Source organism: Cygnus olor, chromosome 3 (assembly GCF_009769625.2).
Source record: "Cygnus olor isolate bCygOlo1 chromosome 3, bCygOlo1.pri.v2, whole genome shotgun sequence".
NCBI lineage: Eukaryota > Metazoa > Chordata > Aves > Anseriformes > Anatidae > Cygnus > Cygnus olor.
The window spans coordinates 77915419-78028803 of record NC_049171.1 but is presented as its reverse complement, the minus strand read 5'-3'; the positions used below and the strand labels follow the sequence as shown (position 1 = coordinate 78028803).

General features: G+C 44.2%; 1 protein-coding gene across 1 annotated transcript; it reads right to left on the bottom strand.

The window, feature by feature from the left end:
- Positions 1-2739: 2739 nt before the first annotated feature.
- PGBD5 (piggyBac transposable element derived 5) lies at positions 2740-73976 on the bottom strand. Its single transcript, XM_040552015.1, has 7 exons — positions 73227-73976; positions 44755-45182; positions 36712-36846; positions 24828-25008; positions 17655-17852; positions 12075-12180; positions 2740-10392 (listed from the first exon to the last, which is right to left on the bottom strand). Exons 1-7 carry the CDS (start codon positions 73942-73944, stop codon positions 10197-10199), a joined length of 1962 nt encoding a protein of 653 aa, XP_040407949.1. The 5' UTR covers positions 73945-73976; the 3' UTR covers positions 2740-10196.
- Positions 73977-113385: the final 39409 nt, after the last annotated feature.

Genomic DNA, 113385 nt, shown 5'->3' with positions numbered 1-113385 from the left:
GGGCGTTTGGCTGGATTGTAAACCCCCTAGACTTCAGGTAAGATGTTGTTCTTTGTTTTCATTGGGGGATGATGACTTTGCAACCATTTTTAAGTGAATCTGTTTAAGTAAAGAGCTACACGTGTGTGCTGGGGTGCTTCAGCCCTTGTGTAGGGTCCCAAAGAACACCGACAGCAACACATCTCACCCACTGCTGATTTTCATTATCCAAATGAGAAACTGGGTTAAGCTACCTCAGGCGATAAAATCCTGCAGGCTGCTGCGAGGCTGTCATTGCTGGAGAGACTCTCAGCTGGGAAAGAGCACTGCTGTCTCGCAACCATGAACCTAATAACATTATGAATAACTCCCTCATTACTAGGAAACGGTAAGAGAAAAATATTTTTTTTCTTTCTGTTCCAGTTTTCTCCCTTTGGGCAACATCAGAATACAACAGCAGTGAAAGAAGGGGACAACAGGTAGGGTGAGCACATGGAGAGAAGAGGAGGGGGTTGGCCTGGCTTGCCTGGTGGTTAAACCTTATGCCCAGGCATAAGGTTGGGTCTCCATCTCCAGTGCCCAGAGGTATGGGCAGTAGTGGGGAAGACCCCTTGCAGCCTGGTTTCATCAGGCACCTCATCTCCCTTGCTCATAGTATGCTGCTCCTCCCTCTTTGCATGAAGACACCCCTAGCACTAAGTGCCAAAGTGCGACCGGAGGCTCAGGGTTAACATAGAAATGTTTTGCTGAGCTAGTTGTTGGGATGCTTATCTTCCACGCAGTGTCAGAAATGGTGCTGGACCATGTGGTGGTGGGTTGTTGGGCACAGCAATGGAGAAGACTCAAAAGAGACGAATCAGAGAAGAGGAGCAGCATGTGGAAACTGGAGGAAAGCTGACAACAATTATGTTTTTTCCCTGCAGGTGTTGGATAGGGGCTTTCTTCTGTGTCTGGGTGGGGTTACAGTTGCTTATGTTTGTAGATCAGCCTTTTCAGTTTAAACGTTCAAGTGACCATGTGTGTACATGTGCACTAACTCCTGTGTTTGTCTTTATCTCCAACTTCGGGGTACAGATGAACTAGTCAGCAACTCAGCTTTATAATTTCTAAGAGTGATTTGCAATTTATTCTGGCATAGCTGGCTACAGATCCTAATCTAACAGCAAATTAAAGCAATGTCTACCCCCTTCCCCTCACAACTTTCCCTTTTGGTAAAGTTATTTAGCATCATTGTGTCTGGCTGGTGGAAACTTGTCAAGATTTTTTTATTTTTAATTTTGTGTGTCTGTTCAAAAGAGGTTAATATTTGCCTTTGCTGTTTCCCCAAAGTGTATAAGACAATGCAGTGAACTTAAATTTGCCTTTTTCTTTTTGGGGAGTCCAAATCTGGCAGAAGAAGGAATACCTAAACTTTTGTTTAAGGTATTGGCAGAAGGGCCCCATGTGTTGGAGAGATTTTTTTTTTGATGCTGACTCCAGCCTGGGTCCCATGTGCTGAGCTCCTCGATTCTCATCACCTTTTTCCTATGTTAAACCCTCATTCCCAAAAGCAGACCTGTTGCTGGCTGAGCATTTGACGGGATTTTTAACCGACAGAAACTGGAGATGATCTGTGAGAAGAGTTGAGATGCCTTTGCTTTGCAGGGGTCTGATGAGCTGCAATTCATTAAATGTGCATAAAGTGTTTTTTCTGAGTCCTGGATGAAGGTGCTTTGAAAGTGCCTCTGCTGTGGCTTAGTGGTGGCTGGGGGTATCTCAGCAGCATCTGTGACTTGGTACCTTTTTCTCTCTGCTGCTCTCTGGGGATGGAGAGGCAAGTTAGGATATTAGAAGTGCTGCAAAATGGAATGTTAAGTTTGGCTTAATTAAGAAAGACTACATTGCTGGAATTATTAATTGCAAATTCTATCGAGAATAATTTCATAGGAGATTAAGTAACTGCAGGCCTTGGCCTGGTCTGAAAAGATGCCATTGTTTTAAATGAAAATGCTGAGGGTGTGCATGTGTACATGTCTCGGTGTTAATCAGATCCCAGCTTTCCTAATTTCACAAATTAAATTCCTTGTTTTATTCAATTAGTCTGTTAAAGCTGATCCGCACTGCTGCTCATAACTGTGAGCACAAGCCCGATTACACACCGCATTAGCTCAGGTCACGGCGCATCCAGGGACCGGTGAGCAAAGCGCTGGGGGTGGTTCTCCAACCATGACAGAGAACTCAGAGAAATTCCCATTTGGTTCATCACATTGATCGTCCCCACCAGTGTGTGGCAGGTCTCACCGCAGGGGCCTGTAGCAGCCTCTTTGGGTCCCATCTGGCTGCGGAGCAATGCACGCTCACCTGCGGTGTTGGTGTCGTTCACAACAGCACTCACGGGCTGTCAGTTCGGCTACCTGCAATTGATGAGGTGTGAGAGCCCGGGGGTGCTGAGCGTGCCGGACTCTCCTCCCTGCTGCTTCTCTGGTACCTGTCCACTGCAACCCCACTTAGGTTTTCCCCTGCGAGGTTTCTGCTCCCTTTGTGGATTAAAATTTCAACCAGGCGATGCGTGCGCAGTTTTGCCTGCAAATGCCACGCGCTTGGCTTGTGGGTGATGGTTTCAGTGGGTACCACTGGCGGGGCAGACAAAGCGGATGAGGAGTCGGGGCAATAACACAGAAGGCTGTTACCATCCTGCAGAGAGACCCAGCACAGCCACCCACATCCCGTGTTCAGCCCTCCCTCTGTTCTAGAAAAGAACGAGGCAGAAAAAGCAAGCAGTAATATATCTGACTGTATTTCAAAGTTGTTGATTGTAAACAAACTTTGTTGAAGAAATAAAATCACATGACAAGATATCAGAGTGATACTATAAATCCATTTTGTTATTGTTGCCACACTTCACATTTTTGGAACTCAGAATTTAGCTCATGGTGTACAAAACTTGTAAAAATTTATTGCAAGCGTGCCTTTGTGTAGAACAAAACTGGTGTCACAAAAGTAGTTCCCTGTCCCATGCAGAAATACAGGTGTGTAGATCTCTGTGTGAAGAGGTCACACACCTGCATTTCCTGAAAGACTTGGCTGTTACAAAATTGCTCTGAGAAGTTCAAAAAAAAAAAAAAGGAAAAAGAAGAAAAAAGCAATTGCAGTTTATGCTTTACCTCTGGAATTTACATTTTCAACAGAAATCTCTAGAATTTTAAAGAATATGGAACTTGCAACAGAACTGCAGTCGCTGATGTGAGCACAGCCCATTGGATTCGTTTTGCAAGCACTCCGACAGCTAAGGCCAATCTTCTTGTTTGGTGCAGTCACTGCATTTGATGGAATGTCAGTTGCACATTTTTGATGATTAATTACAACAAAACATGGATGGGAAGATTCCATTTCTCTCTCCTGTGGCACTTGAGACCCACTCCCTCGCTGTGCTGATGCGCAGCAGAGCTTTGACTCCCCAGTCTGCAGCTACCGCACCTGTACAGCGTGCGCAAAGGTGTGGAGTGAGGCCAGTGATGGAGCTACAGCAGGGCTTATGCAGCAAAAGCAGCTCTGCGGAGTGGTTGTGTTAAACAGCAGCCTTTTATTTTTTATTCAAAGGCAGCAGGGGAGGGGGAGTGCGCATGCTGGAAAGATAAGTTGGAAGGGATCATTGGGCTCCTCTCCCTCTGCATGCCCAACCTCTCCGCTTCTCTCTGCCTCTTCCAATGTGCTGATCCCCCTTAAAAATCCTCATTTATCAGACTGTACCAATTAGCCTCACATATAGTGGATCGATCTCTGGCATAAATCTTAGTTTTGTTGTCTCCAATCTTAACCCAGAACATGGGGTAAAGTTATTTTTAATTTCTGTATTGAAATGCCAGGCAACGATTTGGCTTTTAAATAAAGGTGAAGTCCAGGTTGCAAAAGTAAGTCTAAGACCTGTAATATGCTTTCCATCAAATGAGTAACTTGGTTTCATAGAGAGGTGTGAATTGTTCAGCACTCAGATTTTGCACACACCTTGACACACATTAGTTGGAGCACGAGACCACAAAGTTACTTTGACGCCAAGTGGGTCGGGGTTCTGGACAGATGAACCTAGCATACAGGGCTTTGCTTTACTGCTTCTAGGCTTTTTGGTAGCTAGTGAAGTTAAGTGCTCTGTTTGAAATTCAGAATTGCAGAGTGATGTTTTTTGATGGATAAAACTTTTGCACTAGACATTGTGTGGACCACCTTGACATCTAATGCTAGCAGTTATTACTTCAGAAGAGTGACACAAAAGGGATTTACCACTTAAGGCCTTTTTGTGATACCTAACAGCTGCTCACCAGACCCATCAGAGTGGTGAGTGTGTGAAGGGTTTAAAAAAAAAAACCAAAACCACAACTCCCCAGCCCCCCAAATGAAATCCAAGTCCCCTCTCTTTGACAGCGATGCAGAGCTGAGGAACGTTTCAGCCATTCCAGTGGGAGCAGCGGGAGGGTGATGCTGATATCTGCCTTGGGCCCACACGAACCCGATGGGGTTAGCATTAATGGGGCAAAGCGGGCAACACCGTCACAGTGACTGCAATTAGTATAGGCTTCAGAAACAATACCCTGTTTCATCGGCGATGTGCCAGATAGCAGGAAGGATCAGCAAAGTAATACTATAAAAGCAAACAGAAAGGCCAGCTCTGTGTTGTCACCTCTTCCCTCTTCCAGACTGACCGAGAACTAGTGGGATGATTTGGCTGGGCGTGCTCCCAGTGCAAGGAACGAGGGAAGCAAAGCATAGGACAGGGAAGCTCTTCAGGGCTAGATTTCTGAAGAGAAAGAAAAGGCTCTCGAGAGGAGAGGAAGAGACCCTTTTTTGTACAAAAAGCACGGATATTCTCAGCTGTTCTCCCAGCACTGAGATGCTTATGCAGGGTTTTTTCCAGTTTGAGTTCATAATGCTTGTGGAAAGAAAGGTAGGTTTGGGAAGAGCCTTTACAAGAAGGAATATATACCAAGTAGCACTGGTGGTAGGCTTGCATTTGAGCAGATGATGACGTGATCTGTCCGTGCAAAGTACCCTAGTTAATGACAGGCCAAGTACACAAGTGTATTGAACTTGGAGTTCCTCGCCTTTCACATCACTGCTGACATTCCTTTGCTGCTTGCACGTTTTTCTCAACCAGACTGACATGAGCTCTTGTTTTACAAATAACTAATTTCACATCAGTCACAGTAACGAGGAAGTGCCATGGCAAACTCCACTACAGAGATGGATGGAAGACTTCACATAGTCTGAGTAATTATTTGTCTGGATTTCACATTGATGATTGGAGTATAGCACAGCTTCAGATTCTCTGTGTATCTCCTCTAAGCTCCTCCAGGCAGGTTGGGCTGCTGTTTTATTTGGTTTTGTCTTACCTTTGGGACACCTTGGTTTTGACTCACGCTGGCCTATGTGGAGCAAAGAACCTGTGCTGACAAAGTCCTACAGCCCCTGCTGAAGAGCAGGATGATGTCTGTCGTGCTTTCATCTCAAATTTGGAAAAGTGCATTTGAACAAGAAAATGCAGAACATGGACTTAATCAGCAAGACTGCAAACGCCACTTTACAATTTCATCACCTGTGCTGTGCCTCAGTGTCCGATTATGGAAGTGGAAGCTCCTATCTGAAGGGATAATGACAGCTGATGATTACCGATGTTGTTAAGAGCACTTTCCAGTCCTTGCATGGAAAGAGGCAGACATGCAGAATTACCAGTGCAGCATAAACCCCGACTCATCACTGCAATCAGCCACAGGACTAGTGGATGCTAAGACATGTAAGATTGAGCCATCGGAGGCCCCCTTCACCAACAATCAGCTCAAGACAGACTACTAAATAAATGGTAGAAGAAAAATAAGATCTCTTCAGGAAAAAAAAAAAGCCACTTAAGTGTAGCTGAAGGTCTTCATTGAATTGGTTCATTCACCAATGGGAATGCTGTTTTGAGTTGCTGTTTGTAATGTCAGTCTGGAAACAGCTAAATTCATTTTTCTCTAGGAATTGTCTGAAGAAAACAAAGTTGTATCCATTAGCGACATTGGGACGTCTTTAAATAGGTATACTCAGACTACCTTGCAAATGAAGATGGGCCGGGGCTAGAGAAAAGAAACGGAAAACAGAGAAAAGATGTTTTTAAATTGTGCCCTAGTGTCGAGTGCACAAACGGGCTGAAGTAAAAAGTGGCAGAGTTTCTGCAAGCCCTTGAAGCTTTTTTCAGCTAAGACATCAGCAGTGGAAACCATTTCACAGTGGCTTCTAAGCTCTTGTGAGTGTTATATTACACACTAGGAGAAGAAATGCTTTCCAAGAACAGCTTGTGGGAGGACAGACATTTCTTGAAAGAAGTCCTGTGCATAGAAGGTGGTCAGTATGTCTCACTGATGGTCTCAGTTCTCTGAAACAAAGTTTGCATACCACAAATAAACTGTTTTCAGAAGTATGCGTGAAGGAAAATTCAGTTCATCAAGAGAGACATGAGCCATCCCGATCCCATGTCTATTTCAGCTTCAAACTCTTATTTTTCCCCCGGAAAAATTTAGAAAAGTTCCTGTTTGGCATTTCCATTGTCTTTTAACTACTGTTGAGCTTTAAGATCTCTTACCCAGATTGTCTCAAGGATACAAAAAAACGAAATGAAACCAAAAAAACTTGACATCACATCTCAACTCATTGCACAGTTAACACACACGCACACACTATAACTAGCATCCTCGCGCTACTTTGAGACTAAATTCCTTCTTTTCCTTTAACTAGGGAGAAACTTTAGTGTTCCAAGCAGGTGGGGAACTACATCTGAGTAAGCCAGTTTGCAGGAAAGGAAATGCTACAGAATCTGAGCTGCAGTTAATAAACCTTTGCTTTTCTAAAATGATGAAATTTCTTCCTTAATTACTTTGCCTTGTTTGTAGGAACTTAGAGAAAGTGCAAGACGCTTTTTCAACACGGAAAAATCCTAACTTTCCTCAACCCTATCCACTCCAAGTCAACAGTTGGAGAAGATAAAGTTGAACAGTTATCTGTGGATATAGACTAAGCTTTGGTGGGTTTCAGAGCCCAAATTCAGGTATTTCGTACATATAAATATATATAAATATTTTTGCTTATTTATGGAATGTTTGCGCATGTTTAGGGCACCAGTTCAAAATGATGAGGGATGGTTAAGGCTAAGAAAATGAAATTCATTGCAAAGCTATAATTTTGTCTTAACATTTCTCCTTTACAAAGGAGACTAAAGCATCTTCCCTGTAATAGTCAGCCACTGTGTAATCCCCCATCAACTCCAATTCTAGGGAAAACTACTCAGGACCCAGTCCCTGAGGCAAAAAGCTAGGACCTCGTCATTTTAGCTCAAGTAATCCACATAATTAAAAACACAAGTTAGTGGAAAAATTAAACATTCCAAGGCCGTGGACCTACTGACACCTGAAACTGAAAAGGCATTTTCTGAACAGGAAGGTATAGATCCAGGCCTCTGCGCATACGCAGTAATGTAACAACTTGCAAAGGGCGCCAGATCTAGCTCGAGGGGCCATGATGTAGCTGGAGAGTGCTGTGCTTACTCCTCAGAGGCACAAAGTGGCTCCTAGGAGGTCATACGGGCCTCTCCATCTCTGCTGGGGGCACCTGCATCTTGCAAATGCTCTGGCTTTGCGGGGGTTCAATGCAAGGAGGCTGGGCTCCCAGCAGCTACTCTTCGTTCAAGTTGTCAGCCCAGCACAGTTCTTGCCAGACCTTTCCTTGCTGCCCTAACTCTGACCAGTCAATAAACTTGCAGGGCTTAATGAAGTTGTAGCTACTCTTCTTGTTGTAATGAAGTCTGGCATTGGCTGAGCTAAGAGTAAGAACACCATTTGTCTTCGGGTACCTCTGTGGAGTTTCCTAAGAAATGGAAACTTGGACGTTTGCTGAACTTTTGTTTTTCAGGCCTCATGCTAGCCTCTCTCCCCCCTTTATTCCCTCTAAATATTCCTGAATATTTAGAAGCCTGACAAGAAGCAGCCATGCCACACGTTCAGTCTGGGAGGGGTGGCCTCAGTTCCTGCTGGGACAAGATTTGAACTCATCCTTGGTCTCCTACGTAGCCTGGCACTGCCGAGGACTAGAGCAGTACAAACCCTCTCCTTCCTCTTGAGTCTAGGAGGCCTCCAGTGCACAAGGTTGTGTCCTTCCCCATGCTCGTCTCCTGGGTGGAGACCTTGTGGACTGAGAGGTGAAGGGGGAACCTGCTGGCACCGCTCTGCTGCTCGCTGTGTGGCTGGCAGGCAGGGCAGGCTGTGCGGGGCAGTCACCAGGCTGTACTGCAAGCAGAACCACCATGGACCTGGCTGTCCCCTTGCTTTCCCTGCAACCAGGTGAGATCTGCCGAAGTCTACGCCGAAAAATAAGACTTTGGTGGAAATAGAAATCTGTCAGTGCAAGAATGCTCTTTGGGCTAGTCAGTAATTTACATGCCCCTGGTGGACTCTTCTGTGATGATTTACAGGCTTTGCATTTGCACAGTGCCTTGGCATCTCTGATAACCATAAGAGTGAAATTTGGAGAGTTCAGAGGGTACTCTGTCGTCTCTCTCCAGACAGAAACATATAACCTGTGGAGTTATAGACTGATAAAGAAATAAATCAATTGCTCCATTCCTCTTAAATCAGCCCAAGTCATTCTTTGGTAACACCTTCCGGAAAATGCCAGGCTTGGGGACCTAAAACCAGCTGGTCCTTTAAGCAACGTGGTTGTGCCCTGTAAGTTAATGCTATTCAGTTTGTTTCCATCACTGCTAACCTTTAGAATACAGAGGGTTTTTTGTTGATTGAGTTGTAGATTGAAATCAATAACGTGTAGAGGGCAGGGCAGTATTTCACTTCCATATTAATTCTCTCCTGTTTTGGTCACACTCCCCTCTCTCTCTCCAAGGCTTTCCAAGACTCCAGTGGCCTTCGGATTCCACCAACACCAAACCAGAGTGGTTCAGCCAGAGGCACCAGCTCACGATGATGCTCATCCTCTACAGTGCTACTCAGAACAGGTGAACCCTTTGAGCTTGCTCTGTTTTAGTTAGGTTTAACATCTGGTTGCAATCGGACTTCTTTCTTTTTGAAAACACAATGCTATGTTATTTTGCTAAACATGTAATCTGCTTAATTACAACTATTGTGGCAAGCCCGGCATTCTCGTAAGAAGAATGCTTACAGAACATCCCGCAGTGATGATGCAAAACACGCTGCTATTAGTGAATTATTTTTTTTTCCTGCAAACTGTGTGCCAAATGAAGTTCTAAAATGGACTTACAAAAGGAAAAGAAACAAATTGTTTTTCCTAAAAAACGTGAGCCCATTATATTAGAATTTTAAGCAACACGTAAGATACAGTTGAAATAAAAAAAAATATAATTGTTATACTCTCATTTTTGATCTGTATACTGACCGTGACAGTTATGATGTGAGGCAGCATTACTTCACTCTCTGGCTGTGTATAAAATGTTTCATTTAATCCTGTTTTTTTACAAAAATCAATGTTATGTTTTTCCATTTTAAATTCACTAATGTATTTGGTTTCTTCTAATCTTGCTGTGTTCTAACTGGGATCAAATTGCCTTATGTGTTTTTGTTTTTTTTAAAAAAAAAAAAGGAAAGAAAAAGTTTTAACCAGTTCTCAGTTCCTGGCTGCCTGCCTTAAAGGTTTTGTTTGTCAATATACTTGCTTAAGTGTTCGTGTCTCTGAACTGCTTCTTTTAGCACACTGTGAGGACAGCACTGATTCCCTACAAGGTGGTAGGCACTCTCAACCACAGCCCATGGTGCACACTTACATTACTTGTCCCAGAATTGAGTAACTCCAAGTAAGGTGTATAAAGTTTTTTGCAATGCCCACCTGGGACTGCTGAGCTATCTCAGCTTATGACAAGCTCTTAGCCCAAGAGGGACTTTACAAGATGACCCTGTTCAACAAATAGTATTGAGAGATAACTAATTTCAGTCCGTTTCTGGTGTACAGATACCCACGGGGCATTCACTTATGCAATTTTTTGTCAGCTTTTCTTGTGGCACTTTCTGTAGAACATGTTTACATCCAGCTGCTACTAGGAACAAAGTTTCCACCTCTCTAGTGGCATCACTTGGCATTTTTGGATAAGGACAGCACTGGTGGTGTCAGAAGTTCCTTGCTTTGCTGTTCCAGGTGTGGTATCTTCTTCTGCTTACCTTCCACCCCCTGCCTATGCCACCAAGAACATTGCATCAATGGGAGGGTGAGGTGTCTTCCAAGCCCAGGAGCTCCTTTACAAGTCTTTCACCAAACTGTGCACGGCTATACCTTGTCACGTGGTAGGCCTCTGACATTTTGTAGAGGATGTAGGCATTGTTTATAGCGATGCTGATGGCAAACCAGAATACTTGTTGCCAGGTCTTGTTTGGTTTGTGAGAAATGAAATACCTAGAAAGCCAAGAGGGAAAGAAAAAAAAAAAAAAAGGAACAAAAAGTGGTATTCAGCCATCACTTCCATCTGGGAGGCAAGAAATACCCCTGGAAAAAGATTCCTGCAGTCCCAAAGGGGAAGCAGGACCACAGCTTACTGCCAAGTGCAAGTATTAAAGAATTTTGTACAATGCATTTGACAATCAGTTACAGTTAGTTATCTGTCGCTTTGGTTTTGTAAATTTCTAATAGTGTCCTTGCTCTATGAGCCAAACCTCAGCAACCCTCCCCTCTGTATCGCAAGAGTAATGATACTAAGCAAGAGTAATGATACAGACTCCTAGAGCTTGCCTGTGACAAACATCCAAGTAATGGGAGCCGTGGGTCTGAATCCCTTCAGATTGTAATGTAAAATTCCCCCCCCCCCCCCCCAAACTCAGGCCTATTATGTTACAGTTCAAGGAAGACTGCTCATGCCTCTCCTCTCGTTTATCTCAGTCGTAAGTGAAGAATGATTTCTGCTGTTGTCAACAGCACGTGGGAGGATGTGGGGGTAGAGCCAGAGCGTGCAGTGCTGGTATGTGGAGCACCTCCTCTCCATAAGGCAGGAGAACTAGGAAGGACTGACAACCTTATATTTAGGTTCTGACTAATTCCAGGACTACCAGAATATTCTCTTCAGTCATAAGATTTCCCACTTCCCTACTTTTCATTTTTTTAGCAACCATTTAAATCTACTACCTCATCTCTTTTTTGTACCTCTTTCCTCAGATCAGATCCCAACATTGGTCTCTAACAACCACCTCCTCCTCTTTCATATCTTATGCTAAATTCTTGCTGCTTTGCTCAGAACTGACTTGGAAAATCCCTGTTGCTTTTTCTCTCTCCCCAGTTTTTAGCTCTTGAAATCTTCTGCACCTCACTGCTACTCCCACAGCCAAGCTTCACCACTGCTATTCTTGTTTCTGTTTCTCCCCATTACATTTTGAGCTAGCAAAGAGGACCCCAACTGGAAACCTGAAGCCAAAAAACTCTAAATTCTCACAAGAGGCCTACATTCTCCCAGTTTACCTAGATCAGGTTTGCATCCAAAACTGAGTGTCCTTTTCTTCTGGCTCAAGGTGACACAGATATCACCAGGACAGATAACCACCTAAACACCAGTTGATGATAAGGGTGGGGAGCTAGCCAGCCTGAGAGACTTGTAGACCTTTGATGAATTCTCAATCTAGCTTTGACTTTGATGTGGCCAAAAACATCACCAACCTGTTGGCTCATCTTCCCAACTCTTCTTACAGGTCATTTTCAAGATGACAAGAACATAATACTCTTAATTTTATTTTATTATTATTTTTAAACTGGTGGATAGGGCCAAAGCAACACTAGCATGTTTTCTGAGATTATTCATAAAGGTGAAAGTTAGGGGAGTATAAAATTCAATGTGTGCAATGATGTACTCATTCATCTCCTCACTCCTGCAGAGATTCCCTACAATAGAGCTGGCAATGCAGCTATCGCCATTGTGCAGAGCTGGCTTCTGATCTTTGACTAAAACAGGAGTTTTGTCAGAGATTAATTAAGTGAAAGCAGGACTGGGCTCTCAGCTGTAGCTCAACATGGAGAGCTCAAGCAGTCCAGCCATGGGGAAGGAATGAAAGAAATACATGCACACACACATACACATCTTTATTCTCACTTACTTGCTGTATTTGTCGTCGTATTTGCAGATATAGCTAAGGTGAGCAGCAAATGCTTCAACAGCCAAAGGGCATGGAATTTCTCCACTTTTTCTCTTAATTATAACTCCTGCATCAATTAGAAACATAACAGATTTAAATCCACATGATAGGTTTAGCAATTAGAAGATACATAGTTTATTACAAAATAAACCTTATTGCTAGTTTCTGTCTCCAAACTGGGAAGTGGTTCCTCTGTTATCTATAACAGAGATGCTGATTTGATGTTTTTTCCATTGGTAGTATATTGAACGAGGGAAAAGGGAAGAAGAGGGATCATTATTCAGTCAGAGATGCTTCCACCTGCTTGTAGAAGGGAAGGATGAATAAAATAAACTTGTAGTACTTTATTGAGGAGTCCGTTCCCTGATTTTTGACTTCACTTTCCTTCAGGGTTTGATGGTCAGCTCTCAAGGGACTGTCTTTTGCTCCATGCCTATAGCTTATTGTCTAGTGAGGATCCCTGCTCTCTCCCAGGCACGACAGTATTTTTCTCCAAGTCTAGCGAAGCACAGGCTTGGTTGCATCCTTTCTCAGCACTGTTTCAGTACAGATACGATTCTGGGCTTTCTCATTTCTCCAGCCTACAAACTCCCACTGCCTTGATTCTGCAAACTCTTTTGCAATCACCCCTAAAATGCTCCTCACATTTTGATTGCAGACTTCACCATTTCATTCCTTCAGCTGGAAGTCTCATTCCATCCATTATCTCTGTCAAGCCCCCTGTGCTGTCCGGGCTGGCAGGCTCTATTTTGAAGCAAGACTTATGACACATACTAAATGTCATGTTACATCTGAGCCATGCAGCTATTTATTTCAGGTTTTTAAAGTCTGATTTTTCATGCGTCCAAAACGATACCGCCTCTAAATTGCTCAACAATTCTCCTTTCAGCTCTGTACCCCCAAGCTGGGTGTAAATGTTCTTTCTCTTCTCCCCCTTCTCTCTCTTCCCCCTCTTTTCCCTTTGAGAATTTATATTTCCTTTTGCAATTTGCTTTGTATTCACGATCCTTAAAAATGCATTGTGATGGCAGCTATGTGGGCATCACACACTCCTTCTCACTTTTTATTATATTCTGTGTAACATTCCTCTGTATTGAGACCATAAATATCTTTATATGCACATTATTTTTGTAGCCTTTCCTGCGTTTGTTCTGTAGCCATAGGGCCATCTCTCCAGGGAGGCAACTGCTGGAGCTGGGTTGTTTTTAGCTGCAGGTCTCTGTGGCGAGCAGCCCCAAGCAAGCTGACTCACCGGCACCTCCGATGAGTTATTTCCCCTCCTGGTCCTCCCTCAGCATCGCTGTGCTCCGTCCCTGGCAGCCCTCCAGGGGAACACACCGCCTGCTCTGCAGCCCTGGCCTGCCTTCGCCTGCGTGCTGCTCTCTCTGGTGCAGGCTGCTGGCATCAGCTTCTGGTTTGGTGTTTTTTCACCCTGTGAAAACTCGGTACCCGGGTTCCTGAGATTAGCTAAGATCCGGGGGCTCTACTGGAAAGTTTCTAGCCAGTACGCTCGCCAAGCAAAGCTTGGGAAATGTCAACCTAAATGAAATAAGCAGAAAGACAAAGGCATACGTATGTTTGTTTCCTTAAATACTTAAGTTTATGCCAATCCATAATTTTTGGAGCTAGAATCCTGTTTTTTTAAAACGAAGGCTCAGTAATATCAGCACTTACTTCCCCTTTGGCAAGCACTAAGATTTCATAACACAATATAACGGAGTGGGCACTGCGTGTTCCAAGTGCTGTATGGCTTTTTTTCAGGACTTAAATTTGTTACAGTTCTTTATCTGAACTGCAGCCAGGCAGGTTCGTACGAGGTCTAATGTTCATGGTCTTCCCCTCGGAGCCCCACTGGCCCCATCCTCCCTCTCACCATACTTGGACATAACCCCGTGAATTTATTCCCACAAAGGATGCACGGAAATTTAAGGTTAAAATCCTAAGTTTCCCTGTCCTCATACATACTTTTTAATGTTAAGCTGCTTTCCCCAGACTTTCCAGTTCTGAGCCAATCTCACACTTCCAGCTTCTCCAGGGCTAAGAATCACACTGGGGCGTGCTTATACAATAGCTTCGTACAACTGCAATGCCTGCACAGCTGCAGGGTCTTCAAGGCAGGGTGGGCAGAAAAGGTACAGACAGCAAGGGGAGGCTAATGAGAACTCCCTAGGGCAACTGCATCCTTTGATACTGGCTGTGTCAGTAGGATGTTGATTCCTGATCCTACTTCTTTGCTCCCAGCTTTCTCACCCTTACCACTGTCTCCTCTCCAGCTGCCTCTCCGTGCTTCCCTTGCCTCTCTTTAGCTGCCTGTCTAGTCCATAACCGAAGTGTTAAACCCTATTTCTACCTCCTGCCACCCCAATCACTGGTGGGATGCTAACATGCCACTAGCAGCTATTTGGTCCTTGCCTTCTGCATATGTGGCCCAAACTTCATTTTCTGTCCTTAGGTATTGTCCATTTAGCATCTAAGCAGAGCTGGCTGGTGAAGAGCATCTCCGAATGCTCTTCTCAGAAATAAGCTGCCTCTCCAAAAGATCTTGGGTTCAACAAGTTTTTGCTGAAGCACAATAATGCCTGAAAGGAAGCAGCCCAGCCCCTTAACAACTTGCAAAGGAGCTGCTGCTTCCAGTTCTGCATGCTGCCGAAGCCATGGGATTTCCAGGGTCTGCAGCGAGCTGGGAACCCTACATGGCAAACAGGACCCTGCTGCCCGAGCACCAGTGACCCTGAGGCTCCTCCCTGTAGGTCAGAAAGCCCAGGATTCCCCAAGTTCCTGGCCATCCTGCTGTGCAGCAAGTGAGGTTGCTGCCTGCTCCATTCTGCTTTGTACAAAAAAATAGAGGTTTTAGTTATTTCTAGAACATTGACCTGGAGCTGCTGGGACGTGCAGCCGTGTCCCACAGATGGGGAAGTTTGGACCAGCACATCACCTGCTTTAGATTAAGGGCAATTTTTTACTCCCTGGGGGTCTCAATCTCTTTTGACTTCTCAGTACTTCTGCAGAACAGGCAAAAGAGAAAAATTCAACTCAAGCTAAAGCTTAAGGGAAATTAAAAACCCTGCTGAATTTTGTTCTAGGCAGAAAATTCATACTTGTTAGCAGAGTAAGCAGGACTTTTTTTTGCAAGACCAAAGAAATAAGACTCATCCTTTAGCATCTGAGGTGATGTATTATGACACACTGGTTCAAAACATCCATAATAAATAATGTGCTGCGTCTGAGAATAGTATTCATAGATCACCTCTGACAAGTGTACTGCCCTCCCGGTGCCTCTGGCTTGGGTGGGATTTGCACTCTAAGTACTTGCAAGATTTACCTTCTTCTCTACTTTCCTTTCGATTGCAATAAATAGTTCACTATTAGCTACATCTATCCTAGGTCTTGCTTTGAACATCTCATCTTCTATGTTTTTAGGTTTTCTTTTCATGGCCTCCTCCACCCCCATCAACGTGTATGCTCAACGTGGAAACATACGATTTATTGTCAAGTGATCCCGCTGGCTCCAGTCTCTGTCTGATTGCCCTGTATGGGTTTTATTACCATTTTTCCCTACCTCCCCTCCCATTTAACACATGTGCCCAGCAGGCCTGTGCGACAGGCTTGCTTCAAGGAGCACAAATTCTTCCTCTTCCTCTTCCTTCTCCTTGTTTACACCGCTTTGAGGAGACTTTGGTGATCAAGCTTCAAGTTGGTTTAAACCAGCATTGCTGCACTGACTTCAGAGATGCCAAATTAGAGGCAGGCAATCTGGTCTCCTATCTTCCTGCTGAGCCTCCATCTGTTCTCAGATCTTCACTCAAGACTCTCTTCCCCCTGGCATGGCTCTGAAAAGCCAGTCTCAGTTTTCTGCTCTGATTCACCCTGAACTATCTCCGCTGTCCCCGCAAGCATTTGGTGAGCCAGGTATTGTGCAGGTCTTGCCCACCACACGCACAGGTCCTAGTCAGTGGACCTTAAACCACCTCACATATGCAACCTACAATCCTGTCTCTGCTAAAACCTGCCCAAGGTCATTCACAGGCACAACCTTTCACACTGCTCTGTGCTGTGCTGAAGGCCACCGCTAGCTCAGAGTCTCTTTGAAAGGGGCATTTAATATTGATGCTCACAAACAGAATAGTTTTGTAACTCTCTTTTTCGTAGCATTTATGAATTTATGCATTTATGAAACTGCAGGCTCCATACTAGCACATATCAACCAGGTGACATTTAGTGATATCTCGTCCATCTAGAGCACTTGGCAAGGTGCACACAAGAAGCAGGACAAACCCTGGCTGTGACTGCTCACATGGGTGGGCACTGCTCCAGCGACTGGCTTCGGCAGCAGCACTGCAGCTTCATTTTTCCTTCGCGTGCTTGTTTTCAGCATCAGCATTCAGACACCAGCCCGTCCATGTCACTAAGCCCTCACTGTGCGGTACAGAGGGAGGCAAGGAGCCCAGCAGAAACCCTCAGGATCAGCCCTGCTTTGCCAAGGTAACAAGACTTGTGGCAAGGCATTGGAAATACAAGGGCATGGATGGGTGAGCTGAGGTTTGAACTCGGTTCTTCACCACAGTGTACAAGGCACACTGTACTTGTACGCCTTCACCTGCCTAGGGTTCACCTGGGTTATGAGCAGCACACACGAGCAGGGACGTTGTCAGCTTCCCAGCTTCTTGTACAGTAATTCATGCCCATAACTTAACTTCTGCAGTCTGTATGCATATGTGAGAGTCACTCGGGGCTCAGAACATGAGCGTTTGTGATATCCGTAAATTGGTGGCTTTATGTTCAAAGGTTCAGGTTATTCTTGTCTGTCTCAGCATAGTTCTGAATAACAAAAATTAGGAGAAACTGAAGCAACATTTTCATTAAAGCTGAGTTTCAAAGAGTTCGCTCATCATATTACCTCTTACAGAAGTTTCCAAACCTTCTTAAAAACATTTGTATATTTTTGTAAAGGGAAAGATTTCAGGCATTAAGAAGGTCTTTGCAATCATTTGAACTATCCAAGTTATCTGTTTTGGTTTCTTTTCATCAACTGCTAAAATCAATTTAACATATAACAGGAAGCCTTAATCATATTTACTTCTGGCAAAAAGACATTTGTTTGTGACTAGGTTTTTTACTGGATAAGATAAATTAATTGTAGGATCTGCTCGGAGTTCTAAGTACATCATGACATTTATTAATTTTTCTGTAGCAACAATCCTACAAGATGTTTTGCAAACGTGGCCAATGTGTTATACAAAAATAACACCCTTCTTCCCTTCTCTGACTATGAGCAGAGGTATCATCTTTATACCTAAAGGATGCAGCCTCTACCAGCTCAGGCAAAGGAGGCTGCATTAGCAATAGGCTTTTAACCTTTGTATGGGAAACAACAGTAGCTGTAAGAAGACACAAAAGGGAAGTCATCACTAGTGCAACCGTTTATCTAGGATATTGTGATCAAGCTCTTTGTTCAGGCTTATTATCAAACTCCATGACTCATCTTGCCTTGTCACTTAAAGCATGTGCACTTTCCAGATGAGCAGTAGCAATATTGCTTACCTTGTTGAACCGGTGAATAGGCGTTAGTCAGAAAACGGAAGTGCCCTTTATTGTACCAGCAGATCAAGGACATGTTTCCCTTCATTCTTATTCTGTACTGTCCTCTGGACGGGGGAGTGTCAGGGTTGTTCAGCATGGATGGAGGTAGGCCTGTGCAGTCACTCTTCCTGGTGCTCAGCAACCCACAGCAGTAAATCGCTGCATGTGAAAAAAAACATTCCCTTTCAGCAAACCTTTGCATAGACCCAGAAATCAAGAGCAGTGGAGCAAGTCCGACTGACCTAACTAAAGAAATAGCTTGTCTACAATGTTCTAGTCGAACACATACTTCAGCCAGCTGGCCTTCTCCTGCAGTACCTAACATTTGTGTCCTACCTGAATGGTTCTGGAAATTGAGACAAGTGCAGAAAACCTGCTCTCAAAAGGAAATGTATTGACATCTCCTGCACAGACACAACGCAGTGACAAGGAGAAGAATGCAGGGTGTCTTCCTGATAATGACATCTATAATCTGTGTAATATTCTTCACAACATGTTTTAAATTGGACTGAAAAATATAAGCCGTGATATGCATTACAGAACAAATCAGAATTTATGATCCAAGAGAGTCTTTGATGTTTAACTAAGAGAATAAATTGTGGAGGGAGCAGGAATGGAGGGAAAGCTATAACATCTTTGCTGTTAACTGAAATAAATTCTCCTACATAACTCCCATTATGCTTTTAATAATATACACAGCTGACAAACTCGTTTAAACTACTGCTTCACTGTGCCGTCCAGTTCTTGTTCTTCATCTTGGCATTCCTTGCACCTGCATAATCTGGTTTGTAAAGGAAATACTTGTTAAGCAATTAAGAACTACTAAAACATGATTTAAAAAAAATGCATATGCCAAAGGATGGAGAAGATGGAAACACAAAGTCCCGTGAAAACAGATTTTAGGGAAAGGAGATAAAGAAGTCGTGGTGGGTTTACCCTGGCTGGTTGCTGGGTGCCCACCCAGCCACTCGTTCATTCCCCTCCTCAGCAGGAGACGGGGAGAAAAGACAACGGAATGCTTGTGGGTTGAGATGAGCACGGGGAGATCACTCACCAAGTACTGTTCCAGGCAAAACAGACTTGGCCTGGGGAAGATACAATTAATTTATTGCCAGTTAATATCAGAGTAGGATTGTGAGAGCTAAACCCACACTAAAATAAGCTTCCCCTTGTTCCAGCAAATAGTGGCCTGGCTGAGTGAGCACTGATCTTGTTCTGCAGGCACTGGAGGCTCCACACACAGGACACCAGGCAGCACATTCTGCTGCTCACAGCTTCTTGGCCTTTTCATAGGTGAAAGAAGCAATGAATAAAATCTAACTCTGCAAATCACATCTCAATGCATCCAGGTGGGGACAAACGAGATTTTGAAACTACATTAATAATGAAAGTGCTTGAACTTATCATCAGGCCATTAAATAATAATGGTCTAGTTCCATTATTTCAGGAGAAGGGTATCTTCTTAAACAAGTTAATGAAACTCAAGGAAATCTTGGATCGAAATTTCTCCATTCTCTCTTTGTTTTGCTTCAACCCACCTGCGTGGAGAAAATAGATGGGCATGGAAGCAGGTGACATCTGTGCACATCATTCACATGGCAGGTATGGCCTGTGGTAGTTTAAAGCTAATCTGTCAGCTAAGATTGTTTGATCAAATTTTTCACCATGCTTAATTTTGCACACTGGATAATTGCATATCTTTAAAGGGGAAATGTTAAGTCAGACTACAGTTTCTGGCTTCCCCAGAGCATGTTACCTGTGTTTCCATTTATGCAACTCTTCTGCCTCTTTCTGGAATGATGCATTCTTGAGGGCAGGTGCAGACTTTGCCCTTCATTCTTATAGTGCCTGGCATGCTGAGCATATCCTCAATGGCTAAGGCTCATAGATACGACAGAAATACTAATATAATAATGCTAATACTCATAGATCAGCTCAGTTTTTGTGGGCACGTCTATGAGGAACTAAGACTTTTTCATCAGAAATTTAAGACACTCATGTCAGAAGAAGGTCAACCAACACAGCGGTGGGGCTACTTTATTCTGAAAGAGGAAGGCACTTGACTGGTTATTTCTAAGGAATGAATCAATCCCTGGAAATACATGTTCCCTCCACAAAAGACGACAAGAAACATCTGATAGCAACAGGCCTAGAATCAATACTGGAGGAACTGCACCCCCCATGAAAGTCTTTTTTTTTTTAATTTCTTGTCTTGCTATGAGGTATACAAACACTGGCAGTCACGTTCCTGCAAACTTAGGCATTAACATACCAAACATCTAAAAAGCTTTCTTGTAACCAATAGTAAGATTTTCCTGCTCTGATAACACAATCCTGAGAAGTTTCCTTAGCTGCCTAAGGTTTATGACTCACTGAGGGGTGATACTAACTCTCTCCATAAGACTGCAATGGTACAAAACCAAGCTAATAACCACATTAATGTGCTACAACTTCAAAATAGCAACAGCCATCTCTGCAATACCATAATAATAATTGTAGCCTTCCCTTTACTGCAGGCAGTAAGCCTGCAGAAAGCTTCCAGCAGATGTTTCAGTCCTCATACAGAATGATGGGAACCATTTGCTCACTCAGGAGCATGCAGTGTAACCTCCTTGCTACACTGCCCAGAAAGGTGCAACACTTCTGCAGATTTACTAGTGTCTCCTATCATGGACGACACCCTTAATCTATAGAGGTTTTAAAAAACTCCCGGTTACTATAGCAATAAAAGTAATAAAAACTAAGTCCATCTGGCTCAATGAAGTTTTTCCGTTTAATTAAATCTGAATCACAACAGGTGTTTGCCACATACATACGAGTCAGTAGAGACAGGTTCTTCTCCTCTGATCTTAAACCGTAACTGCATATAAATGCAAAAACATAAGCTAGCTTGGAAAGTGACTAAAGCAAGAAGAGGAAGTATGGCATAGTCACTCAGGTTCATTCCTGGGGTCTCCAGGGCCTGGAGAGCTTGTGCTGACGCCTGTTTCTCCACATCTTCATTGGTACCATTGCAAAGGCAGTCAGGAACAAGCCAGTTCAGTTCCTCCAAGTACACATTCTTCAATCATATATCCTGAATGCAACATTGGGTTATGTCAGAATCAGCACAAGTGGGGGGCCTATTGCGGGAAGGAGATGAGAACTTGCTTTAGTCCATGTGCTGGAGCTGCAGGATTCTGCAAAGCTCCTGCAGGTGCCATGGTTACTCAGGCTGGCAACTCCTGCAGCTTGTGCCAAGCCCAGCTGCTCTGCAGGACAGAGACAGCTGCTCCTGCTGGCTCAGAAAGTGCAACAGGGACTTTGAGGGGTCATAACATTAAGGGAAGCATGGGACATGGTGCTTTGGGAGGTGCTGTCCTCTGCAGGGGACAACACTTTCTTAGAGGGGAGAAAGGAATGTGCACTATGAATGACTGTCACTGCAAATAACAATGACAGCTGTCTCAAAGAAAAGAGAATTTGGGGCATTTCGGTGCAGGTTTCCAGTTCTATTCAGAGGCCAGAAAAAGAAATGTTTTGTACATCCCCTGAAAAAGAGCTCTATTCAGGTTTTTGATTTTGAAAAAGATCAAAGTGCCCAGTCTTATTTTCTGAAGCTTTCTCATCTCTTGGTATCTTCAAAAGCCTTAGAATTATGTTCACTGATATCCCTTTATATTACTAGACACATATCCTCTACTGTGGCACAGTGAAGGTGCTACACGGCAGGCTGTCAGAAAAGAACACCGTGTTTTCTTGCAGTAATGCATGTGTGGCTTAGGAAGAGCAAACGATAGTTGCAGTTCCACAAAAGTCTTCATAGGATCACGGGATCCTATGGATTATAGACTCATTCAGGTTGGAAGGCAACTCAGGAGATCTCCAGTCCAAAGAAGGGTCAGCTCTGAGGACAGACAGGGCTGCTCAGTCTGTGCTTGAAAACCTTCAGGAACAGAAACTGCACAACCTCTCAGTGCAGCCTGCTCCACTGTCCTCAGAAAATCCTTGTATTTAGTCTGAACTACTTCTTTTGTTCCAACTTATGTCTGTTGTCTCTCATCCTTCCACAATGCACTACTGAAGAGCTGGCTCCATCCTCCTGATAACCTCCTCTGGGTATGGGAAGGCTGCTGTTGGGTCCTCCTGAAGCCTTCTCTTCTCTGTGCTGAACTAGTGCAGTTCCCTCCTCGGTACAGAACATCTGGTCCAGCCCCTGACCATGTGGTTCAGCCCCTTGCTGAACTTACCTACAGGCTGCACTCCTGTTAACACAGCTCACGGTAGTGCTGACCATCCTTGCTGCCAGGGTACACTGCTGAATCATGTTCATTTCGCTGGCTACCAAGAGCCCCACGTGCTTTTTACCAAGGATTTTGAGAGGAACTAATATATTTTTGGTGAGCGTCTCTTTCTAGATTTTCCAGAATTCCCTTTAATTCCCTTACATGTCAATTTAGGTACATAAAAAGTTTATAGTTTCTCAGCTTGAACCTTACTGAAATCTTCCCCTATTTATCTGCCAAGTTACCACCACCACCACCCTCCCCCCAAAAGAATAATGTAAAGGAATTGTTAAGATGAATCCCAATTTCTTTTCGTTTACAGCTCTTAATGGGATCTTTCTCTTCATGCCAGTGATCCTAGCTCAGAAACTAATTTTTCCTGAACAAGAAAAGTAAATTTGACAGTTTAAGAATGGATCTTGAACTGTCATGAACACCTCAGCATAGATGCTGTACTCGTCAAAAGGCTCTCATGACACTTCATCACGGTATGGCCCTGCTCAGATTTAGCTGGCCAAGCCACGTACCAGAAAAGCATTAAGGTCACTGCTGAGGGTGGCCGTGTGATAGACTAGGAGAGATCTCTCTGCTGAGTCCAGGCTTCTCTGCCTGCCTCTCCCCAAATGTACAGCCAATGCAGCAGGATCCCAGCAGGTGCTGGCAACACGTTACCTGCTTTGCAGTACAGTCAGCACACACCATCTCCTCCAGAGCTCTGACTGACTCTACCACTGCTTGACATCTCTAGCGTCTGATCTCTCCCAGTGTATCATAGTCCTTCCAGTTCAACATCCCCACCGAACCTGTGACCGAGCCCATAGTACCCCACGGCAAACACAGATAGTCAATCCCCTGTCCTTATTAAACAGACACACTCTCGTGTTCTCACCATGATTTTTATATGGGAGGTCTAAGCTATTTTGCAAAGACAGTAAATCTGCTGTCTTAGTGTCTGCCTCCCCCACCTCATAGTTTCACCCCTAGGAAAGCAATGGTGTATACTGGATCAGAAATTTAATTCTGGAAGCAGCTGTCAAATATCGTAAAATGTCTCAGGAAGCCATATAACAACTCACGAACCAAACTGAAATCAATATAGCATTAGCATATTAGATCAGACAGTAAGTCAAAACTGCATGTGGTAAGAAGTCATTATTAAATTTGATACCTGCTAGAAATTGTTAATTTGAATGATCTGTTCAGTGTAAAGACCATGAATAATTTACCTCTGTAAACAACTTGAATTATCTGTAAGTAATAAATGGGTTTAGTACCCATGTGCCTTTTCCACAGGGGCTGTGAACCATCTGGGTCATGCCGCATTGTCTTTGTCCTTCCCCAGCTAAGCACAAATGGTGTGACTTGGAAGTCAATTTTTGTCTGCCATTCTTTAAGTTTAAACCTGACACATCTCAAATAGAAGGAGTATATGGGGTCTAAGTTTTTTGACAAGTCAATTGCATTCTAGCTTTGGTAGTCTTAAAAATGTAATGGTTATAATCAGCTAATAATAAAAATGGTTATTCACTATAGAACAGAAGAGAAACCATCCAGCGTACCATAAACATGCATGACTTTTCCCCATCTAGCTGTTTGCAGCATTTGGGAAACCCACGACCTCTTTTATGATAATACAGTAGTATTCCTCTGTACTCTGTGAGCTTCCAGTTTACCTAAAATAAACAAGGAGCTAAGTCCTGCACAGAGCTCAGCAGAGACAGCTGTCAGTGCCAGAGCAGTCTGAAGTGCAGGAACGAGGGGCTCAGCTACAGCACTGCTATCAGCTGACTGGTGTTCTCCTTTGAGATGAGAATCAAACTATTGTCTCAATTCCAAGTCATTCCCTCTGCTTTGGACCACATTTCATTAATATAATGCCAGAGGTGGGTTTAATTTTCTGCAATGGAAAACATGTCAAAGGCAAGACTCGGTCATCAGTGGTATGTTGAAAAGGGAAACAGCCCTGTAGCCTCCTTCTACATGATGCATAATGGCAACCTCAAGTCTTAGTGCTGCGAAGGATCTATTGCATGCACTACAATAACCCTGAAAGGCCGTGCTGACTGAAGAACTAGCTGAAAATTACACTGATAACTTTTAACTGATTATCGGAGTACAAGAGCCTGTAATCCAAGGGAAGTCAGAAGTCCTCAGTATTTCTGAAATAAGGTATTATGGGGCTACTTCACATAAGGTGAAGGGGCTTTTGACAGAAAGGATGTCCTGGGGTTACTCTCTGCACCAGCATACTGGCTGGTAGAGCCACACTTACATAATGATGGGCATTCTGCTGGCAAGTACGCTTTGGTCTATGTAGAGTTTATTATGCTTTCAAACTAAAAAGTTTCCTACCAAGGCATATTTGTACCAGCAAAAAGCTGAACCATACTAGGGCTTTTGCAATGGCATAAAAGTTTTGTCACGTAGAGAAGTCCCATCTAACAGATATCAAAACAGCAAGGACTTCTAAGGCACACCTTTCAGGATTCATCCCATCCTTAGTCTTTTACAGTGGGAACAGAAAAATCACAGGCAGCTAGGACATGCCTTGAACAGTCCCCCAGGTCACGTAAAAGATTAGACCTCACATTTCTAAGGCAAAGAACAGAAGTAAGGGTTTTAAATACCCTTATTAAAAATGTTTTTATGTTCTGATTTTTAACTTGGAAGATTTAAAGGGCATAGACTCAACTTAGAAAGTCCTCTGCATAGTACCTTTCCATGAATGAGATCTCTTCCTAGAGATAACCAATTTATTTGTACAAGGATTTGAAATCTCACTGAAGCCTTTGGGAAGTTTTTTGAATTCTGTGGCAGGAGGTCTCTAGGTCTATGATCATTAAAACCCAGTGAGTCACCACATACACACCTTGCTTCTCAAATTCTTCAAAGAGACTGAGGCTGGTAATGCTTGGGCCAGTGAAGATGATGTAGTTCTTCCCAGAGGCGTTCTGACAAAGGCTTTTGGCCACCATACTGTGCAGCTGCGGTTTGTTCTTCAAAGCATCCAGCCCGTCAGCACCACTCCCTTCTTTGAGATGGACATAAATCTTAAACGAGAAACAGGAAGAAAAGTCAGAAATTTATAATGAGTCCAGGGGGAGCAGATGCAACTGCTAACATACCTTCTCATCTGGAGACAAGCTGAGGATGAAGACAGCAGATACTCTTTATAAACTGCTAATATCTAAAGACTGTTTCAAGGGGCTGTTGTTTTAAAACCACCCCAGGTTAGCTGGCACAGCCACCAATAAGCACAGGGTCCGTTGTCTCAGCTTAAAGGCTTCCTGAGGTTCTTGCCACTGTCGTTGTGCAGTTTGAAGACTGTTTACTTGGCGGGAAACATCTCAAGTCATAGCAGAGATTACATGTTGTACTGAATCTGCATAGGCTTTATTGCAGCCAGCAAAGGAAGACTTGGAAACTTTAGTTCCAAAAGAAGCTCTACGAGATGACCAGAAGGAAATGGCCCGTTAGCTTCCCTGCAGTAATGTTCACACTTATTTCTGTTGGCAGCAACCATTTAAGTTGCAATGCAAGTGTGTATGAACCCCTGTAAGTGAAACTACTCAGGCACAGCACTAACTCTGAGCTCCTTTACTTAGATCAGGATTTGGAGGCGACCCACCAGAACAGATTGAACCAGGAAGCAGGGTACACTGCAATATGCTGCTTTAATGGTGAAATAAATGCCTGGCTCATTTGTAAGGCTGCTGTAGCTCTAGCACATGTCCTGCTGCTGTGCAATTCACACCGCTATGCACTGCGAGACAGCTGCCACCATCATCTGTAGGTGGACATGCGTGTTTGTATTAGAGGGCAGGAACATTTATCCTTAGTAACATTACTCTAATTGAACACAGCACAAGTAGCATGGTCACATCAGTTTAAAGAGCACTGAAGGAAACCTGTTCCTGCTTTCCTACAAGTGATCTCTCTAGAAGAGCAGACTTCTGTATTGTCATTCAGAAGGAGAAAACACATAACCCTTTCTGTGTACAGAAGCCTTCCATTTTATTTCACTGACAGTTATTTACAAACATAACTTTCACCAAAGTTGAACGCCTATCAAAACCAATTAGGCATCTGACCTTCATCTTGTTCTAAAAGTCAGGAGAAATAACCTGCTGGAAAGAGAACTGAGAAGCAGGCCCTGTATTCAGTCACTCAAGTGGTACTGTAACTCCATGCTACTTCCAAAGATTTAAACACACACACAGAAATGCAAATTTTCTGTAGAAAGGCATGCATTTGCAACAAATCTCAAATCTCCAGAGAAAAAGATTAAACTTGCTAAGTATTCAGGGGTAGGGAAAAGGAATTGAGCCTTGTCTGTTGGAGTGATGTATCCACAACATTCTGTTAAATTTGCTTAAGACATCAGCCATCCAGAATACACAGCATTGCTTTCCTGTAGATGCCATTTTATGTTACCAACAGACTCCTTCATAAACGAAACTTCATTACAATGTTCAGAAAATAAAAGTGCTTATATGTTTGCAGTAGTGCTCTCTGTAATTTTTGATATATCAATGATCTTAGAAAGAAACAAAATTAAATTAAAAAGCTTCTCCCTATTTTAGATGGTGCATCACCCAGCACTGGTATTCTAGACATATTAATATAATATTCCTTAGCTATTCATCCATCATGAAACAGACCCCAGAGGAGTGTGTTATGTATGAAATCTCTGAGCAATGATACATGCTTTGTATTTTGGAGTAACTGAAGTGCTGAAGAAGAAAGTTGGTGCAAGGATAAATACAAACTAATTCCAAAAAAGTAAAGTGCATCTTAAAGGATGTCTTAAAGACACATTACTCACATAAATAAATAAATAAACAAATCCCCTTTTAATAAAAATAGTTTCCAGTTGAGGACATAGGCAGAAATGTTCATAGCCTTCTGACCATGTTCCACTCCCTTTTGAAAGCTGTCAAATTCGTGCTTTCCCCAATGCTAAGCTTAGGACTAGCTAATTATGATAAATCATTTAGATTATTAATTAGGACTCAAGAGAGCAGTTTAACAGTGGAATGCATACAAAGGGCAGACTGTTCCAAATGTACAGCAAAGGTTGTGTGTGATTATTGGCATGGAAATTAAGATCAGGTTACTAGTGTGCCAGAACAGACCACACATCAAGCCCTTAAAAATCTACAAACAAGGAAGAGAGGACAAAAAAGATGCAGACAGATTAGTTTTGACCTTGAGTCAGTAGCTGAGCTGAAAACAAAGCAGGCATCTGTAAGTCTAGGAAAGTGTCCTGCACTTTCCCTCCTGTATTACACTAAGACTAAGCTTCTCAGGAGTCTCTGCTACTTCGTGTTCTCTGCAGAGCCTGCTGCCAGGAGATGAGGCAGTCTGCTGGCACTGGTGGGTGCACCAACTGGTCCCTCACCATGGGCTGGTTTAGGTCTGCATGCAGCTACACTAAAGAGAAGCTAGCTGTCCATGGAGTTATCACTGTTTTCATACCAGGATGCTACATATTCTGTACATTTTGCTAGCAGAGCTCTCTGTGCACCTGCCACCCTCCCTTTGCGTTCCCCTCTGTCTCAAGTGTCCTTGTAATGGCCTCCTGGTGATTCTCCTTCCCCCTCGCTCTGTTCACCTCCCCAGTGTCCTTTACCCAAACATCCATACCACTGCTGAACATTCCCTCCTCCTCCAATGTTCAATATATACCCTTTTTTTAATTCTTGGGCATTCCCTTGCCTATTGAAGCACAGTCTTTGTTCCTGGCACAATTTTTCTTGTTTTGGAGAAGCATCGTTCAAAGCTTTGTTGTGCTCGGCCCTACTGGGAGGATGGGGGTTGGAAGGCATAATGTTGGAAGGCATTAAAGATGCTGTGCAACCGTGGCTGGGTACAGACAACTGGCAATGGCATAGCTTCAAATATCCCTGCAAGTGCCGAAAATCCCATATGGCCTTTATTTTCCTTCTCCTTGTCCTCTCATCCATCTTATACCATTCTACCTCAAATCACTAAGACCTCCCCACTGAAGCCCCCAGGATTCCCTCACATTCTGTAATTCATCACATAGTTAGCAGTTAGCAGTCTGCAGACAAAGCACAGAATTGCCAGAAATTGACTGCAAGACCTTCATAGGCACAGTCAGAAGCTGCTCCCCTGAAAATGTTTGTTAAACCTTTCACCAGAGCTGCTGGTTTGCCTTGTGAGAGCTTTGTGCCTCATCCCTGTGCTCCAACAGGAAAACATAATCAGAAGTACAGGCTGGACAACTGCTGCTGGACAACAGATGGAGATGTTGGCAGCAACATCCTCTGCTTCTGTGGGTGACAGTCAAAGCAATGTTTCTCAAGTATCTGCAGAGATCACATTTACCATGCAGCTTTTTCTAGTGGCTACTGATACATTCAACCTACAACACTAAATGGGATAATTTATATAGACAAGGCATCATTTCTCTTAAGAGACAAGTACAAGCTGAAGCTCTTTATCTTGCAGTGCTGGAACAGAAAAGGAGCTTTCTCCAGTCATCCTTCAGTTCTTATCAGAAGAGCTACACTTTAAATTCTGCCATCTTTCTATCAAGGGCAGCCCTACTGCACCAGACACTTCTAATCCAACATTTCTTAATCCCACATGCATAATATCGGCTCTCTCTACTTACACCCTTCAACTCATCCCTCAAACTCTCCTCTCTTCTGCCTTCATCTTCCAGTCAGCATCCTAACAGTCTCTTCCCCTTTAAAGCCTGACAATAGAAGATTTTCACAGTCACTGGCTCACCCTCCCGTCCGCTACAGCTGCTTCTGCCTTCCCCCATCAGAAATGGAAAAGTAGATATCAATCAATATACCTCAATGCCAGAGCAACATGGTATTGGTAAAGACTATGCTGAGCTCTTACCAAGCAAGAAAAACAGCGCAAACTGCTCTGGAAAATCCATTTACCTACACAGACGCAAACATAAAAGACATCGCATTTCTGAGCAGGAGATTCCACATGCTGACAGATGAGAGGCAAATCAATCACCTGTCATTCAGAAACTCAAAACAAGTATATTTGGCTACAGAAGCAGGCTGTTAGAAAGAGCACTAACAGAGAAAGGAAGGTCTCAGAGTAGACATCCATGCTACAAGCCAACAGAGCTTTCCTTGCTCTGTGCTGGTGATTTACTGTATGGAAAATTCATGTGGAAGGTTCATAAGATCTTGCTAGAAATGGGGTAGAAGATGAGCACTTAGGAACAAAACTTGCATCTTGACCGCACACTTAAGAGTGCCCTAAAAACTAAAACATTGGCTGTTCTGTTGATAATCATAGCTCAGATAGCAAATTGAAAGCACTTGTGAATAGCACATCCCAAATACTTCACATTCATGTATAATCGAAGTACAATTCTCAAATGAAAGAGCTGACATTCAGAAGATAAAAAGGGCAGGGGTAGTAACAAGCAGGAAGATTTTGAAGGCTACATTGTGCAAAACATCTACCAAAAAGTAGTAGCTGGTAGAGTTGACACCGAAGGCCCAGTACGGCTAAAACTAAAGCTTTGTTTTCCTTCCCCTGACATTCGTCCTCCATGTGATTTGATCATCACTGAGGAAACGATGACATCCTACCTTTACGGTCAATCTACAATCTGTCACCAAATCAGACCTCACCAAATCACCAAATGCAGACCTCTCTGTATTTTCTCCCAGGCCAGCCACATCTAAGGCAGATTCATCATCTGTAGCGCTTCTATGATAAAGCCTTTCCCATTCTTTCAAATACCTAAGAACTGGCTGGCTCTCATCTCAACTACCACAATCATCCTTCTTTAGCCTGACCTTGCTTACATGTATCTTGACATCCAGGCAGTATGTCAGGCAAATAACCCTTTGCTTTGACCATGTCAGCCTTCTGACAGCTCCCTCTTCCTTATAGCATCAAATAGAAGCGGGCCTGGAAGATGGAGACAGGCCCTTGCTGTTTGGCACTCTCTATTGAGCTCTTCCTACACCTTTTCAGTATCCTGATTCCCACCTACACTTCCCTGAGAAGCCAGACACCCTACTATTGTTGTCAAACAAGGCCATTTTTGCTCCTTTCCGTACTGCTCTTCTCCTTCTTGGTGTGAAATCACTGCTAACTCTGCAAAGCTTTCCTTCAGCTCTTGTTAGAAACAGTGCAACCCCTCTGACTGATCACTATCTATGCGTTGTTGTGGCTGCCCTCTTAACATTGCTTCACTGGGCTCCCTCCCTGTACCTGGCAGGCCAGCCCGGGTCCATGACTGGGGCCTCACTCTGGTGCCACACAGTTACACAGCCTTGGCTCATTTCTCCTGAGAAAATTACTGTTGAGCCCTAAGAAGGCATACAAGTGAAGGTATATAAGTGAGAAGGTATTTAAGTGATGAGAGATAAGTAAAAGCTGTCGTAAGTGTTGTATCTGTTGAGGCAATAATATTTACTAGTGCAAGGGGAAAATACTTATATAAAAATGTATAAAATCTTAAGAAAAAAACAGAAGATGACAATTCAGTGCCACCAATGACCCAGCTCATTTCCAAGGAGCAACAAGGCTGGTGGCTGTCGACTTACTGGGAGCTGTGAGCATGCTAGTGCCAAGCAGCGTGTTGATCCTAGCTGCCCGTGGCATGCATTAGTCAACAAATAACACCGTACACATCCTGCCTGCAGACTCTGGGCAGCTGAAGGGTGCCCCAACAAAGTGACTGAGGGCAGTTTACGGCCCCATCTTGCATTTAGATGCTAAACTTGCTAGGGGAGGGATTATCTTTTTTTCTGCCTACAGCACCTAGCACAAAGGGATGGGATCTGTGAGGGAAGTCCCTGTGGCAATACCATTAAGTGAGGGAGTGAGGAGGCTCAGTTGCTTTTATCCTCCCCTTCCTCAGGCAGAGTTGCAGTGAGTGAGAAGAGCTGCAGAAAGAAGACTACAGCACTGACCTGGTAGTTGTGAATAGCATCAGTGAATCCCCAAGCACCACAGGCTGGAATTGAGCAATAACCTTTCCTCCCACCTGAAAACAGACTGCAAATGCATGTCAGCTCTGGGAAGGACCTTTGCATTTGGTCACACTTAGATGTTTGTTCTTCCCATTCATCTAGAAAGACAGTAAGCTTTTAAACTCCACAGAAGTGAATAGGGCTGGCCCACCACACATCTACAAAACTACCTTCCTGCATAATACTGGTGAGCAAGAGGATTACTGACTTTTAATTGATATCTGAGATTCTCAGATGCTGACAACAGAGAACCACATGCTTTAAAAAGCCAGAGCCTGGTGGGAGCCAGAGGAAGAAAGCAAACAGGATTTTCCAGCCAACGGTGACTGGCAAATGAAGGCGATCAGATTTCCTGGGATCCCCTCCCAACCAAAGCCTGACCTTGAGAACCTGTTCAAAGCAGCTGCTCTATCTGTGCACTCCAGATGAAACTTTTTCGGCAACAGAGAAATTATCAGGGCACTGTTTAAAGAAACTCTTCAGCTCACACTAATCCCTAAATAGAAGTTAAACAGCCAGTAACACCAACATGTCTGAGCAGCTTTATTAAAAAAATTCAATTCTCCCACAACTCCAACCTTGAGAACTGAATTAATTCCAGGCTTATTTACTCCTCCCTTTTCCCTCACAAAAGGGAACGGGTAAAAACAATTACAGCTTAACAGTGACTGAATGCACTTCTGTGATGTGTTGTGAAATTATAAACTCTTTGGGGCACCTTCTCAGTTTCCCTAAATTCTTACTCTGTGAAATCAGCAGGGCTATGAAGTACTCAAGCTAACTCTACGTACCCTATTTGGCATCAAGAATGAACTACAGTATTTACTGTAAAAGCATGATATATGCATTGTTTTCTTTTTTTGCTGCAATTGAATGATGCAATAAGAAATGAAGACATGCTGCAGCAGAAACAAGCAGCAAAAGGCAGCAGATGAGGCACTGGAGTCAGGAGAGCTGAGGTTTATTCCCAGCCCTGCCACTGGTCTGTGGAGTGACCTCAGGCAGCTCACTGCAGCTCTTCAGGGAGTCATTGCTTACCCTCTCAAGCAGGGGCCACCCCGATCCGGGTTGAACTCATTAAATACCATGATGGTACAAACTGATAATAATTCAGTAATATGGGAAGACTCAAGCTGCAGCAACACAATTCTTTTTTCTGAAGCTGTTCTGACTCATCCCTTCTTCAGGATGAACAGTGGAAGATGGAAACTCAAGTTCAGTCCCAGCACAAGGACCTAAAGGACTTCATAAATCTGAGACACACGCTTCACAGGGATATTAGTGAAAATGAAGTGCATTACTGCTGGAACTTTCTGCCAGTGAATAAAACCAAGTGCAGAACCCATAAATTGGGGGGGGAGGGAAATATTGCCCAGAATAGCCTCAGAGAACAAATTTAATCCCAAAGAACAAGAAAAGATACACACATCCACAAAGTCATCTCTTCTCATCCTCTGTCATGACATCATAGTTTTCTAAGCAACTAATTAGGCTGATGAACTAATTCCATTACTGCCTATCATAGTGATTAATATTGCCCGACCATCCCTTTGCAGTGCTCTCTACCACCTATATATTGCCTTCCGTTTTGTTGATTAATGGTGCTCTGGGCCAGGGACTGCCTTTTGGGTTGTCCTTGTGCCTATGGGCCTAGGCTCTATGGGAACACCTCCTCCTGCCTGGCTCTGTGGCGTTCTGTGCAAGGCATCAGCTGTTTATGCTTCCTTCTCCTTCTGAAAAATGACGAGAAAACACTCTTATTTGTTCCTTATGAAGAACACAAGAGAAGGAAAGAGAAAACATGATGTGTCCTACCAGTACAAAACAGCTAAACCTGAATATTTGGGAACTCTCATCATTTTTTTATGAGCCCTATTGCTATACCAAAAATGAAAGAGAGACCTACCGATCATATACAAGCGTATCTTTTGCAAGCAAGTGTTCAAGACTTTCTGTGAAAAAAAAACAAAACTGACACATCTACAGTTCTGACTTAAATAAGATGACTTACTCAGCAAATACTCTAAAAAGAAACACTTCTAAGCACTGCAGCCATTGAAACTGGAATCAAGATATTAAAATAGTAGTTTGAAAAGTGTCTCAGTGGTACGCAAGGAAATATATTGGATGGTCAGCTCATTGTCTGAGCTTGTACTTGGATCTGAGTTATCCTGAACAACATAACCGGAAGTGCTACTGCTACCAAGTGTAGCATTCTCAAGGGAAACTAATATAATCATCCTGCCTTTAACAGGACTGTGACTATTCAGTGCCTTCCAGACTAGGTTCCCCCAGCGCATTATAAACCCTAAATAATCCTGTATTTAAACACAGCACAGCCAGTCAGTCAAAAGAGGTAATTCTTCTGCTATATTTAGCATGGATGTAGCCTAGCCTTCTGTGTGGCCACGGATGAGAATGCACTACTACCTTCATACTACAAACGCAGAGACAAAATTCCTCGAGTGGTATGCCCACGACCACAGAGCAGACGTGTGGTAGAGGCAGGAGCTCACTAGTCCTCCCACTTTCAATCCACGTGCTTTGAAGAAAGCGGGTGCCTTCAGTTACTGTCTGACCATTGATTTTATTTTAATGTCATTTATTTTAACGGGAGTGACTGCAATCTCGCCAGCACTGAGCAGTCCCAGAGCTGGTTTAAGGCTTCTCAGCAGTGTCAGCAGAATTAGCTTTCCCTGCTTTACAAACAAAGGGTCATGGCCTAGTAGAAGAAAGGTGGGCTTCTGTCATGGAGAGGAAGAAAGCAAAGAAGATGGAGAAGAACGGGACACCTGAGGTACTGGAAGTTGAGATTGCAGTTCTCACTCAAGTAGAGAGAAAGAAAGGCCTCAAGTCCTGTCCTGTAGCACTGGCTGCTGCCACCTTGATCTCCAGCATCAAGGACAGGTGAAACAGGCAACAGGATCAGGGCAGTTTTGCTGCCTACTTTACCAAAGTCACCCCTCCTGCAGCAAGACATTTTCATTTCATTTCATCATGTTTCAAGCTGCTGTAGACATGCATTTGCTATGTTTGAATGATCTGTCCTTCCTGCATGTTCCCACTTGGCCAGCTGACCATGAAAAAACCATACTCAACAACAAAGTAATTCACTGAAAAATGATGCTTTGCTTTGGAAATTCTGAAGCAGAGATACGATCTGAAATTGAGCACCTGTCTTAAAACAAAGACTTAATTGTCAGGGTGGAGTCAAGTTATTCGTATGACAGGAGAAAGTTGCAAAAGCAGTCTAATATATGTACGCTATTTATTTTATGCATGTATATACCTTTTCATCTTCTTATATCCACAAGCAATATTTTTTAATGCCACTTCTTTTCCATAATTGACTTATAAACACTATTTGCTTAAAAAAAAAAAGGCAATCAGTCAAGGAGAAATGTTTACTTACATCAAAAACATGGTTCAGAGTTTAATTCATGAGAGCAGGCAAACAGAAGAATTTAGGGAGTCAAAGAGCTGCAACTCCTAACATTAGCAACTATCTAGTGAGCTGCGTACCAAGAGCTGTTCACAAAGTGGCTTAGTATGTGGCTTCAAAACACTGATAGCAACTTTACGTTAGGAAAAAAAGCCAGCCCTTTTCATAGTAGGAAAAGCAGATCACTGGGAAAAATGGATGCCCCTAAATGGAGATTTTTAACATCAGGCTAATTATTTAGGTTAAGAGGGCCTTGCTTTGGGCCAAGAGTATCATGAAACTCCTGAGGATACTTCCATCCTCAAGAACCAGTCACACATTGTTCAGTTCCTTCTTCTGCTGGGGCTGCCTCACCTTTTTATAGCTATATATTTTTCAGACTTTTGAAACTGCTTGATTTATGAAGTGTTTGGTGTCATCTTTTATCCCAAATAAAATAATCTCTGATGTCATCACGCGAAAACAATGGGGACAGAATTCATCCAGACATCATTACAGAATTTCTATATATTTCCAAGTAGGTGCCTAAGTTTTTTGACAACAGATAAGTGACAGACTAGTCAGAGCTCAAATATCGGTCTGTCTTCTTGTTTAGGTCAATTCTCTTCATATGTTAAACATAGAAATAAGCTCTTTTTAATACAGCGAATAAACCAAACAACCACCAAATGAGTGCTTTGGATTCATCACAATCCTTCAGAAGTGTGACATATAACTGAACATAGCTCTTCAAACATATGTTAATTGAAGATCTCCTCATCCCCAGACTAGGTATTTCCATTTTAGTATGAATATTCATTTTCCTGTATATTCTTTTTCATCCTTCTCTAAGGTCCCTATCACACAATCATTTTAGCATGGAGATAATCAGAGCCAAGTCATAGAATGAAAATAGAAGGCTGTCAAGAAGATCCTGGACGTCATCCGGATGCAAGTGAAGCGTGAGTATCTGTTTCATTAAGGGAGAAAGAGGATTAGGGTGGTGCTGGGCATCTACTCTGCTTCAACTGACATTCCATTAATTTACTGTCTCAATGGACAGGAAGGGAGATGCAACGTAATTACAGCTCAGCATCTGAAACCTTTGGCATTTCTGAAGACTTATTAGTCTGGTGGTGGTTGGCTGGGGGGAGCATGGCAGTAGAGATCAGCAAACTTTGTGCTCACTGTATACCTTCAATAATAAGCTGTGTCGGGGACACCTTGGAGATTAGGGACACTGCTACTGTGTAGCAAGTGACCTTCCAAAAGCCTTGTGAGTGGAAACTGCCAAGGACGCTTCATGAAGTAAATCTATTTTGTTTTGGACAAAACTGTTAAAATCTGGACAGAAAATGTATGATCCTCATGTCCTTCGTACAATGAAGAATACTGCTGAAAATACAAACCTCTGTTCCCAGACAGGCTCTTTTCTTGCATAGCTACTCAAACAGTTGTAGCAATTCACAGGTCAAATTGTACTGTGAATGAACATTCAACCACAGCAAATCCGCAGGCCCCGCAGGTCTGACATGCATTCAGCTTGGGTGGTCAGTGCTACCAGCACATCAGCATTGCTACTCTGGAGCATTCATGACACCAGGTTTTCATAGAAGCTCTTGGGAAAAAGAAGTATCAGAAATTATCTGCCCCCTCACCCTTAGGTACCAAAATAAATGGCCAGATTTTCAAGAGTGCTCAAAAATACACCAGCAACTGGGGAATCTGAGAATTTCAAAAGTTGTCTCTAGTGCTTTACGACACTAAATACAAATCTCTTAACACAACTCCCACTCAAGTTTGTATCTCATCTTGAAGTCACATCAGATTTTATTTCCTTGGTAGAGAAGTAGAGAGGTGTGAAGAGATGTAAAAGGAAACCCTGTTAGTAAGTTTCTCCCAGAAAAATGGACATCTTGATACCATATTAACTTATCCTACTGGACACGGCTGGCTATCACAGTCGCAACATTATACTTGGAGGAAGAAGCTGGCCCATTAGAAAGGACAGTAGTCACAGTACCTAGACCTTTCGATAAACTTAGGATGTACAAACAGACGGACCCTTTAACTCTGTTTCAATTTAATTAGCTTAGGGCTGGCAGCCAGATGGATTGTGTTACAGACAGGCACCCTCAGTTAAATCATCAAGCAAACAGAGCACTGGGAACTTGTCGTCACCCTCCTTGGGATCAAGTATCTGCAGGCACAAGAAGCTTTGCTGAACTCTGACTGTAGACCCTGGCAAGCTATGGTCAAAAGCGACTGTTATCATTGTTCCTGCAACACATTCAGGGGCCTGCTAGGAACTAAATCAAGACATCTGAAGAGGTAAAACCCACCTGGCAGATAAAACCAGTGGATGAGCACTGCCGAACCCAGAGGCTGAATTTCCTCTTTTTCCTCTTGCGCAGCTCCCTCTCTGTGCACGTGGCAATGAAAACAGGATCCTCATCAATCAGGGGCTCATGTAGTACCTGCAGTTGGAAAGAAAAGAGAAGAAAAAAAGAAACCAAAGAGTTCATGATTGCTGAAATCTTCCAAGCAAACACAATCCTTGCATTGTGCTTGTGCACATCACTTCATACAAAGATGCAAAATTTCTTTCGTTCAGTGCTGCCACCCAACAAAAAAACAAAGCCTGGCCGAGCACACTGTTGTGGACGGCTGCTCTACAAGTGGTTTGCAAAGGTAGCAAGGCATGGCACTCACCATCAGGCACACTTTAATATCCCTTCAAAATGTGGCCTTCTACCTCTCACTATCAGCTATAGTTCAATAGCCCTCCAAATTGAGGCAGTATTAAGGGTGGGGAGATTGTTAGTGGCATGCTGCTCCAAGCTTCATCATCAGCTTAATCTTGTTTGGCTGAATGTCTTCCACCCAAACACCCCATACAACATGTTGTAAGGTACTTGGTTACAGCAAAGGAAAACACAGAAAAGGAGAGAAGTGAAGGAAAAAAAAGATATTTTCTGCTGCCACTTAAGGAGGTGGTGAAGGGGCAGAAAACATTTTTTTCTAGTGGCACCAGCTTCAGGGAAGGCTCTCTTGCCTCAGAAGCTGAAAAATTTGACACAAGGAGATAGAAAGATAGAAGACCAGAGAGGGGAATAAAAAAGACAAGGTAGACTGGAGAAAGTGATGAAAATCTGTGGAAATGATGCATTTTTTGCATTCTGCATCCAGATGTGATTCCCAATTGCTTATAGCTGTTTTGCTACATTTCTCTCCATTAATTCTGTACCAGAGTTATTAGGTATTACACCACAAAAACCACCTACAGAAAAGCATGGTTACTTCCTTCCAGCTCACAGGTAGCTGTGCATTACGTCCACATTCTTGACTGCACCGTGTGTGGATTGTCTAGCAAGTCGCTTCCGAGAGCACAAATGCTCTGAAGCTGTTGAAAGGTCTCAGCTGATGAAAGCACGTTTCAGCTGACCAAACTCGGACATCTGCATCCAAATCACAGCAAGCCCCTGGAGGCTGCCCTCCTAGTACACAAGGGGGACGCATCCCTGTAGGACATAGCTCAAACCTTCTTAAAGACTTGTAAAATAGTCAGACGGGCTATGCCCAAAGGAGCCCACTCTTTTCCAGTGACTATCGCCCCACAGAGACAGGGTTCAGATACAGGCATCCACAAGGCAGAGGCTGTCATACCCTCAGAAGGACCCTTTCCACGCATGCATGTTACTTTTGTTCACATCTGCACGTATCCAGTGGCAAAAATGAGAACAATGCTGTATTAAAGCAGGGAGCACTGTCTGTAGGAGAGATGCGGTGGGTAAGCAGTTAAGCACCACTGATGAGCAGCTGCTGGCCTCCTGAACACAAGATGTTTGCTGAACATCACTCTGTCAGCCCAAAATAGGCATCTGTGCCCTCTCTGTGCAGTGGCGGCTGCACGCTTTCATTTATACGCACTCCACTTCTTAACGGCTCATAAAACATTCACAGGACCATCTGAAAGCACTCTTGTGAAATGTTCAAATTATACACCAAAATGCAGATGCAAGCAAGGAGTGTCGCATACAAAGCTATTTGTTCTTAAAGCTGCAGCTGCCCCACTATCCCACTGGAGCCAAATCCCATCCCTCTCTCATTCCAGGTCCCCTCGAAACACTGCTCTTCTTTCCCAAATGTCCCCCTAGGGATGGGGTTGGATACACTGGTAAGAATTCGGCAGCTTACTTCCCCTCTTACTTGCCAGATGGTGTGGTTGAACTGCAATAATCTCCCCCTCTGTAGGATGAGGAGCAGCAGAAAGCAAAGGCTGTCTAAGCATCATTTGAAGACGTTTTTTACCCTCTGCCCTTAGCTTGGCTCCCTCTTCTGCAGCACAGCATCAGCTCTCCTCACAGCAGCTCTACTGCATCCTGCTTATACCCTTTGCACTCTTTCTGCCTTCTAAGACAGAGTAAGGCCTGTCAATCTTAAATTTAGAAAGTAAATCTGAATTTTGAAAACAACTCCTCATCCTTCTCTTATCCATGCCCATGCTCAGCCTGGCCTTCCCCTGGGTCCCAGAGACTCCTCTCCTTTCTCCTACCCAAAATTTTAAGTCATTCACATTTCTCCAAAAGACCAAAGCTTCCCAGAAGTTCCTACTGAACTGCTCTTTGCTCTTGCCAAAATGAGGGAGCGTGGACAGGCAGAGAAATTGAAATAGCAGCCTTGGAGCTTGCGCTTCTTGCTTCCTACAGAAAGGGTGGGGAGACAAGCGTGTTCCCCACCACCACCACCACATGCAACAGCTGTAAAGGACTTTGCAAGCAGGATGCTGTATGGGCTGTGCCTGCTGCTGGGACAGCTGATCCCCATCTCTTTTTCAAAGGAGGCAATCTGTTGCTTCTGGCACTGACATGGTTGTCTTATGACAAGAGTTATCTGTGTTGCCCCTTGCCAGCCCCATTAGTTTATACTCCCTCCTCATCTCAAACTCATCTCTTTGCAAATCCCCATGCAGTGACACTTGCTCCATTCCCTTTCCCCCCTCTTGCTGTGTCTGCAATGCCCACTTTTCCAGGAGCAGGCTTACTGCCCCCATGCCATATTCTTTTCTGCTTTTTTTCTTCCTAGAAAAAAATTTACTTTCAAGCTTAATTGACTCCCACACGTATTCCTGGCAGTCTCTTCACCATCTTTGACTCACTCTGCAGGCTCTCCCTTCTTCCTATTCTGACTTCTTTTGATGCAAGATATCTGTGGATTTCTTCACAGAAATCTCCCCCATTTTCTTCTCTCAAATCCCCAGTTTTGTTGAGGTATATGGAACTCCTCATCTAGCTGTTCCACTCCCTCACAGCTATTTTGTTGTTGTTGGGTTTTGCTTTTTTTTCCCCTTCCTGTTCTTCATAGCCATCTTCAACCCTGCTAGGTCTTCTTGCTAAGATTTCACTCTTTTTTTCCCCTTCCATATGCACATGCACTCAAATTGCCAGAGTCCCATCTTAGAGTCTTGTCTTTCCAACAATTGCTCCATCTCATGAAATCTTTCATTCACTGAACAAAACAGCTGATCACTGCCTGGAGTGCCTTTCTCTCTCCTCCGGTTTAGATCACCTCCACAGCTCTTTCCACTCCGTAACGCCACCCATCCTGCTCTCGGCACAGCCCAAATAGGCTGGTAGGCAAAGCCCAGAGCCACTAACTCGTCTGTACTCAGACTTGTTGCACTCCGCTGCCTTAGATAATGAACCAACATATCCTTTAGACGTTATCTACCTTAGCTCCACAGCCATCCCCAACACAAGCTGTCTCTTCAGTCTGTCCCCTGGAGAAACTGCCCCAGCCAGCCCTGTCTCTGGCTTTTGGTGGGTACCATCCAGCTGTGAGCAGGGTCCCCTGGGAAACTGCACTTGGACGCACAGATTCACCTAATGCTTCTGCGATGGTCGCTTGCATTTCTGCTTCCTTGCTCCAGAGCTCCTCCCACCTAAGCTGAATTCTCTGCAAGCATCTGACATCTCTGCTGCTTGAATATCCAACTGTCAGTTCTGCTTTTGTTACGCTACATTTGAGAGCATCTCCTTTCCCTTAAGATAACCCCTTCCTATCTCCTTTTCTGGTCCTTGCAGCCATCCCTCTCCTCCTGCCGCAGATCTGTGAATCTCAATGTCAGACTTTACACCCAAGTCCCTGCAAGGTGCTCTGTGCCAGGCAGTGCCTGCATTTTCCATGCTTTCTGAATAACAGCTCTAAAATACATAGCTTTTCCAACCCACCCACTCCGTAAAGTTTTCATCCAAGGTCACAGACGCCTGGCAACAGTTCTCTTTTTGGCCTCAATATGAGGCAGCCCTGCCCTAATGATTCCTGCTGGTAAGCCATTCTCCTAGGCCATCACAGCAGGTGATATCACTTCTCTCTATTTCTCTCTGATAGCTCTCCTTCTCCAATATATCAGACAGGCTCTCTCTCTTCACTTTCAAAGACCCGTTCAACCTATCCATATTTTACTGATCCTCTTTGCCATATTCAAAGGTTAACTGCCACCTCCAATGGAGCCATGATTTAAAGCTCCTCTCAAGATCCTCTGCCCGTTTGTTCAGTCTTCAATTGACTTTCTTCAGAAGAAAATCAGTTCTTACAGCACTCCATTACCATGAGGTCATTTAAAAACATCCACAAAGCTTCATCACTTTCTGCTGTCAAACTCTCCCTGAAGTCTGGCTTCACTAGAGGAACAACTGGCCAAGAACTACAGGACATCAGAAATTTACTTTGCTACTCAATATCCTTACTGTTCCTTTGCCTGTCCGTCTTGATCCATGTCTTATACATGGCTGGCATCCTCTGAATACTTATGATCTTTGCGTTATGCTCACAGAACCCTTAAAACAGAGCAGTCCTGGGCTGCGACCAGGATCCTTACTCACAAAGGATCTTTTTGAAAATAGGGAAACTGAGACACAGACATATGACTTAAACAAAATCTTGTAATTTGGAAATTCCCAATACCAAATCAACATTTAATCTTGAGAACACAGAATAGGTACAATTTAATCAGCCTCTTTAAACACCTTTATTTTTTTTAGAGAAGCTGTTGCCTAAAGCTGTCAACTGGTTTGGAAGAACTATGATACCACCAAGAGCAAAAATCAAACAAGCCCCTTAGTAACTAGCCCAATTAGAGCAAGCACTGCCTTCAGAGGATGAGGTTAGAGTTATGGCTCTGTTTTTGCTAGGGAGCTCATTGCCTGAAGGACTTAAGTCAGCTGCACAAACGTGCTTAACTGCTCCCAGCTGACATTTCACTGAGCAGATCCAGCTATGTCTGGTTCCAAGATGCTGAAGAGAAGATGCTTTGGCAGGAGAAGGAGGGGCAGAGTGCACAGAGTTGTATACCCAACCTCCCCCATACCGACAACAATCTTGTGTAGTCACATCCTGCTGACAAGCACATAAATACTCAGCAGGCACAGAAGGGCATTTGAGCAGTGATGTTATTTTCCATATCTCTGCTTCTTTCTGGAATTCAGTTTATGTCCTTGGCAGGTGAGTACCCTTGCATTTGTTGCAGGGTACCTTCTGAGCTTACTCAAGGTGCCTTCCCTGTCTTCAGGCTTCCACTTGCAGATAGTAACATAGCTACAAAGCTATGTGGAGCCAAGCAACAAGGAGATGACACTGATTCTAGGAACTGAATCCCTAACTCCAACTTTCCTCGTTTAGGTACAGGCAGCAGCGATTTATACTTGAGTTGTTGGGGAGGAATAGGACGCAGAGAATATTCCTGTCCTTCTTATACAATCTAGGTCAGAACACCATTTCTGTTATTTCTGAAATTGAAGCTTGCACTGATGATACACAATTACATGTTCTGGACTTTCAGTGCCTTCAAAGACTAGAAAGTAATTATTTCCTTCTGTTTGCTCAGTATATTTAGCAAAATAATTATAACTCACTAGATCTTTTCTTTGTTTTGGTATATTGGCTTAGTTCTCTCTCTCCCCTCAATCTGCTTTCATAAAAAGCGCAGTGTCATTTTTGCATGCGCACTTTTGGGGGATTGCACGTGAGGGGAAAAAAAAATCTGAGACAGAAGCTCCATTTAAAGAGTCTTTTCTAGCTCTCCAAAAGGAAAAGACCAAAGCTACAGAAGAAATAACTAAGAAAGCAGGTGATGCGCTGCCTGCCTGACTCCAAGACTGTTGGTTCTGTCCATAGGAATGAGTTAAACATGGCAGCCTCCTAACCCATGTTCTGCAAGTCCACATTGCCAATGGAAGAAAGGCAGTAACAAGAACATCTACGAGCCCAGACAGCCTGGCTGCATTGAACAGCACACATCATTCCTCTGCTTGATGCCATTTATAGGACGTTAGCCTAAAGTTTGAGTATAGATTGTGGCTCAGGCACAAACCATCTGGATACCAAAAGTCTTACGTTTAAAATACAGGTGCACATTAAGCAACAAATGCATTTTGAACTTGGGATTCCAGGTATTGCTGACTACAGAAACCTGGGCCCCTCTTGCCAAAATTCAAGCACATTCAAAAGCCCATCTGAATGGTTTTTTCCCCTTGCTTCTTCCCTTTGTTTCTGTGCAACTGGGTTGTTATTTCTAGCCTCACTGAGTCTGACAACCTGGGATTGATGTTTACCGCAGTCTGCTAATCTGTACTCAAGACAATTTCCAGGGAGAGGTCTTTCCTGCTGTTTTGAGCAGATGGGGTCCACATCCCTTGAGACAGGTAGTGTGTAGCTCTGCCTGATGGCACCCAGAAGGGCGTTAGGCACAAGGCTCCTTCTGGGAGCAGGACTGGAATGTCCCCCAGTAGGCTACTGAAGCTACACCAGACTATTTTTAACAACAGATTCAAAACCTTTTTCTTTCTCTCAGTTATTTTTGAAAGCAGTATTTTAGTGCTTTTTGTTCCGCTCAATACCACTGACACATGCTGTATAGAAATCACTGATGTAAACACTGAAAAGGGGGCACAGAAGTGAAGGGGGGAGGAAGAGAATTGGGCTGTCACTTTTTCTTCCTTTTTTTTTTCTTAAAGTAGAATCTCCTTACCAAGCTTAGCACAAGCATATGCTTCGCTTGCGGAAATTTAGAGGTTTTATCACTGCAAACAGGACACTATGGATTTCATCAATTCAGTTTTCAGACCTCGTTTGGGAAAGGGAGAAGGGATATACATGCAAATCAAAATTTTTCCTTTAATGGATTTGCACTCTCAGTATGTCCCACAGCACACCATTATAAGCATTTACATTAGACACAGTGATCACATTTCTGAACCCTTTATCTTGTGCCCATTGAAGTCAGTGGATAAGGATTAGATTTCATATCTTAATGAGAGCTTGGTCCCAATAATACCATGCTTCTAACAGCCTGTTTTGTCTTGATGGAAAGGCATCTTGCTAGCATGGCTTAGTGAGGACACTCCTGCTTCCCTTCTCTCATGTCTACCTTAATTGCTTTTTAGACAGGTGAGTTGTCCTGGATTATACAGGTATGCTTTTTTATCGTCTGTAAAATAGACAGAAAAACTCAAATTACTCCCTGGTCACTCCCAATCTTATTTTTAGGCATACCTCCACGGATATGATGTATCTATGCCTCCATTTATTTTGTGCAGTGGGCAAAGCCTATGCTTCAATGGCAAAACAGGAGGGAAAAGGAAGATGCACGTAACACCCTTTCCCAATGGCTGTGTGAAATCAGTTTATATTCTGAAAACAGAGAGTTGACTGAAAAGTTATTTCAAGAAGCAACGTATTTCACATTAATTCCTTTTTCTTTCCAGACTTTTGAACATGACCAGCAACTCCAAAAGGATTTCATTTGTAGTGGAACAAAGTTCTTTTCAACTGTACAGCTGTAGTCAGACAACCTCTAGCTTCCTAAGTTTCTATATTTAGTTTCTTACATTGTTTGCCCAGTCTCCAGAGCAGTCTTCCTACAGAATGGCTTTCTGTTATGCCCCTAATAGTATCTGGAAATGAAAATTCACTGAAGTCATTTACTTTATTTCTGGTAGTCTAGAAATATTTCCAGTTCACTGACACTTTGGTTGTATACACACACAGCAATAAGTTCTTCCATAGGAGCATCACCCATCATCAAAGAAAAGACTGGCACAAGGCACAGGCTGACAACCGCAGCAAGCAAAGGCACCTGCCCTCTGCTTATTTCGCCTTTTCCCAGTAGTGCAGGGAGCAGGTAGCTGTGCTGCTGCTTCCCAGGAAGGCCTGGAACAGCAAGCACCTTCCACTAAGGTCAAGGCTGGTCACTCCTAGCAATCCCTAGGAGTGCAAGTCCTAACTCTTTCCACAGGCAGCTATGGTCTGTGTTTTCAGTCATAGCAAGACAACGTAGAGCATGTAGGTTGTAGTTACATGTTCCCTGCCAACAGGTGAACTCTTACCTGGGCTTGTGAAGGTCTAAAAGCAGAGTCAAAGCCATTCTGCAGAGAGTCCAGGAAAGGCTGGATTTTGTAGAGGCCATGCGTTGTCTGGCTTGAGCGGAAGGCCACAATGTGGAAGTACTTCAGGATCTTTTCAAATCGTGATTGTGTCATGATAAGTGCAATGCTCTTGTTGCTGTAGAAGCCACTGCTCCAGATGCTGAGAACGGACTCACAGTGGTGGATGCTGGTCGATATCATATAGCCTAAGAAGGCCTTCATTTCTGTCAAGGTGACATCAATCCAGGTATCGTCACTACCGAACCTCTCCTGGTACTTCTTGGCATACATGTTGGTTTGGACCACCATGTTCTTTAGCACGTTGTCAGGGACAAAGAGTTGAAAAAAGTCCATGGCACTGGCAGTCAAGGGCATTTTTCGTGTTGGACCTAGGACAAAAGTAGGAAAGGAAGATAAGCTCACTCCTGATCATCACAAGGCATGTTCAAATTGCACTAGCAATTTAAAGCAGGATTAACTTGAGTATCTGACATGAATTAGCACACGCAGATCTGAATTAATTCCCTTTCCACAGTTGCAGGGGAAACACACGGAGCTCAGACATGACTACTTTGGATCAATACACTACTTTGGATACCATTAGAAAATTAACCTGTGTAGACCCAACAGAAAGCAATGACTACTCAGTCAGGACATTTTGAAAACCAGGCCAAAGTGATGGCATGTCAGCTAATTGCTTTGGAAATGTATCCACTATCTTACAGATCTCCTCAGGAACTTCCCCTCTATAGTCTCTGTCTTCCTCTACATGGCTAGTCTCACTATCCCATATCACACGGAATATTTCTAAGCATTACAATGCACATCCTGGTCCTCTTCCTCACAGAATGGAATAAGCCTCACAGTCCTATGCTGTCATTAGTCTGGCTTTTAAATGATCTTGCACCTTGTGGCAGGTTTCAAGTATTTATTTTACTCCAAAGGAGGCACTAAGGGTTGGCAGCTCTGTATCAGCGTAACAAGGTTATCCAGCCAGACACTAGATTACATTAAGTCGAATTAGGAACATCGCGCCTGCAATACCAGGGACGCAGACACCAGTCCTCACAACCTTCTCTTCTCTAATCCCTTCCATACGCTTATTAAGCTCCATTTTAAAAGTAGTGTTTTTCATGCTCCCCGTGGCAGTGCTTGAGTCACCAGGTAAGGGCTGCAGGGACAGGGACATTCCCTCTTCTCCTGCAGAAGCTGTGCCACTGCCAAACACACAAAATCGATGCACCTGATAGGGGCAGCACGGACAGGCATAATGGACAGGGCAGTGCTAAGAGCAAGCAGCTCTACATCCCCTTGCAGGACAGCTGTGGGTAATGGTCATGACACTAAGAGTTGGATACCATAAATATTGTGCCCTAGTTTAACAGACTCCCTTCAGTCTTAGGACCGTCTGAACAATGTTCTTCCTGATGAAAAGCAGAAAGCACAGTTTCTTGTTTGAAGTTTTGCTGAACAGAAAAGAGCCTTCCTAGTATCAGGTGGATGACTGGGTCTCAGCATCTGCTCTCCCAGCTGAATCAGAGCAAGAGTTTTGCCATTCTGTGATCTGGAGCTGCAAAGACCCTCTAATGTGTTGGTTAGGTCACGTTCTTCTGTATACCCAATTTCAGTTCACATCCTAAGTTACAGCAACAACTACGTCTTGCAGAAACATTGCGTGGAACAGTAATGCATAGGAACTACACAAATTCTGTGCTTGGACTTGCTCTAAGCCTTAATATTTGGCTACCGTCTGGTGAACTCAAGCTACTAGATGTACAGCAAAAATGACACCAAGACATCAAAGAAATAAACCTTCAGATTGCAGGGAAAGCATTAAAAAATTTTAAAAAATGTTTTTCCAAGTACAGTGGGGAAAGTCATAAATTAAAATTGGAAAGAAAACTTTAAATATGTGAGATTTAGAAACTGGAAGTGAAACAGTTCAGCTGAAAGCACAAGAGTAAGAACTCCACACAAATCATAGTCTGGTAAAGGCAGAGCAGAAATTTCAGCTTAAATGATGAAAGGTTTTCAGTATCAACTGAAAACTATGGGGCTAGAATAAATATACTTACTTAAACTGAACTGCTATTGCAATAATAAAGCCTGTTACGAAGAGTTCTTTTCTTTTGATCAGGAGATTTATATTCTGCTAGCACACTCTAGACTGTTACAGCTGGCATAAAATGCTCTACAAATGATTGTGCATGAATGACTTATAGTACATCACTCCCTCCTTCCCCACAACTTAATCAAGTTTTGACATTCTACAACAGATACAGCTTTCTGATAACAACACACTGCACAGGATGTATTCCTAGTTATATATGAAGCCTTGAGTAGCTGTTGAATTCACCTCCAGTGCCCAGGCAATCTTCCCGGTAGTAAAAAGAGGTAGCTTTTAAATTCTTGTCTTTAGACGCAGAAGCTGAAAGTGGGGGGTAACATTTCATATAAGTCTTGCCTATTGCAACCAAAATGCTTTCATAAAGCATTAGGTCTTACGAAGTGAAATATGTTGGTCTTGAGATAGGTCCATACAGACAATAGGTCTGTGCTGCATTTCACCTTTAGGAAGTCAAAAGCAGTCAGAAGCACAAAAACGTAATTTAGTACACTATGAAATTTTCAGTAATGGCACAAGTTTACCTTGAAAAGTGATTATGGAAACTGCCAGGTAGGCTGGATAGGACACTTTTTTTCTTACCCAGCAGATCTGCTCCAATCTGCACAGAGCATCTCCTGTCTGCTCTCCTTCTTGAAATAAATATGCAAGATTGGTATCCCATTTGCCTTGCAGAACCCACACAGCTCTAGAAGCGAGCTGAATCACTTTCTGACTCAGTCATCAACCTAATTGTTGACTAAATATAATTCTGAAAGCCACTGTATAATCTTATTGTCTTAAAAAACAGCCTTTATTGGCCAAGTGAGCACACTTGATTCATAATTTACTGATATGCAATAAAAAACAAGAGTGACATTGAGTTTTTGTAGGAAGAGAACTGAATTTTTAACATGAATTGGGTTTTGCATAGTTAATGACTAGTCTAAAATAAATTATTTAAATATGATCATCTAAGTACACAAATATAATCCATATAGAGAGGAAACTGCGTAAGAAACCTAAATAGTGAATTTGCACTTTTTAAGGACTTCTACACTGACTTAAATGACAACTAACCAGAAAACACTGATATGAAATAAGCTCACAGTTCTATATATACACTGTTTACCTTTCAAAGCCTTATTCAGTCAAACAAAATAGTGGCTTTGACAAGTCTTCCATTTTCTTTTAATGAATGGGACCTTAATAAACTGAAAAAAATCTGCAGGATTTTTCAGGCATTCAGAATGAATATACAGTTATGACTGTATATCAAATTTAGAGTTTTCTCTCTTTCCTTCCTTAGAGTTTGTATATGGAGTATATATTTATTTATGTCAGTTTTTTTGCTTTAAAAATCAATCTGAATTTCCAGTATTGGTCATAGAGTCAGAGCACAAAAGCGTTCTTGAATTTCCAAACATGCAGCGAGACTGAGCGGTCTGTGCATACCCAGGTGGGATCACAGCTTTACTGAGTAACCTCTGGCTGGACAGCACTCCTGCCATCACTAGCACTCAGGGCCTGCTTTAAATCGTGTTTGGCAGAATATGGGAAATAATATGATCTTAGAATCACAGAATCGTTAAGGTTGGAAAAGACCTCCAAGACCATCTAGTCCAACCATCCCCCTACCGCTAGAGTAAAAAGCCTAGTAGCTATTTACCTCTAAATGGAACCCTCTATTTTCTGTTTTCCACAAGATAATTTTTTTTTTTCCAAAAGGGAAACTCAACAAAATAGAATAGAATAGTGAAGAGTTGAGTTGAAAGGGACCTTTAAAAATCATCAAGTCCAAATGCTGGACCACTTCAGAGCTAATGAAAAATAAAAGCACATGAAAGCACAACATCTTCCTCCATTACGATGCAATGTGTGCACACATGCTTTCCTTCTTCCTCCTCACTTTGACTACCAGTAAAAACTTACATGTGCAATCAGCAGCAGCCACTTTGCAAGTCACCACTGTTACTAGATCCCATTTTGACCAGATTGGTTCCACTTTCTGTTTTGCACTCAGAAGTAACGTCCCTGCCAAAGCCAACCAGCAAGGCTGTGGCTATTTAAATCATCAGAAGAGACTCAAAATAAATGAAAATGCTGAGCAAGCAAAGCCATTTAAGCCTCCATCCCGGAGGTGTGACTGTGGAGCAGAGGCTGGCACCTCGCCCTCAGACTGCGTGCATTGCAGAGCGAGTTTTGACTCAGCTCAGCTCAGGGCAAGGCGCAGCAGCCTTGCTAGAAGCCAACTTCTCAGCAAACATACACGTTGCAGAAAACAAAAAAAAGAAAAAAGAAAAAAAAAGGAGGAAAAAAATAAGCTAAAATGAAGCATCTATGTGACCCTCCTTCAGGCAGCCCCCCTGTATCCTCCCAGAACCTCCGGTGTCTCTCTTGGATGAGCCCCTGCCATTTGTATTTTTCCCACTGCTCCAACCTCAGCAGTGTTTCTGGCCTTCCTCATTGACTGGGACTTTAGAAAAAAAAGAGAACTTTGAGTGAATTGAGCGCTTCTTTACTTGCCTGGTTTGCAGGATTAAGTAATTTGAATGCACATTTTTAATAGGTTAATTTATCCCTTGCCATCTTTCCTGTTCTCATTACCAGTCAGTTATTTAGTAGCTCAGAGTTCATAGACTCAGAATAAAAGATGGAAAGTTTCAAAACCTACTTTAATCCATCAGTGCTCACAACATAACATACAAATCTTAAAGAGGTCAGAAGCATTGCCATTTGGGGCAGGGTGAATCAGATGTGTGAGAAAAAAAAAAAGGCTGTGGAAAAAAAATTCTCTTTTTTCTCTGCTGTGCAAAAGACTTTGTGCTCTCATTCCAGGCGTCACTGAGGTTCATGACAAAATATACTGTTACCTTGACGGGCTGAGGTATTAACATATGTATGCCAATCCGTATCGTATAGTTTGGAAACAAATCTTGTACAGAGCTAATCCAGGCTTGACTTTGACTTTAATTTAAGTTCATCAGCAACTGGGCAGACCCCAGGACTCCTGAATCATGCACATTAGTGGTGGAAACATCAGTTTGTGAAACTAGTGATTTAGAAGTCATATTATTGTCCTCTTTGAGTAAAAATCTACCAATTTGTAGTTGAGTACAAAGATAGCACATTCAGGTGCATTATAAACAGACACGTACCTAATGAACAAGTCTAACCAGAAACTGTTATTTTCTGGCAATTGGGAAGTATTTTCTCCTCTGACATATGGCACAGCTTTCAAAGAGCAGGGCTTGAAAAGCAAATTAATTCCTTCATCCTAAGTCCAAGCAAAAAGAGACTGTTTTATATTCCTGTGAAGTTCTCCCAAAGTACAAAACGTGATTTTGGGGTCTTATTTAGAGAAAGTCAAAAAATGCTAATGGTGAATTGCTGTCAGAAAACAAACATTCATCAAAAAAAAATCCTGATGTGTTCATGGAAAGTGTCAATTGATGAAATATGGCAGACAGTTTAAACAAATTTTCAGCTTTCTCAAAGAGTACAGAGCAATATAAAGAGCTGGGGAAAAAAAAAAAAGAACAACAAAAATCAAAAACAATGTTTTATTATTTCCCAACTTAATTTTTTTCAGAACTTCTGTTTCATGCTAAGTTCTCTCACGTAAGCTTTGGAAGCACTGGAGCTTATCTGGCTTGCCAGAAAAATCAGTTTTCGTATCAGCTCTGTTCTTAATGGCCTGGAAGAAATGTACATCAGACCATTCTCAAACCATAGCCAGTCTGACAGCCTTATGACAAACCTGTCAAGACAGCCTGAAGTGACAGCATATAACAGTTCTCTTCTGTATTTTATTCCAGTTTATTTTGGATACTGCCCTCCTGCAGAAACTTGGCAGCAAAGTATCCAGGTCTTTAATGGAGTGTATCATGATGTATGTATTTAATTCATCTTATTAAAAACCAGCAACCAGATCTTCAATAACAACTCTACTTTGTCAAGCCAAAGGAGTCACCTTAATTTATATCAGCTGTGGTTATGACCAGTATTTTGCAGCATGTAGAATTTTTGCATTTGTTATTTTGGTAGATGAATCTTACTTCCCTTTAGAACAACCTAGCATGAGAATTCTGTATAAATTACCAAAACTTGAGCCATGCTGTGGAGTTGCTTGGAGCTCAGAGACAGCTACTGAAGATGCAAGGGGAAAAAAAAACACAGAGACTACAGGGGCTTTCTTATATGAGAATGAAAAAATTGGACATCGTCCTTCTAAAGATGGGTCTCTTGTTAGACTCTCAGAAGCCTGTGCTTCTGCATGATTTTTTACTAGAGCACTTCCACCAGAGACTTACTTTATACCTTGTCTTGGCATTCAGTAGCACACACTTTTTTGTTCTGCATTTGTTTTCAGTCAAATTTATTCCAAACTATTTAGCAAAGCGTGATTTGACTGCGTTACTCCAAGCTCCATAAGCAAGCATTTGCCTATGACTTTGTGTCTGCCTGTAATAACCATGGGCACAAGAACTGTGTCAAACAGCTTCAGTGGAAGGGCACTTTCTTTTCTCTCTCCAGCGTTAAAAAGGATTATTTTCCTCATAGCAGTAAAGCGATCCACGCATTGTATGCCAACTTCTATCCACAGTGAGAATGCAGAGCTAGGTCTAAAACGGTCCATGGACAAGTGAGAAAGGACTGCCCAGGTTCGCCTGGCCCCAAGCAGCTGCACCAGCAGCTCCGTGCTGACTCTGGTGGGGAGAGGCCAGCTGCACTCCCCAGCCTCCCTACCAGACAGCACTGAGTTATGGCAAGTTAAACGAAGAATGTATTTATTCAACAAACATTTACACTAAACGGTAAAATTCAGCAAAGCATTGCCTGCAACGCAAGCCGCTACATACTTGATCCAAGTTCCCACCTCATTTTCTTCAGCATTACAGCAAAAACCTTGCGAGCCAAGCCTAGCATGCCAACCCAGCGTGGGTCAGGTAAAGCCATGCCCCTGCTCCCCCCAGCACAAGAGGGGCTTCTGCTCCGTGTGACAGTGGCCCAGGGTAGCAGCACCAGGCTGGAGGGCTGCCTGGGGCAGCCCAAACCAGCTTTCAGTGGGGTGGCAAGAACAGGACTGGGATGTCAAGTGGGATGGTGGAGGGTTTTGGCTGTCACTCAGCAGGTTACCGCGTGGGATAAGACACTGCATGAAAGCTGTTAAAGTTCTGGACATCTTCAGGGGAACAAGCAGACAGGTCTCGTGCCCTTCCCATTGACTGAACATACGCTGTGCCACCAACAGCACTGATCAGAAAACGAGCACGTGTGAGACATGTTGTGGCAACCTTCCACGGAAGTGAAGCTTGTTGTGGATTTAAGCCACAATGAAAAAATGTTTAATTAAGGGTATTTCTTTGTTTACCATCATTTTTTAAGCCTTCAAGCTATGGGAAGTGAAATAGAAAGACTAAAAAGCCCACTGCAGGTAAGGCTGACACCTTTAATTATACGCTTACTTTATTTCTGTGGTGAGATCTTACAACCTACCAATCAGCATCATCAACATCCAACAGTACCTCCCGGACACTGGTACAGGATCTTATGGTTAAAACTGTTAAAAATAATAATAATAATAAAAAAAACACTTTAAAGCAGCAGAGACATGCTGAAACAGTACCAGTGTGAGCTTGTGCAATATTTTGCCCATTATTCATTTGACTGTGGGACTGAACACGCTTGTCCCTTCCCAGGGGAATTCCTGCTTCAACAGCTTCCATGGCAATCGTCTACCGCAGTTTTCTATTAACATTTTACCGTACTCAATCAGAGCAGATTGGCTGCTCCTGGCAGTCCAGCTGACACTGAGCATACCTAGCAGGTCAGGGACAACCATCAACGCACTGACTTGTGTTGTGACTTGTATCTCTAATACAGGCTTCTGGTAGATCACTGAGCTGTACGCTTCTGGTTGTAGGTGCAGCTGTGCACATTCTTCTGACATAAATCTATCTGTGCTGCTTTGTAATTATGTCAGCACAACTTCCATTACTAGCAGAGTGACCTCCATTGCTAAATCCCAGAAAGCTGATTGGGATGGCCCCATGGGGAGGACTCCGCACAGGGAACCCTTGCTGATGCAATCCATCTTCACATCTTTCTCTCCAGGGCTTCTGGTCAGTTCTGGTGCATGCTGTTCACAAATACCATCACCTGCAAGCAACTTGCTCCTTTCCCACATTAGGAATATTTGATGTCAGGACCCTCCCTTTGTAAAGGGAGAGATTTTGTGTTTGAAGAAGGGAAAATAGCTAGTATGTTTTTCATGAAAATGATCAGGACATTTAATTTATTTTTTCTAAGTAAAGGTCAATATGCAAGTGACCTGCCTAATGAGATGCTGAAAGTTTTCATGTCAACCCCTGCATTACATGCAAAACACACATATGCCTCTGGAAGATGGACCTCTCACTTTTGAACAAGTCTCATAAGGAAATTGTTTTCTGCTTTGTTCAGAAATTGATTTTTTTTCCAAAGTGTGAATGTAAAAGAGAAAAAAAAAAGGATCACCTGGAAATCCAGACAGCTCAGCAAAGCATTTACAGACAACCTGTAGTTCTTTCATGCAAGAACATTCATTTCAGCACAGAACCTTCCAGTGATTCATCTCCATCCCACATGTGCTAAGGCAGCTGCAGTATCGGGCTGTGAAATTGCTTCCAGCAGCTACAGCCTCTTCCTGGAGAAGAGGCAGAATGGCCATTAGGGCAAGCCCGTTGCCCTAAAAGCATTCAATGCTGCTTCCCATGTGCAGAACGAAGCTCCTGCTGCTGCACCCACTTGGGAAAGGGTGATGGGGCCACAGCATAATGCTGCACCAGGCACGGAGCTGGGGCTCTTGCTGCAGCCCAGCTAGAAGAGCTCCAAAACTGGAACCTGGCCAAGGAGGCTGGTGCCAGGGGCTCTAGGGGATGATATTCAGGCTCTTTTTCCATGCCTGCTTCCTTTGGGCTGTACCAGCCTCCCTGGGATCATAGTGCTCTCCATAGTCAAGTGTGCGCATCCATTTCCAGGTGAGCTTCACAAGCTGCCCAATCAGACATGGTTTCTCTGCTGTGCTCACCCCAAACAGGGAGGCAAAGGAAGTCTCATCACTTTAGAGACTGTAAGAACAAAATAAATCAACACTTCAGTTACTGACACCCTCATTTGAAGACACTTCTCTTCCATGATAGAGGATCATAATACATGTTCATTTACACAGCTGCTTTTAAACTTGTCAGTTTACCACTTTTTATTCTCTCTGTTCCACCCCAGCGCCCTCAAAAGCCTTGGGACATGCAGTTATAAATAACGTGTTCCTTGCTGAGAAGGAGCTGGTGCGTTAGGTTTAGGGGCAGACAAGAATCTAGGTATTTTCTTAGGACTACTAACTCGGAAGATGAAAGTAGAGATCATGTATCTGCAACCCTTGCTAGGGCCAACTCCTATAAACCCACAACTTCTCAGTTTCAAGAAACCAGAACATTTCTTCAGCAACGAAGTGCAAACAAAATGCAATCATCTGTACAAGAGGGTGTATTTCCCACTTGTTCTGCCTGTGCTGACTCCAGGGTGATGCACACCTGTTTACCAACCCCTGTACCCCCAGGGAAGGCTTTCAGGGAGCTGTATTTGCAGAAAGCCAGAAGCACAACTCAGAGCTCAACAGCACAGTGAAGTAAGAGTGGGACTTCAGAATAGCAGACCCTCAGCAACACAGCACCGTTCCTGCGACCTCTCCCCAGCTACCTCGAGCAGCAGGCCTCACTGCTCAGGCCAGGCCCCAGCCTGCCCCGTGGCCAGCGCTGGGCTGCACAGCAGCTGGTAAGTGGAGCAGAAGCAGGCCACGGAGGGAAAGTTTGCAGAGAACATCACATGTGCTCCTCCACAGCCTTTCAGGAGAGATGGTGCTTTGCTCTGGAGCCAAAGTTTGTCTTCTCAAATGCAGCCTCGCTCTTTATTCTGCCATACCTCAGATGAGGCAGGGAAAAGACTTGGTCACCATGCAGGCAATGCTTCCTGCTAGACATCCGTCACACCAGATGCAAACTCAGCACTGGAAAATGTTCCCAGATGACATACCTGGAGACCAATGCATTCCTGGCTGACTAGCTCGAGAGCAAGCTTGCCCTTCCTCCTCCCTTCCATGCTACTCGATGCACTTCCAAGTTACAGAAATCACCTAAAAATGCGATCAGAAATATACCCAGAGGTTGTCTTTTCCATGCTTCCTGGGGACTGCCAACATAGTCAATAAATGCTGAAAGGCCTGCAGGACTTAATCACAATAAGAACGTACCTCAGCTTATAAAAGAACTAAGTAGCTTGTATCTCTCCTTTCAGACCTAGAAGCAACACAGATTTCATACAGCAGAGACTTTCAAAGAACTTCATGATGTGCTCACATCCAAAAAAGCCATAGGTGATGAATGCTAGATCATATTTAGTAGTGGAATGGAAAACAAAGCCAATAAATTTTTCTGCTGTATAAAAAACAGGCCCAGACATTGGTTCCTTATGATCTGCAGGTAATTATGCAGGATGCACCTGCAAGGTAAATTTAAATTAGCAACATGGGAACAACCACTGCAAAACATATCCTTCTGTTCATAAAGTGCCAAGCACTACACTGAGGATTCCTACAGAGGCTTCTGGGCATTATTAGAGGAGAAATAATAGCTTCCCATTCTGTAACCACAGATTAGGACATTTATAGCTTGAGACCTCAGTAACTGAAGGCTCACACTTACTAGCTGCATTCCTCCTCTTACATTCAGTTAGCATTTGCTGCATTTTTTAAAATGTTCCTTTTTCTTTTCTTAAGCATTACCCAAACATACAAAAGTGCACAGAAGTATACAGGCTTCACACTAGGGTTCAGAACAGATCTTTGGATTAATATCCTAGACCTTAATCCTCTACAATTTGGAAAAATCTCAGTCTGGAACAAAAGCCTGTGACAGGTTAGAGGTCACAGACAAAGTCAATGTCATATTTAAGGCAATACTTTAACTGCATAGCAGTAAGGAAGTTTCTGAGCGTATGTTTTCGCAGTGTAAACCCTGGCCCCTACTCCATCCTGCATGCTGTCATCTGGGAAAGTTAATTTTCTTAAAGGAAAAAAATGTAAGCTTCTGTTTCCATATGAGGCTACTTTATGATATGATGAAAAGGAGTGTATTTACTCAGTGACAAGTAACTGGAGAAGTTCCCATTAAACAATGACTTTGAATTGTAACTACCGCACAAAGACAAGTGGTGCTTCCCTTCCAACCTGCCTGCCCACCAAGCCAGAGCAAATATTTTCCTGAGTTAAGGAACTGGGAGTCAGCCTCCCTGAATGCCTCCCTCCGCTACTGACAGGCTGTGCTATCTCAGCCTAATCGTATCATCCCTGCTTCTGGTTTACCATGCCTCAGGCTGGCACTGGGCTTTGTGTCCTGTTTTCCTTTGTTCCCTTCTGCAGATTCCCAGCCCTCCCCCGCCTGCTTGCTGCTATCTGACCCTGACCTTCCCCAGGCTCCAGTCCTCTGTTGCTTTCCTTTCCCATACTCCTGCTTTTCTGAGACTCTGCCATACCTCTTCCCTGTTCTCTTGACATTTCACTTAAGTGATGAGATGAGCGAGGTAAGGTTTATGTTAGAGTGAATTCTTTATGCAACCGCAGTTTCAGAGCACTGCTCCAGAGCACTAGCCCTCGTGAACTAAGAGTACTGACGTCTGCAGTCATACGATCACACGTTGCTTTTCTACTAATCCCTTTCTGGCAAGGAGTACCTAGTTATCAGGTAAGCAGCAATCAAATACCAGAACTACATATGAAGGAGTTCTGCAGCTGGAGACTTCTCTCTTTCATTTTGAAGTCAGTGCAATGTTACATGGAAATGCTGAAAGCTGTATTCTCTGCCTCTTCTCCTGCAGTCCCCTGGTACTTCAGCCATTCTCAACATAAAAAAAGAGGCATTCAAAATCTAAAGTGTGGACTTAAATTCTGATGGCTTAAAAACAAACCACCAAAAGGGTTAAGTACATATTTCTGCAGTTAAGCAAAGGCAGAAATGTGTTCCTCCGCATAGCCCATCTACCTGCCCCACCAAATCACTGTGATTTCATGGCAGACGTGACAACTCACATAGAGCTGCTGTTGCAAATCCCTGTATTGTGCTTGTCCAGTCCTTGCTGGAAAGGAAACGCCCAAGATCTGTGTGAGGACTCCTCCTCAGTGCCACAGTAGTATTTATCTAGCACCACATTTCCTACGAAGAATACTCAATTCTCTAGCTGCCCCACAGCCTCCACTTAAATAACAAACGACTGAAGGTTATTTAAGGAAGCCTCCGCTCTCACACAGCAAAAGTCATCTCTTCATTGCGACTGACATCCAGGCTACTCTGCCTCTGTACAGCTGCCTTTTCTAAGAAGCCGAGATGTCCCTCCATGCCCTCACTGAGGCACTGCCTCCATCAGTGTTCATTTGTCACAAACCTCAGCGTCGACTCAGGCCTCCTGGAGAGGTCAGCCTATGCTGCTGCTTCAGCCAGGACAGGAGAATTGCAGCTTCGGTACTAGAACAAATATGCTCATCTGTTTCCAGACCTTCTTTCATTTTCTGATTTGGTTTTTAATCACTCTTTCAATATGGAATCCCACGGGAAAAGGGGTATCTGAAAACCTCAAGTTCTGATTGCTATGTCTCTCCCTGCTCTCTTGACTCTGTGTGCAGAAATAGAAAGGCAAATAAAGAAAAAGTATCTGTCTCCACAGGGAGCCTCCTGCTTCCTAAGCCTTCCCGACTTAACTGCTAGAGCTGTTTTTATATTGTAGACAGATTTGCTCCTTTGCATAGCCCCTCCACTTCTTCAGCCGCTTGTTGCTATATTCACAAAGGTCTCTCATTTAAGCAGTGTTTCTCTCCGTTCATACTTTGTTTATGTTGACCGCCTCATAAAGCGAAATTAAGAAAAGTAACAGACCTGCTGTGTCTCATTCAATCCCATCAGCTTCTTCCATCATCTCTGATGTGGCTCCTTTCCTCCTCACTAACTGCGAATTGCTCTGAATCAGGAGCATTTTCCCTTCCACATCAAGAATTGATTACATTCCTCCCTCAGGGCCAGGTTCTGCTGTGTCCTAAGTGCTATAACCCCCATCGATGTTTGAGAGGAGAAAAAAAAAGCAGCCTTCAGATTATTAGGAAGGCTGGGCCTGGAGTTTTTATAACCTACTGTCATCAAAATTTTAAGCCCCTTAGACAAGCTAGAGTGTTATTTATTTGGGGAGGAGGGAGAAGGGAGAGAAGAGACAGAGGAAGGAGGTGAACATACTGCTTTGCATCGCTGCTACATACTAGGTCTGGTAGCACTCTTGGCTGACGGAGCCAAGCCACTTCACAGGAATTCTCTCTCTGGGTCCGGTCTGAGGCAGCGTATAGCAGAGCTGGACACAGATGGCCACAGCCCTGCTTGCTGGGCATTGTCTGCCTGACCAGAGATGAACGTCGCATCAAGATCCTCTCATCGGCCCTACAGAAGCGTTCTCCAACATACAGTGCCACCACCCCAGGGAGTGCACAAGACAATCCATTCTAGTGTAGGAAGAACATTTTTTGTACTGTTAATAATAATAATATTTTTCATCTTTATCTCATCCTTTTTAATTTCTATTTCTGTGTATGTTTTATAGTGGATGTGATCTATTAGTACAGTAGCACACCTATATAATTTATAGATAAATATACAGATACACAGTACCTGCTCAAAACAAACCTTCCATTGATAGGGGTGCACAATCCTGACTCAGCAGAGCTAAGCGCGTGCTTTAATCCCATCAGCTCCAGGAAGGCCTGACCTACCAGTGGGTTTTACACCAATATAACCAGTATGCTTTCAAATTGAGTCCTTTCCCTTTGTCCCTACTAGAAAACTTGTTTTTCTTGTAAAAGGAGAGCAGTGGCATCAACCAAGTACTTTTGCATTGGTATAACAGCTTCCATGTTAGTCTGCTTTTAGCATGTTGCTGTACTCTATCATTAAAGCAGTATCACATAGACATACATGGAAAGCTTGGATTTACACATGTGCTTAAATGCTTCCCTGGATTCAAAGCATAATGTACTTTATTAACATCCCTTGACACTCCTTGACTTTTAATTTGCATCACTCACAAATCAAAAGGACGTTTAACAGCCTTGTGTTTTTCTTTGTGGAAATAAATTTCCAGAGCACACACTCATTGTGCAGTCAGCCATTCAAATTATTAATCCTATAAGCAAGACTGCGCCTGCAATATGCATACTGTTAGGAAAGAGAATTTTTATGGTAGAAAGACATTTCCCTCCTGTAGTCATTCCTGCAGCCTCATCCTCCTCCCTTCAGGGCCTCGCAACTGTCACTCAGTAGACTCTGATCACTCTCCTCAAACCTTGACAAGCAAATTACAACTCATGTATTCTTCAGGGAACACAGGTTTTTCCTTTTGATCACGGGTCTTAATGTTAGTTTTTACGACTCATACACAGATCTGATACCAATGCGATTACTGCTTTAAGTATTTAAAGTGTTGATTAAAAGCTAGTTAAATGCCATTTTTAAGGAGCAATCCAGTCATACAACTTGCTGTTGAATTTTAGGCATGCAACTATGTCAGGCTTTTAAGCTCCCCATAAAGTCAAAGCAAACAGTCTGTGCTTTTTGATAAACACCCAAAGGGATCTCTAGATGCCTTAGAAAAAAAAAATCCTCCATCATTTACGTGGCCAACTCCCTAATATACTACAAGAGAGTAGGCAGAACGACTTCACAGTTGAGGTTTCTTTACTTAACCTGTGATTGCTCTTAAATCCGCCTTCCACAGACATACACACAACTGAATTTTATCCATCATGAAGGAACAGGGCCAAGGAAGATGACAAGAAAAGGCCTATAGTTTTTTCATCCTGGGGATTAGGTAAAGGCAAGCGAAGTCTTCTTTGCAGACAAGGGAAGACTTGTGTCTGTGCACACTTAATGCTTTTTACTCCAGAAGAAATATAAAAACTGGACTGAGGATACAGAAAGGCAGATAATACATGGCAATGCATAAGGCTGGTAGTACAAGTACATGGCTGCTGTTTTACAGGAAGCTCCAGAGTTGCACTGAAAGCTTTTTACTTATAAGAAGCAGATAGAGTTGCTTCACAGAGCCAAACTGCTTTTCCTGGGTGATTATTCATTTGGCCCGTGTTTATCTTTGTTGTGTTTCACTTTAATTATCTTGACAGTTTTGATCAATTCCTGCTGATCAGCTGAAAAGTGAAACGCAGGCATGGGTCTGGATGTGGGTTTGCTCTTCCATACAGAGCTATTTTTCCAAGCGCTTCAGCAGCACTGCTAGCAGTGCGGTCTTCTTCACTCTCACATTGCATGCTTCTGCTCAATCATTTTTACCTTTTTTCCAAGTAACCCATGCAAAGGTTACTATTCCTGAAGAAGGGGGTCTGCATTTCAAAGCAAAATCAATTTTGTGAAAAAATGTTCAGAGGTACAGTTAGGGAGTTAACTGACATCTCCTTTGGGGTTTCTCAGGCTCCAGTGCAGCGGAGACCCTTTGAGGCAGATACTTAACTCCAACCTATAGTGTTTAGGTTATTCTTGGGCACCGGCCCAACACTACACTGAAGTGAATGTTTGTGAGAGTAAGCATGTTTCTTGTAGCCCAGTGTTGCTCTCAAAAAAGGTGTTAGTGCCAAAGTACAATAGTGTCAAGTGACGGAGTCAGTAACAAAAAAAGGAATAAGCTATAAACGAATGAGTAGTGAGATGTATAGCAGAGTCCTTGAAGACACAGCAAAAGGTGAGTTTACAGACACTGCTTAGAAATGACTTAGTTTTTTCTTGAGTTTATAAGCTTGATTACTTTCTCTTTCCCTAAGTTAGAGACAATAGCTGCCTACACCAGTGGTCACAGAAAGCAAGACTTAAAACGCATTTGTCTCTCTCCTTTTTTTAGCAAGCATTCATGCTCCATCAGTATGAGTATCTACAATACAAAATAGTGAGTTTAGCTAGCCTCAAGAGGAAAAGGAAAACACCAGACACGCTTATATACTGCTTATATTATATATACTTACTAAACTGCTTATACAAACATAACATGTTGTTTAATAGATATTACCACTTGTTTTTGACTACATCCTCCCGCCTCTAGAATCAATGCCTGGTCGATGTAAGGCTGTCCAAGGTAACTGTAAACAGGGGAAGAACTAGACAAAAGAGACCCAATCCCCACCACCACCCACAGGACAAGGGAGGAGATGGGAAAATATTCTTTAATTGTTCCATGCAAGGAATTTGGTCTATCACTCAGTGCATTAGCCTCTACACTTCTACAATCATCCAAACTGAAGGTTGATTAATCACGGTATAACCAAACCCGCAGATAAACACCACTCCTATTAGATCCAAAACAAATTCTGTTGAAGTGCACAACATTCCTTCCAGTCTTTTGATGCTCCAAGTTTGATGTTGTGGTGGGTGTGACAGTTGTTCACATATGACATCTCCCACACACTCAGATCTGGAACATCAGCTGGAGCGGGTGTGGGTGGAGGGGCATCTGGCCATCACTTTGGTATGTTAGAAGTACCAACTGTCTTCTCTATGTGATGCTGAATACAAGAACAGGCATAGCCTGGTTTCACATGGCCTTGTCTCTCAACATCAACTGGCTTTTTCATCACAGGGAATGTTGTTAGACCCTATGGGCTCTTCTCACTACAAGTTTTCTGTCTAATGAGGATTGAATTTGAGCAAGCCATCTCTCAGCAGGAGCACTTCAAAGGGCTCTCGTCCCCATCACCTATTTTCATACAAGGTAGGCAAGAACTCGGTATCTGGAAGACATTTACCATCTCCCATAGGAATGGACCTGGGCACACGGGACAGAGCAAAAATCACAAAAAGCCTGACTTACTAAGAAACAAAATTTCAACAGTGAACTCCTGCCCCAGACTACCTGCAATTTTAACACAAACAGTGGAGACCTAGTGTCCAGCAGAGCTCAGAAGAATAAAAAAGGAAGTTTATAAAGGCTACGCATATGATGTTAAAATGTGAAGTATTAGTAGGATCTATATTAAGATGTAGGAGAAATGGTCGTTTTTATGATGGCAAAGGATTCTAGGAAGCGAAACAATTTGAGAAACTAAATGCTGTAGCAGAGAAGAGCAGGTTAGGAAAAGGTTACAATACAGATTAAAAGGATTCACTAGAAATGGAAAGCTTCAAAGTAAAGTTTTGAACAGCTTTTGTTATACTTGTTTCTTGCTCCTTTTCTGATTAAAGTATTGTGCTAAAGCATTCTCCCTTTAGCTGCCCATTTCAGCCTGAAAAGAAAGAATACCATTTCTCATTTATCTTAGGAAGAAAGCTGACATTAGAACAATTGGCAGCAAACTGCTTAACATCAAGCCACTCCAGGTCAACACACAGACCCCTTCTCTCCCTTTTAAGTCAGCCTTTCAGCAAAAGGCCTACAGAAAAGACATCGTTTGTATTTTAACATTTGACTCACTCGACTTCTATATCTGCCCATAAAATGCTATCAAATGGTTCTACTTCAGCATATAATACAAATAGCTGCTTTTAGAAAGAAACTAATGCTCATTTAGTTTCTTTGCATTGATTCAGGGAGTGACAGCCAACATCAAAAGAACAGAAAAAGTTAAAAATTGATACCATCTCAAAAACAGCATTACCGGTATCAAGTCCATTTCATATTCCTTGAACAATTTCATATTTGGTGCCCAGTTTACAGTACCAATTCAAAAATATCCACAGCTGAATATTTTAGACCCACCATCTGTCCCAGAAAGCAAGCCATTTTCAAATTTGCACTTACAGAGCTCCAAGTGATTTGTATTTACCCCAGTCTAGTGGAATTGTAGAATTAGGTACTTCTGGCTATACTCCTACACCTCCTAATCAGAAACAGCTGTGCCTTGCACAGAACAAGCCAAAAGGTTCTTTTGCAAAATAAAATGGAAAGGAAGGTGATGAAGGAAGCAAGGTCAGTACAATTTTCAGGACACAGATTCATTATAACCTAGGAGTGATTCAGTTGTTGAGGCAAAGATTTTGCCTTAGTTTTCAGGACAACTAATGAGGCTCATAAGAGAATAAGTTTCCAAGTCTGATGACAAAATACTAGGAGCTGCAATACCTGTGGCAGGGACAAAGACATAAATAATTCAGATGTTACAGTTTAGTACACATTTTTGTTTCTATTCCTCAAATACTCAGAGCCCCATAACAAGAACCTAAGCGAATCCAAGTTCAAGGTAACAGCCTAAGCTGAAAAAAACAAGTACTTTCCAAGAAAAAGAAGAGACCTGGTGACTTTCAGCTTGTTACCCTGATCTCAATATTTCTTTGAAGACTGAATAGATTTTACAGGAAAGAATAAACACAGAGACAAATGCAGAGCAGGATGAATTATGCAGCTGCATCATAGACAAGTCACCCTATAATCATACTTGAGATAAATATCAGAAAAAGAGAAGACCTAAGAGCCAACAGTACTCTTTGCAAGATGAAACAGTTTTGCAAAATTCACAAAAAGAAGCAAAGAAACAACCTTCTGATAACCAGTCCGTGGATTGGAGAAACATGGAGCAGACATCGCACTGCCCCAGCCTGCCAAGACATCTGTTCCATGGTCATCAGTTACTGCAGGTGACTGGACCAGGGACTTAGTTGGGCCTATTCCTGACCTGTGCCTGTCTTCCTCCGCACATCCATCCTCACGCTTTACAGTGGTTTGTGCTGGTATCCACCTACAAGGAGGCCGGCTCTTCATACCTCAAAGAGATTTGAGGAAAAAAGCAAATACAGACCTAGGCACTACTGAATGATGCAGCAACTAAAGCATTTCTAAGTACATTACTGCTAGCCTCACAAGTACTTGGGTAGTATTATATCCGGCATCCCTGACATAACAACATTAACTTTTAAACACACAGAAAGAGGCCCAGAATTAGTCACGTGAATAGTGATACAATACCACAGACACACAACTCATAACCATAGTACATCCAAGTAACAACCATACTCTGAGTAACAGCCAAGCATGCCTGGGCCACTACACTAGGGCAAGAGGGAATGCCACCTTAACAGATCAGAAGGCCTTCTGTGAGCACACAGCTACTTCTGCAAGCTACCCAGCTTCACCTTGCTTCCCCCTTGCAAGTCTTGCTGGAAGGGACCTGAGGAAGCCATGTAATCCAGGCCTCTACCAGAGATCAGCGTACATAATAGGTGCCAGTCTATTACAACAGGTTAGTGTAGCCTGTTCTTAGGTTTCCAGTGAAAAAAACCAAGTCTGCTGCAGCACTCCACTGTTTGAGGGTTTCTATCATAACTGATTTAGTTCTCCATCAATTCAACTTAAGCATGTTATTCCTTGTATTCAATTTCCATAGCAGATAAGGCAGATAATACCCTTTCCTACAATAGTCTTTACTTATCCTCATGGCCACTTAGCTTAAAAACAGAAATGTGGTCCAGCTGGTAGATTTCCTCCTTCTCAGCCTTTTCTCTTCATATTTGACTATTTGCTTCTCACCTGGGGTGGTGACCCGGACTACCTCTCCTAAATAGCAAGCCAGTCTCATCACAAGTCTTGTACACTCTTCTGTTTAAATAGCTGAGGAGGATGTTTGCCTTTTCACAACATGACGCTGAGTCACATTCATCTTGTGCTCAGCTTCAGTCTTCTGTTCCATTTTTACCTAAACACTACTGCTTCTTCCCCTCCATTTTCCATTTCCACTGTTTATCGCTGTTGCCCTCACACTACATGTTTCTCTCTTGCACCGTACCCTTTTACTCCCCTGGACTATTTCAGGCTGTCAAAAACCATGTGAATTCTGAGCCTGTCCTCTAGTATACATGGAATCCCTCCCAACTTTGTCTTACCTAAAAGTTTAATATAAAAATTCAGTAAGTCTGCCTCAATTAAGGAAGTCGGTTTCAAATTCTCAGTAAAGAAGAGAAAAATTCTTCCATTTAAGCTTTTGCCAGATCTTCATACCGCACGTTTTTGGAGATACTCAGCCAGACCTTATCAACTTCAAATGGAGAGAGAAACAGACAGTTGCAGTAACAACAATTTTAGTGAGAATAAAATCTAGTCCCAATTTGGTCAGCATTTCTGCATCTACTCCTTTCATCCCCCCATAAATTTCAGTCTTTGCAAGGAGTTGTTTGTTGTAATAAATAGCGCAATGCAAAGCATGGGATGAAACTCAGAGCCGAGATGGTTCCTGCCTCAAGAAGTTACCTCTGATTCAGTGTAGGAAGTGAGGAGGCAAGTCTGATGAGGACCGCAATGACACTTGTGGGTCTCCTCAAGGCTCAGATAGTTAGCTCCTAAGCACACACAAGCACTCCAGGCACCAAAACCACCATGAGCTGATACCTTGTTTCATAGCTATGATGCCCAAGAAATGGGTAAAAGTCTTTGGCTTAAGGAGGTCTTCTCATTCAGTAATCCATTAAGTTATACAATGCCTTAAAAGACTAAACAGGAATTTATATCCACACATATACTAACATCCATCATGCAACATACCCAGCAAAACATATGTAAGAGCATCTCACACTTGTCAAGACCAGCTCAGGAACCTCTCGACCCAAACTGAAGGTAGTTTTTTCCCAGGCCACTGCAGCAAGGGAAGATGTAAGATCTACCACCCTGCCTTCTGAGGAAGGCTGACAACCTCTTGCCTTGCAATACCACTCCGGTTAAACTGTTCTGCCAGTACCAGGGCAGAATAACTAATCCTAGATCCCCACACCAAATGCCATAAGCCATATGCATAAAAGCATGCATGAGTTTCAGAGGAGTTTTTCAGGGCATGAACTGACAAAGTTACCGTTGTCCAAGCTCTGTATGAACAGGGTGCATCTTGCAAGCAGACAGCAGGATCACAGCAGTGGGAATAGCTACACGCCCACAGTTACATACCCTAGACTGCACACCTGCAAGTGCTACCCACCAGGAAGTTAGCCAGCATCTACCTTTCAAAAAACAGAGATAACTATATGCACTGGATACTCAGGCTTTCCACAGCAGTGAATTTCATAAGTAACTTAAAGAAAGATACTCTTATTTCTTACTCCAATTTAATCTATATCATGCACACCCACCTCTCTGCCATATGTAATCACAAATGAGTCATGGTTATAGCAGCATCTGCTTCTAGTCTTCTGTGGTTTCCCCCCCCCTCCCCTAGAAATAATGTTTGTACCCACTGTTGGGCTCACTGTCTTTTATCTCAGTCCAGTAATCTTCCCTTCCAAGACAACTACTTTCCCCCACCTGTACAGACATATGATACTCTTTGCTTCAGTGTCTCCTATCTGGCCTTCTCTAACATGATTTTTGCATCTTCACAGTGCAACAAATCAACCACACTTCAGTTTGCCCAGTTCTCAATCGCACAGCTACAGCTTTGTGTTGCTGGCTGAACATAAGCTGCTTGTGTTTGTTCTTTATCCTTCTTATAGTTTGTCAGTACAAGTCATGTGAATCCTTATGCTGTCCAAGAGAGCAAAATTGAAAGCATGTTTTCTATCAGGAGTCATTAATACCAGTTATCTTCACAAAAAACCAGGGGAGATAATCTGGAAGTACATATACAGGGCCCACGCAAACTAAGGAGCCTTCCGAACACGTTTCCCTGCAGTCCCTCATCCTCGGAGCTCTGGCTTCATTTTTAAAAGACCCACTCAGTTATGTGTCCATTCATTTTCAGGTAGAGCCAGTGGGAGCTTGGATAAACCCTGGAAAGGATGCTTTGCCACAGGAAAGCAAGATGTCAAATGCTAGTATTCTCATGCATTTGTCTTAGTCATATATTACTTTGGAGTCCATCTGTTCTATTTTCTAATAACAGAGAATTTTTGGCAGTATTAGGAAGGGTGAAGTATTTTAGGGTTATATTCCTCTGATGTCTAGATAAGATGTATAGCTGTACCCATGATTATCTTCCCTTTGGGAACCACCTTGTATTTCCAAACCACTCAATCCATCTGCTCCAAAATTTTGGAAGACTAGCATGGGACGAAAACTAATTAAAACACCAACATGAACAAGCACACCTAAGATAAATTTCCAGCTTCTTCTAACAGCATCCAGGACAGCTTCTTGTGAACCAGCAGTCTATACAGAATCACCAAGTCAACTCAGCTATTAGGATCCTCAGACTTAGGAGAGAGAGGCTAATGTCGTCCCCAGGTTGACTTGGAGGTATGCAGACAAGGAAAGTGTCTGCTTTACTATTACTGGGGTGTTGACAAGTGGATGTGAGTTATTTGTAGGAACTTATTTACTTCTTTGAAATGACCCCATAAATAGCTGCAAAGGGAAAAGACTCATTTGATGCACTACCAGATCACGGAGTAAACATGATTTTTCTCTGTAGAAGTCTAGACAGTGTCTATGGGGAAGATGTTGATCTGCAGAGCTTTGAGACATGAAGGTCTATAGTACTTACCAAATTTAGTTCTCTGTATAAAAGCAGAGAATAGTTTTTTTCTGTGAAGTTTATCAGCAGTTTGCTATTCACAAAATACATGTTCAATAGCAGAGCTATGGGCAAAAGGAAGGGAATGCAGCTAAGTTGCTCTAAATTTTAGAATTAACAAGGCTGTCATGCACTTATATTGCTTCAGTGATGACGGAAGCAGGAAAGCATGCTCTAAAGCCACGTGAAAAGCATATTTATGTTTCCTAAGAGGTATGAGATATTAAGCCTTTGCATAATTCACATATTTAGCAAAACATCAGACCTTTAAGTCATCCCATAAATGATATGCAAAGTGGTAGTGTACATCTTTGTGACGTATTCATCACAACACATAACAGTGTCACAAAACATCTAGGAAGATATAAATAATTTCTACTTAGAATGCAAGAACAGCTTATACAGATACGCCATTTTCCCAGTATTTTCCATCGCTAAGCAAGTCAAAAGCGGCTAATTCTGGTGACAGAAGTAAGCAAGAACAAGTCACAGCAGAGACACTTTATCTACTTACAGAGAATTTGGCCTAGATATTTCTGAAACAGAATCTTCCATAACCTATGAGAGCTACTTAGTTGCTTTTCTTATATGCCTGGACTTGTTAAGTATTAACCTCAATCTAATAAGACTAAAGCCTTCAGATTCAGTTCATGGCTTGAACCAAAATCACTGCTGCTGATAGACAGTGGCATGTACATGGCCCTCTTTTATGGCCTGACCCAAGAACTCTTCCCATCTGCTGGAACACTGCCTTCCCATCTGCCTTTCCAAACAAGTTCTCTCTTCTCTATAAGAAGAATGAAAAAAATCCAATCATGTCTGAAGTCTTATCAACGACATGCAAAGAAACATTTGCAAATGAACATAAGAAAAAACTTTTACTGGGAGGGTGGTCACACACTTGAACAAGTGGCCCAGAGAGGTTGGGCCCTCCTCTCTTTGGGAATATTCACAATCCACTTGCATACAGCCCTGCGCAACCCATTCAAGCTGACCGTGTTTTGTGCAGTACATGTTAGATTAGACTAGATGGTCTCCAGAGCTCCCTTCCAACCTCAACTGCTCTGTGATTCTCTGTGTTCTTCACTTACTGAACTGGCTTGTACAGTTCCCCTACGTACCTACTATTACAAGTTAACTCAAAAATCACGCCACCTTTTTATGCAAGTTTTAAACATTTAAATATTTAAGTTCCAATTTTCATATCACAGACTCAAAAAAACAAACTGCTTCTCCAAGATATTCTTTGGAAGTATTTCTACTACTGTACAGGATACTTGAAGTAGCAGTCTGTAACATCCTGTTAATTAGGCAGAGCTGCTGAAATATACGTATTTAAATTCAAAGAGACGTCTGTGAAACAGATCACTCGGCTAGACTGCTGGAAAAAAAAACTACCGCTCACAAACCAAATATTAGAGACTGTTTTATGCAGAAGCCATCGCAGACAAAGCTGTATCTGGTTGGCTCCCAGAAGATGTAGCCAGTTCCCTGCTTCAATTTAAAGCTGTGCCTTCTTTCCCTGACAGCAGCTGAAACATGCTACCATCCCGCATGCGGGCTCATTTCATCTCCCAGGTAATGCACCCTTGCTTGTGCAGAAGATGATCTTTCATGTACCAGTCATCATGGAATAAATGATGGTTTCCCATAACCTGGTCTTTTTGGCAAAAGAGTACCCTCATAAAAAGTATATTAATAAACTACTTTAAATATTAATTTAAACCTCTTCAAGGAGAGCCTGATTGCTAGACATGCTCTATGCAACTTTTCCTTGAGCGCATGCTGTTCTCCTGAAGCGTGCTCTCCAAATAAGGTAACTTGCAGCACATTTTGTGTTTGATGGAAATACCCTGAAGTCCATAAAAAGCTAGTTATGCTCTCCAAATGCAACCTGTTGAGGAGAAGCTGTCACACTTTGAGCAAGGAACATTCTTAACATTTTGTTCTTGGGTCTAGGCCTAAGAACAGACCTGTGAGAACACAGAGAAGTGAAAAAAAGTGGCATGAATTGTGTGTAACTTTGGGAACTTCAGTATTTTTTGCTCAGATTTCCCTGCTATTGCTGCCACCCTAAAACATGATCCCTAAAAGCAGGAGGGCTTTCACATCTGGGGTCCAATTTTCTGGTCACTGAACTACATCAATATAAGAAGCATTGGACTCTAGGAAGAGAATAGCAGCTACCCCAATTCAGGAACGCCAAGCTGCAGCAAAAACGGTGCAAATATCCTGGCAAAGATCCTCCCCAAAGAAAGACCAACGCCAATAGTTCCTGTGTTTTATACAACATTTCCTGAGCAGATTACTGAGCTGGCAGAGGAAAGCACTACCCAGAGCCACCCAACTGTTTAAGGAAATAGCACAACAATGAAAAGAAGTTTGAGGCAGGAGTAACCAGAAATCAAGACTTCGTATTGAGTTACTAGCACTTGCTAGCCTGTCTTTTAAGTAATAATAGTTGCTTTCTTTCTTTTTCAGTTCCACGTTCCCCATCATAGCAGCAATTTGTTCTCTTATTCTTTCTGCACTTCCACCATTAGCTCTATCTTGCCCTCAGAGGAAGAGAAGCCCCCAGCTATGCCTCCTTACAGACTTGAAGTACTGCCTGGCCAGAGGTCAGGCCTCCTCTCCCAGAAGATTCTCTTTGTAGGTCCGTTTCCCAACAACTCCCTTCTACCTTCCCTTCACAGTGAGGTTTGGAGAGAATGGGAAGTTCTCCCTTCAGGAGCATGAGCAGGGAGATGCCAAAATAGGCCTGGATCCGACATTTGATCATGGATGTCATCACCCTTTCAAACACACATATTGACCCACCCGCAGACCTGCTGGAGCCAGGCACTCTTTCTCAAGGGAAAGAAAGCATTTAAACACCTGCCTCTAAGATCTCCTATCCACCACAAATCTCAGTACTTCAGAACCCACTTTACTGCTTTGATGTTTGTGACAGGCACTCGAGCTCCCTTGTTTCCTCAACCTATTTTAATCAGAACTGCATAGTGCCACTAGTTATCAGTTTGGAAGTCAGAGCATCACAATATGTCTTTTTTTTTTTTTCCCCTCAGCAACTAAAGAGTATGATTTTGCTGAACAGCTTAACTGGAAACAACACCAACAGCCAGCAAACCATCTGTTCTAACCTCAGTGTTAGAGTTAACAGCTATTTTGGACAAAGGAAGTCAGATAAAGCTATTCGTGTTTTTGTTATTCCTTTCCCAGGGACTCTAAGCGCCCACTATTTTTATTAAATGGAACAGAAACAACAGTAACTGAAGATGCCTGAAAAAGAGGCAGAAAACAAAAGTCAGGGATACAAACAGCATTAATTAAGTGTTGTGCAGTGATACCAGTCACTTCTCTACCAACACCCAAAGTTGATCCAGACCCTTCCCTGTCTGGCAGCACCTGCCCCATGGGCAAGACAGGCTTCATCATGAACACACAGCAGCTGACTACAGATTGAGGCTGTCCTGTAGCATCTAACAGTGCCAGCAGCAACATCTGGGCCTATACTGTGTTTCTGAGATGAAACAGAAGTTAGCCTGATAATGCTAGGGACTATTTCTAGGTATGAATAAAATAAGACATCGGGGCTGGGAAGGGAAAGACACTAAGTAATTTGTTTCTTAAAACAGAAAAAAGGGAAGTGATAGGATTTTCTACTTCTAGCTAAAAAGACCACAAGAGTATTGTAAGTGGCTCTTCTTCATTTTCTTGATAGCTCTAGCTCATTAATTATCTTAAACCTTTTTCTCTTCCACACCCTCCCTTTCTTAAAGGGGCTGTCTCCCAAACCAAACAGCTTGACACTAGTTTGATCCTAGTCTGACTCAAAAATTTATTTCCAGCACTGACGTAGCTGAAGTCTCAAAAGATCTCAGTCTACAAAGACACTTCCAGCATCAGATGATGTCAGGTGCTTGCCACTAGGATACTTCTGTTGAGATTTCAACCAGAAGACCACACTGAAGTTTTTGTGCTGATTTCAGTTCTCTGTCAGTCTCATGAAAAACTCTTCCTTTCAACCTCAGAACCTGGAATCTGAGGATTCTTTCATCCAACGAATTTCAACTGAGAGAACGGTTTTGTTAGTGCTGTGTGCCTACTCCTGCATTTCTTACTTGTATGTTTCACTACATGTGACCAGCAGGGACTCAGAGATGTGCTGTCATTGCAAGAGACAGCTGTCTTCACCTCGACTAGGACCTCTTCTTCAGTGGGTATGGACCCAGTCCCTTAGGTCAGTATAGTGCCCAATGAAGTGACAATGGTGCCAGTACAAGTAGATCCATGCTAAGGATATGATACATGCATGGCCTAAAAACACCTAATCTACAGACTAGAACTACAAGAGTTTAGTTGTACAATGCAGTAGTTTCTGTAGTCTGGAATTTGAGCAGCCAAAAAAAAAAAAAAATCACAGAGGGTACACGCTTCACACACATCAAAGCACTACACTATCTGAACTCCTGCCAAACCAAATCACCATGCTATGAACAGCATGTAGCATTTATCATCATCATTATGATCAACAGAATGAAAGGGCAGCAGCAACCTCTACTCTGTCTATTACTGGGAGGAAATATTCACAGCAATACCCGTATGCCTTTCTCAAGGGACTTCTGCATCTATTTCTGACAACCATAGATCAGACTCTTTCATTTCAAAGGAAATCTGAATTCCAGAGTTAATAGGTCAACTTAATTTTCTTTCCCAAACCAACAGCAAAGCACCAACACCAGTTCTATGTTATAACATATATTACCATAAAGTAATGACATGAAGAAATAAGCCAGCAGAGCCAGAGAAATTGAGTGATAATTGATGCTGAAAGAACACCACACCATGAAGCCTATGGTCCAGAATGTTATCTTACATATGCTTACGAATGAGAGTCAAAACAGAATTCTTTAAAGAGGCACATCAGCTTGCCATTTAAGTATTTTATGGTGTCTATACACTTCTAGAGTTAAAGGAAAATGGCAACTTTTATTTGCCCATCTGTCAGAAGCATTACAGAACTCTCCGGGTTTCAGTGCTAGCTCCACCTTACTCCCCCGATCCCAAGCTGCTTCCTCCAATGGGTTTCTACCGGTCCCCTTGCACAAATTTCAACATACTACACCAAGAGCAGCAGCACTCACCTGCATTTACCTTCTAATGAAGGAATTAAACTCTAGGAAAACAGTGAAGACAGCAACCTGAAGACAGGCAAGCTGTCAATCACCTCAGTGGAGGATTGCAGCAGTCCTCACCTCAGTGGAGGATGGCAGCCGTCCTCACACCCAGTTCTGAGCTGCAAACATTTCTTTGACGCCTCACCTCCTCACAACTAGCGACCTGTTTTGGCAAAGCCTTTCTGCTACACCATCCATCCGGTTGTTAGCCCTGCGGACAGACACCTTACAATGGCTCCCTGCGAACACCACTGGTGCAACTCGCTGCACAAGCTGCCCTAGGGCTCTCAGCATCCCGGTGGGGTCACCCTCTCTCCATTTGCTTTGGCAGGAGAGGTTCAGGCGAGGGGTGGAGGCAGGAACCCGGCGAGCAAAGAGCAGCCCCGAGCCGCCCCGGGCAGACCCCGGGGTTAGTGCCGTTTGTGACTAAGCACGCCCGCGGCCCTCAGCGGCCCCACCAGCCGGGCTGCCCCGGGGCGGCCCCAGGCGAGGGGACCCGGCCCCTGCCAGCCCCGGGGGACCCCCCCGAGGGTCCCCAATCACCCCCGGGTCCTTCTCGCCGCCGCCCAGCCCCAGGCCCCGAGCCCCCGCCGCCTACCGCTGCCGTCCTTGAAGCGGGGGGGCGGCACGTCTCGCAGCGACCGCGTCCAGCCCCCCTTCTCGGCGCCTTCCTCCTCCTCCTCCTCCTCCTCCTCCTCCTCCATGGGGCCGGGGCCGCCCGGCATCACCCCCCCTCCGCCGCCGCCGGCCTGCCGCTGCCGCCGCCGCTCCGCCGGCCTGGGTGCGCGGCGCCGGGCCGCCCTGCCCCGCTGGGCCGGCCCCTCCGGGCGCCCCTCGCCTTCCTCCTCCTCCTCCTCCTCGTCGTCCTCATCGTCCTGGGAGGAGGCTGCGGAGCGGGAGTCGGCCGAGGTGCTGTAGAAGGGGTTGCCGCTGCTGTCCTGGCCCGACTCCCCGAAGACGTCGTCGGAGATCTGCAGGCTCTCGTAGCGGGAGCGGGCGGCCTCCAGCAGCGACAGCGCCTTCCTGCGCGCCGGCCCGCCGCCGCCCTCCGCCATCATCTCGGCCGCCGCCAGCAGCCGCCCGCGCTCCCCTCGGCCCGGCTCGGCCGGGTCCTGCGGCCGCAGGCAGCAGCCCAGCAGCTGCAGGGGCTCGGGCACGGCGGCGGGCAGGCAGCGAGTGGGGGGAGCCCCGCCACCGCCGCCACCGCCACCGCCGCCGCCGAGCCCTGCCTCCCGCTCCCGCCCGCACCACCCGCCCCTGTGCGTGTGCAGGGACATGGGGGGAAGGAGCCAGCTCAACATCTCCAAGTACCACATCCAGCCAATTACCGCGGCACTCCTCGCACGGGAGGTGGGGTTATATGGGCCAGCGCCGGCCGCCCACGGGCCGCCCCGCCGCCCGCCGCCGCTCCGCCCATTTAAAACCACAGCGCCGGCTTCGGGGCTGCCGCCGCTGCGCCACGCCGCCAGAAGGGGGGGATCCCCATCCCCATCCCCATCCATCATCTCCATCCCCAATCATCCCCACATCCCCATCCATCACCCCCACATCCCCATATCCCCATCCCTTCATCCCCGTCATCATCCCCATATCTCCATCCCCATCCCTATCCCCGTCCCGTCCAGTCCCGTCCCGGAGCTGTCCGCCCGCCCGCGGTGCTGAAGGCGGCCCCAGCACCCGTGGCTGACCCGCACGGTGGTGGCGAGGCATCAACGAGGGAATGGCTGTGTCGGTTAAACACGGTTCCCTGGGGCAACCTGAGGGTTTGTTAAAGCAGCCGAAGTGTCTGGTTATGCACAAGTCAGAACGGTGCGTCTGATGTTATGGTAATGTTTGAAATCTCCAATCAAGGTTTATTATCATTACTATTGGCTTCCCGCTGTGCTGGTTACTGTACAAATGCTCATTAAGAAGACAGTCCCTGCCTTCCCTCTCACCAACAGCCCACCCTTTCGCAGCACTGCTCTCAAAATAAACATCCATTGGATTCTGTGGAATGGTTGCATGCAACAGTCATGGAGGAAACACACATAAAATTTGCATTTTTTGATGCAATCCTTTGGTGTAGGTTAATCTGAAGATCTGTTAGCATTACAGATTTTGCAAATTTTATAACATTGAATCTTTCTGTCTTTTAAAAATGAAGATTATGTCCTTCCAATGATTCTCAAGGACTCTAGCACAACCTAGAATATGATAAAAGCTGGAATGTATAAGTATTTAAAAGTTCAATCTTATGTTCTATTCAGATGTTTTTAAATTGCCATGACTTCGTTAAAACTTTAGAGTTCTGTATAGCGCATACAGCCAAATCCGGAGAAAAGAGTCCATCTCTTGAGCACCCTTAAGTAAATAGAAAAGCCCAGTGTAATCTGAGGTGTGAGATTTAAGCCATACTTCTAATCTTGAAAAATCTCAAAAATGTCTTATTGATTATATTAAAAAATTACTAACTTTATATAGATTATATACAAACGGATTTTTCCTTTTTTTTTTTTTTTTTTAACTGCAGTATCTGCTAACTTAGCCTGTAATGTGAGTTCTTTTCCTCTCACTGGCCAACAGAAATCATAGCTCTGTAGGCCAAACTGCCCTTTTAATCACATCTATGCTACCCTGTTGTCTTCAGAATACCTGTAACAAATTATCATTTGAAGACAATGAGGTTGCAAAGCTGCCACTGGAGGCATAACTGGACTGGCAGAATTTTCTTGCTGGTATTGACAAGTGACTAGCTTGAGCCTCATGAGTCCATTTGGACTGGCAAGTAGAAAACAACAGATTACTTTTCCCAAATGTCTGTTTTGTATGCAGTACCCATGAAACAAACAAACAAAAAAAAAGTGGTGCACTCTGATGACCTTTTCACACAATGGTTTTTAAGGAAAAAACCAAACAAACAAACAAAAAAAACTTTAAAGGTCTTGACAGGTTCTTTTTTTTTTTTTTTTTTTTTTTTTTTTTGTACTAGAGACATGGATGGACCTTTCCATCCAGGTGAATTCATCTCTGCATGCAGGTTTTATGAGTGTGTCCATGCAGGTTTTATGAATGTGTCCATGGACATTGAAATGTCTATAGTTTTTCTATTTTTTCAGTAAAACACAGCAGCAAGAAGGACTGCTCTGAAGACCAGGACAGAAAAAGAAGGCTTGTCAGGATGGGCTCCCAATAGAAGTATTAATGAGAACAGTCCAGAGACCGAAGAAACCCACACAGGTTTCCACAACTGCTGGTTGTAGCAAAGACAATTTCACCCACTTCTAGCACACTTCACTCCAGGTTCCCATTACAGCTGGTTGAGGCACACTGCCATGACTTTCACTCCTACTGGCATGCCAGACGCCACAATTTCAGCTTTCCTTTTTTGAAGAGAATGCTGGAAACAATAGCTCTGGGACCAGACGACTACATCAATAGAGAGCAGCAGGACTGACCCTTGCAGTTACCAATCCAACACAACTTTTTAAAGATGGAATCTCCAGCCGTAAATGTGTGCACCTTTTGTTGGTGAAACTTTCCCCTCTTTCAGCGTCATCTGTACACAGATAAGTAGCTCTTCTGCCTGTCTCACAAGCAGAGAGACTGCTTTGAGTTTTTCATGCATGCACAGAAGGGTAAGATCACTTTTCTGAGAGAGGACCATAGAGGCTCACACAAGGGCTCTATGCATAGGATTTTAGCTTGCATTATTTGCTGCAACACATAGCTGTTTGAGTATTCCTCTCAGAGCAGCCGTATAAGCTGCTGGTTGGATTGCCATAACCCAAAATAAGGGTTCTAGATTGTGAAAGTTGCTGCATATCAAATGCTAATAGTCTTTTGATGACAAATAATTTCAGAGAGGCAAAGAGAGGAAAGGTGATTCTAATAATGGTCTCATCAGGTTGCAGGGTTTTGTGAACAGTCAAGAAAACAGTCAACAGCTTGGAGGTTGAAAGAACTAATTATATAAACCTAATGGGACATTATACACACAGATGTATTTTCTCCTTAATCACTTGCACTTGTGTTTAGCTGCTAGAAAACATTACTAGAGTAAACTGACTTTTGTATCCATGGCAACCTGTGGATCCACTTTTAATTTGTCTGCAGAGAAAATGCTGGGATTTTTTTTCCTTGAAGTTTTCTATTTTTATTGCAATAGCAATGGTGCCTTCTGTGCGCTCCTTCTGATCATGCCAGCTTTCAAGGGTAAGACCATGATAGGCCTGAGCCTCTCTCATCTTGTGCAGTAGGTCATCGGAGTGCCTGACACTTCCCTTGCAGATCCAGTGGCCAGCTGTCAGTAGCTGATTCCTTAAATCATCTTTCAAACAAATTATAAAATATGTTGAAGAGGAGGCATGGTGGGTCACATCATGCATAGCAGAGCAGTGTCAGCACAAGCGGTCAGATGGTTCTCTGTATTCAGTTTGCACAGTTTCAAGTTTTGTACTGCTTCTGCTGCAGCTGAAGGTAGAATAACCCCATTGCCCTGATCAGTATGTTCCACACTGGAAGCAGGATTCGGCCCTTATTTCCTTAGTTAGGTTGCAGAGGAAGACCACTTCAGTTTAACATTTGACTGCTGTAGTGATACTGTAGGTCTCATCAATTGACTATGGGCTGTCTGAAAAGCTCTTGCTAAGAAATTGAACCACTGAAAGATGGCAAATCACAGGTTTCTAACTCTCTTCCTCAAACTACTTTCATTTACTGTGTTGAAGACAGCTAGAAATATATCAAGGTTTTTCTTGTACTGTTATTCCATGTGTATCAAGAGGCGGTTATCTTTCGCTGAAAATATACATACTACAAGAAAAGGATTGTGAGCTAGTCTGAACAGGCCTGTTAAGCCTAAGGTGGTGAGTTTTAAAATAGAATAAGGGAAGTGATGCCTTGAGCCAGTAGTAGAAAGCCCCATATTTCTGATTTTTCAGTAACTTACTCTTTGTAGTTAGACATCAAGCTCTTGGAGGAAGGGTCTTGTGCTGTGTTTGCACTACTTCACGCTGTTAAAGCTTGACTCAGAAATGTCAATGTTTTGTTGGATCTATCTCCTATCTAAGCTTTCTTACTTCCTATTGATTTCATAGAGTTTGTAGACCTAAGCCCCAGTGCGTACCTGGGTCCTTTCACAGCACAGATTCACCAAGTTGGAATAATATTTAATCAGTTCACAAATTTATTCTTTTCTAACCTCTTTACTGCAAGCACAGCCTAGAATATGAATTTCAAGCTGTCTTCCATCTCAATGACCTCCTTAAAGTAATCTGTACTGTTGATACTTTACATCAAGGTTGATTTCTTCATCAAGTATCAGGTGAAATAGACTCCATTTCCCTCTTCTAACATTGTATTGCCTCAGGTGAACAGGTAAACTCAAGAAAAAGGCTTTATCAGAACTGAAAATCGTGATGACTTGGAAAAACAGAAGATAAAAACTTTGAGTTCAAAAGTAGTGGTTTTACCCAGCCAGTTCTCTGACAACAAACACATTACAGCTGTAAATACGGAGCTGGCACACAGTTTCCTCCCAGACCCCAGAGAAAAGGCAGTAAGGGGCTGTCCTGTCCTTGGAAGAAATCATGCATCAGACTGTTTCTCAGCACATCACCACATGATGTCTGGTTTACCCTCGCCTCACAGGAAAGAAATCTATGCAACCACAACCAGTAATGTCACATCACTCTCCATGCTCTGTTATAAAGGCTTCATGTTACGTGACTGGCTGCATGGCATGGGGAAAAGCAGCTCTGTAGGGATTGATTTCCACTGTACTGCCCTGCAAAATACAGATCCTCCATATAGGGAGGTGTAGCACAGCTGCTTCTCCTCCCTACAAAAGTTTCTTCTGAACTCCTTAGGTAGTTGTAGCATATGAGATGTTGGCAGCAATAGCAATGGTTGTCTAGATATTTCCTTTTCATACTTAGGTTTTCAAATTCTTGCTAGTGTCCTAACCTTCTGCTTCTTGGATTGAAAGAAATTTTACATTGCCTAAATATGATGTTAACTCAAAGCTCAAGGAAATAAAGCAGGTAGCTATTTTCAAGAAAGAGAAAGGGAACAAATATATTTTACCCACAATATAAAATGGAGATGTCATTTTTGACAGTTCTAACAATGAACCAATGTGAGGGTTGAAATGTAAAACTTAGCAGAGAAATTTGAGTGTTTCAGTGATAAATCCTTTTGATTTGCTGGGCTTAATAGCCTTTGAAAACCATGTTTTGTGCATACATGGTACATTTTTAGCAAAAGCTATTTTATAAACAACCCTCCCCTAAGCTCCAAAGGGAAAGTTAAGGTGTGTTGCTCAGGCATGCATGGAAGATTGGTGGTTTCATCAATTATTTATGGAGGGTCCACAGAGTATGCTGCAACTGTCTGCAGAAGCCCCGTCTTATTCTCCTTGCTTTCTGGTGCATACGTGGATCAGAAATTATATCTAGTAGGCCAGAAGCACAGAACTGCGCTGTCTTTTAAAAATCAAATGCTGAGTGCTCTAATGCACTCATTTTTTTCCATTGAAAACCACACCTGTTTGAAGAGCACTTTTTGAAGGGCTGACCCCATGCACACACTTCATGGTAAGAGCAGTAGGCACAGCCCCACATGAGCTCTGTTAAAGGCTGGAGTCATTAAACCAATGCCCTATGACAGTCTGTGTGTCCCACAGTGTAAGTCCCATCTTGATCAAAAGCTGGATGGGAACGGAACCTAGAAAGGACCTGGGACTGGGAGTGTGATAGCACCTGGAATCTCTTTATTTAGCTAGTTATTTCTATTATAACACACTACAGAATCAATAAGCTGGCAGGGCGTGAAGCCCAATGTTAGCGGCAGAAACTTTGCTCCACAGGACCTACAGCTCACAGTCTAGTCTGTGATAACATGATCACTCATTACTATGTAAGTAACAGATCAAAACTTGCCTGCATTTCTACCACCTACAACCCTTTTTGCCACAAATATTTTTGTCTCTTATCCTATTTGTTCAAGTAGCTCAGTAAAAAGATAAAAGCTTTTTTTTCAGAGAAATCCATGCTGTGGCAATGCATGAAGGAGATGACTAGAGAACAGGATTCCACCCAGCCTGGCTCCTAGTTTGCTATCTTGCACAGTTTTTGCTTTGCCATGACTATCCTTAATTTCCAAGTTCGCCTTCCTGAGCCCTTCCCAGAAGGATGCTTCAGCTGCAAACTCAGGTGCCTGCCTGGCTGAGAAAATGAATACAGCCATATGCTGACTATTTGCTCTACAGGCTACATCGTGATCTACTCTTCCCATGGCAACTCAAGTTGGAGGCTTGTCCAGCTGAAGAATTCACTCATTTGTTTTGTCTTCAGTTTGTAAATTTACCTTTCCAACATAAAACTAGAGTGATAATATCAATAAAAAGTAAAAATGTTAAGCATTGATAATATTTTTTATATTTAATGATTAGTTAGTAACCTTATCAATATCATAAATAAACCAATAAAATTTAGAATAATGTCATAAAATAAATAAAGATCAGAGTTGCCCTAACATAATGAATACTTCTTGGAGATACAACACATAGCCTGTAACTGGGTAGAAGAGCAAGAATACCCCAAAACAGTTCTTCAAATTGGCTGTCCACCTATCGATATTTTCCTTTTGTCTGCTGAAACAGTCTGTTTTTTAAGCCCTTTTTCCTAAGACACCTTCTGAAACCACCAGGATATAAAGTATCCGATCTGTTAGTTGCCAGGATGCATTGATTAGTGTTACCTAAACAGGCTTCAATCTGTCAGTCTATGTTAAACCTTCTCAAAAGAAATTCTTTTTTTCTCCTCTTTTGTGCAGTAACTTATCAGACAATTATAATTCCCTTGAAATTGGTTCTCCTCACAAAGCACTGTAAGTTAATGAAGTATATTTAGACTGACACTGTTGCATTTCATCAGATACCAAACAGATTAATTTATATTTCGGTCAAAAGCATTCATCTTGGTTGCATTTTATAGGGGATTCAACATCTCTGCATAGAAAAGAAAAAAGCTAAAAAAGCAAAATATGATCTGTACAGGGTGATTTGGATTGCCTAAGGATCTGAAATGGAATCATATCTTCCCACAAAAAAGGAATAACGTTATAGAGTAGAGCAGATGCCTGTTACTCACCATTAGATTTGGAGTGTTTACCCACTATGTTCAATCAATATAGCCATGAGTGAGACCAGCTCCCAACTAGCTGCTGGAAAAGAAGTTTTTCAGAAGTCAAACTCTGATCATAAAAGGGAGCAATACTGAAAATGAAAGAGGGGAAAGGGAAAAAAAGAGATTATTCTCATTAATAAAATGAATTGTTAATCTAAAAAAAACAATTCCTGCTTGATGTTTTGCCCTGTAGGAAAAACTTCTACTTACCATGAAACCTAACGGGGACCAGAGCTCACGGGACCAGAGCTCACGGGACCAGAGCTCACGGGACCAGAGCTCACGGGACCAGAGCTCACGGGACCAGAGCTCACGGGACCAGAGCTCACGGGACCAGAGCTCACGGGAAGTTGGAGCAGCAATTTTCTCAGGGACCCCCCCCCTTTTTTTTTCCCCCTTGCCATTTGCATTCCCGTGCCTGTAGTGTCCTAGTAGATTTTTCATCCCTTTTTCTGATGTCCTCTGCATGGTCATGTAGGGAAAACCACAGGGTGGCACAGTGTGTGTATTCACTGTTATCTTCATTGCGCAGCAGGACACTTACCTCTGATAACTGAGGCTCTGGTTTGTACAGGTGGGGAGGGAGATCGATTCTCTTTAAGTTGGTGGACCTCTTCCGAAAGTTTCTCCACGGCCCAGACGCAGGCCTCTAGGGAAGAGGACAGACTTTCTTTGTACTGCTTTTGACTTGCATATTGTGAAAACAGTATTTCTTTTATGCACAGCACATTCTCACTATTTCCACTTAGTGAAAGTAACTAACATGCAACAACCAGTATCCATGCAAATCTGTTTCTACTTACCACAAGGCAAAATTTGAGTTCACATTAAAGCACCTTTTTCACGCAGCCTGTTGTTGTATCTTCACAAATACTTCAGAACATTCTTCAAAGTCAGGCTTACCTGTATGCACTTGAGCTTCTGAGGTTGTTGGCTGGTGTTCTGTTGTTTGTTTGGCTGGTGTTTTTTTTTTTTTAGGGCTGGGAAGGGAGCTTAGAATCCATATAAGTAATTTGACTGAAAACAGACAAGGTGAAGGAAGTACTCAAACTCCTCAACATTAAACAGCTGTAGAACCCAGGAACACTTACCTGCTGGCTTCTGAATTTGAGTCACTTCCAAACTGCTTCACAGTGAAGTAGTACCACCAGGGCTTTACTGTACTGAGAAGGCACCACCAACGTAACTAGCTCATGGAGTTTCTAAAACTATTTCACAGAGATGGTAGAAAACATGAAGAAAAAGCAGCCTACTGGGAAACACTGAGTCCATTTCACCCTGAGAGGAAAAGCACCCTAGACAAGCCAAACCTCAAACTCCCCCAGGCAGGCAATTTCCCCCAGCTCCTCATGCTTCCTATATAGCAAAGGTCAAATGATCCACACCTGGCAGATTTCACTTAACAAGGGTGGAGCCGAGAGACCTTGTGGAATAGGCTCTTCTACCTGCCTTCAATGTTTTAAGGTCAATTGCTCCTTATCACTAGGAGAAATAACCTGACAAAGGGCTTAGTGGTTAGAGTTGACCTAATGAATTAACTACAAAAGGTGCACAAGGGTCATATTTCTGTCAGTCATTCTGTGAGGAAAATTAGTACAGAGCCTGGTAAATAAATCAATCAATAAATAAATAAATAAAAGAAATTAAAAAAAAAAAAAAAGAAAATGACCTTAAAGGCAAAATTGCTATCATAGATTTTCATCTGTCTAGTCATGACAGATAAAGAATGTAGCAATCAGAATTCCTTTTCTTGACATTAATGTTATTTAAATTTGCTTTTCTGAGATCTCTTCTTCATGCAGGACTTTTCAAAATCTAGCCCCATGACCTCTGACTACAGTATTTATAGAATCATAGAATATCCTGAGTTGGAAGGGACCCATAAGGATCATCAAGTCCAACCCCTGGCACCGCTCAGGTCTACCCAAAATTTTAGACCATGTGACTAAGTGCACAGTCCAATCGCTTCTTAAATTCAGACAGGCTTGGTGCAGTGACTACTTCACTGCGGAGCCTGTTCCAGTGTGCGACCACCCTCTCGGTGAAGAACCTCTTCCTGATGTCCAGCCTAAACCTCCCCTGCCTCAGCTTAACACTGTTCCTGCGGGTCCTATTGCTGGTGGTTGCGGAGAATAGGTCAGCGCCTGCCTCTCCACTCCCCCTCGCGAGGAAATTGTAGACTGCGATGAGGTGCCCCCTCAGCCTCCTCTTCTCCAGGCTGAACAGGCCAAGTGACCTCAGCCGCTCCTCGTATGTCTTCCCCTCTAGGCCCTTCACCATCTTCGTCGCCCTCCCCTGGACACTCTCCAACAGTTTCACGTCCTTTTTGTACTGTGGAGCCCAGAACTGCACACAGTACTCGAGGTGAGGCCGCACCAGCGCAGAGTAGAGCGGGACAATCACTTCCCTCGACCGACTAGCAATGCCGTGCTTGATGCATCCCAGGGTACAGTTGGCCCTCCTGGCTGCCAGGGCACACGGCTGGCTCATATTCAACTTGCTGTCAACCACAACCCCCAGATCCTTCTCTGCGCGGCTGCTCTCCAGCATCTCGTCGCCCAGCCTGTGCGTATAGCCAGGGTTGCCCCGTCCCAGGTGCAGGACCCGGCACTTGCTTTTGTTAAACTTCATGTGGTTGGTGATCGCCCAGCTCTCCAATCTGTCCAGATCTCTCTGCAAGGCCTTTCCACCCTCAGCCGAGTCTACAACTCCTCCAAGTTTGGTGTCGTCAGCAAATTTGCTCAAAACACCTTCTAGTCCTACATCCAAATCGTTTATAAAAACATTGAAGAGGACTGGCCCTAAAATGGAGCCTTGAGGGACCCCACTAGTGACCATCCGCCAGCCTGATGTGGCCCCATTTACCACAACCCTTTGAGCCCTGCCCGTCAGCCAATTGCTCACCCATAGTATGACTTTTTTGTTTAGTTGTATGCTGGACATTTTGTCCAGTAGGATCCTATGGGAAACCATGTCAAAAGCTTTGCGGAAGTCCAAAAAGATCACATCAGCTGGTTTCCCTTGATCGACTAGATGGGTGATCTTATCATAAAAGGAAACCAAATTTGTTAGGCAGGACCTACCCCTCATGAACCCATGTTGGCTGGGACCAATGACTGCATTGTCCCCCAGGTGCGCTTCAATAACTTCAAGGATCATCTTCTCCATAATTTTACCAGGCACTGACGTGAGACTGACAGGCCTGTAATTGCTAGGGTCTTCTTTCTTGCCCTTCTTGAAAAGTGGCACAACATTTGCCAGCTTCCAGTCTACTGGGACCTCTCCAGATTCCCAAGATCGTTGAAAAATAATTGACAGAGGTCCCGCAGTGACGTCAGCCAGCTCCTTAAGCACCCTGGGATGAATCCCATCCGGACCCATGGACTTGTATGGATCCAGGTGGAGCAGCAAATCCCGCACACGTTCAGGGTCGGTTGGGAGTTTATCATTCCCACTGTCATGATCCTCCAGCTCAGGGCACCCTGGGTGTATTTACTTCGGCTGCATATAAACCATCACGTATAAATGCCATGATCCGGATCCTCACTCACTCTTCAGGTCAAGGACTGGGCTGAAAGTTTTGGCTTCAATTTGGTTACATGCCTCCATTGCTGTTTTCTGGCAGGTCATGGGAAGAAGATTGGCTGGCTTGGGGCAGCTTATGTACACATGGCTTTTAGGCTGCAGCCAAAGTGTTCCTCTAGATCTGAAAGTTTGAGGATGGTTGGCAAAGCCATCTGAGTGGTTAGAAAGCTGCCTGGCAGAGAAGGACCTGGGAGTATTGGTTGATAGTTGGCTGAAGATGAGCCAGCAGTGTGCTCAGGTGGCCAAGAAGGCCAACAGCATCCTGGCTTGCATAAGAAACAGTGTGGCCAGCAGGGCTAGGGAAGTGATTGTCCCCCTGTACTCGGCTCTGGTGAGGCCGCACCTCGAGTACTGTGTTCAGTTTTGGGCCCCTCACTACAAGAAGGACATTGAGGGGCTCCAGCAAGTCCAGCGAAGGGCAACGAAGCTGGTGAGGGGTCTGGAGAACAAGCCTTACGAGGAGTGGCTGAGGGAGCTGGGATTGTTCAGTCTGGAGGAGGCTCAGGGGCGACCTTATCGCACTCTACAGGTACCTTAAAGGAGGCTGTAGCAAGGTGGGGGTTGATCTATTCTCCCACATGCCCGGTGACAGGATGAGGGGGAATGGGCTAAAGTTGCGCCAGGGGAGGTTTAGGTTGGATATTAGGAAGAACTTCTTCACCAAAAGGGTTGTTAGGCATTGGAATGGGCTGCCCAGGGAAGTGGTTGAGTCACCATCCCTGGAGGCCTTTAAAAGATGTTTAGATGTAGAGCTTAGGGATATGGTTTAGTGGAGGACTTGCTAGTGTTAGGTCAGAGGTTGGGCTAGGTGATCTTGGAGGTCTCTTCCAACCTAGACGATTCTGTGATTCTGTGATTCTTGCTCTAGGGAGCCTGCTTTGGCAGAGGGGTTGGACCTGATGACCTCTCGAGGTCCCTTCCACCCCTACAATTCTGTGATTCTGTGATTCTGTGAAACCAACATGGGTATGGACAGCAGCAATGTCTGCACTGTCAGTAACAGAGAGACTCTCAGTAACATTTCTTTATTTTCAGATGTTATGCTGCCAGCCGTGGAGTGCCCGCCTAGCGCTGCCGTCGGGGCGGCCTCTTTCGGGGCTGGGGAGAGTCCTGTAGGCTGCTGCTGGCCCTCCTCTTCAGGGCGCGCCGGCGCCCCCCAGGCAAGCAGTCCCTGCCCTGGGCAGAGGGACCTGCTGCCGCCTGCCCTGGCTCCTCAGGTGCCTCCTCCTCTTCTGTGGTGGCAGGGGCACAAGTCTCCCCTGGAGAGGTGGCGTGGCTGTGGGCGGCCACGGGGCTGTCCTCCTGGCCCCCTGCAGCATGGGCGTCCTGGCGGTCACGCTGCCGGCGGATCTCTGTGCTGCACAGCTCCACAGCGGCAGTGATGAGCCGCACCACGAAAGGCAGTGTCTGGTTTTTGAGGCAAGGCTGCAGCGCCCGCACCAAGACCTCCTCGTCAAGACCGTAGACGCACAGGAAGCCGATCACTGTGCTCAGGCCTGCAGCCACCTCCCACCACTCGGAGCCGGAGATTGTCTCCAGCTCCTGCTGCAGCCACGCAAGCAGGGGCTCAACGTTTTCTGGGTGCTCCCGGAAGAACGCTGCCCAGACCTCGGGTGGGAAGCTGAGCTCAGGAGCCCTGGGCACCGGCTCCACAGCCCCCTGCTCATCCTGCTGGCCCTCAACCAAGTGCTCTGCGGGCTCTGGGACAGCACACTCCAAGTAATCATCGGCCGACCTCACCGAGTACTTGATGGTTTTGATTGTCTCCCTGCAGAAGAGGCACCTTGGATTCTTCTTTGCCCACCGCAGAGCACAGCCATAGCACAGCTGGTGGAGACAGGGGGTCACAAAGGCAACATCATCCCGACCGTCCCCACAGGCTGGGCAGGTCCAGTCCGATGGCATATCCATGACCACCGGGCTCTACAGTGGGCTGGGGAGAGCTGAGGTGAAGAAGCTGCTCCCCTGCCCCGGCGCTGCAGCTGCCAAAGGATGTCTGAATCTGCACAAGGGAGAGAGGCCAAGGTCACTCACTGCCAGGGTGAGCAGAGGCAATGCCCCCCTGGCACCTCCGCAGGAACCCCTCCAACCCCACGTCTGGGCCACCCTGTGCCCCCTGCGGGCTGCCCTGGGGCACGTGTCCCCGCACAGCTCACCTGCGCTGCGCTGTGTCCCGCGGGGCCCCGGCTGCCTGAGCCAGGCAGGGCCAGGGAAACACGGGCAATGACTGTGGGGACGGGCACTGAGAACAGCTGCCGGCGGCCCCACAGCACGGCTCCACCAAATCCTTGCTCAGTGCTCCAAGCCTCGCACACACGCTCAGCAGGAGTCCAGCCACGAGCTAGGCTGACGTGGCCTCTGCTGGTGCCCCAAGATAAGCAGCGAGGGCTACGGGGTCACAGCCCATCGCTCAGTGATGTCACCATGGGTCATCTGCCCCAACAGGGCCTGTAGAACTTTGCCCCACATGTTACAAACACTGTTGGGTTGGGATGGTGTTTTGATGTGTCTTTTTTCTTTAATTTTTTTCACTTTGATTTACCATTAAGTGGCTTGCAAATTGGTTGAACAAGCATGCTAAGAGAGTGGGCATCAGACACAGGACATCTCTTGGGAGGCCAGTAACTAGTAGTGACATAGAAACAAAATGAATGGTTGATACTCCAGAAGGCTGTCTTATCACCTCTCTGCCCCTGCTCCACATGGGGTCCCTCCCACGGGATGCCTGAACTGAGCCTGCAGGGGCTGCCCACAGGCAGCAGCTCTTCAAGAACTGCTCCCACACGGCTCCGTACCACGGCGTCCATCCTTCCCCCAGGAGCAAACTGCTCCAGCACGGGTCCCCCATGGGCGGCAGCTCCCCCCAGACCCCCTGCTCCTGCGTGGGCTCCTCTCCACGGGCTGCAGCTCCGGCCCGGGGCCTGCTTCTGCGGGGGCTCTCCATGGGCCGCAGCCTCCTGCAGGCCACATCCACCTGCTCCACCGGGGGATCCTCCACAGGCTGCAGCGTGGAGATCTGCCCCATGTGGGACCCATGGACTGCAGGGGGACAGCCTGCTCCACCAGGGGCCTCTCCACAGGCCGCAGGGGAACTGCTGCTGCGTGCCTGGAGCACCTCCACTGCCCTTGGGGGCTGCAGGGCTGGATCTCATTCCACACTCTCCCAGCTGCTGTGGTGTAGCAGTTCTTTTCCCTTTCTTAAATATGCTCTCAGAAAGGTGCAAACAACACCACTTGTTGGCTTGTTGGCTTGGCTCTGGCCAGCGGCGGGTCCCTTTTGAAGCAGCTGGAGCTGGCTCTGCTCTGACATGGGGCAGCTGCTGCGCTCTGCTCACATCGGCCACCCCTGCAGGCCCCTGCTGGTAGCCCTTGCCACACAAACCTGATATATATTTGAGAGGTATTAGAGCCCTAGCTAGAATTAGCATAACTTTTATTGACTTTAATAGGAGAGAGCTTGGGCCTTCATTGTCTGTAAAATACCGTCTGCCTGCTACATGCTTGTCTGTGGATTCACTTCATGCCTTACTCTTTCATTGATTTCTGTCTTAGGGAAAAGAAGCATTTCCTTGTTGACAGTGAGATATGGTCCTTCTTTGGGAAGCTTTGCAAGTCTCCAGAAAATAGGAGGATTGGCTGGAGAAATGGAGAAAATCCACTATGAAAATCATTGGACGCAGTCAGTGGAAGTACCAGGAATACAGGATAGAGAAAATCTGAATTTTGTTTTCATGATTAATTGGAAAGGAGCAAAAATAGAAGTAGGCTGTGGCTGTGCCCTCATCTGCCACTGTACCCCCAGGATCCTTTGTGGGTGCGTAGGTGAGCCGTTCATCACATAACCCAACACTGAGAGCAGGGTTCCACCGAATTAGTACAGAGCCTGGTAAATAAATCAATCAATAAATAAATAAATAAAAGAAATTAAAAAAAAAAAAAAAAGAAAATGACCTTAAAGGCAAAATTGCTATCATAGATTTTCATCTGTCTAGTCATGACAGATAAAGAATGTAGCAATCAGAATTCCTTTTCTTGACATTAATGTTATTTAAATTTGCTTTTCTGAGATCTCTTCTTCATGCAGGACTTTTCAAAATCTAGCCCCATGACCTCTGACTACAGTATTTATAGAATCATAGAATATCCTGAGTTGGAAGGGACCCATAAGGATCATCAAGTCCAACCCCTGGCACCGCTCAGGTCTACCCAAAATTTTAGACCATGTGACTAAGTGCACAGTCCAATCGCTTCTTAAATTCAGACAGGCTTGGTGCAGTGACTACTTCACTGCGGAGCCTGTTCCAGTGTGCGACCACCCTCTCGGTGAAGAACCTCTTCCTGATGTCCAGCCTAAACCTCCCCTGCCTCAGCTTAACACTGTTCCTGCGGGTCCTATTGCTGGTGGTTGCGGAGAATAGGTCAGCGCCTGCCTCTCCACTCCCCCTCGCGAGGAAATTGTAGACTGCGATGAGGTGCCCCCTCAGCCTCCTCTTCTCCAGGCTGAACAGGCCAAGTGACCTCAGCCGCTCCTCGTATGTCTTCCCCTCTAGGCCCTTCACCATCTTCGTCGCCCTCCCCTGGACACTCTCCAACAGTTTCACGTCCTTTTTGTACTGTGGAGCCCAGAACTGCACACAGTACTCGAGGTGAGGCCGCACCAGCGCAGAGTAGAGCGGGACAATCACTTCCCTCGACCGACTAGCAATGCCGTGCTTGATGCATCCCAGGGTACAGTTGGCCCTCCTGGCTGCCAGGGCACACGGCTGGCTCATATTCAACTTGCTGTCAACCACAACCCCCAGATCCTTCTCTGCGCGGCTGCTCTCCAGCATCTCGTCGCCCAGCCTGTGCGTATAGCCAGGGTTGCCCCGTCCCAGGTGCAGGACCCGGCACTTGCTTTTGTTAAACTTCATGTGGTTGGTGATCGCCCAGCTCTCCAACCTGTCCAGATCTCTCTGCAAGGCCTTTCCACCCTCAGCCGAGTCTACAACTCCTCCAAGTTTGGTGTCGTCAGCAAATTTGCTCAAAACACCTTCTAGTCCTACATCCAAATCGTTTATAAAAACATTGAAGAGGACTGGCCCTAAAATGGAGCCTTGAGGGACCCCACTAGTGACCATCCGCCAGCCTGATGTGGCCCCATTTACCACAACCCTTTGAGCCCTGCCCGTCAGCCAATTGCTCACCCATAGTATGACTTTTTTGTTTAGTTGTATGCTGGACATTTTGTCCAGTAGGATCCTATGGGAAACCATGTCAAAAGCTTTGCGGAAGTCCAAAAAGATCACATCAGCTGGTTTCCCTTGATCGACTAGATGGGTGATCTTATCATAAAAGGAAACCAAATTTGTTAGGCAGGACCTACCCCTCATGAACCCATGTTGGCTGGGACCAATGACTGCATTGTCCCCCAGGTGCGCTTCAATAACTTCAAGGATCATCTTCTCCATAATTTTACCAGGCACTGACGTGAGACTGACAGGCCTGTAATTGCTAGGGTCTTCTTTCTTGCCCTTCTTGAAAAGTGGCACAACATTTGCCAGCTTCCAGTCTACTGGGACCTCTCCAGATTCCCAAGATCGTTGAAAAATAATTGACAGAGGTCCCGCAGTGACGTCAGCCAGCTCCTTAAGCACCCTGGGATGAATCCCATCCGGACCCATGGACTTGTATGGATCCAGGTGGAGCAGCAAATCCCGCACACGTTCAGGGTCGGTTGGGAGTTTATCATTCCCACTGTCATGATCCTCCAGCTCAGGGCACCCTGGGTGTATTTACTTCGGCTGCATATAAACCATCACGTATAAATGCCATGATCCGGATCCTCACTCACTCTTCAGGTCAAGGACTGGGCTGAAAGTTTTGGCTTCAATTTGGTTACATGCCTCCATTGCTGTTTTCTGGCAGGTCATGGGAAGAAGATTGGCTGGCTTGGGGCAGCTTATGTACACATGGCTTTTAGGCTGCAGCCAAAGTGTTCCTCTAGATCTGAAAGTTTGAGGATGGTTGGCAAAGCCATCTGAGTGGTTAGAAAGCTGCCTGGCAGAGAAGGACCTGGGAGTATTGGTTGATAGTTGGCTGAAGATGAGCCAGCAGTGTGCTCAGGTGGCCAAGAAGGCCAACAGCATCCTGGCTTGCATAAGAAACAGTGTGGCCAGCAGGGCTAGGGAAGTGATTGTCCCCCTGTACTCGGCTCTGGTGAGGCCGCACCTCGAGTACTGTGTTCAGTTTTGGGCCCCTCACTACAAGAAGGACATTGAGGGGCTCCAGCAAGTCCAGCGAAGGGCAACGAAGCTGGTGAGGGGTCTGGAGAACAAGCCTTACGAGGAGTGGCTGAGGGAGCTGGGATTGTTCAGTCTGGAGGAGGCTCAGGGGCGACCTTATCGCACTCTACAGGTACCTTAAAGGAGGCTGTAGCAAGGTGGGGGTTGATCTATTCTCCCACATGCCCGGTGACAGGATGAGGGGGAATGGGCTAAAGTTGCGCCAGGGGAGGTTTAGGTTGGATATTAGGAAGAACTTCTTCACCAAAAGGGTTGTTAGGCATTGGAATGGGCTGCCCAGGGAAGTGGTTGAGTCACCATCCCTGGAGGCCTTTAAAAGATGTTTAGATGTAGAGCTTAGGGATATGGTTTAGTGGAGGACTTGCTAGTGTTAGGTCAGAGGTTGGGCTAGGTGATCTTGGAGGTCTCTTCCAACCTAGACGATTCTGTGATTCTGTGATTCTTGCTCTAGGGAGCCTGCTTTGGCAGAGGGGTTGGACCTGATGACCTCTCGAGGTCCCTTCCACCCCTACAATTCTGTGATTCTGTGATTCTGTGAAACCAACATGGGTATGGACAGCAGCAATGTCTGCACTGTCAGTAACAGAGAGACTCTCAGTAACATTTCTTTATTTTCAGATGTTATGCTGCCAGCCGTGGAGTGCCCGCCTAGTGCTGCCGTCGGGGCGGCCTCTTTCGGGGCTGGGGAGAGTCCTGTAGGCTGCTGCTGGCCCTCCTCTTCAGGGCGCGCCGGCGCCCCCCAGGCAAGCAGTCCCTGCCCTGGGCAGAGGGACCTGCTGCCGCCTGCCCTGGCTCCTCAGGTGCCTCCTCCTCTTCTGTGGTGGCAGGGGCACAAGTCTCCCCTGGAGAGGTGGCGTGGCTGTGGGCGGCCACGGGGCTGTCCTCCTGGCCCCCTGCAGCATGGGCGTCCTGGCGGTCACGCTGCCGGCGGATCTCTGTGCTGCACAGCTCCACAGCGGCAGTGATGAGCCGCACCACGAAAGGCAGTGTCTGGTTTTTGAGGCAAGGCTGCAGCGCCCGCACCAAGACCTCCTCGTCAAGACCGTAGACGCACAGGAAGCCGATCACTGTGCTCAGGCCTGCAGCCACCTCCCACCACTCGGAGCCGGAGATTGTCTCCAGCTCCTGCTGCAGCCACGCAAGCAGGGGCTCAACGTTTTCTGGGTGCTCCCGGAAGAATGCTGCCCAGACCTCGGGTGGGAAGCTGAGCTCAGGAGCCCTGGGCACCGGCTCCACAGCCCCCTGCTCATCCTGCTGGCCCTCAACCAAGTGCTCTGCGGGCTCTGGGACAGCACACTCCAAGTAATCATCGGCCGACCTCACCGAGTACTTGATGGTTTTGATTGTCTCCCTGCAGAAGAGGCACCTTGGATTCTTCTTTGCCCACCGCAGAGCACAGCCATAGCACAGCTGGTGGAGACAGGGGGTCACAAAGGCAACATCATCCCGACCGTCCCCACAGGCTGGGCAGGTCCAGTCCGATGGCATATCCATGACCACCGGGCTCTACAGTGGGCTGGGGAGAGCTGAGGTGAAGAAGCTGCTCCCCTGCCCCGGCGCTGCAGCTGCCAAAGGATGTCTGAATCTGCACAAGGGAGAGAGGCCAAGGTCACTCACTGCCAGGGTGAGCAGAGGCAATGCCCCCTGGCACCTCCGCAGGAACCCCTCCAACCCCACGTCTGGGCCACCCTGTGCCCCCTGCGGGCTGCCCTGGGGCACGTGTCCCCGCACAGCTCACCTGCGCTGCGCTGTGTCCCGCGGGGCCCCGGCTGCCTGAGCCAGGCAGGGCCAGGGAAACACGGGCAATGACTGTGGGGACGGGCACTGAGAACAGCTGCCGGCGGCCCCACAGCACGGCTCCACCAAATCCTTGCTCAGTGCTCCAAGCCTCGCACACACGCTCAGCAGGAGTCCAGCCACGAGCTAGGCTGACGTGGCCTCTGCTGGTGCCCCAAGATAAGCAGCGAGGGCTACGGGGTCACAGCCCATCGCTCAGTGATGTCACCATGGGTCATCTGCCCCAACAGGGCCTGTAGAACTTTGCCCCACATGTTACAAACACTGTTGGGTTGGGATGGTGTTTTGATGTGTCTTTTTTCTTTAATTTTTTTCACTTTGATTTACCATTAAGTGGCTTGCAAATTGGTTGAACAAGCATGCTAAGAGAGTGGGCATCAGACACAGGACATCTCTTGGGAGGCCAGTAACTAGTAGTGACATAGAAACAAAATGAATGGTTGATACTCCAGAAGGCTGTCTTATCACCTCTCTGCCCCTGCTCCACATGGGGTCCCTCCCACGGGATGCCTGAACTGAGCCTGCAGGGGCTGCCCACAGGCAGCAGCTCTTCAAGAACTGCTCCCACACGGCTCCGTACCACGGCGTCCATCCTTCCCCCAGGAGCAAACTGCTCCAGCACGGGTCCCCCATGGGCGGCAGCTCCCCCCAGACCCCCTGCTCCTGCGTGGGCTCCTCTCCACGGGCTGCAGCTCCGGCCCGGGGCCTGCTTCTGCGGGGGCTCTCCATGGGCCGCAGCCTCCTGCAGGCCACATCCACCTGCTCCACCGGGGGATCCTCCACAGGCTGCAGCGTGGAGATCTGCCCCATGTGGGACCCATGGACTGCAGGGGGACAGCCTGCTCCACCAGGGGCCTCTCCACAGGCCGCAGGGGAACTGCTGCTGCGTGCCTGGAGCACCTCCACTGCCCTTGGGGGCTGCAGGGCTGGATCTCATTCCACACTCTCCCAGCTGCTGTGGTGTAGCAGTTCTTTTCCCTTTCTTAAATATGCTCTCAGAAAGGTGCAAACAACACCACTTGTTGGCTTGTTGGCTTGGCTCTGGCCAGCGGCGGGTCCCTTTTGAAGCAGCTGGAGCTGGCTCTGCTCTGACATGGGGCAGCTGCTGCGCTCTGCTCACATCGGCCACCCCTGCAGGCCCCTGCTGGTAGCCCTTGCCACACAAACCTGATATATATTTGAGAGGTATTAGAGCCCTAGCTAGAATTAGCATAACTTTTATTGACTTTAATAGGAGAGAGCTTGGGCCTTCATTGTCTGTAAAATACCGTCTGCCTGCTACATGCTTGTCTGTGGATTCACTTCATGCCTTACTCTTTCATTGATTTCTGTCTTAGGGAAAAGAAGCATTTCCTTGTTGACAGTGAGATATGGTCCTTCTTTGGGAAGCTTTGCAAGTCTCCAGAAAATAGGAGGATTGGCTGGAGAAATGGAGAAAATCCACTATGAAAATCATTGGACGCAGTCAGTGGAAGTACCAGGAATACAGGATAGAGAAAATCTGAATTTTGTTTTCATGATTAATTGGAAAGGAGCAAAAATAGAAGTAGGCTGTGGCTGTGCCCTCATCTGCCACTGTACCCCCAGGATCCTTTGTGGGTGCGTAGGTGAGCCGTTCATCACATAACCCAACACTGAGAGCAGGGTTCCACATCCTGGTAGTACGTATCTCCTGGAGTTGCATCTTTGAGTCTTCAGAGCAGAAAAGGATGGTGTGGGCTAGTTCCTTCCTTGGTAAACCTTTTTTTTTTTCTTTTTTTTTTTTTTTTCCCCTATAGCCAGTTATTAAACCAATCAGACTCAGAAAACAAAACAAAACAAAAACAAACAAACAAAAACAAATCAAAGCAACAAAACCAAAGCAAAAGAACAACAACAACAACAACAAAAACAGAAGACAAGGGTATCTGTCTTTTGTTCCGTTCTAGGTCAAAAGACATGCTGGAGTCTGTCCAGTCTGTGGGCAGGTTTTCTACTACACTGTGATCGCAGTTCACAGAACAACAAATGAAAATTTCTGATACTGAAGAAATACTGTGCTTTGCTGGATCTAGTGTTGGACTTGGATTTACAGCTTTCACTCTTCTCAGGTCTAGGTGAAACTCCTCAGAGTTTTCTTTAAGAGACGTTTAGATGTAGAGCTTAGGGATAGGGCTTAGTGGAGGACTTGTTAGTGTTAGCTCAGAGGTTGGACTAGGTGATCTTGGAGGTCTCTTCCAACCTAGGTGATTCTGTGATTCTGTGATTCTTTGAAAATTGGATGGAAAATCTACCTCTACCCTAGAGGCACGGGTACGTGAGTTCCAAAGGAAAACAATCGGGAAGAAGGGGTTCTCTGAAAAGCTTGCTGCTCCAACTTCCAGCAGGCATTCATTTAGACACAGAAACAAAGATTCTGACTTGGATTAGAGGGGCCCTGCCTCCAGCCGGGGGAGGAAATGGACAATCGAGTTTATTGGACTGTGTGGATTTGATGGCCTGGCACATCAGACGCACAGAAATATAAGGCTTTAGTAGACACCGGTGCACAATGTACTGTAATGCCATCGAGCTATAAAGGGCCAGAACCCATCTGTATTTATGGGGTGATGGGGGGATCCCAGCAGTTAACTGTATTGGAGGCTGAAATGAGTCTAACTGGAAATGAGTGTCAAAAGCACCCTATATTTGACTGGCCTGGATGCTCCGTGCATCCTTGGCATAGACTATCTTAGAAGAGGATATTTCAAGGACCCAAAAGGGCTCTGGTGGGCTTTTGGCATAGCTGCCTTAGAGACAGAGGACATTAAACAGTTGCCTACCTTGCCCAGTCTCTCGGAGGACCTTCTGTTGTGGGGTTGCTGAGAGTCGAAGAACAGCAGGTGCCAATCGCTACCACAACTGTGCACCGGCGGCAATATCGCACCAACCGAGACTCCCTGATTCCCATCCATAAGCTAATTCGTCAACTGGAGAGCCAAGGAGTGATCAGCAAGACTCATTCACCTTTTAATAGTCCCATATGGCCAGTGCGAAAGTCCAATGGTGAGTGGAGACTAACGGTGGACTATCGTGGCCTGAATGAAGTCACGCCACCACTGAGTGCTGCAGTGCCAGACCTGCTAGAACTCCAGCACGAACTGGAATCAAAGGCAGCCAAGTGGTATGCCACAACTGATATCGCTAATGCATTTTTCTCTATCCCTCTAGCAGCAGAGTGCAGGCCACAGTTTGTTTTCACTTGGAGGGGTGTCCAATACACCTGGAATCAGTTGCCCCAGGGGTGGAAACACAGCCCTACCATTTGCCATGGACTGATCCAGTCTGCACTGGAGCAGGAGGAAGCTCCAGAACACCTGCAGTACATCAATGACATCATTGTGTGGGGTGACACAGCAGAGGAAGTTTTTGAGAAGGGAAGAAAATAGTCCAAATCCTTCTGAAGGCCAGTTTTGTCATAAAACAAAATAAAGTCAAAGGACCTGCACGAGAGATCCAGTTTTTAGGAATAAAATGGCAAGATGGATGTCATCAAATCCCAATGGATGTGATCAACAAAATAACAGCTATGTCTCCACCAACTAGCAAAAAAGAAACACAAACTTTCCTAGGTGTCGTGGGGTTTTGGAGAATGCACATTCCAAATTACAGTCTGATTGTAAACCCGCTCTACCAAGTAACCTGTAAGAATGATTTCGAATAGGGCCCTGAGCAACGACAAGCCTTTGAACAAATTAAGCAGGAAATAGTTCATGCAGTAGCCCTTGGCCAGTCCGAACAGGGCCAGATGTAAAGAATATGCTCTACACCGCAGCCGGGGAGAATGGCCCCACCTGGAGCCTTTGGCAGAAAGAACCTTGGGAAACTTGAGGTCGACCCCTGGGGTTTTGGAGTCGGGGATACAGAGGATCTGAGGCTCGCTACACTCCAACTGCAAAGGAGACATTGGCAGCATATGAAGGAGTTCGATCTGCTTCAGAAGTGATTGGTACTGAAGCACAGCTCCTCCTGGCACCCTGACTGCCGGTACTAGGCTGGATGTTCAAAGGAAGGGTCCCCTCTACACATCACGCAACTGACGCTACATGGAGTAAGTGGATTGCACTGATTACTCAGCGGGCTCGAACAGGAAACCCCAGTTGTCCAGGAATCTTGGAAGTTTATGGACAGGCCAGAAGGCAAACTTTGGGATATCACCACAGGAGGAGGTGGCCCATGCTGAAGAAGCCCCACTGTACAACAAGCTACAAGAAAATGAGAAGAAATATGCCCTGTTCACTGATGGGTCCTGTCGTACTGTAGGAAAGCATCGGAGATGGAAAGCTGCTGTATGGAGTCCTACACGACGAGTTGCAGAAGCTGCTGGGGGAGATGGTGAATCGAGTCAGTTTGCAGAAGTGAAAGCCATTCAGCTGGCTTTAGATATTGCTGAATGAGAAAAGTGGCCAGTTCTCTATCTCTATACTGATTCATGGAGGGTAGCAAATGCCCTGTGGGGGTGGTTACAGCAATGGAAGCAGAACAATTGGCAGCGCAGGGGCAAACCCATCTGGGCTGCTGCACTGTGGCAAGACATTGCTGCCCGGGTAGAGAACCTGGTTGTAAAGGTACACCATGTAGATGCTCATGTGCCAAGAATCGGGCTACTGAAGAACATCAAAACAACCAGCAGGTGGATCAGGCTGCTAAGACTGAAGTGGCTCAGGTGGACCCGGACTGGCAACATAAAGGTGAATTATTTATAGCCCAATGGGCCCATGACACCTCAGGCCATCAAGGTAGAGATGCAACATACAAATGGGCTCATGATCAAGGGACCTGACCATGGACACTATAGCACAGGTTATTCATGATTGTGAAACTGTGCTGCAATCAAGCAAGCCAAATGGTCAAAGCCTCTTTGGTATGGAGGACGATGGCTGAAATATAAATATGGGGAGGCCTGGCAGATTGATTACATCACACTCCCTCAAACCCGCAATGGCAAGCACCATGTACTTACAATGGTGGAAGCAACCACCGGATGGCTGGAAACATATCCTGTGCCCCATGCCACCGCCCGGAACACTATTCTGGGCCTTGAAAAGCAAGTCCTATGGTCACATGGCACCCCAGAAAGAATTGAGTCGGACAATGGGACTCATTTCCAAAACAACCTTATAGACACTTGGGTCAAAGAACATGGTGTTGAGTGAGTTTATCACATCCCCTATAATGCACCAGCCTCTGGGAAAGTTGAACGATATAATGGACTGTTAGAGACTACACTGAAAGCAATGGGTGCTGGGACATTCAAAAATTGGGATACACATTTGGCAAAGGCCGCCTGGTTAGTCAATACTAGGGGATCTGCCAACCGAGCTGGACCTGCCCAATCAAAACTGTTACAAACTGTAAAAGGGGATAAAGTTCCTGTAGTGCACATAAGAAACATGCTGGGTAAAACAGTCTGGGCTACTCCTGCCTCAGGAAAAGGCAAACCCATTCATGGGATTGCTTTTGCTCAGGGACCTGGATGCACTTGGTGGGTAATGCAAAAGAATGGGGAGGTCCGGTGTGTACCTCAAGGGGATTTAATACTGCTTGAGAATAGCCCATGAGTTGAATTGTAGTATGTTAATTATTATATAATACTGTATGTCATCACTACCATGATTGCTATATACCATAGATGAAAATGGTGATTAATTAGAATGTATTGGAAAGAGTGTAACCTGAGCATGACATAAATGGTATGGAAAAAGGGGTGGATATATGTCCTGGTTTCAGTTAGGATAGAGTTAATTTTCCTCCTAGTAGCTGGTAGGGTGCTATGTTTTGGATTAGGATGAGAAGAGTGTTGTTAACACACTGATGTTTTAATTGCTGCAGAGCAGTGCTTACACTAAGCCAAGGACTTTTCAGCTTCTCACTCTGTCCTGCCAGCGGGCAGGCTAGGGGTGCAGCAGGAGCTGGGAGGGGACGGACCCAGGACAGATGACTCAAACTGGCCAAAGGGGTATTCCATACCATCTGACGTCATGCTAAACAATATATAGGGGTGGCTGGCTGGGGGGGGGGGGCCAGCTGCTCGGAGATAGGCTGGGCATTGGTCAGCAGGTGGTGAGCAATTGATTGTGCATCACTTGTCCTGTACACATTATTAGTAGTAGTACTATTATTATTATTATTATTGTTATTATTATTGTTATTATTATTTCCTGTCTTAATAAACTGTCTTTATCTCAACTCACAGGCTTCACTTTCCCGTTTCTCTCCCCCATCCCAGAGAGGGAGGGGGGGGTGAGCGAACGGCTGCGTGATGTTTAGCTGCCGGCCGGGTTAAACCACAACAAAACAGCAGAATGTTCATGGATCAGTTCATAGACACTGCTGTAAATCTGACAGTGCTGCACATGTCACATCCTGGTCTGCTCACTTTCAGATGGGAAAACATAGTGGGTAAAGAAAGGCACCAGATCTCCATTAAATTCTGGAGTGACATTGATATTTGCTATACACTTAACTATTAGGCCTTCAAAATTGCTCTGTAAGACAGAGAGTGAAGTAAAAAGTAGAGAAAAGAAGAGAAAGCTTTCTGAATGCCAATTTAGTTGCTGAAGCTTAAAATAAATATTATGCAAAATATTCTAGCTGCATGCTGTAAAGCCACTCATTTGTTCAGTGCATTACCCACTTACTCTTCCTCACGTGGGTCACCTGCCTTTTCAAAGCCCTTAATGCGTAAAATTAATCCCTGGAGGAGATTACACAAATAAGCTATGCAAATACAGCAATGATCTCCTGATTTACACATTTGCATCTTTCTTCATTTTCCTCATTGTAAACAACTGTTGCTTGTTCTTCTGGGAAGACTGCCATCATTGATGAGAGCCTCTTTCATAGCCCCTAGGCTGAGGACACACTGGTTCTCTGGATTTTACTGATACACAGCCCTGAATCAGCCTTCTTGATCTCATTTGGCCTATCCATCTCATCAGGATGAGCAGGAATTTTTGTCACTGATTTAACTGAGCATAGATTTGTGGACTACATCTTCCTTGTAATGTCCCCCTGACTGATTTCTGGATTTTAAGTGTCTTTTCCCACAGTGGCTTATCATTTTTGCCAAATTATTTTCCCCTACATGTTCAAAATATGGAATCTAAATTAAAAATCAATACCACTGACTGGCATCTATTTGGGAAGCGATAAGGAATGAGCACATTATCTTTAACTGACTTTACAGACATATATTTATGTCAATAAAATATATATTGAGGGGGGGGGGGGCTAGTTATTGCTCTTAGAAGAAAAACGTTGCATGGCTTTATTTCATTCCAGTCATTCTCATTTCCAGATTGCTGCACTTACAAAGGAAACATTCTCTTCTGACCACGATTTCTTACACACTGAAGAGTGGAAATCATGTTGCTCTGTAGACGAAGCCTTCACAAGCTTATCCTTCTCACAGGTAAGGACTGAATAGCCACCAGGCCACCAAGAAATGTCATGGGCATGCTGTTATCCTAGTGATGGAGGCTGTAGTCCCTGTTGCTTCTCCCTTTATCCACCATAAGGTAAATTTTCACCCGCCCTTGTGGGTCTCTGATTTCCTAATGCTTAACCTACACCATTGCCTTCCAGATAGAAATCAATATCTAGTACATCATTTATTCCCCTCTCAGTTACTGCTGCTAGATGTCTTCTCTGACCTCTGCCTTCTTCAGGAAAACTTCTCAACCTCTTATGCGTCCTGGCCATCTTCAACAACATCAATATCTACTAACAAGGTGGTACCTCAGGCAAATACTGCCAGAAATATGCCCTGCTCCCAAAGACCATTACTCTTAGCAGTACTTAAAGATTGGTATGTAAATTACATTCCTCTAGAGCCTTGAACTTGTTAGTAGAATAGACACTTGCTGCAGGCAGCTGCAGCACAAATCAAACCAATTTATTTAGTGTAGATTAATAATTTGATACAATTATTTTCCAAGGACACTTACTAGGGTTATTTTTGAATGTTCAGTCATTTCACAGTCTTAAATATGCTCTGTGATGAATGTATCTGGATTTATACTTCTAAGTCAGTTTTGTTTCATTTCAGCTTCTTATTCTAAGCAGATGCTCTACAAAGATGAACAAAGGTCAAATCATCTGCTGTTGGCTGTAATGCTGTCCCCTTTCTGCTAGTTCAGTAAGCTCAAATCCCATAAATCTCCTTGATCTTGAAATACTCAAAAGCAGATTGGAAATTTAAAAGAAAAACCTGAGCATTTAGCTGCCTCAGAAATGTTTTTCCAAATATGCATTCTGCAAGATTTATCTTGGAAAGCTTGTTAACAGATCTGTTCAGTACTGGGCATCTTTTGACTCGTGATTAAGTAAAGCAACATTGATTCCACTGAGACAGAATATAAGTAAAGGCTACTGATAAAATATCTGACCCTGTATTTGCACTTCTTCAGAAATGAGGGCATATACCTGAATTTATACAATTGTGGAAAATATACTCATGTTTTAAGGTACATCTGGCTACTCCATCATCACATAAACATTCAATACCACTTGCAATATCCATGGATAGACAGTTGCTTGTTCACAAGGAAACGTGTTTGTGGCAGGCATTAGCTGATATAAACCAACAGGTTAGGCCTGATAATCTGGGGCTGTAACTGTCTCTTTTAATAATATTCATCCCTATTAGCCTTTTCTGGCCTTAAGATGTATGCTGATCATGTTTAGGAAGTTCCTTACTTGTTTGTGCTTGTGTCTGCAGTTTTCCTGCTCATCCATCTCATGCACAGAATTAGAAGAAGCCCAGAGATGCAGGCTCACCAGGGCAGGCCTGCACTCTGCCCAGCCACAGCCTGCACTCAGACAGCCACCAACAAAACCCATCTAATCAGTGCTGCTTTCTCCTTCAGAGAGGCTCTGCCATATTACCTCAGGAAGGATCTTCAGATGCAGCAGAGGGCTGGCTTCTGGCTGGAGAGATTGTTCCAGCAGTGCCAGCCAGCTCCAAGTGACTGGATGTATGCCCATCATGTTAATTAAGAGATCACTGCTGTCACTGGGTCACGAGTATGTGTCAGATTGCTCAACAGAGAGTGCCAGACACTGTGCCCAGATGCCACATGAACATCTTGTCACAAGACAGGAGATGGGCCACGTCTGTGGGCCCTCTGTGGGAAGCATCCCTCCCTGGCATGAGCATGGACCCCCTTCCGTGAAGGCCCTGCTGGGGAGGGTTTCAGATGTCTCCAGAACTGCCTTAACTTTTTCTGCATTGACTCAGAAGCAAAACTCATTCCATTGATTAATGCTGAATGCACAGTTCACCCATCCATCTCTTTTTTCTGTCTCTTATTTTAGTTTTCCTATTGATCTCTGCCACCACAAGAAAATCTGTGAGATGTGGGCACAATATAATGAAGCTAGAAGAAGTGACATTTCTTTGTCCCTGAAGGCATTCTCAGCAACCTGCAAATGTTAAGAAAGGATGACACATTCTAAAATCAGTTTATGTTTCAGTTCAGGTTATGACACACACAGTCAATGTATAAGGCTAATCAAGATGCCTTTCCAGGATGACTCAACACCCAGGAATCCCTGTGAAAGAGGTGGAGGACATGGGACATTTACAGCAGGAAAGGTGACCTGTTGGAGGAGACCTGTTGGAGGAAGAGACCAAAAGACAAAGGGTGAAGGAGTCCCAGAGTCTCTCTGTCCAGTCCCAGAGTGAAGGAAATAAAATAAGACTGGTAATGTTAAGGCAGATCAAAAGTCTCTCCTGCCCACATCCTCTCCCTGTCAAGGTCTATAAGCAGACACTTAGAAGAAAAGCCTAATGGGACAGTGCCCTGATGCTACCAGTTAGCCCTTAGCCTTGAGCTCCCATCTGTTCAGCAACTTTCAGAGATGGATGTTGTAACTATATTATCTCTGTCTAGTGGCTTGGTAGGCTTTATTTCCAACCATTTTTCTAAAGTTTTTTTGAGCAGACTCATACATTTGGCTTTCCCAGCACCCTTTCCAACATGCTGTGGCAATGAATTCCAGCTTAAGAGCAGTATGTAAAAACCCTTTGTTTTTAACCTGTCACCTGATCATTTCATTTCATGTCCCTCTGTTCTTGCATTGTGAGAAGTAGTCAATAATTATTCCGCATTCATTTTCTCTGCGGTGTTCATGATTTTGTATTTTTTGTACCTTTTCTAATTTTACCTTTTAATGTTTGATTAATCAAAACCACATGAAGCTTTCAATGTGTGAGCTTGTTGCAGATCTTTGCAATGCCCTACTCATTTTTTTTTCCATATTCCTTTCTCATTAGTTTTTAACTTTTGATTTTCCTTTTTCACCAATGCTGGAAATTGAATGGATGTTTTCAGAAATTATCCAGAAAAATCCAAGTTCTCTTTCATGAGTAATAATTGCTGATTGGAACATAATGAGATGCAGAACTTCAGAACTGAGGTGTTTTTATCTAATGTAAAAATAGAAATAAAAGCATGGAAAAGAAAACAAGGATGCACATATTTGTAAGAAGATGAATGATACAAACTCCCTTTCCTTAGCTCATCTTCAGAAAAAACAAACAAAAAAAAAAACAGCTGAATGAAAGAAAGCTACAGAGAAGCAAATTGCAGTGTCAGAGATAAGAGATGATCAAGATGTGGACCATACAACCCTGCTTGTCACATTCAGATGAAGCAAGCATTATCAATGAGGAATAACAAAATATAGTGTAATTCCTGATGAAGACAGATGCTAAAATTGTGATGATGATGGAAATTCAGTGGAGACGGGAGGAGAAGGAAAGGTTAAAAAAGAAATGATCTAGCTGTTCACCACACGACTGCACTGGGGACCATTTGTCAGAGGTGCCCAGGTACAGTGTAGGAAGACAAGGGAAGCAAGAGGTGAGTGCTGGCCAGCAGGATAAACAGCCTCATTCCAGCCATTGTACTGCTGCCTGTACTAACTGCACTCTACCACTGAAGAGAAATGCACAACTAGAAGACTAGTTCCAAGTTCCCTTTCTGTTATTTTTCAAATTGTGAGAAGATGAGATGAATGAAGAAAAAAAATTTTAAATTTTCCACACATCTAGTGACAGTAAGTAGTTTACTTGTAACGTATTTGCTCTGTTAATGAGTTACATATGAATTTACAGCCATTATTACCTTAAGAGGTTTCCAGCAGTTCTGTCCTACAATGTGAAAATTCATGTGCTCCAAGCATTATTACTCCTTATTGCACCTAAGGGATTGTAGTGCACATATGTTGGCTTTAAACTAGCAAAACAGTTTAATTGTTTCAGTCTCTTGCAAGATGACCCAGTGAAAGTGATTTTTACACTTCTCTATTGACTCCATGAATGTCTAGATAGTTAAATTAACCTGATTATCTCCAAAGTAATATAAAATGTTAACTCACTTGGCTAGGAATAAGATGGAGACCAGACAATTTCTCCATGCACAGTTTAAAATCTGTTTAAAAATGGAAAGAGGCAGCTTCTTCCAAACAAAAGTAAACACCACACTGACACCCACAAATGATGCAGAATTTCAGCAAGCTTCCCCAGGGAGTGGAGAGTATCTGATTTGTCCCATCACCTCACTAGAGGTATCAGAAATATCAGAGGTATCAGAGATACCAAACCTGGTGGTGTTCCCTGGACACCAGAGACAGAAAATTTTAGGAGAGGAAAACCTATTGTGCCTTGCTGGCAATTTTCCATCTTCCTGGTGAGAATAACAAGGACAACCCAGTGCACCTTGCTGACCCAAGCACTGAGGAACACCAACACTGCTCCGGTGTAGCAGTCCACATGGCTGACCGTGCTGGGAGCTTCTTAGGCTGCAGCAGAGCTGCTCTCAGGACGCTGACAGGATGACTGGGCTTGTGTGTGCTCAGCTCTGCTGGTGCTGAGGCAACCAAAAAATGCTGGGTACAGGCTAAAGCATCCAACAAGCCTGGGTGTTTCACCTTCTCTTTCACAGTGCCCTGCCACCATGCTAGAGGTGGCATCTTCAGGCCCACCTATATTCCTGTGCTGGATGTGTCTGGGCTAGCCTTTACATTTAACTAATGCCATAGACAATGCTTCTGATACCTGGGAGCACTAGTCACATGCACACTAACTGGCTGTGAAACAGAAGAAAATATCTGCCTCCATCTCCTCCAGTACCTGGGGTCAGACTGTCTGTGTCTAGAACAAGCAGCTGTTTCCCCTTGCAGAAGCTCCACTACATGAACAGAGACCCTGGAGAAATTACGAAGTCTCCTGGGCCTCCACAGATTGCAACGCATAAAATAAAATGCTAGGGGAAGACTGAAGTTCAAGGCCTTCTATTCCTCATGACAGCTCTGTTTCCACTTCGCTTGCTATTTGAAATCATGCCTTGACTACTTTTAAAATCACCTCTTGCACAGCAACCTCTTCTCGTATTCTGATTTCAGTCATCCTCTGAGGTAAATAAAAGCTGGTGGCTGCTGGTTTAGGAACCCACAACCCTAACTGTTATCCCCAAAAGAGAGGAATTTGCCTTTTTATTCCACATGGATGTGCTGGGAAATCACAGTAGATTTCCCGCGAAGTCATGTCAAAGACTTAATCAGTATATGAAATCACATAATCTGGAATTGCTTTTTGGTGTGGCTAAAGTCTCTTCTACACCAACCCAGGAAAAAAAATCAAATCAGGCAAGAACTGTATTAATTTTATTTGGCACACTGACAGCTCTGACTTCATGTATGGAATTGAATAGGTATTTACTTCACAGATCCAAAAGGTGTGGGCCAAATGATCACTGCTGTTAGTCCGCAAAAATAAATGGAATTAAAGGAGGGTGAATCATCTGTGAGAGCCTAACATAATTCATTAATTTGAAATATTTCTCTCATCTATTTGGTTGCAATGATCAATATATTGTGCACAGGTTTTTTCGATTTGGGGGAATGTAATAAGGCCTGGAGTAACTCTAAGCAGCAATTCCAGATGATGGTGTAGAAGTGAACACAAACTTCTGGCTGCTGAGCCATGAGCCTTATTGGGCTTATTAGGCTGAGAGAGGGGATTAAAGGACCATCAGAACATGGTAAGAATTATAATCTGTGCAATGTAGGACAGTTAGAGAAACAGTCTGCCCTGGGATTGCCTCCGGGATTACAAATGATAACTGAGGAATGGTAAAGCTAAAATGGCAAGGTTTGCAACTCGAAGGAAAAGCTCCGGACTCTTAATCACAGGTGTCAGAGGGACAGGATTAAGCACAGAGAAAGCTGCATTATGTGGGACTCATCCTACTTTAGTTTCCTTGTCCTGCCCAAGAAGCAAGAGATGATCAGGCTGCTCAGCTGAGACAGCCTGCATTTACTGCACTGTGTTCAGTCAGAAACAGAACTGCTTCCAGAGATTTTATACATCCTGTCTGAAGGAGAAACAAAAAAGACCAAAAAAAATATTATCCTTGGTCTTTGTAAAGAATTTAAAGAGTCTATCTCTACATGTAACTTATATCACCAGCTACCTTTTGTTTCACCTCCTAGCTGCAAGAAATGCACATCAATAAGGACAGAATGACATGAGGAGACCCCTGCAGGGGCTGGGTCAGATCATTAACTCTCAAAACACCCGCTCCCCGTTTCTTTGCACAACTTCTTTGCTCTCTCCCCACTCCTCCTTGTCCCCCTCCTTGCCACCCAGCACTCTTTCTGCCTAGCTGGTGATAACAGTGCAGAGCAGGCAGGCAGGAGCTGCCTGAGCAGAGTGGGAGGGGAGGAGAAGCACTGCTCTCAGGCTTGCTCACTGTGCAGGCTGAGTAATTTTTCAGATACAGAGACAAAAAACAAAAAGATAGTGGTGGCTCAGGAGACTGATTGTGCTTGACATCTCTTTTTCATGCCCTAAATATTGCTAGGGCTAGGGAGAAGGACTTAGTAGAATCAGAATAAAGTACTTAAACATATTTAAATTCACCTAAATTCTGATTTTTTATTACTATTATTTTAGTTAAATTTCATTTCAGTACAAAATGCAATCTCTTTTTAATACTTTGAATTGCCTACCAAAAATATTCAATTTCTGACCGTTTTTTATCAGACATCCTTTCTGTGGATGTAGGAGATTTTTGAAAAACTGCTTCCTTTAAATGTAGTCTTCACATTCAGGACCCTCAGCTGCTTGGGGGCCTTGTCTGGTGGCACAGAGGTCCCTTTTAGGCTGAAGCCACTTACAATAACAAAAGTTGTTACTATTTCTTTTTTAAAATGCATGTATTTCTGACCACTTTGACTTGCATATTTGTCATTTTGGAGTCTGGGCTCAGCACATCTAATAATAAAGAGAGGTATAATCACATATACCTACAGCTGTTTCTATCCCTCATCAACAATGGTGATGTTTTCCACATTCCAAAGGTTCCCATATGCCACACAAGAAAAAATCAGATTTTTCAGTCCCTGGAGCCACCTCACCTTCTCAGCTAGTCCATTTTATTTTTTTTAACGACTTTTACTTCTATTGAATCCCATTTCCAATTTCACTACACCTAGACCCTTTCTTTTCTCTCCTTTTCTATGCCTATAATTGAAAATCAGAACTCCTTGCTTCTTCACTCAACTGCAAGAGAGCATGAAGGCTGAAGCTTAAAAGAATGGAAATTGAACTGCGAAGAGATGGCTGTATATGGTCACCTTATTTAATAGAGGTTCAGCTTTTTAATAATCCATTGTGTGATTACAGAATTAAAGAGCAAGGAAAATCTGAAAAAGCAAACAAAAACGATAGAGAACAATTACCAAAACGAAACAAACTAATGATGAATGATGCTTACTTTAAAACAATATTTTGAATTAGGAATAACTTGACCTATATTGGAAACTGAAGGAATTATAGTGATTGTGCTGGGATAATGCCAGAAAGCAGTTTGGCTGCATTATTAAGCTCAAATGAATCAGCTTCGACTATGAAATGCATTGCTAAGTAGACAAGGACAGTAACAAATTATAGAAAGGAAAGTGAGGGAGGAGAGAGACATTTTGTCACTGCATGGTATGTGTACAAGCATTGATCATCTGTCTTGCTGAGGACAGTCCAGGGAGGTGGGGAAATACCTGCATTCTCAGGAAACGAAATCAGACCTTGGCACAAGGCCACCACGATCACATCTGATGGTATTAAAGCCCAGGTAGCAGCCTGCAGATCAGTATACATAGCAGCATACTGGGGCTGGATCGAGGTCCTTCGGGAGAAGGCAGGTCCTCTTCACGTGCAGGGATGGTCTCATGCTGTGTCTGTTTGCCATCTTGCCAACGAGGCAAGCAGATCAATGCAGGCATTTTTTATTACAGATGCTGATAACACAAATATACCGATGCTCAAACACAAAATAGAGTAGCATAAGGTGCCAGGGTGAGAATGGCAATTATAAATGGATATTAATTCAGTCTTGGTTACGGTTTTCCTACGTCTGTGATGCTAATGGAGTTGCTCGGTTGTAACTAAAATTAGCTTTTAAGCCAAGCAGTAAATGAAGACTACTTTGTGGTCTACAGCAGCAATGTAAGCCTGTCATGTATGTGTCTGTGTTTTAAGGCAAGCGATCTCAGGTGCTAAATCAATAACCAAGGAAGAACACACTCTAGGCACCCTTTTGCTTCTAGAAGACAGATGCATGTATGTAGATACATGCAAACCATGCTGACTAGTCCTGGGGGTGTTTAATGTGCCAGTTACCACAGCACGAGGAAGTGACCTGATGCCACCTTGGAACAGAAGGTGGTTGAATGACACAAACCGACCATCTAATTGCACAGATGAGGACACTCAACATCACAGAAAATAACTTGTTATTAACGGGATACATTTAGTCAGTGAGAGGTCTTTTGGAGGCACTAAACAGTGTGACTACAGATACTAATATTTAAAAGTAGAATTTGAGGCTGGTTTTGAAGCTTTCAGCTGCAGAAATTTCTGTGCTGTTAATTTTTGCTGCAGGGTTAGAACAGCCTATAGATTTCAGACTGGAATTTTTAGACCTGTATTGTATTTTTATATGCTACAGTCCCATTCCCTTCTGTTAGAGATTCTGGTGGGCTTGATTCACCATCTGTAATTTCCTTATGGTGCTGAACTTTAAGACATCAGTTTCTTTCACAATTTAATCAGGCTTTTTTGAAAAAGAGAGAGAAGAGAGAGAAACAAATTAATATATTACTCTGTGTTTTGAAACTTGATTCTGACTAACTTACGCACTAGATGTAGATCAATTTTCCCAAACTTTTCTTAGGGAAAATAAAGCAAACAATTTCACATTTCTATAGACAAAGATGTGAAATACTGTTTTTGATGTTGTTTTGTTTTGTTTTTGAGTAAATACAGAAGGGAATATAGTTTGGGTCAATTGTTTTTTTCAGAAACTTTGAAATAATTCTTTTGAATTATGATTATTGTCTTACTCAAACAACAGATTATCTTTCAACATGAAAAAAAAACAACTCTAAAACAATGAAATATACTGAAATTAAAGAGTTAGTTATGCTGAAACTTTTTGTAATCTCTTTTGAAAAATTTTGACAGTAAAAAATTGTCAGAACTGACACTTTCCTGTAAATGGATTTGACTTGAATGAATCAGCATTATTCCATACGAAAACTCTGTGCTCAAAATTACCTCGATGGACCACAGATTCATTCTCAGAGAGAGTTTACTTCCACACCATCCCTTTCCTAAACGTATAAATTCTGACTGTTTGAATAACTCCCTAAGGAGCTCCTTTATATGTTAAAGATATTTTTCTTATTTAATTCAGACCTTACAATTTTGATCATCTAATTGGGGTTGGGGTGGGATGTTGAAATATGATCTCTCAGTTGAGATTTGACTTTTTGTTTTTAAGCTGAAACAAAATGTATTTGGCTGTCTGAGTTCTTCACTATTGTGATTTAAGAGAATCAGTTTAGAAATTAGACACATGAATTACTCTCAGCAATGAATAGAAAAGAACTTGCTTTTGTGCATGGTTGAGTACAAATATCTCTTTAAGAGCTAAAGCACTAAATTTGTTTGGAAGGGAATTGGATTCGCTTTTTGAAAATACCAATAGTTTTCAGAGCAAACAATCCTGTTCGTGAAGGGCTGTTTGTTTATGTTATTGAGTCAATCCAAATTTGGACTGATCATGAACGCTTCTCTGTGAAATGCCAGGCATGAAGATGATTCCTTTTTTTGATGCAAAATGCCCTGGGTTCAGAACAGCATGAAGGCTTATCTTCAGGATCCCAGCCTCTGAAGGGAAGGAAGACCAGAGCTTGTTCTTCCTCTGACTCTGGTGAATCCAGGATCCCATCCTTGTTTGTAAAACTTGAAAAGCTGAATGATTTCTTTCTATTTCCCAGATAAGTGCTGAGGTTAGTTTATGAACATTTATTAAACATTTAGAGTTCACCCACGGAGAGACCGCTACAGTTCAATGTTTATTTAAAAGCTTCAGATTAGGGCTGCTGCAAAGGAAAATAATCTTCATGTGTGGGGAAAAGTGTTGGCCACATCCCTTAAGTGTACTGAACAGCAACATCTTTGGGTTATGATTAAATTCTTTTTATCAGTTGAGGGTGTGGCTTCTGTTTTGAATTAAATGTCTAAAAACAGTGAGTTTTGCATTTCTGATTTCTTACCTTTAATGTTTCTTGTAATTTGCTGTAGTCTACATCCAAATATGTGTTAAAGCACCAAAATTGTTCAGTACAGAGTGAACAAAAAAGAATTCCTTCAGTTAGCTTAAGATTAGAAATGTTGCCTGCCTTCAAGACGCACAACAAGAGGCAAAGCTGGTTTCACCTCAGTTTGAGGTTAGGCATGTCTGACGTCCCTGTCAAAAGCACCTGTCATATTGCATTACTTTGGATTAAACTTTGGTCCTTCAACCTCTCCCTTAGTTCCACATGTTTAAGGAGTGCATGGAGTGAAACTTCAGTTCACCAGGATTTCTGAGTTCTTTGCTTCTAAGCTACTCTGAGGACTGCAAATTGGGAAAGGAAACTGATCACCAGTCACGCTGAGCTATAGATTTATGGGTTTTATTTGCTTTTTTTTTTTTTTTAACCTGGAGAACCAAGAAAAGATGTTCATACCAGAAGCCTCTTCAAAAACAACAAACAAAAACAAACAAACAAACAAAAAACCTCTGTAACAACTGTTTGGCATCTGTCTGAAAAGATACTGATATATATGAATGGATGAAAGGCATTGCAGTACTGGGTGCACAGCACGTGCATTTGTACTGCATAACTTAAAGCAGTTTGTCAATAATTTCCTAGACGATGGAGATAATACCGGAAAATGTTAGAAGCAGTGTCACATTTGTCACCTGCACACAGAGGCAACGTAGGCTTTTCTGCTGCGAGCAAGAATTTGGAGCTGTTCCTCCCCATCAGTCTGCTGATATGACTTACACTTCAGATAAGCTCAAGCACAGTAAAGAAAAAGCCTTACAGAGCACCCTTCTATAATTGTGGTGCACAGGCAATACGGCACACGACCTAACCCACAGCCCATAAAGGGGAAATGTTATCTTGGGGACTGGCTGAAAACATCTGTGTTGGTAGGTGGAGCTCTTGGTCCCAATGTCAGTGTGGATCCCAAAGTCTCCCCAGGCAAATTTGCTGTTGAAAACTTCAGAAAAACAAACAAACAACAACAATAAACCAAAATCAAACCAAACCAAAATAAAATAAAAACTTAGTTAGCTGTGTTCATGGGTGCAAAGTGAAGTGAAGTCTGGGTCTTACTGTAGAAAAGGGCGAGTTGCACGAGTGGCAGAGTGAGCTTCTGAAGAGTGAGCTGTTCAGGCTGTCACCAAACAGCACTCCCAGAGGGCCCTCTGCCAGCCTCAGTGACCAGTATGGACCTACTTAGGGTGCTTTTCTGCCTCAGCCTTTTCCTCTCCCTCTGTTCCCCATTACCACGTCCCATGGAGTCCAACCCAGCAACAGCGTTTTCCTCCCTGGAGTCAGATGAAGACAGTTCCCATCCCCCGGTGGCCTCCATGCAGGTAGGGACATAAATTTTCAACAGATAGGGGAAACACACATGAGAATTGTGCCACTAAGAATTCAGGATTCACTATGTATAAAAGACTGAAATCATGAATAAGTGCTAATTACTGAAATCTGGATGCTTTCTCACCTGTTTTGCTCTTTTATTGTACTCTTAGCAGATGTTACTGCAGGAATATTAACATCAAAAGTAAACACCATGGTGAAAATGTTTGATGGCTGTTACTGAGTGCCGCAACTGAAGTAGAAACAGGGTGGCTTTTACAACCTTTTTTCACCATTTCCCTGTTGCTGATGTGGTCATGGGCAAGCTGAAACGTGGGAGGCTCCCTCTGAAGACCAGGCCTCACTTTTGTGCTGTGGGGGCAACAGAGCCCTGGCACAGGCTGCCCAGAGAGGCTGTGGGTCTCCTCCTGGGAGATCTCCAAAAGCCGTCTGGACGTGGCCCTGGGCAGCCTGCCCTGGGTGGCCCTCCTGGGGCAGAGGTTCAGCCAGGTGGGCTCCAGAGGTCCCTGCCCACCTCAGCCCTTCTGTGATCCTGTGATTTTGAGCTCAGTGCCGCACATAATTTAGAGCAGCTTAAGGGCTGCCCTACCTTTCCCGTCTTTGGATCATCCTAACTCTCCCGCAGGCACTGCTTTGCCCTGGCAGAGGCATCCCCAGGCGATGGCAACCCCCAGCCAGTACATGGGAACCCGCATTGCCATCCTCCTGTGAAATTCCCCGTCTGGGTGCAGCCTGTACATAGTGAATCCAAATCCAGCCGCCGGGATGCCATTACTGGCCTGTCTGTCATGTTGCTATTAGTGTGACGGAGAGGAACGACTCTAGACAGGAAAAGACATTAGCAGAGGTCATTAATGAGAGTTCTGGGTATTCTTAGAAAATCGCAGCATTAGTGGGATGACTTGAAATATTTATTAACATGGGGATTATGTCAGTTTGCAGATATTTCTCATTACCCTACTTTTTTTTTTTTTTTTTTTTGCTTGTTGCAAGGCTACAAAGCACGCCTGTGCGAAATCCAGCAGCAGCTCTCTTCAATCATGGAAAGTGCTTTTAGAAACATTATGGTAATGCTCAGCACTAAACGCTGTTTGTTCCTGGAAAAAAAAAAAAAAAGAAAGAAAGAAAAATCATTGTGAAGAAAATAAGAAAGCAGCACAGAGAGAAGAGTGTTCTCTGCAGGAAAACAGCTTCTTCATCTGCAAATGTTTTTAGAACGCAAAATCAGGATGGTTTCAAGCAACAACATTCAGGTGGTGAATAATTCCCAAGCTTGAATGCAAGTCATGTTCTAGTCAAAGGAAAATCCAAAATCATTGTTTCATTGGTGGACTTCCTTCTATTTGCCGTGGATGTTTATGACCCAAAAGAAAGTATGCAAGAGTGATTAAAGAACAAACATTTAGGGTAAATTTTGAGCTAGTTGATAAAATGAATATCTAATATGCATTTGGAAGTTCTTCGTAGGTGCTGGTGAGGCTGGTGCCACAAATTTTAATCCTCTCCTTTCTTACAGAAAGCTAATATCTTCCAAATGTCCATCATAACTACTTTGCAACATTTGGTGTCATGACATCCTCTGCAAACACTGCTGATGTCTGCCTACATGTAGGCTGAAAGGTACAGAACTGCACAGAACTAATTTACAGAGTGGCTTCAATATATAGGTTCTCAAGGCTATGCGGAATCTGACCCATGTAGGAGAACTGCTACCAGAAAAATCGTGTTTGAATATTAACACATGCACACCTCCAGCTGAGCACAAGCACCCACTCAAAGTGAGCCTGACTGTGCTGATGGAGAGGCTCCTTGTTCAAATTGTTGCTGCAGTGATGGAGGGGTTGTTAGAGTTACTGATGAAAGGAAAAATGATGATAGCCTTCATATTTGT

Coding starts and splice junctions, on each gene's coding strand:
- PGBD5 (XM_040552015.1), bottom strand. CDS start 73,944: ATGTGGTACTTGGAGATGTTGAGCTGGCTCCTTCCCCCCATGTCCCTG. Junction 45,183..73,226: donor CCGCTTCAAGGACGGCAGCG/GTAGGCGGCGGG, acceptor CTTTTGTCCTAG/GTCCAACACGAAAAATGCCC. Junction 10,393..12,074: donor TACGACGACAAATACAGCAA/GTAAGTGAGAAT, acceptor TTGGCTTTCTAG/GTATTTCATTTCTCACAAAC.